At 39.4% G+C, this 120210-nt stretch overlaps 4 protein-coding genes across 10 annotated transcripts; 3 read left to right on the top strand and 1 right to left on the bottom strand.

Moving 5' to 3' along the window:
- The first annotated feature begins 4139 nt into the window (after positions 1-4139).
- LOC108900689 (uncharacterized) lies at positions 4140-7855 on the top strand. The gene is made up of 3 exons (XM_018701863.2): positions 4140-4316; positions 5068-5209; positions 7540-7855. Exons 1-3 carry the CDS (start codon positions 4253-4255, stop codon positions 7613-7615), a joined length of 282 nt encoding a protein of 93 aa, XP_018557379.1. The 5' UTR covers positions 4140-4252; the 3' UTR covers positions 7616-7855.
- A 14795-nt stretch (positions 7856-22650) lies between these two features.
- nfic (nuclear factor I/C) lies at positions 22651-71387 on the top strand. Of its 4 annotated transcripts, XM_018701872.2 has the most exons (13): positions 25175-25989; positions 41684-41854; positions 42108-42284; positions 43494-43677; positions 50953-51027; positions 51921-51995; positions 52571-52703; positions 53965-54086; positions 55996-56109; positions 56199-56356; positions 57653-57836; positions 60533-60621; positions 63083-71387. In XM_018701872.2, the coding sequence occupies exons 1-13, from the start codon at positions 25960-25962 to the stop codon at positions 63101-63103; spliced, it is 1533 nt and encodes a 510-aa protein (XP_018557388.1). In that variant the 5' UTR covers positions 25175-25959; the 3' UTR covers positions 63104-71387. The 4 variants fall into 4 exon arrangements, with proteins under 4 accessions (XP_018557389.1, XP_018557387.1, XP_018557390.1 ...); XM_018701873.2 differs by lacking the exons at positions 25175-25989; positions 60533-60621 and adding an exon at positions 22651-22843; XM_018701871.2 differs by lacking the exon at positions 60533-60621 and having other exon boundaries at positions 25171-25989.
- On the bottom strand, positions 30369-107026 carry ahsg1 (alpha-2-HS-glycoprotein 1). Of its 3 annotated transcripts, none has more exons than XM_051077150.1 (9): positions 106775-107026; positions 106456-106566; positions 106223-106307; positions 105017-105186; positions 104639-104755; positions 102256-102333; positions 101621-101753; positions 101480-101565; positions 30369-30476 (listed from the first exon to the last, which is right to left on the bottom strand). In XM_051077150.1, the coding sequence occupies exons 1-9, from the start codon at positions 106970-106972 to the stop codon at positions 30384-30386; spliced, it is 1071 nt and encodes a 356-aa protein (XP_050933107.1). In that variant the 5' UTR covers positions 106973-107026; the 3' UTR covers positions 30369-30383. The 3 variants fall into 3 exon arrangements, with proteins under 3 accessions (XP_050933107.1, XP_050933106.1, XP_050933105.1); XM_051077149.1 differs by lacking the exon at positions 30369-30476 and adding an exon at positions 101092-101396 and having other exon boundaries at positions 101536-101565; XM_051077148.1 differs by lacking the exon at positions 30369-30476 and adding an exon at positions 101092-101398 and having other exon boundaries at positions 101511-101565.
- Positions 82090-100428, top strand: sass6 (SAS-6 centriolar assembly protein). Of its 2 annotated transcripts, XM_018701866.2 has the most exons (16): positions 82090-82343; positions 84882-84942; positions 85015-85094; positions 85209-85313; positions 85592-85760; positions 86171-86248; positions 86926-87045; positions 87829-88020; positions 92483-92677; positions 94265-94354; positions 94708-94887; positions 98415-98496; positions 98813-98904; positions 99021-99124; positions 99366-99457; positions 100034-100428. In XM_018701866.2, the coding sequence occupies exons 1-16, from the start codon at positions 82282-82284 to the stop codon at positions 100084-100086; spliced, it is 1755 nt and encodes a 584-aa protein (XP_018557382.1). In that variant the 5' UTR covers positions 82090-82281; the 3' UTR covers positions 100087-100428. The 2 variants fall into 2 exon arrangements, with proteins under 2 accessions (XP_018557382.1, XP_018557381.1); XM_018701865.2 differs by having other exon boundaries at positions 82096-82343; positions 99366-100428.
- Positions 107027-120210: the final 13184 nt, after the last annotated feature.

The following is a 120210-nucleotide window of genomic DNA, read 5'->3' on the forward strand; positions in this document are numbered from 1 at the left end:
CACAACATACAGTTGCAGTCATATTACACACAAATAATGAGAATGTAACACTTACAGGTTTGGAACATGTTAGCACTCAAAAGAACAATGTCTCTGTCCAGTAATTTTTACTCTCTGCTGCTCCTATGATTAGGGATGAGAAGTTACAGGAGTTGGCAAGGACAAACTGCTAGGTGTTCATAACATGACTGGATTATGGAAATCTGGACAGCAAAGGTCCTTTAATCTGGGGCTCAGCCTTTAATGGGGGATATTAATCAGGAAGTTAAACTCAACATGTAGTTGTCCACATTAAAAGACCTTTCAGTTGCCTCTCTGGTGACATCCCTGTGGTGGCTGTTGTCCCTGGTGTACTTCTGCAGGTCAAATGTTGCACAGCAATGACGAGACTGCTCTGAATAGATCAATAGAGCTGTGACACTGTCAGCCTGGCTACTGAAAAGCAGCCTGGGGTTGTTTTAGTGATGAGTATTAGGTAGCTCTGGTGTTACAGAGGGCTTTCCTATATGTTTTAAAGCTATGTTGCCAGGCTAAGCAGCATTCTTCCAGTTTGATGGAAAGCCATATCCTTTAAAGTTTTCATGTTGTTTGCGAACAATAGAGTCAAGTGTCATTTGCATTGAGCCTGCAGTGCTATCTACAGGATGATCAATTTGGGAGGGACTGTTCTTCAGCAGGACCTTAGTGAGCTTTAGGATTATAATACGACCTCCTAAAAGCCTGTTGATGTGCAGTGCTGCATTGGCTGTCTTGAGCAGGACAAAATTTGGAGCTTCTGTCTGATCCTGGGCTTTCTCTGGTCTCCCAGGAAACCTCTCAGAGATGTCCTGGAGTGCTATCAAGTGTCTGGTCTTGTGCATAATGGTCTTGACCAGGGCACCAGCATCCATTGTTCTCCCTAATCCAGTTTTCCTTCTGCTGTTGAGTCAGACACTTAGAGTTTGTGCAGTTACTGAGTGTGGGTTCCATTATTGCACTAGGGACAGTACATCTTCACCTTTGTTCTAGGGATGGGAGCCTTGATCGTATATCTGGAGGCTGTGACTCTCTGCTGAGGAGGATAGTGGTCATTTGAACAGCAGCTTAGCTCTTTTCGTGGTCTTGGACCTTGTTGGGGTTCCTTCCATGAGCTATTGGTTCCATGAGCTGTTAGCTAACCTTGTGTCATCCTTTTTTCCAAGCAGCTAGAATTGTGGGAGCCGCATTCCAGTTCCACCTCACCTTTCTGGCGCAACTGCTCCAACATTCTCACTAGTGAGTGTACTCACAGAGCAAACACTCTAAATGCCTTGATGTCCCCACCTGTGATATTTGGTCCATCCATTAGCTCAGCAATCTGCTAGAGAGCTAACTGGTTTGAGTGCAGCCAGGGTGTTTTAGAGAGGAAACTCTGGGTTACTGTAGGAATCAGTGAACCAATAGAGCTTCCTCTAACTTGAGGTGATCCATCAGGATCCAAAATTTGAATCTTTCTGTAGCCATCTGTCATCTGGGAGGAGGTTTTCTTGGCAATTTTCATCCCATGAGTACTCTCTCAGGTTTGAATATATGAAGTCTGGTATTATGGGAGTGAGTCCCTTAAACATATACTCAAATGACTACTGCAAGATGGGGAACTCTGGGATCTATACTGAAAGTGGTGCTGATGATGATGCTAAGACGATGAGCACTCTAGCTGAGAAGAACAATAATAGTGTCGTGGTGGGTACAGTTTGGCTGTCCATGAGGCTCCTGCCTATGGCCTTCAGTACTGTATGAGCATGAATAGGAGCTATCCTGAAAGGGGTAGAACAATCTATTCATTACCTGCTGTCACTGGGGCAGGACAGCCTGAGTGTGCAGCCTCTCCAGGCTTAGTTTTTGATCTCTTGATCCGTAGCCTTCAGTAAGGCTATCATCAGCAGTTAGCCAGCAACAATGTGGTTATCACCAATAACAACAAATCCTGTATTTTACACAACATACGTCTACATACAAAGGGCAACTGCCTCTGGGTCTCAGAACCCCAAGGGATCTGAAGGGTCCAGATCAAAGTGCAGAGACTAGTTTCTAATAAAATGATTAACTGAAGATTTGTTTGGTAAATGGACTGCACCTATATAGTGCTTTTCATGTCCTGTCGACCATCTAAAGGGCTTTAAACCACATGCCACATTCACACCCATTCACATACACACTAATGTTTGGTTACCAGGGTAACCTTGTTTCTCTTAAAACTCAGTGAAGGTATCTTCCTAGGGGAGGTGCCATCTAGCATTACCAATCATGGAAACTCCACTACCACCATGTCTATCAGGGGACAGACCAATCAACTGAGCTGTATGATCCAGCTCCCCCGCCCCCAATCAGAGTGCCAAAGGACAGTCTTTGACGGCCAGCGGCTGAGTTGCTGAGATGCACCTACAGAACCATCACCAGGAAACCGATACAGATAATTTCTCCAGTTGTCAAGTAGTCTAAACATTTCATTTTCATTAACTGCTCATGACTGGGTTGATGTCGAAATAAGTACACTTCATCAGTAAATCTCATTCATAGACATCACAGGATTTGGTGATAATGTGATAATACAGTCATGGCCCTAAACTTATTTGCTTCCACCATATTACTCTCCTCATTTTACCAGCTGCTAGTTAATCGTGTTAGCTTGATCATCTATACATCTTTTTTTTTTTTTTTTTTTTGTTTATAGACCATAGTTTAATATATATTTAGACACAGAATTTGAGTGTGTTTCTTTACAGTGGAGAACCAGATCCCTTAAATTAGAAGCTATTAGACTGAAAGTTTTTGTATTAATATACTTATTAGCACACTTCTTGATATTGATATCAAACAATTGAAAAACAGTTTTTCTGCAGAAGTGGTGCCTGACTATTTCCTCCCATGCAGCCAGACTCAGAGAACCTTTATCCTGAAGGTGACCCATCCTGAAAAGCGCAGCCTGATAAGCTGTCAGCAGAGTCACCACATTTAGATTTTTAATGGCCATGGAAGAGGTAAATGACTCATCACTTGCAATTTCCGGTCTAAACAGCAGAACTGCAAGAGTTGCTTAGCTAGGACATGAGAGGCCAGAATTATACCATCATATATATACTATAGTATATATATACTCTCTCTTCTCCCTTCATCCTGAGATGCAGGCCAACTGGCAGCCTGCACAGCAGAGGGTTGAGTCTTCCCACCAATGGAGCTGCAATGGGCTGCGGTTACTGGACAAGAGGGAGAATGGCATCCTTATCATTGTCCTCATTCTTTTCTCTGAGGAAATCCAAATTAACATCATCATCATCATCATCATCATCATCATCCTCATCCACCACTCGTCCCTTCAGTCGAGGAGCTGATTAAACAGAGTGGGGAGATCTGTATCGGCATCCTCCACCACAGCAGGTTAGCACTTGCTGGGGGAGCTTCATTGCAGCATCAGAGAGGTGGGGGTTGTCTCTTGAGGCTGCTGACACATGGAGTTGCAGTGCTTGCACGAACCAGCTTCTGTGAGCAATGCCAGGGCATACTTAACACCCATGCAAATGGTGCAAAGGGGTTGGGGGTCCTTCCTTGAAATTGTGAACCTACAGGCAGCCAGGTTAAACCGGGACATGACATCCCTGCGCTTGCCACCACCAGCGCTCCTCTGAGCAGCAATAGCCATGGAAGAGGGGGAAGAGTGGTGGGGGTAGCTAGCTACACACTCATATAAGCACACTATGATGTGTGTGTCCAATGTGAGAGCAGGTGCTTGTTGGCCACAATGCGATAACCATCTCTTGAATAACAAACTTTTCTTAATGGAAAGATGCAAAAACAGCCTAATAATCCCAGCACCAGATATCCATGGTCAGACACTAACTTTGATGGCTTTGGAGGGAGTGCAGGTGGATTATATAGCTCAGATGATTGGTCTGTCCCCCAACAGATGTGGTGGGAGGACAGCTTCTGTGATTGGTCATGTGAGATTGTGCTTCTAGTATGGAGTATACTTACACAAGAACTGGCTGAAAACTGCTGATTACTACACAGCAGTTAACACACACCCAGATTGCTGTGACAACCTTCCTATGGACTGTGAACTTTGACCACAACTAGAGTTAGGTATGTGAATGTGTGTGTGTCAGCAGTGTGTATGTGTGTGTGTGTGTGTGTGTGTGTGTGTGTGTGCGTGTGTGTCTCACCAGTCCAGGCCAGTTGAGCTGAAGGTCGAGACCTGGTGTGCTGTGCTCAGTCAACTTGGTTTGTTATATTCAGGATGGATATGTCTTTTCTTGTGCTGTGTGTGTTGCTGTTTGCCACCAGCTGCTCATGTGACAAAGGTAAAAATGGACTTTTATTTAATTTCTCTTGATATATAATTATGGAGTTAAATGTGTGTGTGTTTCCTGTACAAGTAACAATGATAGTCTTAATATATTTTTTGATTGTGACATTGCTCTCAAAATTATGCAATCTTGTAACATAACATTACAATATTGTCTTGTAAAATTACAACTTCACTCAATATAACAACTTTTCCGCTAAATATTTTAGACTTCATACATGTGTTTAGTCCTGTAAACCTAACCAGAATCTCAGCTCTCTTCTCAACAGTGGCATTGAAAAGTGCTAAAAGATGTCACTTTTAGCATGTCGCTTAGATTCAGAGGAACTTATTGTTTTTTTCACAGCAGACATCACAAATGTCTGTCTTCAACATGGCTTAATGAAAATAAGAACAAATAAGGCAGTGTACTCATTTACTGTCAGATAAACAGTACATCAATCAGTTCCCAGTTTATTATACCATTTATCAGCTGTAAATTGAGTCATCACACTTATCACCAATCTTCAGACTCTTCCATAGTTGGACTAATGGTCTGCTTGGAAACATGCTTCCCATAAGCAATGAGAGTAAGATAATATGTATGAATTAAACTACTGTGTGATATTGAAGGTAAAAATTGGGTTTAGGCCTGAACATTGTCCACTGAAACTCAACACAAATGTATGTGTATGTATATAATAAAAGTTTATGTGGCATATTTTAAGGTTATGTATGTGTATCTGTTTATGTGTGTGTTCATTCAGACGTGCAGATTGGCATGCGAGTAGCAGCAGGATCTCAGTCAGTGACTCTTCAGCCCTGGTTGGTGGGTCTGACAGCTGTAGTTGGTTTCCTCTTCATCTTGTTCATCATCCTGATTGTTCGCAGACTACTCAGAAAGGACAGGTCAGCTACACACAGACACTGTGTGAATAGTTCACTTTCCACAACACAGCACCAAGTTTAACATAAAACTCGAAAACAAGTGGCTGTAGTTTCCTAAGCTGATGTTCTGAAATGCTGTTTCATTAACTGTGTTGAAAAAAGAAAATGTGTTTTGCTTTTCAATAATTGTATTGTCTTTTTTGACAAATGCACACACAAGAAGGATAATGTCTTTAATGCGAAGGGCCAGAGTACAGGGTGCTGGTCCAGAGGGAGAGTGGGCTTGGAGACTGAGGCCAGGGTGGCTTGAGAATGGCACAGAGGACTTGAGCTTGGCTTACAGAGTCCGGGGAGGCAGAGGCAGGGCAGCAGCTCATGGTGCAGGTGAAGAACTAGAGAACACAGAAAAATAGAAAACAGTCCTCAAAAAGCACTGGAGGCTCCAGATACATACGCTAGAAACCATCACTAGACAGACGGCCATAGTCATTACTACTATGCAGGGCAGACAATCTGCCAGCTTATACACTGGGACTGAAGAAGTGATGAGAAGCAGGTGTGCCATCATGACCACAAGCTATGCCCTGCCTCTGCCAACACACAGAGACACACAGGGAGGAGACCTGAGGCCTGAGGCCTGTACTACGAAGTGAGGTTACTGACTTATCAGGGTAACTTCAGGAGTAATTTAGTGGACATCAGGTGTAACTTCCTGATTAACCTGTACTACGAAAGGTGGACAGGTTTTACCCGGGGTCTGCTGCCATGGTCAATTTATGCTGTGTCCCTAAACTGCTCCAGAGCAGTTTATGTTCGTGGTTAACTCGGTGTTACCGGTGTTACTTCTACCTAAGCTCCGCCCCACAGGTGGAGCAACCAGTCGATACTGGCACAACGACTGAGAGAGGCTGACTCTGCGGACAGTCGTCTACCCGTCACCCCCCGACACATACCGCTACCATCCTGAGTGGTGGATGGATGAGATTTTGATGAGATTCGGGGGGATTCTTGTCCTGAAAGACAATATAATACGACAGGCTGTTGTAAGTGTAGACTACAGACCAAAACATGCAGCATTAATGATGGAAATATGAATGTGTAGCACTTTATAGAATGTTTCTATTTGATCTAGGATTCAGTTTCCACTGAGGCTGAAATACTGTTAACATGAAGTTCATACTGAACACTAACAGCATTACATTCATACATATACAGCCTGAGTGTTCCAGGCAGAACATCATTAACAGTAACATTCTCATTCTCAGACATGTGACCCACGTGTTGTCTGTAATCCAAGTATCCGAAAAATCATCACATATTTTTCGTGTCCTTACATCTCATATTACAGATTAAGAACATGTGACAAGTCTCCCTGGCTTTATTGACAGTCGCGGTTTAACATTGTGTCGATTAGAGTCTCTTTAAATTCCTCACAAACTGACAGAATTAACGTGCACTCTTCATCTGAGAAATACGGTGCACGCCCGTTTTATGCAGATGCACTAACTCTGATTAAGTTAACACTGACTCAACTTGACCGACATCTGAACCACCATCGTAGTACTGTTTAACACAGATCGAGGCAGTCAGGGTTTGTCAACCCCGACTTTCCCTGATAACCCCGAGTTAAATCAGAGGAGGTTAAACTCCCTTCGTAGTACAGGACCTCAGGGAAAACACACAGACAAGGAAACACTAGGAAAACACCGGATGGCCACAGCCAGACTGTGACAGTTGGACTTGGGAATCACTTATCCTGGTTTTAAAAATGACAGTGTATTATTTTAGTAATGTATTATATTTGGTTCACACCTGTTTTTTTTCTGCCAAGGTATTCATCAGAAGAAATGTTAAAATGATGTGAAATGAATGAATTGCACTGACTCTTGAATGTCATGTATGCAGCAGATTCAGTGACCTCTAATCGTAGTCAGATGGTTTCTCCAATACATAGCAGCTAGCTCAGGCTAACAGCTGTATATCTGATTGTTGCTTCTGAGAACAGTTGTCAACCAGACAACAAAACTCTCATTAACTGTAGCAAAGCAAATGACAAAGCAGCAGTTTGTCAGAGATTCCTTTACCTGGCTCATAGTATGTATATATACGCCCATTCTTTCTACCACTGTATATTAGTACTATCATAAAAGTCACTCCCAGGTGTCCACATTTACAGATTATGGACTCCACAGATTATGGCTTCACACTGTGCCAATTTTCTCCACCACATCTGTAATAATCTTGCATCATTGCATCATCATACATTATGTCTTTAGTTTTCACCTGTTTTATTTGCAGTTATAGGGAGTTAAACATCTAACCTGTCTGCTTTTTATTGTCTTGTGTTGCAGGGAGGATGGTGATGGCTGGGATTATGACAAGACTATAGAGATTGATGGAGATGATACTAAACAAACCAGTCTGTAAACAAACAAACAAACAAACAAACAAAAAACTGAGACGCACCACACTGCTGTCAAATCAAAGTCACCTGCTCACTTTTTCCACTCCCATCAGTGTTTCTTTTTCACTGAAGAATATGGCTGCATTCATTTGCTTTTTGCTTTGTTATGAAATGTTTAGACAGTTGAGTGTTGTGAAAGCAGTTGTGAGAACAATTAACAATGTCTGGTGTGTTCACTGTATTAAATATAGAGTAACCTGAAATCTGTTGATTCTCTCATTTGTCTTTTTTTCCACTGATCTTTGTTTTTTTTTTCCTTGACTGAATTCTGGGTAATATATTAAAATGTTGGCCATTTGGGATATTTCCATTTTATAAAATGATGCACATGAGATACATGAACTCTTGCATGTGAATACTTAACTCAGTGTAAGCATAATAACTGGCTGCTGTCACCACCAGAGGTGCCCAGATAAACAATTTAAAGTGTCTCCCTGTCTTTATTGACAGTCGCGGCTTTATTGTCATTAGAGTCTCTTTAAATTCCTGGTAAACCAACAGAATTAACGTGCGCTCTTCATCTGAGAGATACGGTGCAAGCCCATTATATGCACGCGCACTAACTCTGATTAAGTTAACACCGACTCAACTTACCTGACATCTGAACCACCGTCATACCGTCTATCACAGATCGAAGGCAGTCAGGGTTTGTCAACCCCGACTTTCCCTGATAACCCCGAGTTAAATCAGAGGAGGTTAAACTCTCCTCATAGTATAGGCCTCTGGAGGTGAAGAGGGAGGCGTGAGCCCACTGGATGACTTTTGAGCAAAGGTTTTGGGGCACAAACAGTGTTCCCACCACACTAGGAAAACTGCTCAGAAATAGTTTGAGGAACATTACAGAGTCTAAGGTGTTGACCTGGCCTCCAAACTCTATCCATATCTTAATCTGATATCTGATCTAATCTGATCTAATATTGTGTAGGACATGAGAAGAACACAAGACCTCTTGGGATGTCCTGTGGTGTCTGGATCCTTTGGGTTCTGTGGGTTGTGGGCTGGGGCCTCCATAGATCTGACCTGTTCCAAAGCACCCCGCATATGCTGTAGCTGGGATCTGGGGAGTTTGGAGGCCAGATCAACACCTTGAACCATTTCTGAAAAGATTTTGTGGTGTGGTGGGAGCACTGTCGTGCTGGGGGATGCCCCTGACACTGGGGAGTGTCTTTGCCATGGATGGTCTGCAGTGATGTTTAAGTGAGTGGTACATGTTCAAGTAACATCTGGATGAATCCCAGGACCCAAGATTTCCCAGCAGAACAGTCGATCGTAATGAAATGAGCAATGTTACTCACTTCATGTGTCAGTGGTTTTAATGTTGTGGCTGATTGGTATAATCCATGCACATTTTGATCACTAGAGGGCACTGTGACTGAAATAATAGTGATGATTGTAATGATTCCTGCTGAGGGCTTAAGACACACATTACAAGAGAGATGTTGATAAAGTTCTTTAGGGAACACATACTGACTGTTTTAGTATATGTTGTGCATGTTAAAAAAGATTCACACTCACATTCACACCTACAATCAATTTAGAGTCACCAGTTAACCTGCATGTGTTTGGACTGTGGGAGGAAGCTGGAGAACCCAGAGAGAACCCACACAGGCAACAGGGAGAACATGCAAACTCCACACAGAGAGGCCCCAGGCTCAAACCGGGGCTCGAACCCAGAACCTTCTTGCTGCGAGGCTAACCACTGCACCACCATGCCACCTTGCATACTAAACATATATAATACATTTTAAATTACATTTTTTTTTGTCTTGTATTAGGAAAAAAGTAAATTATAAATGCAATAACTTTGGTCAGATAGACAGCATCTGTCACTAACTGCTCCTCTTCTCTGTTGGTCTAATAGTATTTTTTCATCTCTCAAATATTCTTCCTGGGGTGCCTCAACAGATTAATCCAGCCATTGCCACCACTCATACAGCCATCATTGTTTACTGAAAATGTTACAGAAAGTCCAAAGCCATGTTTCAGTCTGTGTTCAGTGATACTGAACAAAACATACATCTGGTAAGCTTATTATTCAATAATCAACATCATACTAAATGTACATTGTATATAAAATAAAATCCAAACATGCAAGCAGTTCTTATGGAACACCATATGTATGATGGCTGAGAGGGTAGCAGAACTGTTAAAAGGCTTTGTATTGACAGAAAAAGTACTGCAAATCTTGAAGCCACAGAGTGGAGAGAGGGCTGTTCTGCTCTGTCATTCAGTAAGTGTGAGGTCTGTTCAGGGGTTCGGATAATGGAGTGTGTGTATATAGCCTGTCCTGTAATTTTCTCTCTTTACGTCCTGTTGTCCTTCTGGACCAACACTGTGATTGGCTTAGAGCTCCTGTGTTTAAGCCTGATTGGTTGGATGTTTACACCTCTGAGGGAGGTTAATTGCCTAATTAACTGAGGAGGTGGGAGGCTAAAGTTGATTGACTGTACTACTAATTACAAGATTGTGTTTTAGTTTATGTGCATGTGTGTGGGGGGCGTAGGCCGTTTCACACAGCTCCTCTCCTCTCCTCTCCTCTCCTTTTCTGCAGTTGTAGGTATAATGTGAAAATCCACTGAAAAGAACAATGAAGAGCAATGCTACCATAAATAATGATACGAGTTCGAGGCAAGCCTAAAACAGCAGTGAGACATTTGGTGGAGGAGTCCTGACCTTCTCCACAGTGGGCTGTGGTTGGTCTGATGTAGAGACCTCAGGCCCTCAGCTGTGAGGCTCTAGCTCTGTGGGCTGACATAGACACTAACCTGACCACACTGTCACCACACCCTGAAAAACAGTTGGTCTTCTACATAAGGGTTCACTGTTGAGGGTAGAGGCACTGTACATTGTTTGATTTGATAAGAACTGCTAAGTAAGAGGTAACCATGACTCATATCAGTATTTTTGGATCTGTTGTCTCTATTGACAAGACAACATAGTTTGCAATTCCTTTCAAAACTGATACAATTCACCATTGCAAAAAGAGTTATATGTATATTTTCGGATCTGCCACTGCCATGGTTCTGGGACAAGTCCCTCTTTGTTTTTGGCCATTCTGCCCTGATCTCTTTCTACTCTCCATCTGCCCATCAGACATCCTCAGACTTTCCTCCTTGTCACAGTCACCTGACTCCCTGATTCACCTGCTCACTGGTCTCCTATTCTTTATCACCTTCCTTGCTCACCTACACACCTACATACTGTTGCCTTCATTCCCATTTCCCTGCATATATATCAGTCCTTTCCTCTGGTCTTTTGCCAGATTGTGGACTTCTTGTTCTGTGGGCTTACTGTCTTTTGAGCTGTGCACACTGAAGTCCTCTATTCTTGTCAACAAGTCCTTGTAGGCACCAGGCATCTTGGCAACACCTCTAGCCAGTTATTTTGTACTAACAAGACCAGGCTCCTGTCTAAATGGATGGGGAAAGAGCACTGACTGCACTTTCAGTGGTCAACAGCACATACTGTATGTATAGAGTCACCAGTTAAACATGGTAAAATCGCTTAAGACATTTGGTGAGATCCCTTTCAAAACAAGGCTCAAACTCTTCCACAGGTTATACTTCTCCCTGCCTGTAAGTTTTTGTAATCACCTTATCTTCTTATAAAGCCACTTGGTTGCATCTGCATTTGGATCCTCCCTGCCTCTGCTCTGAACTTCAGTTGTGACAGATCGTGATTGGCCTGACACTTGACATAGAGGTGGAACCTAAGGTTACATTTGCCATGTCGCTCTGCCAAAAACTTCTTCGCCCAGTCACTAGCAATCCACCAGGGGACTTCAAAACCTTGGATGATTAAAATTCTTGCCATCACTGAGTTTGTGGCCTCTGCAACAGAGCTTGCCTTCCAAAGCAGTTCTGCCTCCACTGCCACCCTCCAGAGCAGTCCAGCATTTGTCACTGCCTTTCAGAGAGGTCTCTCCATTGATTTCAGTCCGTCTACCCTTGCCTCTTCTTCCTTCCTGCCCACCTGAGCCATCCTGCTCAGCCACTCTCCAGCCAATAGGCTGTCCTTCTCTGCTACACACCTGCTCTCATTTCTCTTATTAGCTTCCCCTGCATACACGCCAGCCCCTTTTCCCTAGTTATTTGTCAGATTATTGAGCTCTTCATGTTTCGTGAACTTCCATGCCAAAGACACTGCAGTCACCACAAAGGATGGAGTAGATGGCAGTACTGTGTATTTCTAATGTTTTTTGAGATGGCAAGCAAGCTGCTATGCTAGTTATGTAGCTATATTATCTACTGTCTGATTTCTATTTCACAATATAAAAAACCTTTATAAAAAACTTGATAAAAAAGTTTTATCAACTTCTCTTGAACAGAACTGTTTCTTTTTCAATTTGCATCTGGATAAAAATAAAGACACCAACAAAATGCAACTTTTCAATAATAATGAAAAAATAGAAGTAGTGGACCTATAATAGGTCAAGATGTTTGGGGCAACATTCTGGAGATCAAATTCAAAATAGCCACTTAAACAGCTTGAAACTGTTTAAGAATTGTTGATCTTCACCTCTCTAAGATTCTATAAAGATATTTATTACACTGTCATGACCACACCTCATTTTACGATAATAGCCCTGTTGGTCACATATGGCCTAATCCAGACACTGAATTTCTGCACACCACACTCCCATAAAAAACAAATGAACCTCTGTATTAAAGTGACAAACACACAAATAGAAAATACAATTTGTAAGCAAATGATCCTTTAAAATTACGGTTAACAATTGATCTTGCTAAGAATGATGAGTCTGATATTCAGAGTTGGAATATGAAATAATCTGAAAGTGACCCTCGCTAAGATAAGAAGGGATATCTGAAGATGGGCTCTCAACAGCACCATGATGTGTACCTCTATGGTCTTTGGTCAGAGACATGTTTGAGGTCCCCTGCAGAACCTTTTTTGTTGAGAGGGTGTGAGGAAGATGGAAAGAGGGAGAGAGGGAGAGAGGGTGAGTAAGAGACAAAAAGAGAAAGGTCAGTGCCATTATTTTAAAATGGGTACTGAGTCACAGTGGAGGGACACACAGACAGGCCATGTCATGATAAAAACGGTTCTGACCTTATTTGTGCTTTAACCATATATGATAAAACTCTTTTGAAACACATTGTATATGGGAGTGTTTAGACAGCTGGTAAGAAGCATTTGATATATGTGTGTGCGTGTACCCATGTGTGTGTCTAGTTTCTAATCCGCCTCTTCAAAGTGACAGCCCACTCAGTGGAATTAAGAAAGGGGCGGCTAGCTGGTTGGTTTTGGTAGTGGCTGGTGCTTTTTTGCACAGAGGGACTGGAACTTGATGGGGCATTTTTAACTGGGAGTTCCTACGTAAAGACAGTGTTGGACCTGGACAGGTGATGAGAGGAGCTGGAGAAAAAACACTGGAATCTATTCAAGACACACAGAGAACTAGGACAAATCCATATTACACCAAAGTGATTGTGAAGATGCAGCACAGAGCTACATGAAATATCAGAGGAAAAAAAAAAAAGCCCTGTGTCATTTCACGATTTGCTCAAATTTTAGCTGCTATATGAATCTTTTACAACAAAGGCTTTTCTGTGGCATGCAGAGGATTTACCTGAGGCTGTGGGACACGAAGGACCACAGCTTGGCGGTGAGAGGCTTGAAGTGGACAACTGTAACTGGAGCACATGGTGGACTTAGATTTGTGAAGGTCTCTACCTGGTAGTGTTTCGATTCAGTGGAAGTCAGGCAGGACTGAGAAGAGAAACAGTGCTGGATCTAACAGGATAGCTCTGAAGTTCAAAGGTGTGCTTTTTAAGTTCGGTAGGCTCTGTGGTTAAAACATCTTTGAGTGAATAACTGGACTGGGATGATGTGCCAAACCAGGAGGGCGTTATTTTCAAGGAGCACAGGCTGTCTGCAGATTTAAGGTGCATCTTAAAATGTTCACTTAAATAACAGAATCTCATTTCTTACTTCTACTCTCAGTAAAACATGAGAGAACATAGTTTTACCAAGGCTGTAGTTCTTAGTCATAAATTTGCCAGCTGTTTGCTTTGGAGGCAAAATGCCCTTCTAAAGAACTTTCCCTTTGAGTAAGGACTCCGAGCCCAACTACAACTGGTATCTACAGGGACTGGAACTGAAGTCACACAGGACAGAAACAGATTCTGGAACTGGAAAAAGGTTGAAAGATACTGAGAAATATCGCTGCAAAATCCCTCTCATCACTTGGATTTACCACAAATCCTGCAAAACCATGGTTGTTTGAGATTTTGACAGTTCCCCTCTGTTGTCATGGCGATGTCAGCTACACCAGGAGGCTGCGGTGAGGCAGACAGCTCAGTCAAGTGGCAACTGTGTTATGATGTCACTGCCAAGACATGGTGGATGGTGAGTTTGACTTCCTTAGGACCAAAAAAGTAATGTAGTTCAGGGATCTTGAACTGCTTACTGTAGCATTAATCATAATTAATCAGAACTTCTCTGGTTACATATTTTGATCAGATTTTTTTTTAAATTTTTTAATTAAATTAAATGAGATAAAGAAAAGTTTTCCAGTACTGATAAACACACTAAGAATCAACAGGTTGCAGCTCTTTGTAGCTTTAAGTGGTTTTATACTCACAGAGTCTGTTGTCACTGCCACTGAGATCTGTAAGTGTCCATTGAGATTGCTTTATTTGCACACACTTGATACTTGAATTGTTTGTACAGTGTATGTTCATTGTTCATCTGTACTTAGTGTATAGACATCGTACGTATCGGAACATACGCACCGTACACCTACTGTGTGTATGTTCTATGTGTGTGTTTGTTTAACAGCTCAGAATCATTCTTTCACTTATTTTCCACCAGTTTCTCTCCCTGTTCTCTTTGTCTCTGCTCTTTTATGAAATGAGTAATTAAGATTTTGTTTCTCTCAAGCTGAAACTTTAAAGGATCATATGGGCTGCCAAGAATGCATATTTATATTCATATTTACATTCATACTGGCTTTAACATTTGTTACATGATCAATCTGAACACACCTTTAAGAAAAGCTACAGTTAAGTTAATTGCTGAACATTGTGACATCCTAAAATAGGGCAATAAACACAGTCAGATGATCAGAGAGATATGAAACTGATTTGGGCATATTTGTTTGTTTGTTTTTGTGTTGCTGTTGTTTTGTTTGCTCATGTTTCTTGGCCTGTTGGACTAATCTTTAGCAATATTGCGGAATCTCAGCAAATGAAGAGGCATCCAGTTTCTGATTATATAACTGTATTGTTGCATGACTGCTAAAATGATCAAGAGCAAAGGGCCAGGGGAAACTAACCAACAAGGAAGGCTAATGAATCATTAAAGGTAAATAAATCAACATTAAATTTGAAAAATAGAATTAAAAATCTGATTCAATTACTTTGCCATTTCAAACACTGCATAATATATTTGGATAGATGTGTTGGAGCTGAATAACTTTGCCGTGAGGTTACTTTACCTTAAAACCACTATAACATTTTTAACTTTTTTAACTTTTCAACTACTCATATGTTATTCTGTCACTAGTGATTTGTCCCAACTTTGTAACTTTGTGCTTGTTTTAATCTGTAGTAACATATATAGGCCCATTCTACAGTGAGTTTATGGCCTTTCTCAGTCTAATATTGCAGAGCCTGTCAGTCTGTCATCCATCACTAGATTTTGTTTGTCAGTTTCTGTCACAGTGCACTGTCAAAGCTGAACAGTGTACAATAAATGATGGCCTATAACTGTAAATAAAAAGCTGATGCTCCGCCAGTTGGAAATTTTCAACTGTGTGTGTGTGTGTGTGTGTGTGTGTGTGTGTGTGTGTCTGTGCTCTGTGTGGATGACTTTATTGTTTGCCAAAGAGGCACAGAATTTATTTAGACATATGACATGATGCATTTTTATTTATTATGGCTGTGTTCTGCTTTCATATTCTTTTGTTTTGGTTGTGTGTGTGTGTGTGTGTGTTATGTGTGGATTTTATCAGTGACTATCAACAGCTGGGCTGTGTTTGGGGTTTTGGCTATATTGTACAACCACAGCATTGTTACTGTAGAAATAAAAGAAACTTTTAGTTCATTCAGTATTTTTTAAAACTCTGTGAGATGGAACAAAAGCATGTTAATTCTAGTACTTACTCTGTTTGGAGTGAGATTATCAGTAGCAAGAAACTGTTTCTTCAAAAGGACCAGTGCTTCCCTATATCTCCAGTCATATCCCAAGTAGGTTTAAACAACTCGCTGGGTGGCAAGTGGTGTGTAGGAGGGCATCAGGCAGTATGATCTTTATAATGAGGGGGGAAATGGAAGGGTCATAGAGAGAGGGAGACAGATACACTGGGAAAAGATGAGGAACTGAGAGTCTGGAAAAACCACAAGAGATGCCTGTCATTAAGGGCATGAAGAGAAAAAGCAGTATTGTATATATATATCTGCTACATGAAACATTAAAGCATTACTGTCAAATTAACTTATGTATTTAGTGTAAACAAATGAGACCACTGATTAAGTCAGCGCTAAAATTTAGTGACTGATTATATTCATCCTGGAAACACTTATTTTTCCTGAAACCAGAATTATGTCACTCCAATAAGGGAAGCCAACATAGCTGTTTTTTTTATGAGTGGGTCCCTCCTTTGAATTTTTTTTTTCCACACAATTCAAAAAGCACCCAATAGAATGTTTGTGCAAGTAGCTTATTATGATCCATAATCCCATTTTATCATAAAGAGCCTAGCAGTCATAGTATTTATAGTGAGAACAAAGGAGGAAGTCAGATGACTTTTTAGAAAGGATGACAGAGAACACATTTGGAGGAGATTGGGGTGAATGGATGGGTCTACAAGACATAAGACTTTGACATGGGAGACTGTTGTTTGTTTCCTGTTTCCAACCAATAGTCATTATTGTTTCTTTTAAGCATGACCACAACCTTTGTGTTTATTATTGTAACCATGATGACAAAGGTCCCCTAACCTCAGTGAAGTCTTATATAAACCATAAGCATAGATCTTAAACCATAAGCATAGACCTAACCAAGCTGTTGTTTGGTTGTCACCGTTCCATAAGCTTAATCATGTGTTAATTATTGTAACCATGACAGTGAGGGTCCAGTACACCTGCCTACCATAGGGGCCTTATTTCAGAAGATCCTCCTACAGGTTGCATCAGAGGATAATGACAAACAGAGTAAACAGCCCCTCTTGACATCCATTGTCTGCCCAAGAGCATCGGAGAAACATTGATTTTTAACACGAAACTGCTTTGTTCAGTGTTTTCAGTGTTTAATTACCTGGTCCATTTGTTTTGGAGAGGAGGAGACCTCTGTGGATAATTTGGCTCCCAGTAAAAAACCTCCTAAACAATAAACACTGAAGGAATTCTAACCTGGCTACTATTTTCACCCAGCTGGACATTGTATGCACTAGTGGATAACCCTGTATATACCAACAAAGCCAGGGAAGGGCAAGACTTCAAGCTAGTACACATAGATATAAACAGTGCTGGATTTCAAATGCTTTAAAAATCAGGTTTGCAAATGTTTTATGCATTCAGTATGTTTGTTAGAGGGTACACAGACTGGGTTTAGTTGAGTGACACTGACTTTAAACATCATTTTTCTTTATTTGCAAGAAAACTCCACAGGGCACCTTTAATATATTTGGAGAGTAGTTTCACTGATGACTGCCTGGTTGCTATGCCTACACCTATGCAACCTGGTTTGGCTCTGCCCCATATGTATGATGATGGGGTCACAGCTTTGTGGTTCCACCAACCTGCAAGACAAGACATGGCCAGGTACATGGTACGTGGCAGGTGAAGGTGGCATGAAGGTGAAGGACTTGGCACCCTGGCTGCTGACTCTCTTCTCTGGCCCAAACATTTCAAAGGTAAAGGTTAGCCCTACATATACCATAGGGGTGCAGTGGAATGTCATAGTTTTGAGTGTGGTTTTAAAAAGGCTTACTGTTGTGACATCAGATGATGATCAGTGGTGACGTGATAAGGTTTCTTTGTTATTGTTACAGTTAGTACAGGAGCAGATTTCTCAGTTGACCCTGAAGTAGCAATATTCAGCCTACAAGTCTGATGCTGTCTTTAAAAAATGCTGCTCATTATTTTCGTTTTGAAGTGTTGCAGACTCGTGAACTGAGTGGAGAATGTTACTGAGTGCCTGTTGAAGCCTGATGGATTTGAACCTTGTTTACACTGTTATCAATGATCCTGGAGAATCATGTCACACATTTCCTTTTCTTATTGTAGTTGTGCACTTAATCTTTGAATGTGACATTAGATCTGAAGATTGAATGGAGGCCATTAGTGCTCAGCCCTCTGACCGTCCCCCTGTTAATCCTCTCAACAGCTCCCATTTCAGCAGGAAGCCTTTTTGCTTGCCAGAACTAATTCTCTGGATGGGGTCTTTGGAGAACAGACCATTTATTCTTTTGGCCACCGCTTCTCAGGTCCAACCTTCAGCCTAGTGGCCAGAGCTGTGAGCCTTTGTTTGGCAGTCAATAGAACCTCACTTGTGGACATCTTGTTGCACTTCTTTTCCATCAAGGACCTGTCTCTCATAACACCCTTCCGTACCTTTCTTGATCTTGGCTTCCAACCGTCCAGACACACACACACACACACACACACACACACACACACGCACACAGAGGTGGCAGATCATAGAGTTTTGGTACTGACAAAGTGTCATCCTGCTGATTGAGACATCTGATCAGATGCTGAAATGGGTCATCTTCAAGGAAATGACAAACCATGTATCATGTTGGTTCCTCCACATTAATTGTATTTTGGAGTAGCAGCAGCAGCAGCTGAAAATCTCACCTTGTTACAGTGATGTTGGGGTGTAGTCAGGATGTGGCCAGCACAGAGTGACAACACTGTTGTGTGTAGTAAGATGCAACAGATATGAAACTTTCAATCAGAAGCAGCCAGTGAAAAAATGCTTTATAATTTGTAGAATTACACATTGTAACAAAGTAGTTGAAATCTTCTTTCTTAAGGTGCCTTCATTCACAGAAGCTGTCCATCACTGAGCATGACAGTGAAATATACGTCCAACAGATGTAGTTGCCACAGAAAGTCTTACTAGTACTGTGGTGATGTGGATCCAGCAGAAAGAGGCTGAGCTCTGTAAGCCCTGTTGATCAGTCTTAAAGCAAATAAATCCAACATCTGTCCTCTGGACACTTAGAAAGACACAGCTCTGCCTTACTCCAGCTCTCCTCTCCTCCTCCTCATCACAGCCCAGGAAAGAAAGAAAGAAAGAAAGAAAGAAAGAAAGAAAGAAAGAAAGAAAGGAAGAAAGGAAGAAAGGCGCCCTTACTGATATTACACTGACATTGACACTCATATTAGTCAGAACATCCAGGTACACAGTGGATGCTTGCTATAGCAAGAAGTGAATGAGTGAACAAAAGAGTGATTCTGAACACAGCCATTATCTTCTCCAGCAGATGCACCTGCTCCTCTGTCATGGCTTTGTAAATGTTCAAATTTCAATTTTTTCCAAGCACTTCTCATCCACATTGGCTCTTATAGCTGAGAATGAAACACTTTCACACATTACAGAGGGCATTTACAGTTATTCTGAGGATATTACTGAGACTGCAATGTTAAAACCTTAGTGATTTTCTGTACAGAGTTAGAGCTAAAGCACATTCCTGAATGTTTACAGTGACCATGTGAGATTAAGTATCAAAAGGAGAACTTTTGAACTACAATTAATTTGTGGATAGACAACTAGAATATGACTAGCTTCAGCCATCTGCAGTTATTTTGAGTTCTTCCCACCTGTACCTGTTCAACCTGTGGTCTTGCAGAGCCAGCCTGAAAACACTGAGGCTGAAACATCTCACTCTGTCTGCTGACTCTATGGATTTATAAACTTAGCTTTCCTGCACTTAGCTTTCCTCTATTTCCTCTGTTACTATTATTCTTATTCTGAGCACTGCAACCACCTTTTAACTTTAGTATGTAAAAGAGCTTCAGGTTGTGAATGTGTGTGTCTGTGTATGAGTGCACACACAGGCCTTCAGGGAGAGTCGCTATGCAGATTGAAGGAAGCTGAGTCAGCAACTGCTCCTCTTTTGTTCTAGGACACACACACACACACACACACACACACACACACACACACACACAAATACTGAGGAGGAGGTTGCTGCTGTGTAAAATTGGAGCTAAAGAAGTTCATGTTTGATTGTCCTTTGTTTTCAGCTTAAACTGAAATGAAGTATAAAAGTGCTGTTGCTCACATGCATTTTGAAATTCTTAAAGTCTTAAATGGTTTATTATCATTCATTATTTATCAAATATTGTGATTTAATTTCAGTCAATGTTATTTCTTGTTCAGATGGACTCATCAGTAATTTGACTTGAATATTAATTATTATTTGACTATATACTATCTTTATAGGTCTGAAAAAATTTGTGTTTGACTTGATGATTGTTGAGAAACTGATTAATTACATTCAGATGAAATGGAGAAAATATGGTGAAGTAATACTGTGTAGGTATGGGTTTATACCATAGCATCCGCAGACAGGCATGTAGCTAAACATCCCAGTCTGCACTGGGGCAACAGACTTTATGGACAGAAGTCAGTTTGTGTTTCTACAGTGTGACAGCTGCTATTTTACACTGTGTTGCTCATTGTCTCCACACCTCTGTTATTGTTACACAATAAGTTGTTACCAATAAATGTGACTGACTGCAAGTGATGTAATGTGCATTTAGGGTGAGATTCTCTCACTACATGAGATCTGACAGTGGTTATTTCAATGCTGATTGTTACCAACAGAACACAGAACATTGCATCCTAGATCTAACTCTCTGGGAGCCAGTAAAATGGGTATGGGTTATTCCAAAATGTATTATTTAAGTTAAAGTGAAGATTGAAGTTTTTCTAGAGTGCAAAACCTCTTCCAGCTTTTGGAGTTGAGGAGTCTTGGTGTTGCTGAATATGGGCTTAAGGGATCAAGAAAGCTTAAAAGATCAGGAGCCAGACCATAAAAGGAAGATGTCCAAGCATCTTCAGCTAAATCATAAAATATCTGAAGCCAGTGTGCGCTAGTGGTCAGAACAGTAACACTAGGTATAAGCAGCAGTAAGACTAGAAAATAAAAAATAAAAAGAACCTTTCAGTTTAATAGACTCAGTGAAAGAACTGATGTCTACAGGTCTAACTCCAACAATCTCTGTCTGAAGAGATCAAGGATAAATAACAAGCTGAGATAAATTAAATTGTTTAAAACAAAGTTCTTATATACCAAAAATTGTGTATTAAAAAAAGACTGGTCTGAGGTGTGGAGACTACACATGTAAAATGATTTCCTTTTCATCTCCATATTTGGACATGTGTTTCAATGGGAGTACTGTATAATAATAAGAATAATTTCAGTGTGTTAGGAAATTGCAGGACCAGCTGAGCTAGGTGTTGGCTGCAGGAGTAAGAGCCACTTCATACCTAACATGGGTGTCAGGCTGCTGAGCTGCTGAGTTTAGTGGCAGTTTGATGTCACTGGATAATTATTGGTGACAAATATGAGAGACAAATAGGTCTATTTCAAAAGGTGACAATAGAAATGTTCACAGAGGAAGCACTAACCCTTACATGAAGCTGCTGAATTCAACTAAAGTTTAATCACTGATCTGAGGTAAGCAGTGAGAAGTCCAGGCAAGTGTTGCCCTCAGCATTCCATCGTGCTGAATGTCCTGAAGTGACCTTTTACAGTTTCCAACATTGTTGCTTGATGCCTGTGTTCTGTTATGACCTACTCATAATGACTATAGTACCAGCCTTAGTGACAATTTAGATCAGTTTTACCATGAATTCTCATATAAATGATTTGAATTGTTTCTTGGGAAAAACAAACAAAAACAACATTTGGTTAAGCCTGGAAATCACACCTTTATAGCCGTAAAATAGTTATGTGTATGACTTCAAAATGCTGCTAAATGACTGTACAATCCTGTAGTTAGGCTGCAATTTGGGATTTATCTGATGATTAAAACTAGTGGTAAACCTTTTGTCTACTGTAATATCATAAAATCATGCAGACAATGCAGACTATATATTTATTCTAACTATTTAGTTTATATTACATGTTTGCATTTTCAGCTTTTTTGCATACTGCCTTTGTGATAGCAATGCCAGTATGCAATAGTGCATATAAAAAATGGCAGCATCTCACAGTTTAGTCTTCAATGCCATATTGCAATGTGTTCCTCGGTTTCTGATGCATTGCTGCCATCTGCTGGACAGAAACTGTGAGGTTGGCAAGGGCTTATATTGGATCCAATTTCAATATCTTTTTATAAAAAGTGAAGTAAAGTGTCTTAAAGTCTCTGCCTCTAATCATAAGCAACCGTTACTGATAGCAACAGAAATACAGTCCCTTTTGTGTGGACTCTTAACTGGCAACTCAGCCAATCAATAAAGAAGGAAAAAAAATGTATGTATGTGTGTGTGTGTGTATGTATATATATATATATATATATATATATATATATATATAGTAATCAAGAACTCCATACTCCCCTCTGTATTTATTAGGCTCTTGGTGACTAATCAGAGCAAGCAATGCTATAACAAGCTTATTTCAAGAGAAAAAAGCAGTGGAAGTCCACAGCATTTAGCAGTAAGTGAATTTAGGTCAGGGTCAGAGCTGAACCCAGCTGGTCACTGCATCACAATCTGACACTTAGAATCAAGGCCTCTGCTCAACATTTTGTAGAGTTTCCAGGTAGACTAGGAGGGGCTCTGTAAATGTGACCCATAATAGCCCATTAACCCGTAATAAAGAAAATACAGCAAAATAAAAAGTTTGTGTAAAGGAAGGAGTGAAGAAATTGATCAAAGTGAAGAGGAGACGAATGTCAACAGTATGAGAGAACAGTCAGAGAGGGAGCTGAAAACACGAGAGGGAGAAGGTGAATGTAGCACTATACTATTCTGCCGCAGCCTCTCCGGGGGGGGTGGTGGTGTGGTGGTGTGGTGGGGGGGTATGTTACTGCCGTGGAGGCCGAAGCTTGACGCGGGACGTTCCTGGTCTCGAGCACCGCGGATTTACTCCAGCTGGCACGCGCACGATGACAGAAATGAATAGCCTATGGAATGATAACGACCGACAGCGCAAGATGGGCAGGCGTTGAGATCAGCTTTAACGGTGGCAGCTCAGCTACGAAATGGTAGGACAAAACATGTTCCGGTACAGTAATGTTGTTGAGTGTACCTTCCTATTGGTGTGCTGTTTTCGTGTTTTCCAAAAAAGACGCAATGCGAGGAGTTGAATGAATAACATTAGCTACGCAACTGGAAGTGGAACAAAAAACGGTGATAGTTACATCTCTCTTTGTAAATATCAGCAAGCCTATTTTCGGTGTTTTCCTCTCCGTCTTTTATTTGATAGAAGCGTCCAAACCTTATAGTCCGATATGTGACGTTTCCCTATGGGAAAGAATCTGTCACTAAATTTCATTCAAAAATCTGGCATATAAAATTTCACCTTGCACGTCGGCAAATACAAATACCTCGCACAACACGACTTGAAAACAATGACATTTATCAGAATCTCCCCTTAAATTCGGCGCAGATACGACACACGAAACACCCCATACTTGAAGAAAATCTTAACTTTTAGAATTGGATTCAGTTGGCGTCTTCTGTAATACACACTGTACAGGGCGGAAGTCAGCAGTATGAAACGATTATTAAACTTGATATTTTGCTGACACTGATGTGTTTTTCAAAATAATATATGTGCCGAATTCGCCAAAAGACCATCAAGCAGGATAGGAATTTACGTCACTAACGACACAATAACTATGTTCGTCATAAAACAAGTCAACTTAGGACTCCCCCAGTTTTGAATGGAATTTGGAGCAACGTTGTCTCTGTGCCGGAGAACGGGACGTATTGGCGTTACACAGGCTTTATCCCTCCAGCAAATGTGGTTTCCGACCCCTGGTGGTGTATAAGTACGCGGGCACCATGCATTAGCGTGTGTATGTCAGCACGTGAAGCCGCTGGTGAAAGTTGTTGAGTTTGGGGATTTTTAGAGGAGCGTGCAGCAGCAGGCCCATCTGTCCCGTTACGTTCGTCACGCGGGACGGCGGTAGGCCAACTTGAAGTTCAGCTTAAGCCTCCTTCTCCCGGTTTGAGTGCGTGTGTGTGCGTGCGTGTGTATGTTAGTCAGCAGAAAATGGCCGCAGTTAAAGCCAGCGGGCTGAGTTAGAATGATAGGCCGACAGAGGGCCTCCTGTCCCGGCATACAGCTGGGGCAGAGAGCCGCCACGATAAGCAGAGCTGCAGCTGGCGGAGGCAGTCCTCCTGTACCCGCATTCTTGTTGGCAACACTCAGTGGAAGATTTGAGTTCATGTTGGGCAGTGAGGCACTTGACAACACCACAGATGCCACAATAGAAGAAAGCAGTCATAGTTAGTATCCCTCCATCACCATTAACTGCGATAAGTGATAGACTGAACTTGAGAAAAGACAGTATTTAACTGATCGCTGTGGCAAAACCCTAAGGAGTTAAAAGACTGAGCTAAATAAGCATGTGGCCCAAACTTTCCCCCCATTTTTCAAGATTCTCTATTTTCTGTCTGGTTTCATTGTAAAACTGCATAGTCCTATATGTCTTATTAAACTTGACATAAATTGTCATAAATTTACATGTATTTATTTCTATACTACCTACCTGTGTATAAATGCCCACACAGCCTACTATAAAAGCCAATGGTAAAATTATATCCAATGGTCAGTTAATGAGGTCTGCAGTTCAGCAACAGCAGTGTCAAATGGATTAAACCACCCAACAGTAAAGCAGATAACTTAGCTGCACCTTACCCAGCCTCAGTATTAAATCTCATGTACTGTAGATGGATCCAGTAATAAGAATTTTCTAACTTTATTTATATGATAATAAAATAGGGTTCATGCTGAGTCCACCATGCAAATTGTTGATTTTTGTTTATTGGTTCTGTTCTTAATGTATATTTTTAGACTAGTGACATATCAGTTGCATTCTTTATATTGTACATTTATTTCCATCCATCCATCACATCTCTTTTTCATGTGTTACCCTACTTGTTTTTAGTGTTCATTCTATAGATTTGTTACATCAATTGCCTATGCAATGCACTGTTTGCAGTGGCAGATACAAAACTGCATTTCACTGTAAATGACACTTACTGTGTATGGTGACAGTTCAACTGAATGTGATTTAATATTAAAACAAAATATCTGTTTTTACCTGTTGAGTAATTTCATGTAGATCTATGCTTCTGTTTTTATGGGGTGATCAGATTCGTATAAGCAAAATCTTGTTTACAGCCAAAGTAGGCAAGTTACTGTTACTATCAAAATAATGTAGTCGAGTTAAAAAAAACAAACAAACATAATCCCCTTTGTACTTGAGTACAGTACTTGAATAATGTTCATAGTTACATTCCACAAGTCTTCAGATGAATATAATGGAGCACATCATCAAGCACAGTATGAAAGACATTGGGAATAACGGCTAAACTATGTCTAAGATGGGAATAATGTGCTGCTTTGTTTCTGGGATGTATTCAGAAACGGAAGTATTTTCAAAAGCACGTTAGACCATGTTCTCACCGGGAGAACAGCGCAAATCAGGACTAATTACACCTACTTTGATATGCTATTGTGCATGAGGAGTCCTCAAGGCGTTGTTGAGACCAGAGAGTATATGTGATCCACTGTAGTAAATATAAGGCTGATCCTGAAATGAACTGTACAGTGTTATAAGGCCCGTGTGGAGAGGCAGAGTGCAGCAGCTGCTGCGGCTTTAAGTCCGTCGTTTGGGATGGGCTGAATTCATAACGTCATTTCAGTTTGTTCTTTTATTCTTCTCCCCCCTCATCTTCCCTCTGTAAGTGACACAGCCCCTGTGCTCCGTTACACCTCCGGCCATATTCTCCTAAGAATGATTACTCGGAACTTTCTCTGTGTTTTTGTCTCTGCGGGGCATTTTTCCGGGGCCTCAACTTTTCTGGCGTGTCATCATTTCTGGAGTTAACGCGGCAGAGTCATCCGAGGCGACCAGAGCTCGCTCATATCTGGATTCTTAAAAAAAAAAAAAAAAAAAACTCAGTTAAACAGCCCAGGAAATGCAGCGTTTTCTCCAACCCGGAGGTACCACTGCTTAACTGCACCAGCGGGGGAGATCATGTAGAAATCTGCAAAAAGAAATGACGACGTAATGAAAATGAAGCTTTTCAGCCCAGGGATGTTTATGTTAACGCGAAGCCTGGTCTGATTCTGCTCCTCCTCATCAAAATGATGTTTTCTCCTCTCTCGCTGTCTCAGGTAAAACTGCGCTATGCTTCTCTGTGCCTCTTGATAACTGCTGTTACACTTGCACAGCCAGAGGAGAGCCTACCCTACAGGGAAATGGAGCTATCATGTAGTTAACTAATTATCCGTGATACTGTTTTGATTTGATAAAGCGGACGGTGCGTGAAAGAAAACAAGTTAGTGACAAATGTCTTCATTTCGACAATTTCAACAATCCCTACCCTCAGTTGCTGTCATTGTGCAGAGTAGGACAGGCAGTGATATGAATCATAGATTGATATCAGGAGCAGGTACACAGATTGAAGGGGTGGAGGTCTAATTCACACTGACTGCACCAGGCCTACTCAACAGGGACTTGAATTAACATGTGGTTCTTAGCTGGAACATGCTAAAAGGAGTGTTGAAAGACTTTCAGTACAGTATGTTTGTCAGCTTTTCTTCTCCTGACTAACATACATAAAGTGTGCTTTGTGTGTGTATGTGTGCAGATGTGTTGGTAACGTGTTGGGAAAGATTTTTTCGTCTAGCTCTGAATACCAAAGTAAGTTTGAATGCACACAACTGTGTGAGATACGTGAATGAGAGGAGGTGGAGTACAGTGTGAACAGTGTGTTGGTTTTTGTTTGCCAGTACCATTGTTCTAACATGAAGCTGTTCTATATGTACTACTTACATATTCCTTATTTCCTGACCACCATCATTCCAATAAATAACAAAACATTCAAATATTCAGGTTTCTCCTCAGAACATACTCTGCTTAGAATAAAAAAAAGAATTTACCATACAACTAAAATTCAGCACTCTGCTGATGATATTACAGCCTGTAAGTGCTGCTGGCACTACTATTGCTAGTACTACTGACAATATTGCTCCTATACTACTTATAACTTCTGCTTTTACTCGCGCACTATTTCAAAATGTCTTCTGACTCTTAACAACCCGTACTACTATTCTTACACAGCTGCTGCTATTGCTATTATCACTAGTACTGCTCCTACTTATTAAAACTATTGTCTCTACCAAGGCTAGCTTATCTGCCTGGCAATGTAGGCCACTGGTTTTGGTAATACAGTTAACTGGAGATTGTTCAAGTAATTTCAAGTAATTTCCAAGCACTTACATTATCGGTTAAAGTGGGCTCTGTATTATTTAGTAGCTTATCTTGTGGCCCTGATTTATAGAGGGGTCCAGTCTTAAGATCAGCTTTTAAGACCTTTATCATTTTAGTTTAGATTGTGCTCACATACAGCATATTGACACAGCTGTCACTGTAATTTTCTGTTTGCACTGGTCTTGATAGGAACTTTGAGGCAATGGGGTACACAATGAAGAGACAATGGCAGAGCCAGGGGGTGGCCTTGCTATAGCCTGGCAACCCCACTTAGTAACATAGTTTGGGTAGCTCATATTTTTCTTGTGTGGAACCATTTCTCTACTGCGGCAACTTCACTGGGGAAGCCTTTAAACAGCGCACTCATCTGGTTGTACTGCCCCTCCCCCACTCACTCAGTGTTCAACTTACTGCTGTAGTGTGAGGGGAGATCAAACACATTAAATGTCTGAGCTTTGCTGATGTGGAATAAAACTAAAGTCACTCCTGGCAGTATTATTAGCAGAAAGATGTCTTATTGACAATAAGTTTAACTGTTTGATGAATGGATCTTTTCTTAGTGAAGAATGGGTTTTAGCATGCAAGGCATAAAATAGCTACTGACTTTTCCTATGACTGGGATATCTGTGCTGAGCTAAATCTGACCTCCTGCTGCAGGATGCACAGCTCAGTTTGTTTTCCATAAAACTACACAAGAGTCTCACTGTGTCTGTTTCTTCTACTAACATTCTTTCCTGTCATCATCAGAACCTATGCACCTAGAAATATTAGTGGGTTAATGTTGGTGACAGTAGGTAATAGATTGCATTTCCTGTACCTACTTCACAATAAGAGCCACCCGGTGTTTTGAAAGTTGAATGTTTGTAATGCGTAGGAGCAGAAACAGAAGATTTCTGGTTAGCATTAGCAAGTAATGCTCCAACATTAACAGCTCCACCAGACCCGTTGATAAACAAAAGTGACAGGAGTTTTTACTACAGGCTGAAGCTTTTCACTGTATCTGTATAGATAAGTCTCAGAGACAGACTAAAACTTGAAGAGCACTGTGTTTGTGCCCTATACTGGGCTGATGTCGGCAGCTGAATTGAGTCTGAGTGCAAAGCAGGATGTTAAACTGAACCAGACCATGAGCCAGTGGTGCTCCAGATGTTTTTCCACAAAAGTCAATATCAGAGGGCCGCATGGAGAAGAGAATGAATGAGCTGACTTGTTTTAAAATACTGGACACTTGAACTGTGAAGGACAGCACTGGTTTCCAAGTTAAGATGTACAGGGCCATCTCTGGACATTTGGCTGGTGTCCCTGAGAAAGCTGACTTTTTCATTTGGATATTTAATGACATGTAAAACTAGAGTTACTCTCTTGTAGTTGTATGCCCCCATCAACCAGTTGCAGTTTAGATCCATGGCTGTCTAGACACACATAGTTAAAACTTTGAAGGAATTTAATAAAATGTATTAACCATATGTTTTGGCAAAATGGAAGCAATCACTATATTAATGTATGATTTCAGTGAATAATTTCCAGTGAGAAACATGCTGTCTGGGAGGACTGATAGAGAGCTTTGTCATGTGGTGCAACAAATATTATAGTGTCACAATGAAGTTGACCTTTAGGATAAAAAATGGCATCCTTTCATTATCTATGGTCCTGCCAGACATTTGTGTGAAATTTTGTTATAATTAGAATGTGAATTCTTGTGTTATATCTAAAAATGCGTTTTGTCAGGTCACAGTGATTGTAACCTTTGACCTTTTACCTCTGTATTCTAATCAGTTCACCCTTGAGTTCAAGTGGACATTTTTGCCAGATGAAATTCCCTTCAGGCAATCCTGATACAATACGGTCCCAAAAATGGGAGGGACATGAGGTCACAGTGACCTTAACATTTGACTTCTGACCACTAAAATCTTTCAAGAGATTCAAGAGAACATTTGTGCCAAAAAGACATTCCCTCAAGGTGTCCCTGAGATACTGCGTTTGTGAGAATGGGTTAAACAGATGGATGGACATATGGATGGACGAACACCTAACCCAAAAACAGCCACAGCTGTTGCCCGCATGGAGGCGTAATAATTTTATAATGCTGTGTTATTTCAAACTTAACTTCATTCAACTTCTGTGTCATACCATCAACATTATCTGTAAATTAATGTCTTTACTTGTACAGTACTCTCTGTCATGTATTTTCTAACTATGTTCAGGACACGAAAGAGAACATAACCATACAACATAACTTTACTACAGACAGTCTCTGTCATTTTTCTGCTGAGGGGTAGGTGTCATTAATATGAGACATTCACTTATGGCTGTCCTGAGCAAGTTGTGTAATTAAATATTCATCAATCCTCTACACCAGTGATAGCTGTGGCATGAATGCAGTACCTGAGGAACACATTTAGGGAATTTCTTCAAACGTTCACTTGGACTCATATGATGATGATACATTCCATGCATTTCAATCAGAAATTAACAGCTATTGTAGAATTTATAGTGATAAAATAACCACATTACCTTGATTCTTCTGTCAGAGAGAATTCAGCAATGCATAATGTTAAAGCTGATTTTTACATAATGAATTTAATAAAACAAATCAAAGTCTGCGTATGCGTGGGTCATAAGTGTTTATTAAACGTAACATTTATGACGATTAGTGCACAAATTATTTACGGAAATTTGTGATTTTAACAAGTTAAACAGGGGTAACACATTAAAACAAGATTTATATTTCAAGATACAGTATTTTAACTGGCTTTTGTTATTCACTAACACAGCCTGGCACTTTGTCTTTCAGTGGTATTAATGGAGTTTCAACAAGCACCTGGCACAGCTGCATTAGTTACGGCAGTTTGGCTCTTATCAGACCACATAATCTTACTTCTGGAGCTTAGGTGGAATCAGTTTAGCCTAGTGTTGTGCAAACTAAATATTTAACTGCTGTTTTTTTGCAGCAAGTGTACAAAGCAACAGCCCATCAAAAAATGCTCTATGAAAAGCAGACACCTAAACCCTGTTTACGTCTGGCATTAATATGCATGTGTTTTGTGTGATCCAGACGCAAGTGAGCAGCTGAGAGACATCTCTTCTAAGTACTCTTACGTCATTGGATGCATCAGGACACATTAGCATTTAACTACAAAAGATATGGTCAAATGCATCCCTGGCCACCATGGCAAGTGGTTTGAGTGATCACAATTTGTCTTTAGTGGACATTTACACGCATATTTAGAGCTGTCCACTTGCGATCCGATTCCTCAAGATGCATTTTATGATAATGCCAAGTGTAAACAGGGTCTTACTGTATGTATCTGGTTTTCCAGTAATCCAGGATTTCAGGATTGCCAATACAGACAGTTTTGGATTGTCTCACACTCAAGAAGTCCTCCATCTGCATTTTGTGTTTGCACTGCACAGCACTTATGTATTTAAAATAAAAATAAACTCAAAATTAGATAGGGTAATCAAAAAAGTGAACTTTGTCCTTTGCATGAAAAATAAAGTTTTAGTGTACTTACTAATAGTAAATAACAATAACAACAACAATAATAACAAAACCAAACAATAAACAGACAAGGCTTTGAAAGATAAGAATCGGCCCAGTTAATCGGCCGACTGATGAACTGGTTGACCTCTATCCTGCTCTCCTTCTCTACCTTCCTTGTCTCTCTTTACTGTTACTATCATTAAAGGCGTAAAAGAAAAGACAGAAAGAAAGAAATAGTGCCCCTACAGTGGCTTGTTAGACTGTAGTTGTCATGATTACAATAATAAGCTTATGGAACAGTCACAGTTAAGTTGGGTTTTGGCACAAAAACAACTTAGTTAGATTTAAGAAAAGAGGTTTGAACTAAAGCAAGTTCTTCTGTACAGTTAGAGGACCCCCATCATCATTACAGTAATAAAGACGTGTTTAAGGTTGTGGAATGGTCATGGATTGAAAGGAATAATGACTGTTGGTTTCAAACAGGAAACAAACATCAGTCTCCTGTGTTTTGTGGAACCACCCATTCACCCTAGCCTCCTCTCATTATGGACTGGCTCTGTTTATACTACATCACCTGATTTCTGTCTTTGCTACTGTCATAATTACTGTGGCTGCTGGTGTTCACCTAACAATGAAATGTAACTATGGGTCATAATAAGCTGCTAGCGCAGATGACCTATAGGCTGACCTACACAGCTAGCTATGGCAGTGTACTCTATATATGATTAGAGTTAAATCTAAGTGGTGCGCTTACTCTGCTGAATACTGTTCCATTATGCTGCTGTTCAGATTTCCATTGGAAATATGTGAGTCAGGCAGTGTGTTCCTCAGATGTTTGGCATCATTTTTTATGTTTTACAATAGACTGGAAACATGTTTGATGGTGAGCTGTGGTCATATCTACTCTTAAGATATGGGTCAACTGATTCCATACTTCATATAGACCTATATGTAGCCAGATTAGATCATTTACACAACATTTACACAGTGGCATAGCACTGGTCTTGCTAGGTATGGTGATTTTATATAGATGGTTTCAATAGCATGTCTGAAAAATTTAACCTGCGAAGATCAGATCTATTCCAATATTTTCAGGTCTGTCATCTTATTCAGACTCTGAGTTCAGCCTTCCCTAACCTACCAAGGTCAGGGAAAGTCAGGTTTGGACAATATTTTACAAACTCGTGTTTGTCTTCAGAACTGAATGGGCAGCAGAACTTGGATAGAAATTTCTGAAGCGACATGGGACTGTGCTCAGAGAAGAGTTAATGGAACAACCTCCTGTGCCTGCCTCAGCCTGATTCAATTTAAAGTCTTCCATCAAATTTATCTTACTAAATCAAAATTGTCTAAAATATACCCTGACATTGATGACAGATGTGACCGTTGTCATTCCATCAATGCAGACATGGCCCATATGTTCTGGACTTGTCATAGGCTTAGATCCTTTTGGTCAACTGTCATTTGATACAAATGTAAAACCATGCCCCGAATTAGCCATCTTTGGAGTATTGACACATGAGTTTTTATTGTCATGTGAAAAGGAAAATGTATTTGCATTTGCACCACTCTTGGCTTGCAGAGGAATAGTATTGGAAATTTCTTAAATCACCAAGCATTACTCTGGCTTAGCGACCTCATGCTGTTCCTGAAATTAGAACAAATAAAATGTTTTATCAGAGGTACTGTACGTGATCTCAGGAGATCATATATGCCATATATGCCTGCAAAGAGAGCAAATATGGCATACATCTATCTTTTCATTAAAAGGTGAGCCTGCCTACCCCTGGCAACAAGTCAAATAGTCTGCTGTTTGTTAGGTTACCTGTCCTCAAACTGGACCATTCTCCACTTCACCCTCTAAATCCTTATCCTGCCAGCAACCTGCCTGTCATCCCGGCCTCCATTCCCAGGAGTCTGTTGCTGTAGGATCCTCAATTGAAAAGATAACTTGTAATTAATAACAATGTTGTATTACAATGTACAGTACACATATACTGTACATTGTATACACTGCGGTGGACTGAAATAATTTATCTTTGTTGCTTCCTTGCCTTGTATTGTGTATGTATCTGTTTACAAGCGTAGGGTTGGTAGAATCTGGCTGTACCAAGTTTCTTGTGTTTCAGTAAGGATCCTTTGCACTATAACATAAACTTAGATAACACTTTTGTCAGACCTGGTTCTGACTAGCACCCTGACTCAACATAAGACCAACCACTGAAATACAAAAAACCATGCATAGGCCATTTCCCACACACACAGTGGTATTGATTAAGGAAGAATGTGAGATGAAAATGTACACACCTCACGCATACCTCAGACCCGGGGCCAGAAGCCAAGTGTATGTATAGCTTTATAAATGTAATGAAAATGATGTGTATCAGGAATCTGAATCTGGCCCATGTTGTCTGTCTCCAGTGTTCATTAAGTCTCTGTCCAGAGGTCTCACTAATCTCTACCGACTGTCACGTGATATCATCATGATGTCATGAACAACTGCAGTTTCCAATATTATTGATGAGTTGTTATTGTGTTTTGGTTTTTGTTATGGTGTTGTGATGCTGAATGGGGAGCTTCTGTAGTGTACTTTAAATGCATGTGAGAGTAAGTGCTACTCTGTCATTGTCCACTCTTCTTGATCACTTAAATTATGTTTAACTTTAGCCACACACAATGTAGCTGTTCTCAGTGGCAATGTTTTTCTGTGACTAATACAGTGATCTGTGATATAATGATATTATATATAAACTAGTGATGTCACAGCTCAAAAATACAACTGTTTACAAAATGCTAATTAATTTCAGTGTTCCTGTGTCTACACCGTAGAGAATAACTTTTACACTTGCAAAGTAATTTGTTAACATAGACATATTTATTTATTGGCATTTAAAATAAGTGGTCACAGAGAGAAACTGAGTTAAGAGACTGTTGGTTTCTTAAGAGACATGTGGTAGCTGGTGTTAGTTTATATTTCTACAAATGCACTGAGAAGACCAACACTAACAATGTGTTAGTCTGTCTCCCAATACTTTCTGATTTCCCTACCCTGTCCCTTAGCCACAAACTTGTTGGTTCCCACAAATATATAGTTTCTCTCAAACAGAAAGAAATAGTGCATTTGGGGACTATTTTCAGTGGTGGATTAATACACATTTTGTATTCTGGTTTCCAGCAATAGGATGATGTTTGTGGGATGGAACCAAAATGACACTACAGTGTGTGTGTGTTCATATTGCACCCAGTGCAACCATGTGTTACATTGACAACAATGGAGCTCTATGCCATATAGTCTATGGCACAGAGGAATAAGATATATCAGGCTCTGTACACACACATAGTACTTGTTTGTAGGATAAATTAGATGTTGTTTGGTTTAATGTTGATATAGACTGTTGCCATCACTGTGTATTATAAATATAATACATTAAAATCTCTTTACATAGTGAGTAGGTTGAGGCCTGTTTCTTCTCTATAACTGATTTGTTTCATAATTCATTTGTCAGTGTGTGAAAGAACTGCTATAAGTTTGTGAGTGAGATGAGGTGAGATGAGAGGCAGCTGAACTGAATGCACAGTCTGGCAGTTGCTGGTAGTTGTAAACAGGCACAAAAAACAACACATAAAGGCAGACTGGCTCCCCAAGTAACACTTCTTCATTAGCATTTTACAATTTATTCACTACTGATGGTATTTTTGAAAAGCAATATTTTGGGGGACAAAAGGTGATACCTGGAAGAAAAGATGCATTTTCTAATTAAGTTACTGTTAGGTTTTAATAATGATAAAACCCCCCAAAAAAGGCAGATGACTGCTGGACGACAAAAGGACACACCAGTGCAGCAACTTCAAGTATCAAAAATACAGTTTTTAAATGTGAAAAACCACAAAACAGCAGACTCCTGGGTCACAGAGGAAAAAACAGGTGCTGCAGATTCTGGCAGATGAGAGACTCAAACTGACCCCCCTCCTCTCTCTACAGTCTCCACCCCTACCATTCTCCAGTAAAGGGTACCTAACATTACCACAGTAACTCTTACCACATAAAATACTGTCATCTCTCTATATTCCATGCACCTGACTGCTGACTGACACAGGAGAAAGAAAGTATATAATAAAGAAGAAGAGAGAAGAAACAAACTAAGGCCAAACTTAACAACCCCCCCCATACCCACTTCCCTCTCTCCTCCCTGTCAACTTGGTTCAGCCTAACAAGGTAATTGACATTGGCTGGAGTCCTGTGGCTGCATGCTCATGTGTTCACTCCATGAACACACGCCCCCTGGAAGTCGACCTCAAAGAGAGAGAAGTTAGCAGGATCTTTCAAAATAAAACACATAATAACATAATCAAAATAAACTTCCTGCATTAGTCCATATTGTCATTGTGTATGGGTGTGTGAGTTCTTCACCTCAGTGAGAGGGAAGCTTGCCAGCTCCCTCACAGTCACCATTTAATGTATTTAATGTGTTATAGTAGTTTTTATTATTACTTGTGGAGTCTGCTTTCCATCTATCACAGGAAATCGGGCTGGACTGTTGCTAATAAATAGAAAATTAGAGGTCAGGGAAATAAATCTAAATAACATAGGTTAATTCATCAATTTGTGTTATTATGCTTAATTTTACTTTTATTATACAGTATTATCCCTGTATAGCCCGTATATCCCTTAATATAAGTAATAACTCCAGTGTATTGTGTTGTGTATTGAATGGAGATCTCATTATGCCACTCCATTGTATTAAGTTCTTTCTCAGTGAGAAATATGGCAATTTATGTTGTCTGCTCATTGTATTATCTAATAAGCAAGGTGTCTTGGACCTATCTCTGGCACATGCTCTGCTGCGATAGCACAGACTGTCATGTCATGTTAGCATTTATGTCAGCATCCTGTCTTGTTCTCCCATGGGTGTTTCTTTTTGAGTTGTAAGCCTGATTGTCTCAGTCCATTGATTACATTGTCTAACTAAATGTTTAGGACTGACATCTAAGGTGTTATGGATCATAATCATAACCCTATCATCGGTAGGGTTTGGATAATCAGTAACAGCACAGCGCTACAACTAGAGGCTAGCGCTTATAGACCACTCAGCCACAGGGTAGATCTTCTATAGTTACGGTTGTCTATCCTCAGCAATGTGAAGTCACCAGTTATCCTTCCCCCTGTGATCTGACCAAGGAAGAGAGGTAGGCGAAGAGGTATACACACCAGATTGCGGAGGGGGCCGTTCATACTATGTCCTCCTGCCTTCAGACTGCCAAATGTATGTTCTCTTCAGAACAAAATGGACTTAAACACATCAAGCCTCAAATCCTCTGTGCCACCCAGTGGTTGGAAGACGCCATTACACAGTTACAAGGCTCACTGGCATGCAAAGATCAGGACATTTTTCAAAGAGAACTAGATAAGAGGGTATCACTAATCATAAACTATAACAAGTTCTGCATCACCACTACCATACACGAAAAAACGTTTAGGAAATATCCTAATTCCATACTCTGGTTGACCTCCCATAATAAGTGTAGTGTCAAAGAAAAACTGAAAAACTGAACAACAACTGGGCTTCCCCTAAAACAATCAACAGATCAAGAATGACATTATTAAGGGCAACTCAAACTTAAGGACAGATTGGAGCAAGAGTTGAGTGACATGAACACAGAACAGGTCATGAAACTACTCAAGATCATTCCACAATCACTGACCCCACATCCTTTGCCAACACGATGAACATCTCCTACACAAAGTTTGACACCCATAACCACTCTGCTGTCTGTGAGGAACTGCTTACTACCCTCCTCTATCATGAGCCCACACTCCCACCCATCACAATGGAGAATCTTTAACAACAGCTAAGCAGATGCAACTCTGGCAAGGCACTAAGGCCGGATGGCATCTTGGCTAGGGTGTGCAAACTCTTCACCATGGAACTCTTCCCCATCCTGTACTCCATCTTCCAGGAATCCTATAGGACAGCATCAACTCCTACCCTCTGGGAAACCTCCACCACTATACTGGTACTGAAGAAACACCACCCCTCTGAACCCAGCCACTACCAGCCAGTCATGCTCACCTCAATACCGATGGAATGCCTGGAAAAACTGATCCTGTGCACCATCCTCGCAGCCATCAGATTACAGCTGGACCCTTACAGGGTTTTCCATAAGTATTGGCTGTCGTCTGGATGATCAGACATGAAAACATTTTGATCAGACTACTTTCTTACTGTTTCAAGTTATATCACCAAGACTTTTTATAACTTTATAATGATAACCTTAAACCGGATTAAGGATTTTTGTCATGTGATGTCTGGATCCTAAGTAATCACAGAAATAAGCTTAACCGATTTTACTTGGTTGGTTCATTTTGGAGAGGAGTAGACCTCTGTGGATAATTTGGCTTCCAGTCAAGACCTCTTGAATGATGAACACTGAAGGAATTCCAACCTAAAAACTGAGCATCTTGAAACAAGTTGAGCTAATGTTTGCTGCAGCTCAGCCAACAGTCAGCAGCCCCTTACTGATATCTTGTGTCTGCTAAAGACCACCAGTATATAAAATACAAAATACAGATTTTTAATATGAAACTACTTTATTTAGTGTATTTTTTTAATTATCAGGTCTATTTGTTTATGGAGAGGAGGAGACCTCTGAAGTTTATTCAGCTCAGACCTCTACACAGACATATAGCTCAGACCTCCTGAACGATGAACACAGAAGGAATCTTCACCTACAAATGTCAAGCAATGACTTGTATGAGTTGTTTAATGATGCAGGAAATAACTCCTGCAAAATCAGTTGGCATACAAGGCCTCACTGGGGGACAGATGGATGTTGTGGCTTGCCTCCTCCACTCCCTAATCCACTCTAACATCTCAAATCAACTTGCAACTTCACTTAAATACTATAATTTTAGCTCCAGCTTCAACATACGACTGCATCAGCTCTTCACCCATCACCACTAACTACATATACTCTGTTGACTTTGCTATACTAGGACTACTCAATGACAATAACTAGCCTATCAACACATCTCTCACATCACACAATGATGCACAGACAACTACCTTCAGCTGAACGTGGCACAAGAGAAAGGAACTGGTCATTAACTCACCAAATAAATTATTTTATTTAAAGAGAATGAATAAACCTAGGAGAAAACTTACTAGTGTAAGTGAGTGCATGAGTGAAGAGTGAGTGTGTAATGTTGTAAGGAACCAAATGGGTGTCTCAGGCAGGAGAGAGCGTGAACCAGAGCTGAAAGGGTTTTTGTAAGGATCACTGGCACACAGGGCTCACGTGTGTCAGAGTCACTATCAAGCTCCCACATAGACTGCATAATGCTGCAGGGCCCAGATCAAAGCAAGGACCTCCTTCTCAACTACTGAGTAGTGTAACTGATGCCGGTTAAAAAAACTGATTGCCCTATCAACTCACTGCTCATTGGCCTGAATCAATACAACTCCAGCTCGCATCCACTTTTAGCACAAATGGATGGTCAAAACGGTGTGCAACCAGCACTGGTGCTGAACACAAAAGATATTTAACATTATCAAAGGCTTCCTGACACTGGGCTGACCACACAAGCTGAACCCTGGCCTTCAGCAAGTCAGTAAGTGGTGCCACAACAGTAGAATAATTCTTACAGAAGCAATGGTAATACCCCACCAACCAGACGTTGGAAAGTACCCGGTGCATTCCTTAACCCAAATGGCATGACTTTATAGGAATACAGCCCAGATGGAGTGATGAAAGCTGCCAAATCTGAACAAAACCTTGGTGCACCATCACCCTAGGGTACTTACAGACATGGAGAAGCCCAGCTTGATGAGGACAGCACTGCAATGCCATTATCAACCATTTACTGCACCTCAGCATCTGAATACTTACATTTCTCAGGAGAAACTCTATAAAAATGCTGATGGAGAAGTCTGTGCATCGCCCACATCAGTATCATGTTCAACCCAGTAAGTACAGGTGGGTACATCACCAAACAATCCTGGATACCTCGAAATTAGCTCTTCAAATCCCAGAGCTTGTGCTTCTGGAAAATGGTCCAGTTGGCCAGACAACTGTGGGGCTCAAGAACAGCAGAACCTACTGTGCCAGCAAACAAAACAGGACTCACTACTGTTGACCCCAGCTGTCCAGCACTGGATGCCTCAGGAGAGAGAGCATAGTAAGGTTTAAGTAGATTTACATGAAATAGTTTCACAGGCTTCCTACGACCGGGAGTTGAGATCAAATAATTCTGATCTGAAACATGTTTAACCACTGTATACGGACCAGAAAATGTTGTTGGATGGGAGAGCTCACCAAAGGACAAAGAGCCAAAACTAAATTCATGCAACTCAGCCCGGCAATCATATTTCTCCTTCATTTTAGCCAACATTTCTTTTGCCTAAACCCTTTTAAACAGTCAATGAGGTTGGTTGGGGGGTCTGACTCCTTCCACCTGTCCTTAAACACAGACAGTGGACCCCGAACACTGTGACCAAACACCAAATCATTTGGGCTAACCCTGTACTTTCCTGCACTACCTCCTGTGCAGCTAAAAGGAACCATGGCAGTCCTTCTTCCCAATCCCCACCCAGCTCAGTACTATACACACAGCGTTTGGTGAAAATGCTCCAAAGCACCTTGTCTTTTTTGCATGATAAGCTGAGGACTGGTTATGCCTGATTCCTAGAAGTTTTAACACTTGGGCCAACAGATGACAAGAAATATTTGATCCCTGGTCACTAAGGATCTGAGGATGCCAAACACAGATATTGTGTCAGGGCCCAGACCACAAACTCTATATCAAACAGACACCACCAACAAATCAAATTTGAATGGACGAGCCCCCACTTGTCACAAACCGGGCCACTCAGCCATGATAAAAGAGGGAGATGCACACAACAGGTCAAACTAACAAATGATTTTATTTAAAATGAATGACTAAACCTAGGAGAAAACTGAAACTAACAGTGGCATGTGCAGTCAGTAAGGTCAGTAGTGTAAGTGATTGCATGAGTGAAGAGTGAATGTGTAATGTTGTAAGGTGCAGCAATACAAACCAAATACCAACCAAAACCAAATGGGTGTCTCAGGCAGGAGAGAGAGAACCAGAACTGAACTCTGAAAGGGTTTTTGTAAGGATCACTGGCACACAGGGCCCAGGTGTGTCGGATTCACTGTCACACTCAGATGCTGATGTCCCTCTGCCATGTCCTTCTCCAGTACCTGCAAGAAGCACAGCCACACCCCAAGTAACAGGCACAACACTAGAGAGAGAGGGTCATCACAGTCAGTAACCGAAAATATTTTGGACTTACTCTAAGCAATAAGCACAGCTTTGATGAATGCATCAATGATATCCATAAGCAATCCCAGCAAAGACTCCAAGTCTTCCATAAACTCAGAGTTCTTATCGTTGCCCCCCACAAAAGCACTTTACAAAAGCGTAGTCTGACTTATCCTGCTGAACTGCTCTCTGTCTCCACACCATGCTGACCATGTCTATCAAAATCAAACTTCTTCGCAAATTATCCACCCCTACACCTAACCTCTCAGACATGAATGACTGAGCCACCACACGGCTTGCACTCACAATAGTTAATGACACTGATTACCCCCTCAATCCATATTCACGAGTTCACTTTGGCAGAAGTTTTGTCCTTCTGCAATAGCAATACTAAACAAACTGAGAGCCAGAGTTTTGACTATGGGTGTGTATGCATGTACATGCTGTGTGTACATGTGTGTATGTGCTTGAATGTAATCTGTCTGCTGTGGTGTGGTTACCTATATGTTTATGCTCTGATTGTACAGGCTGTGAAAACAATCTTCTTTATCAAATAGTTAGGCATGCTGTTTTAGGTTATAGTTAAGCTAATAAATCAAATTAATTAGATTGATTTACATTTTTTATGTGATTCAACAATAATTCTACGTAATTCAGTGTAATTCTCAGGTTTATCAGTGAAAAGTCTCTGCTGACAGTTAAGTACAGTTCAGTGCTGGTCTAATGTGAGTCCAATGCTTGTTAATGGATGTTATGGAACATTAAAGTCTGTGTCAAGAAAATTCAGTGACTTGTTTTGAAACACATTATATATGTTAAAGAATATTTCCGGAGAACACATGAAAAGACTGTAAACTACTGAATTGTGGAGTTTTTCATCAGTCTTGTGTTCAGGATTTTATGGGCAGGTCTGAAATGGTAGCTTAATGACACACTGGAGCCACACTTAGCATAACCCCTCCCTTAATACTGTAACCATTCTAAATATTAGCACTGCATTAGCATCAGTGTTTCTCCCACTCAACTGTAAATTATTACAGGTTATTACTATAGTCTATATTTTGCAAGCTAGCTATGCCTTTGTCCTGCAAAAACATCTTCCAGAACAGCTCTGTTGTAGCCTTCCCACAATCCATAGACATCATATCAGTTTAACTAGATTGGTGTTGATTGTGTGTCTTTAATTTCAAGCTGTGTTTCGTCCCTGTCAGATTTCAGGCAAAGAAATATATACTGTAAATGTACTGTGTGTATTATTTACAATAACATGACATATAAATGTAGGTCACTGGTGAATAAAATGTAATAGTTGAATAGCTGAACATATACTGTAAGCAATGTAAGCACATGCATGAATCTGAACAGAATATACTGTACTGTCGGGTGGATGACTTAAAGGCTGAAATATGTCTGGTGTAAGCAGCATGTTACTTCATCTAACTGCCTCTTCTCTTCTCTCCTTTCTCATATAGTATAGTATAGTATCATAGGAACCTTCAGTATAGGGTGTCTTGTTCAGATGGAGTTGAAATTTGTCTGCCAGTGTTCTGTCACAGGTGGTGATGTACTAGCAATCAGAATAGTGTTGGCAGAATTTATAACACACCCACATCAGGATAACTAAACCCAGCGTGTAGAAGATTCCACAAAGTCCAGGAGTGAATACATGAAGTAGATGTGTTGTTGCCTGATGATGTCGTTATACTGCTGGTAAAATTAGTTGATGCTACATGTCCTAACTGAGGAAATGATTAAAGTTGGTTCGGTCACTGATGATCGCGTGTTTACCATATGTGTGTATACTTAAGTTTATCTGTCTGTCACATAGGATGAGTTCCATCCGTTCATTGAGGCTCTGCTGCCCCAGGTCCGTGCCTTCGCCTACACATGGTTCAACCTCCAGGCCAGGAAAAGGAAGTACTTCAAAAAGCATGAGAAAAGGATGACTAAAGAAGAGGAGAGAGCTGTTAAAGACGAACTTCTGGGGGAGAAAGCAGAGGTGGGATGGATAAGTTGAGTGGTGGATAGCAGATTTTTTTTATTCTGTCTTAAAGTCAAGTAGCTAAATTGAAGACTTTTTATTTGTAGTCAAGCCTGTGTTTTACAACTTATTGGTATACTTTACAGATTACCAAAATTACACTAACTCTAACCCTAAATTGTCTTAAAAGCTATATTGCTATGCTATTAGAATACACTGTTCAGTTTGACAAATTGAAATAACTCTCTTTACAATATGATTTGGTTCTTAGGTGAAACAGAAGTGGGCCAGTCGTCTTTTGGCCAAGCTAAGAAAGGACATCAGACCTGAATGCAGAGAGGACTTTGTCCTGTCAGTCACGGGGAAGAAAGCAGCATGTTGTGTCCTGTCAAACCCTGATCAGAAAGGCAAAATGAGACGCATAGATTGTCTTCGACAAGCTGACAAAGTAAACAAACAGTAATTCTGTGTACTTGTTTAATTCCAGTACTGTTCCACAGTTTTGTTTGCATCAACAAGTCAGGATGAAAGAGATAGTCTACAAGTGAATTTAAATGACTGAACGTTGATTTTGTTGAGCAGCAATTTCTCACTATAGTGCAGCAGCTCTTACTTTCATATTATTCTGCATCATAAATATAAGCAGAGCTACAGGTTAAGGAAAATGTGTTATATTAAGTCAGTTTGCAGTAATGTAATTCAAATTCAGTGATATATGTTGGCAACTACTAATTACTGAAACATGGTAACTATCCTGGCTATTTACAGTGTTGTAGCACAGATGTGTTCTCTCCTTCACAGACTAATGCGAATGCACTCACTTCATTCTTTTCATTCAGACCTTTAACCAAGACATTTAGAGTTTTTGTTGTTATCATTTCAGTGTGTAAAAATCAGTTGTGCACAAAACTGGAGCTTAACATTATGGGAGTGCCAGAGCAGTGAACTTAAACAATTTATTGATAGTGATTATCATGTGTTTTGATGTTCAACTGTTCCCTGTTTGACACAGCTGTCATATGTCACTTCTAAATTTCCATCACATGTTGTTATGCAACTCAGGCATCATGTTACATTACATTACACCTCATACTGTTGTAATTTAATTTTGGCAGTTGCTAATTTATGTGCATTTTGTGAAAATGATTGGGTGTTAATGAATTCTACACTGTTATGTAATGAGATATCACAGCAAGGTTTTGTAATTTTGCTGGAAGAGAACACAGTTTTCACATTTTTAGGCTAGCTGAAGAGAATGAAAGTGAAAACATTTGCACAAAATTCACTTCAACTTACCAGAAGACCATTGCAAGTATTTTACATTATCTGACAACATCATGGTTTAAAATATAGAGAAGATGCCAAAGTTAGGGTTTGTCTCTCATTTAATCCCATTTTGTTCACGACATTTTGAAGACCAAAAGCTTCCCTGGAATCAAACACATATACAGAAGACTATTCATAAACCCCTCTCCATCATCTGAATTTATTTGCTCCATTTCCCTTAATGGAAATGCACATAATTTCCTCTTTTTAGCATCAGAAAAGTTGACATGGTTTAATAATAATGAAACTATACATTTTTAAATGCAACATTTCCATCATGGAAAGAGTTAAATTTATGTTGTTTTTATTCAGCAATTTTGTCTTTTCCAAGGTGTGGAGGTTGGACCTGGTGATGGTCATCCTGTTTAAAGGAATCCCACTGGAAAGCACAGATGGAGAGCGGCTTGTGAAGGGAGGCCAGTGCTCCAACCCAGTCCTCTGTGTCCAGCCTCGACACATCTCTGTCTCTGTCAAAGAGCTTGACCTTTACCTGGCTTACTATGTACAAGAGAGAGGTATGTACCACACACACTTTAATATTGTTCTTTATGTTATCCTTCATTTGTGAATTAAGACACAGTATACTTAAAGTAAAATTTAGATTCAGACTGACTACATTGGAACACTTTGCTGAATTACCGGAAGACATCACTGACAGGGAGAGTGGAAACAGATGGATTCTACTGTTGTCATAATGCTACCTAAAGGATTAATAAACACACACACAGATTGGTTTTCTCTAGAAGGAATACTGATATAGGTTTGCAGGAAAATGGTTTCTGTTTTTTAGTTGGCAATAGGTTTAGAGTTTAAAATTTTAAAGCATTGGTCAGATATTTGCAGAAAATGTCTAACCTAAAACATTATGGAATAATCAGCATTTTCAGTTTAGTTTCAATTTTGTAAACTTTCAAATTATAATTCATGTAATGTGAATGCAGGTAGTGGTGGATCAGGTCCTTAGAAAAAGGAGCACCTGGAAGAAACCCACACTGACACCAAACAGACGATGCTGTCACAGCTGACCCTGCATCTAAAAAGAGTGAAACCTAAATCTGTTGAGGATGTTGCTGACCAATAAACCAGTGGCAGTTGACTATCTGAGTAACAAGACAGTGGTAGTGTTATGGCTAGTATCAAAGATTGGGAAAATGTAAATGCATGCCTTAGAGATAAAAGTTTGAAATAGTTTACCTTTATTTAGGCAGGCAAGGATAAATAGGATCATGGGGCAACACACATGCAGCAGAACCATGCAAAAACAGTCAGGCAAAAACTAGCAACAACAGATAAGAAAGCCTAGAGAGCTACAGCAGAGAAAGTACAATACATACTTACATCCTGGCAGAGAATATGTGGAGATGGGCTGGTTTAGACATTGATCAGCCACAACATTAAACCTACCTGTCTAATATTGTGTAGGTCCCCCTTGTGCTGCTAAAATTACTCTGAGCTGTCAGGACATAGGATCTCTGGGGGCGTCCTGGGACACTGGCATTGGATCCTGTCAGTGGTTTTAATGTTGTGGTTGGGTTAGGGTTAGAGGGTTAGGGCTTTCATTAGTATAATAAATATAAAGACATCACTAGCAACTAATTTGTCTTAGAATAGTATAGATCAGTATTTAGATACTACAGGGGAGAGAGAACTTCACTGAGTACGAGTAATGAAGTAGTTTTGTAGTTATGGTAATGGTGATAGTGTATATTTATAGTATATGCACATTGTGACTACACTGTGTTTTTTTTTCACAGGAAGTCAAACAGCACAGCTTCCACTAGCTTCTTTTATTAAAACAAAGTCAAATGTGCTAGCTTCTTCACAGTTACCCTGCTTAGAAAATCAGATCTAGGTCTTCCATCACTGAGAGATGCAGCAAAGCTAAAAATAATGTGGGAGCGCACATCAACACTGACACCCGCATATGCATGCGCATGCACACACAGTCTTGTCTCCATGACTTCAAGAGACACTACATTGACTTACAGTCATCTCCTGGAGACTTACTCTAACCTTAACCATAACTCCTGCTTGCCTAACCCTAACCCTTACCTACACCTTAACATAACTTTACCCTAACCTTAAAACACATCTTAATATGTAATGATTTATGTTATGGGTCTTTTTGTCCCCTAACATGGAAGTCCCATAATGTGACTGTGCCCACACAATTGATGGAATCATGCAACTAAGTACAGAGATGTCAGGATAACTCCAACCAGAGGAAAGTGTATCCCCACAATCAGAAAGACTTAATACAAGGAAAAATGTAGTCTAGTGTCTAATCTAGTGTTTTTGTCAGGGGGAAACAAAGACAAATTGGCACAGAGGAAAGGGAGCACAGAGACACAGGTGCAACACATTAGGGCAGAGTAGACAGTCACACAGTGGGAAACACAAGATGGCAGGAAGCCTCTGAAATGAGAGGGAATATCAGTGATACTAAAACAAAATACAAAATGACATAAAACTGTGAAAATAAGTAATAACATGACTTAGGAGACATATGTATTGAATAACTGGTTAGATTCAACAAGATATTCTAAGCTCTATTAGCAGCCACTAGAGGCTGCAGTGATCATTATACCCTGCAATATGAAAAACCTTGTTGGGAAAGACAATATGTGGACAGTCCTGTGTTTATAAGAATCCTGCTTCTTTTGGGAGAATGAGTGTGTTCAGGAAATGCCATGGGCATCTGCGTATTAGATTATGCAATATTTTGACATGAAGGTCATGCAAGAAGAAAGCTGATGAAGTGGTCATTATGAAAATAATTCATTGTTTATGGAGATGAATTGTGCAGTAAGATGTGCTGATTATGTTGTGATGAGTAACAGTGCAATTTCATACAAAGTCAATGAAAAGAAATTTACCTAAGGTGAAGCAAACTGAGGCAAGAACGCATCTGAGTGAACAATGTTTCAATAAGAAAACATTTGTGGAAATTTAGACAGTTAATGAAGCTACTCCTGTAAATGTACAGAATTGAGAATGGTATTATGTGAAGTAGTTGTTAAGATATTTCATTCTAGACCAAAAAAATGCTGTGACACTTCACAGGCTTTAGAAGAAAGCTACGGGTCAGCAAAAACATTAGGATTTATCCATGTGGGACCAGAAATATCCATACCAAATTCCAGCTATTAATATGATACGTTATCATGAACCAAAAAAACTAACTAACTAAGAACTAAACCAACCATTTTTCTCCCAGCCATGGAGATTAACAAAAGGTCAGAAGGTCACTTGGAGCCATGTTTATTCATATCAGATTTGACAGAACATTTGGAGAACACAAGGTATGGCTATTAAATAACAAGACTGGTTTTATGGGGATAAAACCACGTAGTTCACAGTCACACTGAGTGTTATAATAGGTTGGGTATTCACACACAGCTGCTGTAAGTTTCCAATAAGTGACGTCTTTAGTTCACTGCAGCTACTGATTGAAGTGCACGTGTTTTTGCTAAGGCGTCATGGAAAATGATTAGCTTAAAAGTTGAGCATTAACTTGAAATTTTTGGTGAAATTGAACAAAGCAGCTGAATGTTTTGGTACATTGTCTGGGGAACACTGCATGTCACGTGCACGTGTGTTTGAATGGTACAAAAGATTTAGTGAAGGCAGAGAGGATGTCCAAGACGATGAGTGTTCTGTATGCCTATGCACATCAAAAACTTCTGAAAACATTCAACAAACGAAAATCAAAGATCGACGATCAGTATAGATAGAGCAAGTGGTCTCCATTGATAAAGAGACAGTTCAGCAAATTTTGCATGAAAATTTGAAGATGACAAAAGTGTGAGCCAAAGTCGTCCCAAAACTTCTGACTCCTGATCAAAAGGAAAAGCAGTTTCTGGACCCTAAAACAAGTCCCAGTGCTTGATCACCCTCCCTGTTCACCTGATCCAGCACCATGTGACTTTTTCCTTTTTCCTAAGATCAAATCTGTTCTCAAAGGAACACGTTCTGAGTCTGTGTCAGAAGTTAAGAAAAGAACCACAGAGTTTCTGAGACAACTGAAGAAGACCTACTGCACTGCTTTGATCAGTGGAAGGACCTGAATGCAGCACTGTGTTGATGCAGAAGAGGAGTTTGTTGAAGGAGAAAGACACTGAAAAATGTTAAGTTCAATAAAATTGAATGACAGCATTAGTCTGGTTATTTAATAGCCATACCTCGTACAATGTATTTTTATACAGAAGTTACATTTTGACTTGACAAGTGGTTCTAGAAGATTCTCATAGGGCTGTGGTTGTTTTTAAATCAGAGCTGCCCTAAGTGACACAGGTTGTCTGAGAACTTATGAACTGAATTCTTCTTTCTCATTGATCAGTTGAAGCCATTTGTATTAATACGTTTAATGCAACTACAAGTTGAGTACAAAGACAGCTGAGAGAAAAAAGCGTTCACATCAGGCTTTTAAATTGTGGCTTTGGGAGCTGTAAGCGGATCATTCACTAACACCATGAGGCAGGACAGAACAGCACCAGTGATTAAAGACACCAGTGGCACCAGGTCTCCTCAACAGTAAATAAAATATCAATTGACTGTAGAATAAACAATCAGCAGCCAGCCAGGGGAACAGAAGAGGTTTCGCAGCAGGATCTGTTGAAGGTTAGCTCTGACTCACAGTGGTATCATAATGTCAGGGCTGTGGTTTTAATATTATGGTTGCAGAGACAGTTGTAACTCAGCAACACACTCTCAAGGAATGCTTTAAAAGGATATGATGCTATTTCTTCTGGGTCATACTGTTTCCAAGAGCACCACTGCACTAAACTCAAAAAGTGCATGCTATCAGTAATCTTTGTTTGTTATTATAAAGCATTGGTTGTATTGATAGAGCATGTCAATAAAGTGAATCAACTACTTGACCTAAATGTACATTGGAGACATTGTTGGATTGTATGTCCCCATAAATTGACTGCAAGTTTGCTGTGAACCAAAGGCCTATTGATTGGTTCTAGTTTTGAAAGTGTATTCAGGCACATTCCATGAACACTTGCAGTACTAATTCTGTATTTGTATTTAATCAATATTTCAGTGGTGGAACGCAGTAAACCTAATGCCCATCTCATGACAGTCTGCACTTATTGTGGTACCAGGATTGGCAAATGTGACTTTCCTGCAGTTGTAAGATTGGATGGTAGTTAGACTTGTTTTTCATACTCTTGATACTTGCAACTACAGGTTTTTTTTGCAATTGCTGCCACTTTTTAAAAAAATTACTAAGATAGCTCTTTTCACATAGTCAGCACAACAGCAGTTAATGTGGACTTACTGTGGATTACTTTTCATTACTCTGACACAAAATACATTTAATGACCACCTTTCAAAATTCATGAACGGTTTCACACTCAAAAACATCCACCACCAAAACTCTGTGTCCATTTCACATGTTGTTACTGTACATACTGTTTTCCGATAAAGTTAAGTTCTAAATCTAGTATATATTTTCAGTCCTTCAAAACTTCAATGAAAGACTCGGAAAGGGGGCTGAATTAAAAACGTTTTATAATTGTATGGGACAATGTGGTGTGTCACTGTCATCTTCCAGTCACCAAGTGCTTCACAGCCCATCCCAGGATGGTGTCATTTTTCTTTCCAGCTCCCTCACATTCATTAACCAGAGGAATTATTTTCCTTACGGAGGTGGAACATTTATGACCACCAGCCACATGATCAAATATCTCCCTTTGACAAAATGAATGTTGAGTGTCTGGACATATCTGCAGAGGACTGCCAGAGATGAATCAGGCTGCAATGAGATTCTTTCCTGGCTGTATTTCAGGAGGACACAAAGTGTAATGTGGATGAGAGCTTGTGACCAGATGCAGAAGTACTGTTGTATACATGGACCATACATATAGTGAATATACATAGTTTTGTATTTCATCAGTGGAATTACTTTATGTTCATTTTGTACCCTTTAAAAAGCCTACTGAGACATCTGATTCATTTCTGTGACATACTGCAAGGTAGCACAATCCATGCAAAAATCAGTGCCGTTTTTTCTTGTTATGGAATCTTGGTTTATGCCAGCATTTTTTTCAATTTGTAACCCACATCTCCCTCTGCTACTTTATTACACTAGTGTACTGCAGCTTGACACAACAGTTAATCTCACATCTGAAAGGTACTACTAGAAAACACTTTACACAGAGCTCAGGAACAGCTCTTGTACTAGAACACTGCCAATAAGAAAACTCTGTCACTCAGAGCACAGCAACCCTAAAAACACTATTTATTTAACACTTTTCATTTATTTGGCATGAACTAGCGGGACTTCTTTACTGCATGGGTTGTTGTTACCTTACAATATATGTGACAAAAATCAATCAGCAATGCTGCAATATGCCATATCTTTCCACATCTGTAATTGTAAGTGCACAAAATGAAACTAAATTAATGAAACATAAAACCATACACATTTAGTATACATTTTTGTGTGGATTAACTACAGATATAGAAATACAATAGTACTGGTCAACCCTGTCTCATCAAGTTCTCATCATTATCATGCCTCATGTTCTCTCTTGCAATACACCTGTAAAAGAATGTTTTTGAATGGTTGATCCATGGCAATCCTTTATACAGAACCTGGAGGATATGAATACCAGACAGTGTCAGATAAGATTTCTAAATGCCCAAAACGCCTGTGATCCATTCAACAGCATTGCCTTTATTTGCTGCACTACCTTTCCGTAACCATTAAGTGACTGCTGCTATTGATTGATTGATTAGCTGCTCTCTGTCTGTGCCATGGGGGGACTTTATGGTTTTTGAGATTTTGGACTTGAACTGGACACTCTTCCTTTTGTGCACATCCAAGAGCACAGTCCACCTACATACTATAAATAATATAGTATTTTAACCTATATCTCTCAGGATTTAAAAAAAAAAAAACTTAGATTAAATGAAATTTCTGGTTGTTTTTATAGTATTATCCATCATTTCTATTAGTTATGATAACATTGGACTCACCAAAGGAGTAGTTATGATCTGAAATACAAGCTGTCAGATGAGCAGAGGTCTAATCAGCCTGAATAAGTGGATGTAATCAGTGATCATTGTTGAATCCTAATTGTGTTGTCAAACCTATAGGCATCACACAACAGGATGCTTTAAAATGTTCGTGGCTTGAGTTTGAGCAATATGTCACATTTGTCAAGTGACTTCCTCAGCCAAGTGTAAAAGTCACTTTTAAGACCAACTCTCAAGTGATGACAACTGATTATATTGTCTACTTATACAGGCAACAGCCAGCCAGAGATCTAGAATGATCCCACATTTGCCATATTGTTTATTCGGCAAGAACATATACAGTTTTATTTTAAGTTGATTTTATTGGGTGCACAATACTTACGATATTAGATTAAATTAACATAGACATTTAGATATTTGTGGTTTAAATGAAAAAACAAAAAGTGAAATAAAGAAAATGGTACAACATTACATCAAATGTTTAAATGCAATTTATACTGCTTCAGCAATTCTATTATTATTATTATTATTATCATTATTATTATTAGATAGAAAACAGAGGCGTGCTTGGCTCTGAATCTGAACTGTAGTCATCTAGGTCTATAGTCATCTACCTCTGGAGCTCTCTTAAGTTTAAATTTTTGATTGTGAGTAGGAGTTATATTGAAGGATTTTTACTTTATTTTTCACTTGAGTCTTTAGCAGTTTGATAAATCTTGCAAGTCTTCTTCACCTTCCCTTACTTGTTTTTATCTATCCTGACTTTTCATTTCCCTATCTATCTTTTTCTCTCTCTCCAGAGGCAGAGCAGAGCAGCAGTCCCAGTCGTACAGGAGTGGGTTCTGATCAGGAGGACAGTCGAACCACGACTATGGGTACTGTAACTGTACTGTAGATGTTGCATTACAAAGGAAAATCCATTCATTTTTCAGTCTGTGTAACCTGAATATTTAATGTGATGCACTTTGTCACAAAATATTTTGTATACTTACATTTGCATAATGTTCATATTTCTTGTCTGTGTAGAAGTGAATTAATTTAGTGACTGTTAATTGTCTTTGTTCTGATCAGTTTGTCCAATATTATAAATATTGTAAATATTTATATATAACTATTGCATAAATGTTGTAATTTTTTATAGAATATAAATATACATATTTATATTATATTATATAAATATTGTAAATATTTATATTGGTGAGAGGTATACCTGTATGGATTGCCAGTCCGTCACAGGGCCAACATATACAGACAAACAACCACTCACACTGTCATTCACACCTATGGCCAATTTAGAGTCACCAATTAACCTAACACGCATGTCTTTGGACTGTGGGAGGAAGCTGGGGTACCTGGAGAGAACCCACACAAGTACAGGGAGAACATGCAAACTCCCCCGGACTCACACTGGGGCTTGAACCTTCTTGCTTGAGGCGACAGTGCTAACCACTGTACCACTGTGCCGCCCCACGCACATAATAACAGAAATAAAGAAAAAATGAAAAGAAAACATAGAGGGAAAGTAAGCCATCAAAAGCATCCAATTTTCAAAATTCCTCATACCTCACACAGGGATAATGTATACAAGCACAACTAAAAGCATGAGCCATTGTATGAGCTATATAGTCGCAAACCACTGATCAGGTGAATGAACATCTAATTACATAGAATGAGTAAGCATCTGAATTAACTGACATTAATAGTAATTAACTATTACTGCTCTAGACTCACGTGCACAGACTATATAACTGCTGTTGTGTTTCTACAGATGGTCCAGAGTTCCAGGAGAGTTTTGTGACATCAGGAGTTTTCAGTGTCACTGAGCTGGTCCAGGTCTCAAGAAGTAAGCCTTGTGCATCAGATGACACATCACATTTTATTGTGGCGAGGTTGAGTCCCAAGTCCTAAACATCTCTTTACATCTGACTGTGATAATCCATCTATGACAAACACGCATTTTCGCTGTACACCTGACTGCTGTTAGTTTGATTCAAAGTATATATGTTGTCAGGATAATGAGAATTTGATTTGTTTCACAATTTTACAATATGTGAAAGAAAACACAATTAAACAGACAACAGATTTAGTCATGTCAGCCTAACTAGTTAGGATTTCTGACTAGTGTTAACGGCCAACCGAGGCAGATGGCCACCCAACCTGAGTCTGGCTCTGCTGGAGGTTTCTGCTTGTTCATGGTGGGAACTGTTGGGTCTCTCTTTGTAAATATAATATACAGTACAGTACAGTAAGTCTAGACCTGCTGTATATGAAAAGTGGCTTGAGATCATTTTTGTTGTGATTGCATGCTATATAATAAACTGACCTGACTTGACTTGTTTTGTGACATTTTGCATGGAGTTGGCTGAAAGATCAGTATGTAGATCATAAACTCAGTGTGTGTTCTCCCTGTATGTGTAGCTCCAGTAGTCACAGGAGTAGGACCTAGTTTCTCTGTGGGGGAGCTCCAGGGTCATCTGGCCTATGACCTCAACCAGTCTGTCAACCAGCCAGTTAGCCTCAGACGATCACTGGCCAGCACCTCATCCAGCGGGTAATTGTACCCAAACACACACATACACCCTGCAAACTGCTATACATGTGCAATACCCACCTTTCATTAACCCGTAACATCAGAAAGTCCAAAAAGTCCTGTTTTGTTAATCAGTCTTAACCTAATCTCAGTACTAAGCTCAACAATCAGTGAATCTGGCTATGGCTATCTCTGCAGATATGGAAGCTACTAAAGCTGTTGTTGTTGACTTGTGGCTGTGACTGTAGTTGTGACTGGCTGGCTACACTTTATAGCACATTAATACACCAAAAGCTCAGCCAACACAATGATGTCATCTCACTGTATCTGCACAATCCTGGCATATAGTTAGTGTTACACACATTAACTAATGTATCATTAAATATGTAATCATTAAAGCCTCAGGTATCACCAGAGCTACAATCATAACCATTATCACAGCATTGTTAACAGTTATAGCTATGCCATGAATATAGTCATAACCACAGCTACAACCACAAAGATAGCTACAGTCTGTCTAAGTAACAGCTGCAACAGCAGCCACTCATAACACAGAGAACTAACTAGTCTTAACTAGTACAGAGGGCACACCCACAGCCCATGGCTGAGTAAGTTCAGAACCAATGTATAATGTCCTCTGTGGGTCAGGAGGAATTTTGTCATCTGAGAAATCAGATCATTATCATCTTGGAGACCACACATTTATATCAAATTTTAATTACAAACTGACATTGCAAAGTTTGAAAGATGTTGGCACTCACCAGGCATGTGTTCAATGAAAGGATGCACACATATCCATCTATTCATTATCTATAGCAGTTATCCATAAGGGTCACAGGGGGGCTGGAGCCTATCTCTATGACACGGTAAGAGGCGGGATACACCCTGATGGACAGATGGGCATATATGGGATCTTCATATCCACATCCAGTTCTTTTTGGAGCCCTGACCCACACTAGGAATTAAGGATTTTTTGCCCCTGCTGCATCAGTTTTGACTATTGTTGTTTAAACCTGTCTTCCAGTCCACCATCTTTATGGAAATGTAGCATGAAAATGCTGAAGTACTTAAAATGAAATGCACTTCATGTTAAAGGAGGAGATTTATATATGGACAATGACCTCTGGAACATATACATTTAAATACTTTATTTTACTCTTTACCCTCTAGCCTTTTTCTTGTACTTGTACTAGTTGCTGAAGCACTTTTAGTCACTGACCCCAACAGTTTATAAAATACTCAAAAAGAACTTAAATGTCTGTGTCTGTATATGTGTCTGCAGGAGTAAACGTCATAAGTCTGGCTCTATGGAGGAGGAGGCTGACAGTCCAGGAGGGGAGTATTACCACTCACCTTCCTCTCCTGCCAGCAGCTCCAGGAACTGGACTGATGACATGGAAGGAGGTAACAGTATAAGAATAAGCCTAGTAGTGTCCACTATATGTACCAGGAGACACAGATAGCATGTATCACTAAAGCATAAGCATGACTGAATATGTTACTTAAATACTAAAACCATTATCTGCCAGCTTTGTTTAGCACATTCCCTATGGTAGATAAAGTTAAAGATAAAGAACAGCGAGTTCATTGTTATTTTTTTCCATACTCATGGACCATACCAGTGTCTGTTATACTTAAATTCCCCTGCCACTGGATCACCAGCACATGTATATAGATTACAACATTTATTAGAAGATGTACCTCAGTATGGGGAGTTGATAAACAATGTAAATCACAAAATTCAAAGCAGAAGTAGACACGCATCCTCCCATTTTGTTTCTTGAGTACCTTGAGTCAAACTACATAAAAACAGCCATCCTCCACCACTGATGAATTATGGTCAATGATGCTAGGGCAGTCAACAGAGTTAAATGATGTGGGGGCCCAGTGTACACAGCTCTGGACTGGCTCTGTCCAGAGGTAAAATAACAACACAGTAGATGTTTCATATTAGCTAAAAACTATATGTACTGTTTGTATCAGATCATATGTACAATAGCACACGTAACCTAACTGATCAACTTAAAGTTGTGGTGTCTCAGGCACATTACACCTTTTCAGTTTTTCGGCTTTATTAGCTGTCTCTGCACGCCACATCCCTTGTCTGTGTCGTGGTCAAGAAGGAGCTGAACCTGAATGTGTAACTTTTAATTTAAAGTCAATTTATCTTCTAGACCTCAATTATGGTCATGAGCTTAGCATAGTTCATTTTATACTATCAGTGCCAACCTGACTTGAACTTGACTAGTCAGGTTACTCTAACATTCTAACATTCTTGAGTATGGATGCATGGACAGGCTGTACTGAACTCAGCTGTTTTGCTGTGAAAACACTGCATTCATGGAATATATCACAACACAACGACACAACGACAGTGAAGTCATATAATGCTTAATAATGCATATAATGGATTATTAATGGACAGGTAGACACAAAGGCCTACAGTCAAACAGTCAGAAACCAGAGCCACTATCAATTTAAGACCAGCTCCCATCCGTACTTGTCACTTACACAGCATCCCACAGCACAACACACTGGCTGTGTGGAGTTTTTCCACCACACCACTTTACAAATTGGGCCAACACAAATTTTACAACCCAAAATTCACACCTGACTTTATAGTGTGTAGTCATGGTTGACCTGCTTTCAACACAGAGATGAGATGGGACAGCTGTATGGTGTTGTGGAGCCAGTGGTATAGTGATTAAGGCTTCCCATTTTCATGAGGAGGTCTGGAGTGTCAGCTTAATATGTACGCTCTTGCTGTGTAGCATAGAACTGTTTCAAAATGAATGCAACAAACTTCAATTTCTTCCATCAATACATATTTTTTGTTGTTGTTTTTTCTTTTTTTATCACTAGAAACATATTTTATTATCTATATTAATATTATTATGGGTATTGAATGTGGGTACTGGCCTGAAGCAAAAGTTTTTAGTTTGATATAATTACATTTTTAATTCTACTGTATGACATTTTGTTTCACAGTGGTAAACTGGCGACTACAGTTGCTCTTTAAACCAACAAGTTAACAAATGAAAGGGTTCCACACTTTTGGTGCTTACGCTAATAATACTAGTAAATGTCTGTCACAGTGGTGGGCTCAGGACACAGGAGATGGAACCAAGAGCAGAGACAGGAAGTAAAAGCACAAGAGACACACCAGGGAAGTTGCAACAAAATAAAACAGGAATTAACAAAACCATAGGAAACACAAGGGGAAGCTGAATACCAAAATAAAACCAAGAAACAAGAGTCACACTGGGGACAGGTCAACAGTGTCTGCATGTGTTTGTTTATGCATGCATTTTAGGTCTGTCTCCTCCAGTGAAGAAGGCAGAGCTGGACAGTCCGTCTCCCCAGGAAGACTCACCAAGACTGGGTTCTTTCACTCAGCACCACCGGCCTGTCATAGCTGTTCACAGTGGTCAGTAGCACACACACACACACACACAGACACACACACACACACACACACACATACACAATGTAATTTATTGTTTCTTTTCTGTCCAGGTCTGTCTCGGAGTACCCACCCCTCCTCATCTCTTCATTTCCCATCCTCTTCCTACTTCCCTCATGGAGCAATCCGCTATCCTCCTCACCTGGCCCAGGATCCCCTGAAAGATCTGGTCTCATTGGCCTGTGACCCTGCCAATCAGACTCCTAACTCAGTGAGTGCAACCAGATAGCTCTACGAAGAGTACAACACAGAGCTCCAAATACTGTTCCTTTCTTTGACTATTACTTTAGTTAGCTAACAGAGTTTTTCTCTACTCTAGTTATTTATTTCTTGCTCAGTAAAATGGAGAAATCTAATACTAGCCAGTTGCAGTGCCATAGTGCCAATGTGTACCATCTACAGACAAAGAAAGTAAAAGTGGCTAACAGTTTTGACAGAAGCTAAACCAGCACAATAAAAGAAAATTAACCATGTTGGTTTACCAAAATCTGTGTAAAGATTTTGATAATGAACTTAGAATGAATGAACCCATATTGAAACGATATGACATGTTAGTTATTTATAGGTAGGACAGGTAGTTTTGAATATATACTACCCGAAAAAGTTTCACAGAGACTCAAGACTTAGTCTTAGTCAGACTTAGTCAGTGTTTAACATTTACAGGGATCTGGAGTGGTGCAGGGATGATGTATTTTATAGTCCAACCTGGAAGTTATCATCTCCTTTGTTCCCTTGTTTGTGATACTTGCACATTTTGTTCAGAAAGATAATCTTCACAAATAATAATTATTAATAATATAATAATATAAAATGATAATTGCAATCTGCATTCTAACCACTAGATGCCAGTAAATCCCACACACTGGTCCTTTAATAAAGCTCAAACACAGATATTTGATAAAGCAAAAGAAATAACACATTCACTAGTCTATTAAAAACTGAAATTTTCTGCTTTGCAAAGAGCTGATTTGTATTTCTGTTTGAGTATTCTCTATCTGGACTGAAGCTAGTCTAGAGGTTAGTGTGGCACAAGAATGTGCACTGACTCTTCGAGGCAGTATCAAAATGTCTACACCTGCAGGTTTCCACCACTGCTGCTATCTCTTTACTTTCCTTCAGATGGTGCAGGTTGGCATTTATAGAACTAGTCTGATGAAGACTTAACCTCCCCCCTCGTGGAATCTGAAGTGAACGAGTGAGTTTGTTACAACTCAGTTCCATGAGGTTGTTTATAACTTTGTAAGTGACCATTTAGTGTTAATTTCAGTTGCATCTTTCTTTTTCTTACACAATGGACATGCACATTGTGATGCCACTTCCTGTGAGCCCCCATCCAGACATAATCATAGATTAAGTATCAGTGATAGAAAAATTGTTCTTTAGGCTTTAGCTTCAGAGAGTGAATACATTTAGAAAATGTTTAGGATATATACTGACCAGCTGCATAGTTAAAAGTATAGTCGCAGCTTTAGAATGAGTAAATTTGGTTATCTGGTTGTTTTTCCAGCTGAATGGCAGCAACCAGATTAAAGTGCCCAGTCACTACATCTCCTCTCAGATGTTGGCACCTCCGGGACCAGCACCCTCCCTGGCTCCTCCCCCATCCTCCCTTCCCAGGCCGACACTGCCAGCAGAGTCAAAGGCCACTACCACTTCCTCTGATGGGGGAGCAAACTCCCCCACATCACCCAGTAAGTGTTCAAATTGCTAACAGTCTTCTGTTGACAGTATTGATGTGTGGCATTACACATGATGTGTACATATATACACAACCTTCTGATAGAATGGAGTACTTTATCATTAATGGTCCTGCATTTGTTCATATCCAAGAACAATTAAATGTTGAGATGGAAGTACAGAAGTTAGATATCACTAAAGGTTTACTGGCGTAAATACTCCTGAGGGTATTCCAGACTGACAGTGGGCAGATTGTACAACTGCTGACATAGTTTATGCAATTTTACATAAAGTTGCATATGATCAACAAATCCCATAAAATACCCTCCCAACAATGAACTAATCCTGTCCAGCAAGTATTGTCTGTGTAGCTTGATAAAGTGTCCACTGACTACTACAAACGTAAAAGAGCCAGTGGACTAGGTGGCATGTTCTCTCATTATGATGACCAAGGCAACAAATAAGTGTTGCTACATCCCAGAGCTACTCTGCACAGATTTAAACTGCAGTTGTGAAGTGGTTTCAAAATAAAGTGTGCCTTTTATTAATTATCACAGCCACCAATTAAATGATAAATTTGTTGTGTGTAATTAATTGTATAATATAATGTAAGTTGTGTGTATTCAGCATGTAATATAGTGAGACAGCAGCTCATTACACAGGCAGCCTTTGGCCTGAGCCTCAGGCTGACTTTGGGCTACAAGTGAAATAGAGCTCAGTACAGTACAGTGGTGGTCTTGACTTAACCAAGTTTAGAAAATGTAAAAAAAATATGTTGTAATGTTGTAACCACAGTTCAACTACACATGAAAAAGGACTAATAAAATGATAATATTACAAATCGTTAGGATCATTACATTACTAATGCATAAGATGTCAAACAAATGTTATGGGAAACTTAAAAAGAGATGGAATAACATGCAGCCTATACCTATACCTAAATCAACTGAAATTCAGTATGAGTTTCAATCTCGTAAAATTTCCCTAACAACCTAGTCATCATTACAAATCACTTAGAACTTATCTCACCACACTTTTAGTTGTGACAAACAGATGCACAGTGACACACAGAGAGAGGGAAAGATACGGACAGAGTGGTTCTTATCAGGTCCAGCCCAGCACCTTATCAAGGAGCACACAGAAGTGGAGATGGTGTTAGAGGTGGTGAGGGTTGTACTGTGTTAATACATAAACACAAAGTACTCACTGTAACATCTGATCAAAAGACAGAACAGTGCAGTTGTAGCCTGTAATGATTTCACCAATCACTGACTGTGAAGTTAAAATAAAGTTTCATGACATTTCATGACATAACTCCCTCCATTCATTTGCTGTTACTAAATAATATGTTGATTTTAGCAATAAAATCCAAGTCTCAGATAATAAGAAAATAATTTTTAAACCTTTTGAGTGAGAAAGAAAAACACTGTTCCTTACATTCAACTTACTGACCCCGAAAACAACTGGGTTATAAAACAAGAATAAGATAAAAGACAGAATACAGAATTTTTCTTTAATAAGATCAAATCTTATTTTTTGCAGCAAAGAAATGATGTTCTATAATATAAATCTTTGTGTCTCATGGGGGTATATGTCATTAAAAAGGCAAAAGGGCAACTAACTATATTATGTCACGTAACTATTTTAAAGTTGATAATTTGACTTCTGAAGCAGCAGTTGACGAAGCAGCCTCACCTCTACGTCAGTTTAGTAGCTGTTCTGGAGCTTCTGATCTTACATTTGGTAAATGAGTTATTAAGTGGTTGTGGGACAAACAATCATGGATGATGTGGAAATCAGTAAAGTATTGATTTCACTTTCACATTATGTGAAAGGAGATACAAGTGTGTAGTAGGACTATAGGGCTGGTGTAAACCAGTTGGTTGATAGCATTCAGTGACTCCTGTAGGTTTGTATTTTTTTGGCTTGCTTTGCTGAATGCACTGCGATCCCTTTTCTGTGGTCTTGATTGGTAATTACTTTAAAAAAAAAAAACATATTTATGTTTTTCTAAGTTAAGTTTTTATTAGAGAGTTGCTGAGAAATGCTCTGATCCACCTTTTGGTTTCTATTTGCTAATTGGTGGTGGTGGTGGTGGTGGGGTGTCACTTTACCTTTAGTGCCTAAACCTTTTGCACAGTATTGTAGGTTGTCCTGCTCCATACATAAAATGGTGGTTACTGTTGTGTTTCTAATAGTAATTCTATTCAATCATGATCAAAAAGCACCCAGGCAATCCCTTAAAGTGCCTGGTACTTGCATTTGGTATCATTTCCAGGAACTGCTCCCCAAATAAGAGAACAGAGGAAACAGAAACAGGATGTTTAACAATGGATTCACATCACACTCTGTTTCATTAAGTTCCTGCAGTAGAAATGGGTAAAAAGTATCAGGTGTATGAAAGGTGTAAAGATAGCACTTGGCAAATTTACCAATTTCACAATCTGGAATACCTCTCAGGTCTATTTGGTGTCTTTTAGCGTAAATAAAACAACCACAGAGTCAGTGGAAAGATAAACATAAGTATCCAGTGTGAAGTGAGACAGAAAAATCAGTGAGTCCGTTTAGGGATGTTGATGTTGTTCTCTATTGTAGCTCCTCTGTGATATGGATAGATTCTGTAAAAAGTGCTGCCTCATGCAGCTTTACAAGTGACATGGAATTTTGAGAGACATTGCAGGACTGATGTTGTTAACAAACAAACCCTCAGCATACTCAGCCCCTGGGACCCCCCCTGCCAATCGCTCTTCCTTTGTTGGAGTCACCCCTCGAGACCCAGGTGGACTCTACCAAGCCCAGGTTAGTATGGTTTATTTGAAATTGTCAAATTCAGTTTAGGGAGGATTCAGATAACCATACAAACCCCAAATTATTCAACATACAAGAGCCAACAGGGTCTGTTAAGAAAACAAAACAGTTCCAACTAACTCACGGTGGTATAGCCGCCTGTGAGACTTCTACCACCAATACAAGAAAGGTGAATAATATTTGGTTTGTGGTTCTCAAAGCCTTGATTATTATACAATATTTTCACACATAACCTCAATTAAAGTCAACTGTTGCATTTCAAATTTGGTTTTTACCTTAGGATGACTGATTATGATTTGATGTCTCCACTTTGTAAGCTGCTCTTTCGTCCATGTTTTGTTTTCTTCTAAAAGTTAAATTTCTGAACTCATCCATGGGAGAGTATGCCACCTCTTTTGCTGCCACTCTCTATGGTCTAAATACTCCCTCAATGACCGAATATGACTGAATCTGTTAAATAAGATCTAAATTGTATCTGACAATAAACCATTGGTTGGCAAACAGTGAATATTAACAGAGACAATCAGCGATTGGCAGCTTTAGTCTAGAGTTGTCTCAGTAGTCTGGGCCATGAAAACACTGTATCAGTCAGGGAGCTGAAAGGTAGGTAAGTGTGTTAGTAAATAGAAGGTGGCAGGGTTGTCACCATAATAACATTTCAACCTCGATACAGACACCAAGAAAAATACTTGATACTATTTTCTGTACCACAGGGACAAAAATGACCAAAATTAATAGCAAAAGCATTAATAATATTCAATAATACTAATAATACTAATACTGATACATAATGATAATAATAAAGACTAGAACAATATAAATAATAACATCAATGAAAACACTATTTAAGTTGTCTGAGGTAGTGCAAAAAAAAAAAAAAAAAATTAAAATAACACAGTCACATAACTGTAAGGTATACAGTATATATGACAAAACACTTTAAGATATTTTTAGATAGATAAATAAAAATATGTAAATACAAACAAGACATACAAGAAATGACAACAATAGTTTTTAAGTTGTCTGAGAGGTTAGGTTGTCCATACAAATGTCCTCAGCTACAGCCCTGTTTAGCTTTCTGGAGACTTGGCGTTATATTGTCTTTGCTGATCGAATGGAGCTGGTAGGGAAATCTGTTTATTTGCTGGTCGACTTCTCTCACCTCCAGTCTGAGAAACAGAACACTTCTCAGACACAAATAATTGTGTCATCTGGTTTAATTAGCACTGTCTATTAATGTTACAGATGGGCAGGACTGATAACACTTGCTGTCAAGCTCTCACATTAATGTTATCATTATTAGCTGCAGCCGCTACCTTGCTAACTTAACAGATGGTAAACGGCTAACATTAACAAGTGTGCCAGGCAGGTTAACATTAATGATAATGATACTTAAGTGCTGTTGAAATGGGTGCTTTGCTGACCTCTCAAAAGTCCATATAAATGCCTGCTGTCTGCAGCGGTGCTGTGTGAAGCTGTGTGAGAACGAATAAATGAATATCTAATCTGACACTAATCTTTAGTGTCGATGCACACACACACTGCATACAGTATGTTCTGGTGTTACTGCACTGCAGTTCCACTGCGTGAGAGACAGCTCCGCTAATACTACTGAGCCAGGAGTCACAACTAAATACAGGGGAGATAAGTTCTTATTAGGCCATAAGGAATATTTTAAGTGGCATGTTGCACATTCAGTGAAAACTGACCCCAGAATTACTTTGTGCTGAACACTGTCAGAATATTGTTGTTTATAGGTTCATTGCATGCAGTTTCAGTTACAGTCCAATGAATGGTAGCACAATGACATAAACTAGTATACATGCATAGACCTGTAATTAACTTGTAGGGTAAAAAACATGAATAAAATATTTAGTTTTCTAGATAAACTGCCACCGTAGACTCACCGACACGCTTGGAGAGGGAGAGTTTAAGAGACATGTATTCAGTTGGCTGCAATTAGCGTTCTCACCGCTAGATACCACTAACTCTTACACAGCGCTCCTTTAAATAGAACCTTTATTTATAAAAATAATTCCACATCATTTACATATGCTTTGGTAGGGATTTGAATTGTTTATAAATATAAATACTCTAATAAAATATACTACATGTTTGTAATTAATTAATCAAATTTTAAAATGTTCACCAATGTATTCATTAAATGGTTTTGTATATACATTTTCTTTTATGTTTTTTGTGTATACAAATTGTGTGCAATATTCTGAGGATTAAAGTTTTAAAAAATATATATATCAGAATTTTCACAGTATATTTAGAAAGCTGTCTAGACATGCATTAATTAACGTTTAGACATGCGATGATGAATAATTCAAAATGGTCAAAAAAGTCTTGTACCTTGAAAGAAATGCAGACTGAGGTTATACATCATCTTACCGAAATCTGATTCATTTCTCAGTAAACTTAAATTCTGTGTTTGTCTCTGTTCCAGTCTTGGTATCTGGGCAACTGAGTGAACTCTGGAGGAAGGGTGATTGCCATGGCAGTACTGTCCTGGAAGAAAGGAAACAATGTTGTCAAGACATTGCCAGAGGAAAAATATATTCAGCTTTGTAGACGCATAAAGTGCGGTCATACATATATATAAATATACAGAGAAATATATTTACATATGTGTATGTGACCAGAAGAGACAGCCTGGATGGAAGAAGTACGCTGCTCTCAGTCAGCCATTTTGGAGCCCCAGAATGTACTATGATATATGACACTAAATGGTTCTCACAGAATGGCTGCTGACGTGAGTTGTGATTTTCATTTGAAAGCAATGGATTGATGCAGATGTCTGATTGGTCCAGATGAACTGCAGACCAGAACCAGGTCTCAACACACCAGACCCTGAGAAGCCTATAACCTAACTGTGTCCCCAGGATGAGGCCTGTTTCCCCAGGATGGATGTCAGCCTTTGCCCCTGCACCCTGGTTCTCTACACTAAGTCCAGTATAAGGCCTCTTCCCAGGGACAGACATAGACCTCATCTCTCCTCAACACCCAGAATGCCCCCTTCGCTGCAGGTGCTGCTTATAATATATGCAAATAAGCCTCCCTTATTTTCTGAACCAACTAGAAAGAGAGATCCTGTTGTTAATATGTAAAGTTTCTTTGCACTTTTTGATATGTTATTGATACATCTGAAGAAAATTGAGAGTTGAAACAGCGCGTTTTTCTCTCTTCCCACCAGGAGACAGAGGCTTTGTCTTTTTTATTGACAATCATCAGCCTGAAACCATTAAGTTGCTTTATGAGGCTCATGTTTTTAAGACTGATTGCGCTTTTTTTAACAGAAAACAATGAGTAATAGTGGAATATAAGAGCTATATTCATGCGTCCTCAAACACATACAATGCTACAGATGGACACCAGTAAAGAAGTAGCCAGTATCACTTGGCCTTTAAAGTAAAGAGGCCCAGTGCTTTTAGCAGAGAGCATCGTTTTACATGAATATCCTGCTGCTTCCTTCCTTTCAAATGCTGATCATTTTGTCACGACAGTACTTATCCAAATGGCCAAAGGCACAATGTTCAGAGGAAACATGCAGCTGCCAGAAGGAAACGGCTCAGTAGAACTGAGAAAAGACAAAGATGCACTAAAACCAGGATCATGTGGCAGCACAGTTAGTTGTAAACTGGCTGCTGAACTCGATGGGTTTGATACTGTAGCATGCATGCGTGTGTGTGTGTGTGTGCGCGCGTGTGTGTGGGTGTGTGTGCATGTCAGTCAGTATATGAATATGGTTCCTGGGTTACCACACTCATCCCTGCTCTGATTTGAGGAGATGTTGTGTAGATTTTGTTTGTGTCTCAGAGAACACAGTGATGGGTTTTATACTTGTATGTAGGTAGATTAGAAAGAGAGGCATTGCACTATGATTACTTTAAAAACTTTTTGAGCAAAGTGTAATGATGTGGCATGTTATCTAGCTGGGGAAGTCATTGATGCTTATGATAACAAGTTGTGCATACGGGCTTGAACTGAGCACAAAATCCAGGTTATTTGTCCAGCTCTAGAATAATTGGTGGTCTAGAGGGTGTCCCTGTCAGGTTCTGCACTGTGTAGCTCAATCCCAATCTAAACAATCTGTGGTGGGTCAGAAGCTGTAGGGTTTGGTTTGGGTTAGAGATCAAGCTGGTATGAGCTGGAGCCAGATGAACAGACAGGCAGGTTAACCACAGTGCTAGGTTTGGTTTCAGGTCAAACCTTGATGGTTTATCAATGGGGACAAGCAAACTGAGTATTCAAAACCAGAGTTTATAGGTCATTTTCTGTGCCCAGTCTTGACATAATATTTGCATTATGACAGTACTTTAGAGAGGTAAAGCAATATTCTGTTACAGCTGGGTTTTCACAGCTTCATTTAGTCAATAATACTTTGAAAGGAATTTATTAGCTTCAGATCTTAGAAACATTTTAACTTTGATTTGAATCCTCTTAAATATTTGACAAATATATAACAGAATCCAAACATTATTCACTGTCTGCATTAATGACAACATCTCAAAGCCACATGTTCATAAAAGTAAGATCAAGATGCCCAAGGTTTCAAAGAATAGCATGTACATGTAGTTATCAAAGATCTGAATGCAGAAGCAGAATAAAATCCAGAATCAAATTTTAAAATATATAACCATTGATATTTGTATGTAAAATTCAATGCAAACTCCAAACCCACCCCGGCCTTTTGATATTTTATACACCATCTCTTTGAAGATGAAATACTGAAGACATATGAGATTTTTAGGGACTAATGTTTTATAATTGTTGCCATATTTGAATTTCAGAGGCTTTGCAACTTTAAAGCAGTTTATTTATGTTTGTTGCCTGGGGATGTATTTAGTTAAAGGACTGGTGTTTTTGTGTTGAGGTGTGATCAGATTGAATGCCAAGTAAATTTTCACCTCATGTTATCCACATGAATATGACAGTTGGAGTGTTTCTGCAGACTGCAGGTGTTAGTCCACTAATAGTAACAGTAAGAGAAAAGTCAAAATATTATTCTTTTACTTGATAGTCAACAGAGGTTTGTATCTTAAAAGTCATTTTCATGATCTCACAGGTGTTTTCCATCCTCCTGGAAAGATAAAATGTTTTCCAAGGGCAGAACCAAAGTTTAAACATAATATTTCTGACCACTGCCAAGGTCTGAGCAGTGACGTTCATCCAGTGAAGAAGAGGAGTAAAGCGTGGCAAGGTCAGTGGAAACATTAAATTCAAATGTTGGTTTTGCACTGGGAAAAACCAGCATCATTCCAAGCAGAAAGGAGACATCTGTTGGATCACAAAAATACCTTTGAAGATGCAACCAGCTGCAGGACATTATCTTCTCCAGCTGTTGTGACATTTTGACTTTTCCCCTAAGGATCACAGAGAAATGTTCAGAGTCTGTGATGAAGTCAAAAACAGGGCTACCCAAACAGCCAGTGTATAGAGCCTTGCTAGATTGCAGCACTTGCACCGACCACTGTATGTGTGTGAAGAGGGGTTTTGTGTATTTGTATGACAGCAGCTCAGAATCAGAGCTCACTGAGAACTCCAGTCTGATATTTTCCTCCAGTTTTTCCTTCTTTTTCCTCTTGATTTTTTGCATTTATACATTTTAGTGTTTTTTGTTTTTTGCTGAAGGTGACACATTTTTCTCACAGAGCGGTGTCTCCACTTTGTGCTGTCGACATATTACAGTATATCTTGTTGATTCACTGTGTGTGCAGTCAGACTGCCTCTAAAATTCACTTTGCATTCAATCTGAACACAGATGTCTGTGTCTTTTCCTTTTCCTTTCCCAGGGTTTGGGATTAAAGTTGACAGTCAGTGCCTACTAGGGGTTCAGATTTTCTACTGAGGTGCTGATATGAGTTGGGTTTTGGTAGGGCAAGGTTTAAGGTTTGGTTAAAGTTGGCTTAAAGCTGTTGTATACTGCATGGTGCTGCTCTGGTCGCTGTGCTGACCTGACGAATGCATGGCTCAAACTAATGATACCTCTCCCTCTCAATCCTGCTCTTCCTCCTACTCCTCCCCTTCCTCCCTCTGGACTCTGTCCTACATCAGAGGGCAGTGGATGGAAGGGTATTCTATTTCTTTGAATTTTAATAATTGCCCTGTTGTTAAACTTCTATTTTGCACGATATATCATACAACACATTATGTGCCTTGCCTTTAGTTAAAGAACAATAATACATTATGGAAAAGTAATCATACTTTTCATGGTACAGCTGGTAGCACTTAAAAAAAGCTGCATGTGTGATTGCTTGACATTAACAAGTGTAGCAGGTAGACAGTTTTAGGTTAAACAGTGGTGATGAGATACTGACATACAAGCTGAAGTGTAAGCTCAGTGAAAGCTTTCATTAAATACCACTCAACTAAATAAAGACTGCAGTTTTTTCAGTGCTGCATTTTGGGAAATACACATTTGCTGACATACTCAAAGTCACATGAGATGGACAAAAATCTCTTTCTACTGGAAACACAGGCGCATTTAGCCAAACTTTGTGCTAAGTTGAGCTAAACACATCGCAATCCTTACCCAGTTATCCTAACTGAAGCTGGTTCAGACCTTTTTATGTGACTTTCAATCACATCTCACAGATTTCATCAGCCAATTGAGTTGGTTTAGGTGTCATCCAATGATCTAACTTCAGAACTTTGGTCATGTGATAACAAGTGGTCATATATGGGGGGAGATCTAAACCCATATTCTGGTTAAAGGATGGCACCAGGGGTTATGGTCCATCCTCCAGGTACCAAACCTGTTATCATATTCTATATTTCATTTAATCAAATCCAAAGTGAACCATCTCCATGACAACTGAGAAAACTGAGAAAGCTCTGAAAAAGCCAGTAAGTGAACAGTGACTGAAGATTATTTAACTCCTGTTTCCAAGGTCAAGAATAAACTGGACACATGTGAGTAAAGCTAGCAAAGACTTTCCCAAAATGTTGGACTGCTCCTTTAAGTGTTGATTTATCAGTCACAGCTTTTGCCATAACCAGGTGTTGATTGCACTCATAGAGCTGATGTCGTTCAGTGGCCCTGCTGTTTAAAGCTAAGTATTGCCCGATAGGTGTGTGTGGACTGAGATAAACTGACACTGACAACACTCACAGTGTTGAAAATGAACACACATTCTGTGTGTTGTAAATGAAATGATTGGTTGGTATGGTATGGTATGGTTACAGTATGGCTACCTTAGATCTGAAAATAGCACTTATGAGAGTGGTTGTAAGTCCTGCCTAAATGTTCACAATACAAATGAAAGCCTTTTTCTTTACAGTTTGCAGCTCTGTCTACATCCTGTTTTAATTTTAGGTATCAAATATTTGATATGTATTTGGTTCACATTTGAAAGTATTTGTTGCAGGGGACAGTCTTGTGAATATTTTGTCAGGAATTTAGTTTACGTGGCCAAGCCACAAAATCTAATCTAATGGAAACATGTCAAACATCTTTCAGGTTTGGGCCACAGGACTCTGTAGCTCTATGACTGGCCATTAGAACACCGTCCATTTGCCTGTGATGATGACTCTGACCATGTGACTGATCATATGAAAAGATACTACAAAAGACCGTGGATGATTTTTAGTTTTATATGGATGCATGTACACTATTTGGCTTTTAGGATATTTTTAATTATTTCTTGAGTTGTTATCATCATGTTGCTTGTAGAATTATAGTTTTAAACACAGCAGTATGTATAAAAATATGTACAACGTAAAAAAATGTAAAGAATGTATGTTTGTCATGTTTGTGCTTTTTAGTTTGGCTCCCTTACATGACAAGTGGCCCAGCTGCAAAATAATGGACCCATGAAATGGGTGGGCTGGTAGTTAAGTTCAACCATGTGAAGGATGTTGAATGATGATGGGTGAAAATGGCAGATGGAGAGAGACCAGTGGAAGTTACACTTGGATGAGGTAGAATATAGTAGAGGGCATCCAAAGATTGTATACCTCTGCCAAAGCTGCACAGTCCTCTAAATGTGTTATTTTAATAACAGACAGTAGTGAGAAAAGTCTGTGTCTGGATCTTAGTCAGGTACATGGTGATAGACACCAACGTCGCACTGATTAGCTGTTGGCAACATTTTTATAATACCAAAATCCTGTGGGTGCTCTGTATGGGAATGAATGAATTGGGCAAAGGTAGACAATGAGTTATGACCAATTAAATGCTTCTTTTTGTTCTAACATCACCCGTATGATAAATGCCCTTACATTTTGCTGAATTGCTGCAGTTCCTGTGGATAGATTAACTAAGATTAGTTGCAATTGCGCATGTTCAGTATTTACACAGATTTAAGTCAATTAGACTGTACCTAAAAGAATTTGTGTGTGCAGGAAATGGTATAGCATATCAAAAAGCAATGAATAGCCCATCCAGATATCTTGTAGCAAATTCAGTGAAAATGGAATGAAAAAGGGAGGTGGTTAGAAGTGTTCTAAAAAAATAAAAAAATAAAAATAAAATTACATGACAAAATATGTTTTGGGCAGAAATGGGCATAAACACAACATTCATAGTTGAGTAAGTTAGTAGAGGAGCTTTTTACCATTCCAAATTTTAGACACAATCTAAAATAGACCTGACAACAGTCTCAACCAACCCAAGGATAATGATATCCATTCCAAAATGTGATTGGCCTATGATAAACAAGTATGATAAAACAAGACCATCATGGCAGATGCATGGTGCACTTCAGAGTCAAAAACATATTTTTTCTCCCATGATGACAATGACACACTACGTAATTACATCTGATGGAGACTCTGCTTTTATCTTTCAGGTACTAGATATATTGACACACAGACCTGCAGCAATACAACAGAACTCCACCACACTCAGCAGACTAAGGTCCAGGATCAGTGCAGGATCAAAACCTGAAAAAGCAACAGCAGCTCAGTGTGAAGCTGATTTTAGCATTAATTGTGTTCATTTACCCTGAAAGGCAATTGAGTAGATTCACAGATACCAGACCAAGTTGGAATTACAACTTCAAAGATATTTTGGCTGTAATAATGTCCTAAATAATATGACTTTGGTGATTCAGAGAGAACAGAAGTCTGTATAATCAGCAACACCACGTATGAAGTTGCATCGTGATATTCACATGGCTGCCTCTTAAAAAAGCAGAGGGATAAAGATTGTTTCTGTAAAAGGTATCACATAAATGAAGCAGAGAATTAACCTGTGATGGGACTGACTGTGGTTCACTGATGTGTTGTGATGTCTCTGTGATTGGGTGCTGGTTGCCTATTAGCAAATACACTACAGGAATGAAAGGGAGAATCTCTAGGTCCGCAGACAGGAAAAAGCATGTCACTTATTTTCATGAAGGTAGGACAGAATGGAGGGCAGGTAAAGTCTCTCTAGTTCAATCGATCGGTAAATTTTATGGGGGTGGACACAATAACACCGAAACTGGCACAATATGATACTGCACAATCCAATACAACACCAAACCGTAGGCAAAATGGCAAGTCATTTACAGTAAATCACCTTTTACATAGCCAAAAAATAAAATAAATACTGTAAGACTCGCAATGGTAGAGTATAGATGATGTAGTAAATTATGGAATGGTGTCTGTGGTTGTATCTTCTCCAGCTGATGACCAAGATTACTGTACATGTACTTTGGAAATTGTATTACGGCTTCATATTGTCTGCCAGAGGCTCCACCCATTGCCAAAACAAAAACTGATTTCGTTTGTAAAGCTCCACCTGTAGATAGAATATATGCACCATTTGAAAAACTCTTTTATCTGAATTCAGAGTGGTCAGATTTCAGATGTATGGCTCCTGACTGAGAGGTTGATTCTGTGTTAAAGTAGGTTATTAAGTGTTAGTACCTTTCTTTTCTTTTTCTTTCTGCTTCTTCTCTGTCACTAACTAGCAATCTGGCTGTACAAAGAGAGCTAAATAGGTTCCCGTCATAACACCAGCCAGCTAAGTGGAAGACTAATCCACTGTTGTCTCAAGGTGTGTCAGCTGTCCTGGCTCAGCTGAAAGTTCTTAAGCTTGCGCAGTGTGATGTCTCTCCATACCATTCTAGAAAATGTATTAAAAGGAGACTTTTGATTATTATAAATAAAATAAGACCACCAAGCCAACATGCAACAGTCTGCCCAGGTCTCTATATCAAACCCATGCAAACAAGGTAAAATACCATGTAGGTCTCAGTAACCATGGTATCATAGTTGCCAATCAGTGTGGAGATTTTCTTTCAACTCTAATGAGAGGGAAACTTGTCTTGAAGTTCAAATGAGGAATTAACAATAACCAACTCTACTAAGTTCAGGATATCTGGAAATTCCCCACCTCAAGTATGATAATGAGGTGGAAATAATGTGTTCATCACAAAATTGAACCTAAAGAACCTAAATAGTTGAGCTTCATGCAAACACTGTCCTCTACTTGGGTCAACGTTGGAATGCAAACTTATCACTTTCTCTGCTCTATTCAAATAAACCAGCAGATCAACAGCATGGAAACTGGAAAACACAGCCAAAAATAATTTCAATAAGCAGTGCCTGTCATTTTACTGCAGTATAATTTGAGCTATTTTGTACGCTGTGCTTTGCAGTACCTTTTGTATCTAAACACTGCATGGCCATATGACACTTCAGTTTAGGGGTTGGTACTTAGTATTAAGAACATCACCAGTCCTGGCCAGTGTAGATGGGCTGTGCAGGCCCTGAGGTAACAAGCCATAAAACAACCCAAAGTGTTGAAGAAACTCCAGAGAAAACACTGACAGACTATCTGTATTTTGAGGATTCACAGTTCATGATTATGCCATATTAGGTTGATAAAGCCTGTCACTTTTGAAGTGCAGCTAAAAATGTGGTTATATCACTTTGCAAAGGTATAATAATTGTGAATAGTTACCAAAGACAGAATAAGAGTGAATCAGCAACTTAATGTAATATAAAAAAATATTTCTGAATAGCGTTAGCAGTTGCGATCCTGTGTCTTAATGATAGGGTTTTTTTCTATCTTTAACTCAGCATAGTAACCTCTTAGGCTCTTAGCTGCTTCAGTTTCAGAGTCCTAATATGGTACATGCTGCTCACTGTCATACTGTTGTAGCTTACTTGGCCACTTGAAGAATGGAGCCATTGTTAATGTTATTAGTAACATTTTCCAATCATGACAAGTCAGAAATATCTACAATGAGAAAGGCCTGTTCCCCCTGAACTCTAAATCAGGTGCTAAATGGAATATAACATATAATGGATGATTACATTATTATTAAATATTTCAATTACTACAGTGATTGTATTAATATTTTCAGATAAATTGTTGCACCATGCTGACATTTGCTTAGAATTCATCATTACTTGATCATTAGTTCAACATTACTTACTGTTGCATGGTCAAACAACTTATAGTCAACAATTTGGCAAGGGCTACATCTTTACCTACATTGCCATAGTTTTAGGCTTTGGAAATGGAATGAAAACAGTCCACACAGTCAAGATACTGAGTTTTTCCTATTGTAGTCCCCAGGTGCATCTTTTCACCATCTTCACAGTTTCTTTGTCGTATGTGATATATAGCATAAATGATTGCAGTTGGCAGCATCAGATGACTGAGGTTATCCAAGTTAGTGTTTAACTGTGAATAGTGGAATGGGGAAAATATCTGGTGCTTAGTATTGGTCAGTTGTATTATATTCAGTGCACAGTTACTTTAATTCTCAATTCCATTTATCATATCATTAACAAGTAGACAATAACATGTGCCAAGTATGCCAAGTCATTATAATACCCTCCATAACTTGAGGAACACAAAAAATGTACATAATAAAGATGCATTGGTTAGTTATTGATTGTGTAGTGTTTAGACTTTGATTCAGCATGATTTCAACATTTAAGTTATCTATCAAATCATTATGTACTGATTCATTAACATATCTGGCACCATTTTACGATCTACTTTACAATCTTCGATTTATTTGGGAGTTATTAGTTAACTATGCATTAATTTGCTTTACCTAATGTCATCCACACTAGTTGGGCACTACTTGGCCGCATGGCTCGGTTTGTAAGGTACACAAAAAAAGAGTAGTGTTATTTCCACACCTTTATTTAGCCTAAATTTGGAGTTGTGTCCCATACAGTAGTCCATATCCCCACTATAATGTAACCACTGGGTCCATTTGGAAGTGTTCAAAAATTTTTATTTGCTGCTAAGCTGACATGACTTCAGTTTTGCCTTGGCGGCAGTTTGGCAGCAGTTTGGAAAATCTGAAATTCTGCTTACTTCTGTGGAAGTATGCACTGTGTAGGTCAGTTTCTATAGAAGTTTGTTGTCACAAATCCTTTAATTTATAATAGATAATAGATTTTGGTCTTTACAGAAAGTTCCCTCTAGAGATTTTTTTTACTGTGTGGTACAAACCAAGTGCTGTTCCGACCACTGTCAGCACACTTAGCAGAGAATTATCAAACAGTGGGACAATCTGAACAACAATGCATATCAGTCAGAATCATAACTGCTTTATGATTGTGATTGGTGGGACTAAACAGTACTACAGTACTACTGCTGCTGGTAGCTGCTTGTTAGCTTAGCAAGTGCTGATGATCAGACCTGTAGCTCATTGCTGTGTGAGGAGCAAAGGTGCTGTTGGATATCTAAAGAGTTAAGTTTTGGGGAAATTTCATAGAGGGCTCTTTTCTATAAACTATTAATGTTACTCAATGCTCTACCCTACCGCTGCTGTTGCCTGAAGACCTTTTAACTCAAAATTTTATTTCTTACTTGAATTTCCATGAATTTATTTTAATGGCCCTTCAAAGTCTTTCTGTAATTCAGACTCACAGCAGTTGAAAAATACTTCTTAGTTACCTAAAATCTGATTTTGTAGAGCTACAAGTTTTCCCATCACAGTGATGCCATATTGATTTTTCTCTGTACCTGTGGTTATGTTGCTTCTGCACATTATATACTCCAAGTGCTGAGGACAGTTTGTGATGAACGAAAGAGTTGTTTCTCAGAGAACATTTTAATGCAGTCTCATATTTTAAGGATTTTTTTCTCAGAATTTTTCAGATATTGTAGTAAAGGACTGCTTTGCTTGCCTCCAGATATATATCCCTTACATCAGAGAGAGCATAGGCATGAACAATTTTCATCAGTTATTGCATGACTACAATCCACACAGACCACGGTCCTTTTCATATTAAATGTACATCAGGCCATCATATAATTGAGAGATCTTGGCATAACGCTAAATCTTAATCTGGTAATCAGTCAGATGTGATGAGGTTCTCCAATGCCTGAAAACAACAAGCAGGATAGAGCCGAAGCAGAGTGGCATCCCCTCTCATGAGTCTAGTATTTTTTTTATATTGTAACGCTCCAGTGCATTACTGTATACCTTGGTCACTTCCTAAAGAACACATTAAAGAACGGCATTAGTACTGTTGCTATGGTTGATCACAGTCTAACAAATGACTAAAACAGAACTAATTAACACACAATTTTAATTCACACCTGAAAGTCAATTAGAAATATGCAATAATGCACAACTTGGTATCCCAATATAAGAAAATAATAGATGAGGTGGAGACAAATTGTGCTTCTTGTGCTGGGTCTATTATGTGCCAGACTGGGAGACCCAGAGTGCCGAGATTAACCTTGGTCTGAGATGTTCACTGTGGAAAGGGCTGCTGCTGTGGACTGGATGTAGTTTGTAGCAGCTTTAACAAGAGCTTTAAGTACTTTTTCTTTGAATGTTTTTCAGCTGTAGCAAATGTCAATAGTCAACATTTATTTGCATGATGTAAACTGTTCCTATAAAAGAACATTTAGACAGGGACAGGGAATTCAAATGTCAACACTGTGGAATGTTATGTCTGAAGTCATAAACTGAGAGTTGTCTGTTAAAGGTTGGACTTTCTGTTCCTGTTTGAATGTATCATAATTTGAGTGACAGCTGCCTGAACCAGTGTTTCTGATCTATTGTTGTTCATCTGCTGTGAGGGATATTAACATCTTTGATAATATGTCATTATAACCATATTTAGCCATTGCTATCAGCAAATGCTGATGAAGTCATTACTGGAAATGAGTATGTTTCCCTATGCAAAAATATACCATTAATAAACAAGATATACCACAACTCAGCCAACAGACCTCTTCCTTGTTCATTTCATTCGTATCTGCTCATTTCACACAGAAAACAGAGCTACTTGGTCTTAAGCCACTCTCACAATCACATAACACTTAAGATTGAAGCCCCAAGGGACATGACTTGTGCTTGTAAAACTGTCTGATAACAGAGCAGTTGCTAATGACTGGCTGATGTCAATAGATTTATCCAAATGTAAGAACAAACTGGTAGGACCCAAATGCAGGATTCACAGACTCGGTGTTCAGGTACAAGCTAGGTGTTTGATGGCAGACTTCAAATTTACAAGAACAAGTATTCAGACAGAGGTACAAAAGCAATAGCCAAAACAAGGATAATGCAAAACTCACTGGAGACAAAGGCTGGAATGCCGGTGCAACAAGACAAACTAACACAGAAGGAAGTGAGAGAGAGGCTTATATACTCAGAGACATGGGAGACAGTGAGACACAGGTGGAACACATTAGAGTGGGATAAGTAATCATACAGGTGGGAAGAAGAGGAGGGCATGAAGTCAAGGGACGTGGAACAAGAGACAAAGGTGAGTATTTCACAATTAAACAGGAAATGACACAAAAGAATGGGAAAAAAACGAAGACCTGCCAAGAGTTGAAAAGCAGGAAGATGGATGAGGAGGTTTCTGCTTAACAGCTGGGTAACAATTTGTTCCACAGAACCAATAAGTCAGAATTGTTTTGTCTCATTTGTTAGTGTTTGTGATAGATAATCCCAACTGGTTAGTTAGCAAGCAGGTACCAGTGTCACATTTGTCTGTTTGATAATGTTAAACTACTTGTCCATGGACATTCAGCTTACTTCCTGTTGTTGTTGTATGTTGAGTATCTGTCTGCAGCGGGTGTGCTGGCTCTAGGAGAGTCATGTCCTCTCTGCATGTTAGTTCTGCAGCACCAACTGTAGCAGCAATTTGGTGTCTCTTTTTTTGCTCAATATCATGGTATTTGTCTGTACAATTTACAATTAACTCTTGCAAGTTCTTACTAGGTTGTGTTTTGGATACTGTGTGCATGTCATTTGTTTGACGTTTTATATTATAAACTTTGTTTTGCTTCAGCTGTGAGAAAGAGTAATTCACTTCTGTGCCGTATAAGATACTAAAACAAAAGCAAACAAAAAAGCAGGAACAGTAACAGCTACCATGTTCTATGTTCCAGCACAGAGAAAGCGTGGGAAGTACACAGAAGCCCATGTATGTATGTAGTGGACACCAGGTTGACATTGGTCACAGGCTATTAAAAAGTTCAAAGTTGGGGATATGTAATGGACATTAGGTCGAAGTGAGGACAATGAAAATTAGGACACACACAAACCGGACAGGAAAAAGAGACAATAGGAATCTTCTCTAACTCTAGTTCAGCTATTATTGTCAAAGCGCTGTATGATTGTTCATTTATTAATAGTATTAGAAATTATTTATTCTTTTGTCTGATCAGTTAACCAACGCGATTTGTGAGTGGTAACTCAAAATTAAAGAATTCAGAGTTTTATAAGAAAAGTCATTTTTTGTTCCAAAGACAAAGAGAGGAAGAGGAACAAGCTGTGACTGTTACCACACCTTAAACATCATTCTCTAAGGATAAAACAATGTGGTTTTCCCTGAGCTTTTGCTTTTTGCCATGTTGCCTTTGTCATGGAACTCTTTTTTGCTGTGTAGTTTCTAGAAATTTTCACCTCTACCCATTTTTTCACTTAATTCCTGTTGTTTTGTTCTCAAACCTTCTGTTCTTTTTTAATCCACATGCTCTTCAAATAATTTTTATTTTGACTGAATGCAAAGTGATTTCCAGCAGAAGTATTTAAGTTCCTGACTATACTTGTATAATTTCTTTTGAATATTACCTAGTTTTCACCTTGAAGATTTTTGAAGCTTTTTGGGTCGCTCAGCCAATGTTAAGTTTTTCTAAAGTTATCCAGCTAAAGTTCAGTGCAGTTATCAGTGCATGTATTCCATCATCAACCATTTGGTCATCTGCACATCTGCACAAGAACACCTGATCAAGAGCTCAACCAAGTATGTGGTAGAAAATCAGTGCTCAATGTTCCCCTTGCAACATATATTCAGACATACACATTCTTACGTTCATTATATTTATCTTCATATTTATCCTCATGTAGTCTTAAGTTGTTGCACAACTGGGTCTAGTCACATCAGTTTTAGTTTGTTGACAGCTCTAACACAGCACAAAGGGTTTGTCTTGTGTGGAACTCATCAGTTTTGATTGACAGGACATTGCAACCTAGTGTATTGATACAAAGTGCCAGGAATATTCAAACATGAGACAACAACCAACTTTGGAAAACACCTAACTGTGCCAGGAACATTGAGCAAGTATCCTGTTGTTCACAGATATCTAAGCCATATTTGGTAATGATCCATAGACCAGGCCAGTGAGTATGGTCAGGTTCATTAGAAATACATGATGTTATTAGTGGAACAAATTGCAATAGGATGATACTACAGAGAGATCAAATGGGAGGATTACTCTAAGATAGTTTCATAGTTCCATAATTAAAGTTTCAGGGCGTTGTCCATCAGTTTAACATTTCTGCAAAAAATTCGGACTCCTTGAGCTTTTGAATAAATAAACGATCTTGTGAAGACTCTCATCCTTCGTTGTTATTTTTTAAATCCACGACAAGTGCCAAAACAAAAGGAAGGCTGATCAGCTGAGACACACCAGGAGAACCACAGGATGCCTCAAGGAGCATTTACCCAAAGTTTCCTCCCCAGAGGGGGTTGCCAACTTAGGATATCACTGTTCTGGGTTTCAACTAAGAAAGTCCCCAGCAATGACAACACATCTAAAGTAGGCTAAAACATTTAATTATCTGCTCATGACTGGTTTGATGCTAAAATAAGGTTTTAGGGGTTTCAGCCATAGGCACCAAAGGATTCATTAATAGTGCATCACACAATACATAGCCTAAACTTATTCACTTCCACTTACCAGCTGTTAGTTAGCCTTGTTAATCATCTTTACACCTACATTTTGTTACTAATCATTGCATTTATTTCATGTAATACATTAGTCAGTAAAATCATCTGTATTTGGACCCAGTCATTGTTCATGTGTTTCATTTGGAGTGGAGAACAAAGATCCCTTGATTGTAAGATTGTAAGTTACAGCTTCAGTTATAAGATTGACTGGATTAACTGTTACAATATCCATCCAGCCAGCCAGCCAACCCCAGCTGATATTGACCCAGATCAAAAATGTTTTAATATTAATATTAAAATTTAAATAATTCTTTCCAAAGAAAGTGATGCCCTCTTAAATAAGTTGTGAATAAATTCTAATAACACTACATATGTATGTAAATGAAAAGATGAACCCCACAGGTCCTGTCAGTGAGACATTCACAGCATTTTACAAGGATACACCAATGTCTATAAATGGCAGGGCCAAAAAGCAGCAGATGATATTGTCTCAGGTGCAGGGGGTGTAGGTTTTGCAGGCTGCCTCACATCTGATATACTCTTCAATTCAATTCAAGAAACATGGCATATTGTCACAGCCCACCCTGTGACTTCTAGTATTTAATGCCTGTTTTCCCCTGTTTCTCCCTTCCTGTGTGCATCCTCTGTGTTCAGCTCATGGCTTCCATTATCTGCAGTATTAGAACCCCAGCCTAACATCTACCCGTTGCCAGATAGTTCAGCCTTTTATTGCGTTACTCTGCCTGAACCATGTGCTGTTGCCAAGCCTCTGCCACCTGTTCATCTGCTACTTTGTCAAGCCACCATTATCCCACATGCCAAGCTCCTGCCTGGAACTCCTTTTCCCCCTTGGATCTGGACCACTCCTGAGGCAATCTATAACCCTGTGTCTTCTCACTGGCCATCTCAATCATTTACAATAATATTGACTGGTTTAACATTAGAAGACTTACAACTGATTCAGCTGGTGTCATTGTTTCTGTGTCTTAGTGGGCTGTGGGGTCTTAGTTCAAAACGTAACAGTGTATACTATTAAATAATAGACTCCAGGATGAACTGATTAGAATTTAGACAGTCAAAGGTCAAAACGTAAGGTCACTGTGACCTCACAAAATGTGTCTTTGGCCTTGTGAACACAATATTTCAGTAATAGCGTATGGGAATTTATTCTTTCTTTCTTCATGATGGTCAAAGGTCAAGGCCACTGTGGCTGCACAAAACATGTTTCTGGCCAAAATTCAAGAATCCACACACTAAGTAACTGCAACTGGACTGGTTGGCAGGGGCATAACATGGCGAGGCATTCTAGTTACTAAACTTTACCTTAGGAACTGCAGTCCATTTACCATTCCCCTGCCTGTGCACCCATGGCTACCTACCACTGCTCTTCCCAGATGAGGAAAGGGAGGCCAGTGTCCCTGTTTGGGCTTATATCCAGTGGTGTGATGTGCTTTGTTCCAAGCCCAGGCTACTCTCTTCCAATTTGAATTTAGGTTGATTGCCATGAATTGCAATGATGGCTGTGAAAGCTCGCTATTTGTACAATTGCAGCGGGGGGATAAGCATGCATAATGGAGACCCAGTTAATGAAGTAAGCACAGAGCAGAAAGAGCCAATTTCCATTCAATATGATTGTGAGGACTGGCAACATGTCACTTACCTGATGTATGTCTGTCGTTGAAGTAAATGAGCATGGTTGGCCAAAACAGGGGTGTTTGTCTCTATTAAATATGATGTTCTTGTGGCCTCTCCGGGTCATGTGACCCACATTTTAATATAGATTTTTTTTGCTTTGTTTTAAGAGTAATTTCTCTGCTAATACATTGTTTGAGCAAAGGAACACATTTATGAAAATGCATGTTACATTTTTTCCCCCGTTGTAAATATTTTTTCACTGTCTGAACCTTGGCAAATAAAAGTTATCACAGCCATATTATCTTCTGACCATGCCTCTAAATTTTGTTTTTTCCTTCTCTTCCCTCCAATATTTTTGGATTTTTAGAGGGAATGGAGTAGAACCCTGTGTCAGTGATCAAAAGCCTTTTCGGCATCAAGAGCAATAATGGCCATTTTCATTTTCTGCAAGTGAGAGAAAGAAAAATACTGTAAAGGCAGATTATGGGGAGGACCAGCTGCTAAATCTGGTATATGGACATAGAAAAGTAAGACCTGATCAACATTATATGTATTCAAAAGGACAAACAGAATACTGTCACTCACAGATAAGTAATCTTCTTGTTTATTGTGGGGCAAAAACAAATGCATTTGAGTAATAATGACGATGGTCTTACAGTCGAAGATTGTTAATCTGTGAATACCAGTATTCTGTTTGTCCTGTTAGCTACGACTGTGCACCCAATACATTGCTCAGGACCTGGAGCTGTGCACGCTGCCACTATCTATTAAATATATCAAAAATTCTAACTAGTAAGGTGCTGCTTTTGTGTTACGTTGACGTAGACAAGATAAAGTCATAGATAAATTAATCTTGGTGTCTTATCACTTTCCCTTTTCCTCTTTTTTCTCACTTTCCAGTGTAGATGATGAAATAAATTTGAGTTAACTTTTTAAATTTTATTTTATCCCCCCTTATCACACCAAGAAAATAATAAGAATGTACCAGAGACTTACGTCAGGTATAGATGTAGCACCATGCTATGGGTTCTTCCAAGCAGTAAATGACAAGCATTTTAAGATAAAAAGACACCATAATATAATTAACAAAAAGATACATAATATGTTTCAAGGACCTTTTTTAAGACAGTGGTTGTGAGTCCCTCCCACAATTAATCCATGTCCCATCCACTTTCAATGTACCTTTTATTCTGTTTCATGTATGTGGCCATGAAGATTCGCACCCTGCAAAACAGATCAGAAATATGAGTTGGGGAAGGCACAAAAATGTGTTGATATTTTAGATATAACTAAGGAATTGGGAATCAATGACTGGAGTATCAGTCAAACCATTTTAATATTTGCTCTTCCAATATGGTCACTAAATCAATAATAGATTATTCTATAGTGAATCATGTTTGAGAAATACAATCAGTTTGCAGGTTTATGTTAACACTGTTCTACATGAAATGGATGTACATTAATAAATGAAAAACAAATTCTACAACTTAAGTTTTGGAATTGAGTGTCAGAGTGATAAAGCATATACAAGTAATCCTATATATAGTGGAAACAATGGCTATCTCATTAGCTCTCAAGTCTCAACTCTCAAAATGTAGGCAGGACATTGAATAATGCAGTTGTTATATAGAATCATTAGGCTGGAAGCAAATGTGTTTTTTATTTGTAACAGATGTTGGTAAGGCATTACAGATGACAATTTACCGATGACAGGACTGTTTTCCCTGCATCCATTGCTCCTACAGACAGTATTACACACATTAATTGTTTTTTTGTCTCTCTTCTCTGCACCTCCGCTCCTAAACATGCAAGACAACAGTATTTATGCTTGGAAATGTATCTTAAGATTTCTTCAGTGCCATATTGTTTACATGATACAAGGCGGGCTGCTGAAATACCGTTTCATTCCTAAAAACTTATACTAACAAAGAAAATACCAGAAAAACATCTCAGTAACATTGGAGTATTAACAGTAGCCACTATTTACCAAGGTTACAACATAAATGACTCAGTTTCCAAAGAAAACAATAAAAATAGCACGGCAACATTCTCTCAAACAACTTACCCTCAGCAACACAAACACCACTGTGAGGCTAATGAGAGCTGAGACACCAGGAGAGTAAGTGCAATACTGCCAATAATGAAAATAACTCACTGAGATAAAATTCACTAATACTCAACATGATAATTAAATGATAAATAAAATCATACAAATTAGACAAATAAATTGGGAATAATAATTAACAAGGTGTATTATCGACTCTGCTGCTAGCGCCAATGAGTAAACAGAAACTAAGTAATTTGTATGGTAGAAAATCAGAGACTCAGTGACAGAAATTATGGAATTATGATTTACAAGGAAAACATCTGTGACAGCAAGAGGCTGGAGTGGTTAAAACAGTGGAACTATCCAAATGAAAACAGTGTTGCCTGCAGTCAAACAGAGACTATAGAGCATGTGTTCTTTATTTGTCCAAAAATATCTAAATGAGAGACACTTAAGGACTCAGCTGGAACAAAAAGGGATCGGACGTATGAAAAAAAAAAAAATATAGGACCGATGTTTAGAAAAATGTCTTCACCTATGGACGAGGTACCTAACAGATACATGAACATAAGGACTTTAATAACTCAGCAGTAGGTGGCGATAATGTTCTGGCTTGTTGCAATTCGCTATTAAAACGAAGAAGAAGAAGCTAAAGCAGGTTCCGTTTCCAGGGCAATTCAGTTGGCGGCAGAAAAGCGCCAAATCAAAAACTAGGGAATAACGATCAAAACTTGAAGGTCCGTGCGATGGAAGCCAACGCCTCTTGGCATTAGTCTCCTGTGTGTCCCATATGTGCTTTTTATGTTAACCCGTTTACAGGCATGTACGTTTCCTACCCTTCTAAAGCGGTTTAACAGTGGTTTGTTATCATGGAGGAACTCTTCAGCAAAGCGTTACAAGTGAACGTGCGGTGCAGGGACTGTGAAGAAAGGTAAGACTGCCGACAAATGAATAAGATGACTAAATGAGTAACATGTCAACTGTAGACAAAAGCAAAGCGGTTTTCTGATGAGTTTCTGTTGGCAACAAAGATTTAAAGCATTATTTAGTGCGAGACAAAAGGCAGAATATTACTATACATAAAAATATTACATAGTAATTTTTAACGTAGGCTACGTTAAGAAAAATGATTGATGATGAGTTAAACGCATTTAAAAATCCAGCTCTCCACACTTTTTGTGAACAGGCTACTCTATGGATGTCGTCGCACTTGACGCTATTAGGCACATTAAAGGCTGCTGAAAATGTAAGATACCGATTTAAAAGTTCTGACTGACCAGTTTTGTGGTGCAAGGATGAGATGAGAAGTGAGCCTCGATTTGAGAGTCGACTTCGAGTGTGGTAAATGGGAATGTCCCGATAAAGTTTTCTTTGCCCCGATCCGAGTCATCGTTAATATTGAGTCAGTGGATACCTGTATATTGTAGATAATACGGCTGCACAGTGCACATTCGACTACATCAAAGTCAATAAAGCTAATCCACTGTATATGCTTGACAACCGATTGACACCGCAGTGCATAAAGGAGATTGCCTGCATCCAAGCTCTTTGGTTTGTATGTTTTAATTTTACAAAATGACCAAATAAATACACAAAAAATGTTTTACATGGCTTTTATCACAGTCCCACAACAATTTAACTAAATAATCAAACAAAAAAGTCTATTTAGAAATAGCTCTTATAAGAACACTCAACAATTATATAATAATCACAGTTCCACTTAGAAGTGGTGTTATAGCTTAACTTTAACATTCACAGTTACCAAAAATATAAATCAGCAATTCCGCTCAGTACAGCATTATAGTAAAACTGCCAGTATTCTAAAACTGAAACACAGAACTCTCACTTCCACTTAAAAGTGGTGGAGCCACTTAACATGAACATGAAAAACAAGACAAAGAACAAAACTAGTTTCTATTAATTGGTGTAGCAGCATGACAGTAAAACCTGAATATCAAAATAATAAAAATGCAAGGCACCCTGTTGTTATCCAGGAGGGCCAGATTGTAAAGTGGAGCTGCTACAGAAGCTTCTTCTCTCTCTAATTCAGTTATCTTAGGGCAGATTCTATTTAATGGAAATCAACTTCTCTGCTGTCTCAGCAGACTCGATGACATTTGAGATTGCATTAAAGATCACTGTCCACCACGCAGAGAAACTTGGCTGCGGTAGCAGTAGCAGCCAGTGAGGGAAATTAGCATGCACCTCTAGGAGTGCTGTTCATCGCCTTGATTCCCTGTTCAGTGCTGTTCTCTTGATAAACAACATGTTTAAGGACTGTTAAGACAGGGATAACATAAGCTGCGGTTCCAGTCTCAGTGCTCACTACCCTCATCAGTTTTTCAAAGGGCTCCATTAGTGTCCACTGGTTTGCCGTCAGTGTAGGTGGAAGGTTGTGGTCAGCTGCGTAGACCCTGAGAGGCTGCTTTTGCTCCAGGGGGCTCTGCATCATGTTATGAGTGCTGTTCCATCTAACTTGCACATCTTGGATTACATTTTCATATAAATCAGAATATCTTCCAGATGTGCCTAAGCCTGTGGTGACTGTTTAAAATGCTCTACAGTCTTCCTTTCATTAGTCAGTGTATTTGTGATGCTGTGCTGAAAAAGCAGACCTTCATGTACAACTGCCTGAGTTATGTGTGTGACTCAGCCCACACTCTGTACTCCCATGTTATCCATTGCTGCTCTGGTCATCTAGAGTGATGAGTTCAGTTACCCTCCATAACCTTTTTGGCCTTTTCATTATGTCTCTCCTGCCTCTCCCATGTGACCAGTGTGCCTTGTAAGGAGTGGGAGATGTTGTTCATGATCATGCCCTGTTAAACACCATTTTCCCCTTAATAACCACCTCCAGAGAAACCAGAAAGACATGGGGACTGGACGCTTAAATGCAATCAGCTCGTCATTTGTGTAAATAATGCCACTATAATCACTGAAAGTACTTGATATCAACAGTTTTTTTAGAAACCACTCTATCCGTTAAGGGTTGCAGGGGGGCTGGAGACTATCCCAGCTGACATTTGGCGAAAGGCAGGGTACACCCTTGTAAAGATCGCCTGTCCATCACAGGCCTCACATATAGAGACCAACAACCATTCACACTCACATTCACACTTACGTACAATTTAGAGTCACCAGTTAACCTGCATGTGTTTGGACTGTGGGAGGAAGCTGGAGAACCCAGAGAGAACCCACACAGGAACAGGGACAACATGGAAACTCCGCACAGAAAAGCCCGGGGTGAACCAGGGCTCGAACCCGGAACCGTGTTGTTGTGAGGTGACAGTGCTAACCACTGCATCACCATGTCGCCCCTGTTGCAACAAAATATTATTTATTTATTTGATCAGTGCCATTAATCACATTATCATAATCAGGTTGAGGGAAATTATTATGCAGGGTAATTTGAAATGATATAAATACTATTGTTTGAAGCCAGATCATGTTTAATGGTTTAATTTTGCAGGAAAGCAAACATTCGTGTCACCATTGAACTTCAGTTGACAACAAGTCCAGTGCACAAAAGGGTGAGTAGGCATTTTGTACTTTAAGACGGCCTTTCTTTCTGGTGACTAACCCGATGTTTTTGTTCACATTAGGATCTTCTGGTAAGACTAACAGATGACCTAGATCCATATTTTCTCTTCAACCTCTCTATATCAGAAGAAGATTTCCAAAGGTAAGTACTGGTAGAACTTTATAAATGAAAATACACAGTGTTTGAATTTAGGAAGTCACGAAACAGGCATCCATTATTTCTCACTGATGGTTTCTTTCTTTGTCATTTGAATAGTTTGAAAGTCCAGCAGGGGCTACTGATAGACTTTGCATCATTTCCTCAGAAGTTTATTGACCTGCTTAATCTGTGCTATTCTGAGCAAGAGTCGGACAATCCAAGGTATGAAAGAATGCAAAACGCCACACAACGTCACACTGTTCAAGTAAATAAGTTCAACTTTACGTCAGTCCTAATGATTTCAGTCTTTTACATAGTGTGAGATTATCCTAGACTCCAGAGATTAGTGAATTTGGGTGAATATTATAAAACACATGCACATGATTGCTTTTATCAATCAAGTTTAATCTGTAGGTGGGAAAATAATTTGAGACATCTGTCATTATAATGTACTTGAGTAAAACAACACACACTAAATGTTTGCATATCTTTTTCTACAGGTTTCTCCTGCACTTGTCATGTCAGTCTCCAGTGCTTGAAGGCCCTGCAAATTTCAGTGTTGTAGAGACAAATGCATTCAAACACCTGAATCACTTGTCTTTACGGCTTATTCAAGGCTCTGACAAAGAAATTAAAGACTATCTGGCAGTGTGTCTCTCAGCGCTTAAGGTTTGCTCATTCAGCATAATTCATTATAATACTGTCTGGATTATTGAGGATTTCTACAAAGGTAAACATTGAGTTTGTTTGGATGAAGCAAACAATCCAAGAGCTTTTACTACTCTGGTGATTTGTTGAAGTGGTCCTGTCCACACTGCTTGTATATTTCTTTTGCATCTCAGACAGGATTAGTTAAAGCAGTTCAGTGAATTGATACATTATTGTATTGAGAAAGTGTCTTCTAAATGGAGAATCACATGGATATTTTAGGGAGATGTAGACTTCAGCTGATTAAACTAAAAGTAATGGTTTCAGTAGAATTAAAGCATCGATTATGTTTTTCACATAGCATGTACAGCCAGAATCTGTTTCTCTCTTCCCTGTGATGTTTTTACAGATATGTTCCTCCAATCTTTCAGGTAGAGAAGCAGGCTTTAGAGACGAAGCTTAAGAAGACTGAAGATGATCTGTCCAGGCAGCTGAGTTATGCTCAACAGGTGTGCTTTGTCACTGGATATGGTGTTTAGACAATAACAACAACCAGAGCAAAGAGGTAGGTCTTGGATGCATGGACTGTTTGGGCATCCCCAAGCCCATGCATGTAGTTGCAGCTGTACAACATCCAAAAAGGCTGGGTGAGGTGGAATTTAGACCAGACCACATCACTGCTCTCAAATCTCTGAAACAGCTGAAATAATCACAGTGGGACACGACAACAATAGACTACCCAATAAAGAAACAGCCTCTCCAGAGAATCATGTTGTTTGGATGGAACAGAGGCTGGAGGCTTTCATAACTTACTCTGTGCTTGTGGAGATACTGAAAGTTTGATCATGCTACTGTTATCAGTTTTATTCTGTGACACTGTGACAGATTAGAGCCTTTTGCTCTGGTTTCTGCCTAGCACACTACCAACATGTTGTCAAAGCAACATAACTTTGCAGTGCAGTGAAAACACACTGACATTGTGCCAGCATAGATTGACCGCTTGCAGCTGTTTATGGAATGGCCCAGCACAACTGTACACTTGACTTTGTAATACCACACAGACATTCACAAATAGGACTGTAACTGTAAAATTTAAGTTATCCCTAGAATCAAAGACAACAAATCATACCAGATCTGAGATGAATAGAAGAGCAGTTCTCTTAACATATCTGTATTTCCCTGACAGACACTGTCTGAGAAGACTAAAGAGTTGGACAAACTACGTTCAGAGTGGACGAATCAGACTAGCTCTCTGTCCAGCCGTCATTCTCAGGAGTTACAGTTGGAGAGAGAAAAGGCTGTAGAGGTAAGACACTTGATCATTCTTGGACTATTTCTCAGTGAGGTTGTTATTAGACTTAAAGTATCTAAAAAAAATAGTTTGTAAAAACAGCTTATTTTAGCTATGTTGTTTAGCAGAGCTAAACTAAAGTTCCACTGTAAAACATCACACAAGAATTCCACAGAATCAGTCTTTTCTCTTTAATGAAAATTTAAAAAAAGTTTTATCCATCAGAAATTCTTAAGAACTGAAATGGAGAAATTGGTTGTTCTCTGGTGAATGCATAAGTTCCCCCTGTTTTCTAAAGAAACATGAAACATTAGCAGACTTGCAAGCATATATCCAAGCATATAGGGTGCCTTAAATGTTACATTTGTAATAACTCTGGTATCCAACATGAGCAGCAGCAAGTTCTTCCTGTTGACTCCTCAAACTGTCAAAATCTCAATGAAAAGCCAATCTGACAGAACAGTTCAACTTTGCATCTTCCATTTACTGAACTTGTTTATATCTACTGAGAGTTTTTCAAAATAATAGGTTTTACATTTTCTAAAGATGATTTTGAACTAATTATTTTAACTTATAATTATTCAGCATACATTTAATTAATTAACATTTTTAGGCAGCCAGAGAACTTATGTTTTAGGTTGAACTAGCTTAAACTGATTTACAGTGTACTGCATTTAGTGGTTTATTGGGAAAGCAGTTGTTATCACACCAAGCATATAGATCAACAACAAAGAGGTGGATTATGCTACAGAAGTTGTTAGAGGTATTTATTTTGTGTGACTGTATGATGTTTTTTAGGTACAGAGCAGGCTGCAGCAACAGACTGAACAGCTCCGTGTGGACCTGGAGAGTGCTCATAAGAAGAGCAACCAACAGCTTCATAGCAGACTAACAGAGTTGGAGGCCTCCTGCAGAGAGCTGACAGAGAGGAAATACAAGAACGAGTCTGCCATCAGAGACCTGAAGATTAAACTAGTGGGTGCTGAGGAGGTAAGTGAATGTCGAGGCCAGATTGGCCCAAATTAATGGTTAGTTTCAGTGTTTCCCCTAGGATGACTGTTATTGGGGTGGGGGTGCGGTGGTTTAATAGTTGGTAATAATTAACATACTTTTGCCATTGCTGGACTGCGTGCGTTTAAAAAAAAAAAAAGGCTGATATTTGGTCTGACTTTCAGACATTTGGGATTGATGACTGTCCCAGGCTGTTAGTTTCTAGCTTTCATTAAATTAGCTCAGTGTGAATAATAAATATCAATTAAGTGCAGGCAATTAAAAAATTGCATAAATACAAATCGTGATCCTTCAGTGAATCATTTTTTTTTACCCAGCCCTGATAAGCGATCCCTTTCACATTGTCACATTGTCATTATAATACATTATTATTATAATAAAAAAAAGATCTGTTGTAGCTGCTTAAAAATGGTTAAATATATAGTGGCAAGATAAAGTTAGAGGACTCTTTGGAATTACCTGCAGTTATCTACACATTTGTCTTAAATGATGAACAGATCTGCATCCAAGTTCTAATAATTGACACACAAATCACTGTATTTTTCATCAATGAGACATTCACAGTGTAGATGGAAATGACACCTCCATGATAATGACATCAACAAAAGCTAACTGGACTCAGGAGTTAACAGACCTGACATCCAAACAGTGAAACAAGATTGGATTGGAGGTGTGGGTTAGAGCTATTTTGACCAATAAATAAAACAAGTATTTTGAGTTTGCTATTTAAAAGAAGCAGTAGCTCACAAAAAAGATCTCAGAAGACTTGTATTGATTTGCATAGAGTTTAGATGTTCATCAGTCCACAGAGTGACATTTTATTACAGTGGCTTCTCACCCTAGAAGTTGACACTGAGCTAAAATGACACCAAAAGCACAACACAGTAAACCAGTGTGTTCCTGGCTCAGAGTTAGTATGAAGACCTTAAAGCCCATCTCTGCAGTGATCTGGTGTCATACTTATTAGCTCTGCTGTCAACTAAGGAAGTTAAATATCTCTGCTGCTTGTTTAGATCTCTGCAGCTTAGTGCAATAGCTGTCTTGTGGTACTGTAGGCAGACAGCGTCCAGTTGTTTAAGGGTAGTGGCAGCACCATGAGTAGGGTAGGTTGTATGAATTTCTGTTGTTCTGAGATAAAATGAGTTCAGTACAAACAGCATAAGCAGTAGGCAGAACACATCAGGAAACATGTCTGAGTTTATCAAGCAGGATAATGTTTGTATAGCTCTGTTTTCTGCTCTGGTATCATCAGAAATTTTAATATGCTAATTAAAATATGCAAAGGCTGTTATTGGCTCAAATATACAGAATTGTATAGCAGAGACATCAGGTGACATAATAAAAGGCACTAAAATTAAAATATGTCTGTTGTTTTACTCTGAATTCTGATCTCTCGCTCTCTGTAGTTACAGAATGATAGTAGCTCTTTTGTTGTTGTTTTGAACTGGATGACTGAGAACCTACACAGAAATACTGTCTCTGTTGACTTTCATAAAGCTTACACAACTGGGTCTGCAAAAAGCAGTAACTAAAACCCAAATATGTCTACATATTAGCTACTAATTAACTTCTACAATACATATAAAGGTATTCTTGATTGCGTGGCACCTCCAAAAACCATCTTATAGCAAACCTCTAATAAAGAAATAGAGTAAATGCAGTCAAGCAATGTAACATCATAAATCACTGAAAGACACCAGGCCCACATATTTCTCCAGTATCAATGTAACAAACTTCCATAACCCCACAGTCCCTTTTAAAATTGATTCCATAATATTCAGTTGCATTGTTATGCAGATGACAGGTAAATGTACAGTATATCCCATTAAAGACCAGCGAAGACTCTGACTTTCATAATGTACTATTTTATTTCTGAGGTAAAATGCTGGATGTCTCAAAACTTTCTCCAGCTAAACGAAGAAAGGTCAGAAATCATTGTTGGTCAAAGTCCATACAGACTTTACAAAAAAATCTTGGCATCTCAAAGATCAGTTTTTCTTCTCTTGACCTGATCTTTAGAGAGAGAGCATAATGGTTAGATTATTGTAATGAGCTCTCAGTTTTATTCAAAACACAGCTGCCAAGCTTTTAAGTACCAGAAGACAAGATCATATCACCACTGCTTTTACCTTCTCTTTTACCCTTTTATAACAGATTTTAAGATTTTATTAATTACTTAAAAACATAATGGTTTAGTTCTCAGTTATAGTGCTGAGTTATTGCTCCCCTACAAGCCAGAGTATAGTACTTTAGGAATTTGGACAGATAAGATAGCTTGGGTATAGGTTGATTGTTGTTTAGATCACAAGTGTAACCATCTTTCTGCCACAGAAGCACCTGGGCAGTCTTCCATACTGAGGGGATTTTGTCTGGAGTAAAGGTTGAATTAAAAATGTGTACAGGTTATGTAGTAATAACAGGATCACTGAGGTATAGGTTCTGTGGGTTAAGGAGAGTTTCTTATGTTGAAGAATATCAAAGCATTATTTAGTTCTAAATATGTGACAGGAGAGAAAATTACTATTATGTATGAAGTGATGACTAGAAGGGGGGCTTTGACAGAAGGTATGGATATGTTACCAAACATGTCACATGCTGCAAAGAAGTGATTGTTAAGACCTTCAACCATGTGTCTATTAATAGTAACTGAGGTCTATTTTCATCATTAATTACTGGTTGAAGAAGTGTGGAGGACTTGTTCTAGAGAGATTTTTTTTACTTTCTAGAATGCTGATTACCATTGCGCTTTGAGAGGGTCATGGGTAATAATTAGATATTGCTTTTCTCATAAAGATGACACCATGTATTTTCTATTCTACATTATGATAAGGTAGCATGACTATCAGTATTGTGGGTAAAACTATTAGACAAATATGTAGAGTCTATGTCTTGAATATAACATGTTATTCCTATGTGTGATGTAAGTGATGTAATGAGTAAATAATCAAATCCTCATCGAAATTGCACATTAACACTTTTAATGAGTTAAACCTCACAACTGAAGTCTTGTCAGTCCCAAAACAAGCGAAACTTCTGTTATACTAATCAGTGTCAGTGTGAGGAAATCCTCCTTCATGAACATCATTATTTAGAAACCTTTTTACATATACCTCCTTTCAAGTTAAACTGTAGGGTTTATTGTCTGTCAGAACACAGGTGGAATGAGTTCTATCGATGTTGTTATCGACCAGGTCTTAAATGTCTATCATGGAAAAGTTATATTGCGATATATATATCATTATTGCTTTATTCCCCCCTACTTCTAAGTATTCCCAGTAACATTCTTCTAGATTAAGCTGTTTGACAGCACTGGTTCACAATAAATTGCCAACATAAATCTAAAATCCCTCTTTTACCTGCCTGATAAAACAGAAACAACATGTGACTCAGAAAGACTCTAGAGGAAAAGCTGAAGTGTAAACATGGATGTACCTGTGATGTACATGTGTGAACCAGTACCATCGTCCAACTTAGTCTCAGGACAGCAGGATGGTACTCTTCCAAAGCCATGACATCAACAGTAAATGTAGTCATCTGCAGATACATGTTTCAAAACATTTCAAAATATGAAAATATCAAAAACACATGATTTGATTTGATTTGATTTAAACACTGCATAATATTGTATTAAATGTATTTTTTTCATGATCTTCAGATAAAATAACATGCATGCAACAGACACCAGACTTCAGAGAAAAAAATATACAATTCAAACTAAAGTTCTTGTTTTTTCTTGTTTAAAATCATGGTATTGAAAAACTTTTACCTTTTAGCTAAAACAGAGAAATATTATGCAGAGAGCATACAGCTAGCTTTTTTCTTTTCTCTGATCTGTTCTCACAAATTCTCACAAAATTTCATTAAAACTGGTATTAAACTTGAAGTGCAGAACGTTTGTCTCCCCCCTCTGGCAGTGAGAGTAGTTACACAAACTCTGTCCTGTTTTTGATGAATGCCTAACTCTGTTGTCAATTGCTTTCATAATCCTTCCTCTGAGCATCAAGTTTATTTTAAGTTTAGTTTCACAAACATTCTGCCATAAGCTCTACTATATTGCTGTAGCATACTCCGTCTCCATTGTTACAGTTGCTCCCTCCTTCAACTCTGGCAAACCAGTTATTGCTGGTTGAAGTAAAATGCATTGCTACTGGTGCAACAGTGCTGGAATGTTGCCATAGACACCACATTTAAAACTCTGGTATACCTTGAAATACAGAAATCACTGTGTGAACTTGTTTAGGCAAGGGCTTGAACATTACATAGCTTCATTTACATGTAAGTGTCCTATACTCCAGCATTAAGCCTGGTATTTACACATTCACTTTTGTTAATGGGAGCAAATACAGTGAACATTTATAACTAAAAACGATATAATTTGGTCTGTTACAGTGTTACCTTTTTTTTTTTTTTTTAAATTCTGTGGTATTATTTTTCTTTTTAGGAGTGCCAGCGTTCAAAGCAGCAGGTCCTGTCTCTTAGACGGGAGAACAGCACTTTGGACACAGAGGTCCATGAGAAGGAGCGTTTGGTGAGCCAGCTGCAGATGAGAGTTGCTGTTCTTGAACAGGAAATCAAAGATAAGGAACAGCTTATGCGTCGCACTAAAGAGGTGCTGGAAGCCACACAGCAGCAGAAGGTACTGTAAGAGCTCCAACTTCAAATGCATTTTCATCGCCTAAAAAGCCATAATGGGGAAAAAACATTAGCACACTTCACCATAAGTTACAGTGGTGACCCCATAACCGAATGGATTAGGGCGTGTACCACATGGGCCTTAGTGGTCTAAGCAGCGAGTCTCTGGTTTGACCCCCAGTTCGGGCAGACTGTTACTGCGCTCCCCTATCTCTCACCATTTCCTGTCTATCTTCACTGTGCTATCAAATAAAATCAAAAAAAGCCAGAAAAAATAAACAGTTACACTCTTATCGTAGACACAATATTATGTCCACTGAGTCTTACATTCTTAGAAGCACAATTCCTTATTTGAGCTGCTACGGCTGTTTATCCATGCTTAACATATGCATCTGTGGCTCTACTTGTTTGAAGGAGTTGACTGAGGCCAAAATAAATATATTGTTGCCGATCTGATACAATAACTGACAATACAGTTACAGATGCAAAAATAAAGAAGAAAATGGATACATATTTAGATGGCAAGTTTATTTAAGTTATTTAACACAATATCCTCCATTAAACTCAAAACGTTAACTATTAAATAATCAGCTACACTCAGAACTGGCTTTTAAGTGGTGTTCCTAGTCTCCTGCATGCTTTGGGGCAGCTGTGGTTCAGGAAGTAGAGCGGGTTGCCCACTAATCAGATGGTCAATGGTTCGATCACTGGCTCCTCCAGTCTGTGTGCTGAAGTATCCTTGGGCAAGATACTGAACCCCAAATTGCCCTTGAGTGTGTATCATCAGTGTGTGAATGTGTATGTGTGTGTGCCTAGAGTGCTATACATATAGATATAGAGATATAGATAGATGGATAGGACAAGTGCTATGTGAATGTATGTGTGAATGTGACCTGTAGTTTAAAGTGCTTTGAGTGGTCAACGTGACTAGAAAAGCTCTATAGAGGTGCAGTCCAATCCTCCATTTGTATTATCAGAGACAGTGAGCTCTGAAATTGTATTATCAGAATTTTAAGTTGATATTCTTATCAGCCAATAATATCAGATACCAATATATATCGTTCCTCCCTTGTGTGTGTGTATCCAAAGCCAAATATGTCTTATTTCTCTGTGCCATAGAGTTCCATTGTTGTCCAAAAGCTAGTAAAAGTACATCTATCGCATCATTGCACTGGGTGACATAACTTCATTACCATGAATACATGCTGCAGTTTATTTTGACTCAGTCCCACATATACCCTTCTACTGCCCAGCACTATTCACTAGGGTCCCAAATATGCATTGATCCATTGGCTGAAAATAGTCCCTGTCAAAGTCACTATGTCCTCCTGTTTGAATAACACTTGCCAAAAACTTCAGTGGGCAGCTGTTCAAATTAATTTACTGAGGTTTTCTTTTTTGTGTGGGTTCTTTTTTTGATTATTTTTTTTAACGTGTTTTGGAAGTGTTTTTAAAGATTTAAGAAAGATTTAAGAAAAATATACATATCATTGGTTTTAGATTTTTTAATGATTTATTTTTTATGTAGGTTCTCTGTGAAATTCTGTTACATTTTTAGCCTGTATGTTTTTTGTTTTTTTTTTATCTCTAGGAATCTGTGGAAGAAAATGCTGAAAGTAAAGAACTTCAGATTAGGAAACTTGAAGCAACTGTGAAATCACTGTCTGAGGAGCTGATAAAGGTTTGTGAAGCTTCATGCAGCTTGTCTGTCCACTGGCATATTTTAACACCAGGACCCCACAGTTATTTTAGTCATTTAATAACTGTTCCTGTGTCTATGTAAAACTGCTTTTTGGGTTATTTTAATAGATTTGGTTGAGGTTCTCAATAAGCTGAGACCAACAGGTGACTATTTGACACAAAGCAGGTTTAGTATCTCAAACCAGGTTCTAATGTGGAGTTGACCCTGTTTTAGAGACAAAATAATAGAAATCCCCTGTTGGTGTACTTAATAAGTTAACAAGTGATTTTATGACTGCATTGAATATGGTCCAGTCCAATTTCTTACCTCGTTTTATTAATTTTTTTATCCAGGCTAATGGTATCATTAAAAAGCTGCAGGGGGAGGTTCGAGGCCTAGTTGGAAAAATAAAAGTCAAAAACACTGTGACTGTGTCACAGGAGAAGATCCTCCAGGAAACATCGGAAAAACTTAAAAACACTGAAAAGGATCTACAGAGTGCTCAACAGCAGATCATCACAAAGGATGAACAGGTATGTCTTCCAATTATGGAAACTGCACTCAGATTGAAGTATAATATGTACGGATCTCTTATCTGCTTTGCTGGTTGTCATAAAATGCATCGCTACAGGTGCACCAGCAGGGGAATGTTGGAACATCAGATTTAAAATGGTATTCAGTGCCTCTTGAAAGTATGTGAATCCTTTGAGCAGTTTAGATTTTTATGTTGTTTTACCATGATTTTCAAATTTTATCGTCACCAATTTTTGTATATTAAGTGTGAGGTTTATGTTTATCAATTGCATATACTTGTTTATAGGGAATGAGTAAAAAAAAAAAACAGTGGAGTAATGTTAATAATTTCTTAATACATTACTTAATACACCGAACTAGACAGATGACTGCACTACATGTGACAAAACAGGACTTTTAGCATTAATTTATAAATCTTCGCAAATATGAAATAAAACAACACAATATTCATCAATTCTTATCTATAGTAATGTAATGTTGTATAATTAACACTTACAACAGAGCCTCTCTGAGGCTCAACACAGCAGAAGCGATGGATTAAACAAAGGATGCTCTGGAGCACATTTCCATGAAGAAAACAAAACAAGATGGGTGGTCTGAACTATGACTCTAACCATGTGATCTCAAATGACCAATTAAAAAAACAGGGTCTCAAAACTGACAGCATCCTTCAAAATAACCGCCAGGGTGCACTATAGTGCTCTTTAACTACAGGTGTAACATAACAGTGTGAGTAGCCAAAAAACTACAAGAAACATGGAATTAGTGTATGTGCTAATGTAACTGAACCCCCAACTGCACTGGTATAGTCAAGTAGGTAAAAGATTCAGGTGAAAGACATTTGGGACATCTTAAGGAAAAGGTCTGAGCAGTACTGATTAAAAGAGAGAGGAAACCAACCAAACCACTGCAGTGCCAAGGCGTACTTCCGCTTTGAGAAGACGCTGGTGTTTGTTTCGATGCTTCTCACTCCGAGCCAAAACTTTTTTTTGGTGTTTACTGTGCTTTTTTCGGCATTCTTTACACTGGATATTTGCCACACTGCAACTGGATCATCACACTTCAACTGGATCATCACTGGATGATACTGCAGCACGACAATCACACACCATCTGCACTCACCTGCTCCACCGATCTGCTGCTGCTGTTACCATCCACCAACGAGTTAGCAAGAAATCCACTGCAGAAATACCATTCTCCGGTCCCTTGACTGTGGTATACTCCTTTGATCCTCTTATCTTTTTCTCTGTGGCCCCTGGGAAATCCTGATCAGGACGTCTTCCACTCAGTGGCAGCAATTTTCACTGGCCGCAACGAAATAGCTACTGCTCCATCCAGCAGCCAGTAGCATTAGCCAGTTGCAACTACAGAGAAGTTGCAGACCGTGGAGATGTTTGTTCCACGCTATGCTTACATGAATAAGCCTCGCTTTGAGGGCTGTGGTGGTGGGCTCGCTGTTATTTATCAAGCCGACGTTCTGGTTAAAGAGGTAGTAGTACCACTTGCCACCTCATTTGAGTGTATGGCTTTTACTCTGACTGGGTTCTCCCAGCTTCAGGTGGTCCTCATTTACTGCCCACCTAAAGTCTCCAGCTTCACTGACTTCCTGGCTCAGCTGTCTTAACTACTTGCCACTGTCTGCTCTGCATCATCATCCACACGCCTGGACCTGACTGTCTCTGACCACTTTCACTGTTCCTGCTTCTCTCCCCAGGCATTGCCCTAAACGTACAATAACATTTAGGAACACTAAAACAGTGAGTCCACCAGCCCTATCTTCCCTGATGGTGGCTAACTTGGCTATGGCTCCTGCTGATGCCACTGTTGATGACTTGGTGGCCCTTTACAATACTGCCTTATCTGCCAGCCTTGACTGTCTTGCCCCTGTCAAAACCAGATCTGTTTCTTTCACCCGTCCTGCCCCCTGGTTCACCCCTGAGCTCCACACATTGAAAGCTACTGGTTGACAGCTGGAGAGGGTCTATAAAAAAACTGGCCTCACTATCCATCATCTGGCCTTTTAAAGACCACGTTTTGGCCTACAAGGACGCTCTCTCCCGGACCAAGACCCAATATTATTCCACCCTTATTGGGACCCAGGAAAAACCCCAAATTGCTATTTTCTAAACTAAACTGGACTCCATCCATCAGCAGCTCCTGGCACCTGCCACCAGCACACCTTGCACTCCCCAGCCTCAGGACGTTGCTGCCCCAGATGTATGCCTCCCCCAGTGCCACCTCTCCTCCTTCATGCCTGTGGATGCTTCCCTGCTCAGTGAGTTGGTCACCAAGTCCAAAGCTTCCACCTGCTCCCTGGACCCCTTGCCTACGGTTCTAGTGAAAGCCTGCTTTCCCACCCTCTGCCCTTTGATGACAGACATTATTAATACGTTACTTCAAACTGGTACAGTACCAGCCACTGTCAAAACTGCCTCAGTCACTCCTATCCTTAAGAAGCCTGGTCTGGAGCCCAACGATCTCAGCAACTACCAGCCGATCTCCAACCTCCCTTTCCTGAGCAAAATCCTGGAAAGAGCAGTTGCCACTCAGCTACAACAATATATGTCAGACCATGAGCTCTATGAACCCCTTCAATCTGGCTTCAGGGCCCATCACAGCACAGAGACTGTCTTAGTGAAGATCACAAATGATCTTCTTTTCGCTGCTGATTCTGGCCGCATCAGCATCCTAGTACTCCTGGACCTCTCTGCTGCATTTGACACAGTTTCCCACACCATCTTCCTCAATCGCCTCTCCACACACCTTGGCCTCACTGGTACAGCTCTCTCCTGGCTTCAATCCTACCTATCCAACCGGATAGAATAGGATTCCTTCAGGAAGAAGGAAGTGACAGGCCATCAGTCTGGGGTAAGCTATAAGACCATCTCCAAAGGATTCCAGTTCCATCCATCCACTGTAAGACAAATCATTTACAAATGGAGGCCCTTCAGCATGACTGCAACTCTGCCTAGAAGTAGATGCCCATGAAAACTATCACCAAGAAGCACCAGAAAAATGAATTAGTTAAAGATCAACCCACACATCTAGAGAGTTGCAGACCTCTCTGGCAGCATCTGGGTGTACGCACATCTACAGAGGATACACACACACACACACACACACACACACACACATATATATATATATATATATATATATATATATATTTTTTTTTTTTTTTTTTTTTTTTTTTTTTTAAAGCAGGCGGTACATGCCAGATGTCCCTCCAACCTCTCTTTAACTGGCTGAGTTCTGCAATGAGGAGTGAGCAAAAATTCCCAAGTTCTTTCAGAGGCATAGGGTCAAATTTTACAACCTTTAAACAATGCATATTTGTTTTCCTGTTAAAGTCCTTGTTATCGAACAAACATGAACATGTGTCTTGTACTGCACCTTAGCTTGTGGACTGAGCCACCAAACAGTCATTCACCTGAGAAAAGTGCAGTGCTACAATCAGTTTGCAGGCTTAAACAATAGAAAATGATATGATGTGAACTTGGTAATAATAATATTTGGTATTTTACAGGTTTCAAAATTGAAGGAGCAGTTGGAGATAACGGTAAATCAACTAAATGAAAGTAGAGAAGTGCTAAAAACCAATGAAAATGGTGAGGATGCTTGTCTCATTTATTTCATTCATTTATAACTGAAAAGTCCATTCTCAGTAACACAACCTGGCAACTGTACACAGATGGATTATTAATTTATAGATGGAACTGTTTATGAGTCAATGGTGTGTTCTTGTCACTAGAAAGAAAGACAATTTGAAGAGGGTATGCCAAAACAGCGAATTGCAACTTTCTCAACAATAAACATCACACTGGTGTCAATTACACTCTAAAAGTGTGACTATCAAAGTGCTGTGTCAGTTTTGCCAGTTTTTAATGCCATTTTCATCTTGTCACACTTTTTTTTTAAACACAGTTATAAGTTGGCTCAACAAGCAGCTCAATGAAAAGCAGCTGTCTCCTGAAACTATGGAGAATCCTTCAGTTTTATCCACAACAAGTGTGAGGGTAGGAAATGTATTTTTTTGTAGCTACACACTTCACTTGATAAACAGGATAAAAAACAAATTAGACATCAACTATTAACACTGTGACCAGTGAAAGATATGATTGTATTTTTCCAGGCACAGTTTTATCCTCAGTCAAGTAAACCTGCTGTATCTCCTGGGGTGACTGCTGATGTCACTCCTGCTGTACAGCGTGCAGTACAGCCAACCAACAGACAGATGTGAGTTTGGATGATTGCTTGTTTACTCCAAGTACATTTTTTTTATTTCCACAGTATAGACTAGTGTGGAACACATTCAGTCCAAAGAGGACTTAGCGTTTGACTCTGTTTACATCTTATTCTTCTGATTCAAGTTTTTTATAAAACTCTGTCTTGTCTGTGGTGTGATTTAGTTTTTCAAGCATGCTGTTTGGTATGTTCATTTTGTGTTCAAGTGCATGTGTTTTCTCCTTGTCCTCAGGGGAGACTATGCAGGTCTGGATTCTAAGTATTTTGAGAGGAGAGATGATAGCATCCCAATCTATGGCCTGTCATCTAATCTGGTTCACAGAGGTAATCTGATCATCTTTTACAATGAGCTTCACAATATTCAGCATAAACAACAAAGCAGAGAATATCATGTTTTGTAGTAGTACTGGAAGGGTGGTACTTTGGTGTGTCAGGGCAGAAAAGTGTGAGCACAGTGTGCGTGCAACCAGGTTACAGTCACCTTTCTGCATTATCCTGATTTCTTCATTGTGTATATGAGAGGTGTGCTTGCATTCAAAGTATGAGAAACTGTTGCAAGGTAGCTTCTATAAAGAGGTCAAACAAACAGCACTGTACGGCATGTTATCAGACCACAACAGAGGGCAAAGTGTTTCTACCTGTTCTGACACACTGGAAGCTGCAGTGGAAAGCCTGCTGTCATAGCCGTTCCTCGGCACCTCTGCCTTCCCAGTCTCTAAAATAAGTCTTGGTCTTGTGTGTGTCTTTGTAACCTTGACATACACCTAGTGTTTTGGTTTGTAGTGTGATGCTATTTTGTAAGTCTTAATACAAATAAAAGAAATTCATCATATTATTAAAAGTTTTTGGTTGAAATGTTGGTTGAGTGAGGTTGATGTAGTTTTTTCTTCTTCTTTTCAGAGTTTCCTCAGCGAACAAAGCCTCCTGTGGCTTCTGCTTATTTCTCTGCATGATGCAGAAAGTACTAGATGTAAGGACAGAAAGGCCTTCTTTCCAGCTAGAGGTGGAAGTAAGACATTAAAACTTCACCATCTGCTTTATGTCTTCTACTCCTATACAAAACTCTTACTGACCTGCTGTACTACGTAAACGTGTTTTTAGATATTTTATCTGCTACTGGGCTATGTGTCTGTCTTTCAATTTGTGGTTCAAGTAAATTCTGTTAAAATTTTATGGTAGATTTCAGTGATTTCTATTTCTCCTTACACAGTAGTGTAAAGTGTTTTTTCATTGTTTTCTGTTGTATTTCAGTTGTGTGAGTTTGTCTGTAATAAACACAGTAATTCCTAAGTATCTACAGGTTTAATTTATTTAATCTTACTTTAAGGTCCCCTCAAATATTAACTGTTCAGTGTTGAGATTATTTTCATTTTAGTGTCCTCTAATCATACTAATTAAAGAAGCGTGACAATAAAAACCCAGCCCAAAGAACAATGGCCAGCTAGAGCTCACGCTGCTGCTCTGCGGGTGGGATTTAGATGGCACACTGCTTACATGTCGTTAAATAGAGAGAATAGAGATCCATCTTTCAAACAATCATGAAATGGAAATTACATCCAGAGACATGCAACTTAGGTTAATTGATGACTAAATTGCCCATAGGTGTGAATGTGAGTGTGAATGGTTGTTTGTGTACCCCACCTCTCGCCCGGTGTCAGCTGGGATAGGCTCCAGACCCCCCATGACCCTTAATGGATAAGTGCTATAGATAATGGAAAGATGAATTAATTAATGTTTTTTGTTCATTAAAATGCTAATTAATCAGTTTATAGTATCTTGTTTAGATGTAGCAATTCATGATTGATTACAGTTTAACGCAAGAAGTCTGTAATTACTGCTATCATACACTCCTGACGATACAAAATTTAGAGAACATAAAGGAAGCTGTATGTATTCGCAAATAAAAATGTAGCCTTTCTGAGCCATGTGGTCTGTGTACAGCAGGTCAGTGAAATAAATTTGTATGACACCATGACCATGTTTATTTGACATGTTCTGTAATATTTTGTAAGGACTGAAGCATTTCTTACATACATTACATACAGCCATGGTTCCTTTAAATTGTGTATATCTCAGGACTGGCTCGGTTTTGGGTTGGGACGGGGTCCAGGATGAGGCCAGGGGCAAATAGGGTGGAGAGCTGGGTTAGAATTGGTCAGGAATCCATGGCAGGGATGGAAGGGTTGGAGGGGGTGCACTCTCTCTCGACCGGCATGAGGAGGAGGTCCTCCACTGCCTGCATGAGGAGGAGGTCCTCCACTGCCTGCATGGGGAGGAGGTCCTCCACTCGCCGGCATGAGGAGGAGATGTCCTTTACCACTGCTGCATGGGGAGGAGGTCCTTTACCGCCGGCATGGGGAGGATGTCCTCCATCGCCGCATGGGGAGAATGTCCTTTACCACGGGCATGGGGAGGATGTCCTCCATCGCCGGCATGGGGAGGATGTCCTTCCATCACCGGCATGGGGAGGATGTCCTTTATCACGGCCATGGGGAGGATGTCCTCCATCGCCGGCATGGGGAGGATGTCCTTCACCACTGGCATAGGGAGGTCGGCCATAGGGAATGGGAGAGTGCCTACATATGGGCTCCTGCTCACCAGGGCCAAGGGCAGTGGTGTTCTGTTCAGAAGAGAGTAAACCAAGTTAATTAAAATATATTTCTGCAGAGTGTAACTGTGCATAATATCAGAATTCCAATTTCTGGGTACAGAACTAATTAATGATTTAGAGTAGTGACATTAAATTTTGGACTGAAAATAAAATTTGTAATTGAAAGCTTAAAACCTGAACTGAAAAAGAAAATATTGGCATTGAAAAAAGTTTCACTGAAAAATAAAACACAACCATTTAAAAAATTAGTTTTAGAATCTTATATTCTTATTTGATTTTTATATTTTTTGCATTATGGTCTATTTTCCAAAGACAATCTGCTGATTTTTTCAGTACCAATATTTTCGTTTTCGGTTCAGGTTTTGTTTTCTATGCCAAATTTTGTTTTCACTGTTCTAGCTCCATACATAAGAAGACACTACAAGAAGAACTGACTGTTTTCGAGAGGTAACTGTCAGCTTTGTCTTGAAGTAGACATAGGTAAACATATATGTTTAGAATGTGGACTCACCAATGGAGGATAAAATTCACATTCAACAGAATGGAGCCCATTTCCACTTGAATAAGATGAACGACAGAAAGCATGACGCTTTAAAGAGAAGAGAGACAATGAGAGTGAATAGGAAACAAACTGAATTACTGAAATATTCAATATCTCGCTCAAAGTGACTCTTATGGAGCCGTAAGAGACATTTTAATTAATTTGTTCCTACATTTTACCTAATGAGGTCCCACGTTGAAACTGATTTGTGCACATGAGAAGTGTATATGCAGACAGCCATGACAATAGCTTTTCTCTCCAAAGCATTAAGTATGAGATGAGATCAGTATTAAGTTCATTATTAGCTAGCAAGGCAGCATTAGAGCAATTGCAGTAATTATAATAATTAATTATAATAAGTAATTATATGAGAATGTAAATTAAGACATAATCTTTTTTAAAAAATCAGGTACTGAGCTCTCCCTCACTCAACACAAAGGAGCACCGGCTCTTCAGCGCCATGGTGTGGCCCAGTTTGCAGGTTATCTCTTAATATACGTTCTCATGAGTAATGACTTCCTGCTGTATTTATGTATTTAATCAAAGTAATTAGACTGACTAATGATGCCTAATAATCAATTTATCACTGATATTTAAAGTAGGTGCAGTGAATTTCATTAGAAGGCTGGCTTTCTGTCATGGCTGTCATGGCTTTCTGTATAAACACTTCATTCATATGCACAAATTCATTAAAAGGTGCATGAATGAATCACAAAGTGGAAATGAATTGTACCTCGTTTACATGAAATAGCATTTTGTGCACTCACTGTAATATAATTTCTCTATGAGCACTGCAGGGCTCTGTACACACTGGTACAATCCTTGAACATAAGAGACTGGCTTGCCCTGTTTTAGGACTTTCATACTACTGTAGGGATCACAGTTATGGATACTAATATTACTGCTACTACTATTACTGTCACTATAACTAGTAACAATCATCCATCCATCCATCATCCATCATTGCTTATCCGTTAAGGGTCATGGGGGGGGTTTATTAATTTTTTTAAATAACGATTATTATTATTATTACTATTATTAATATTTGTGATATTATCAATGAGTCAAATGATTTTCTGTAATTTGAAAGGGATAATGTACAGCAAATGCCACTGGTCAACACAAAACTGCTACTCTTTGTGGCTTTAAAGGATAAGTCCGGCTATCCTACTGGAAGCAGCCATTAGAAGATGGGTACACTGAGGTAATAAAGGAATGGACGTCAGCAACAATACTCAGGTAGGCTGTGGTGTTTAAATGATGCTCAGTTGGTACTAAGGGGTCTAAAGTGTGCCAAGAAAATATCCCCCACATCATTACACCAGCAGCAGCAGCAGCAGCAGCAGCCTGAACTGTTGGTACAGGGCAGGATGGATCCATGCTTTCATGTTGTGACCCTACCATCCAAATGTCACAGCAGAAATCCAGACTCATCAGACCAGGCAAAGTTTTCCAGTCTTCTCTTGTCCAGTTTTGGTGAGTCTGTGTTAGATGTGTCGTGCATTCAGAGCTGATCTTCTGCAGACCTTGGCTGTAACGAGTTGTTATTGACTGTTGACTTGTTACCAGCTCAAAGCTGTCTGGCCATTCTCCTCTGACCTATGGCATCATTGAGGCATTTTGGTCCAGAGAACTGCTGCTCACTGGATATTTTCTCTTTTTCAGACGAGCCTGTTAATATTCTCATTCATCCAGGTCATAGTTATCTCAAGGAAAGTTTTAATCGAAAGCAACTGGACTTAGTTGTAGTCTAGAAGACGTTTCACCTCTCATCCAAGAGGCTTCATCAGTTTGTGTTTGCAGCTGACCAGGCTGGGACTGGTCCAACTGCTCTTTTTCAGACCATTCTCTGTACACCCTAAAGATGGTTGTGCAGAAAAATCCCTTTAGATCAGCAGTTTCTGAAATTCACGACTACCGTGCCACGTTCAAAATCACTCAAATTATCCTTTCTTTCCCATTCTGATGCTCAGGTTGTCCTCACTATGTGCCTAGATGCATTGAGTTGCTGCCATGTGATTGGCTGATTAGATATTTGCATTAACAAGCAGTTGAACTGAAGTACCCAATGAAGTGGCCAGTGAGTGTATATACCTCTTGTCATCAACAAATTCGAAGTTGCAAACCCACACCAATTATGAATTAATCCTAATAAAAAGTCACAGGGTCTTGACATATCAAGCCAACTTTAAGGAACCAGAGACAACCAGATCTCACTCAACAATCCTTTTGATTTCCTCATGTCTTATTAAAGTTGCATTAGAACAGAAAGTAAAACTACATAAAATACATAATATGTCAATGTGTGGTTCTAAATCTTTCCAAAGTTTCTGTATATAAGAGTTGTACTTACAGCTCTGTCAGGGCACAGGGGTTTACATGCCTCAGGGATGATTCTGGATCCCATTGGGCAATTAGTCTCCACAAGGGCAAACTCAGCATAGTAGCTCATCCCTGCCATCATCATGTACTGAGAGTGGAGGAGAAAGAGAGTAGATTAGGGAAAAGAGGGGACTGTGCAGGGTTTAAAGGGATGGGATACAGATGTGTTTCTGTATTATGTTCATTTCAACAACAGTATGAGAGATTACAGACATTCAAAAATAGACAATTCAAAAATAAAGACACATTCATGAAGTGGTCGCTAAAGTAGTTGACCCTTCTGTTTGTGATAACCTTCGTCATGCATGTGTTTGTTTGTGTGAATAGTGTATGGAGAGATTCTCGGTACCCCAGATCTTATGCGTCCCACTTCCTGCAGGGTGTAGTAGTGCTGGTTACTGTTGTTCTTGTTGAATTCTTTCACAGCTTCATTAACAGACTTGAGACCTTCTGGGCTGTTGAGTGGGATCAATATGGGACAGTCGGGGCAGATTCTGATCATCTCCACATTAGATTTTACTACACACACACACACACACACGCCAAATTATTGTTAGACTGGTTTCAGAGGGTTCCACAGTTAATTAAAAACAATAATTAAACAAATCATGACAGTTGATGCCAGTTAATGAGCAGTTTTGCATTTTAAAGGTTTCTCTAAACCCAGGACCAGTCCTCATCATCTTATTGCTTTAACCATACCATAACATCATGATTAAGTGTACACCATATTATTGCTCCATATATTCACCATAGGGTATATTCACAGAGACAATATATATATATATATATTATTATTCAGCAGGGTAATTACTAAATACGCCTGGCCACAGTTAATGTGATTTGCAGCTAAGTAACGTTTGATGCTGTTGTAACACACATGCAAGGAAGCAGTGTCCTGGGCGTAACAGGACAAATTAAGTATTTCACTGGCTGCTTCAGTCATATTTGACAGCTCCTGATGGAGATCTCTGTTAAACTGAAATCTATATCAGATAAAATTTCAGTCAGTTCAAGCAGTACAGTAGGGCAGCGTATCAGTACCACGGTAGGTAAAGGAAAAAAAATTACAAAGTGGGTGCAGGGGATAATATTTATCAGAAAGAAACTCAGATTTTCTCTAAGATTAAAGTGGTAAACTAACAAACTAACAAATCTGAGAGAAAAAAAATGTGAATATTCTTTGAACATTCTAGATTAAGGTCACAAATTTACCAGAGAAAATTCAAAAGAATAGAATATAAACAAATAACACTTTGTGATGGCAGTCTTTTTTAGTTTAACAGCTAGCAGCTAGCAGCTAGCAGCTGTCCGGTGTATTCCAGGTACTGTGGATTTTTCTCCTGTTCTCTGTCTGGATACCTCCCCAGGTTAGGACTGAAAAAATGCTAGTTGCCTCACCCTAACCATAGTTTATTTGCCATAACAAATATATGAACCTTAGTTTAGGTAATTTTAGTTACCATATGCAGACATTGTAGAACTGAATAATTGTAAAAATGTTGACAACTGATGTAAAACAAACAAACAAACAAAATAAACAGCGTATAAACACCTTGTTGTGTGTCACACTCATATTTCGTGATTTTGGCATCACCAGTTCCTACAGTCACCATAACAGTGCAGTTGGCCATCACTTGCTACAGAGAAACAGAGACAGTGACATTTAACTTTACATATCTCACATCTCCTTCATAGAAAAAATGTCAATACCAGCATATCCACTGGCTATAGATGAATGTGACGCAGGTTAATAAAGGGGAACTGGATTAAATAAACTGCTGTTACCTGGTTAATCTCTTCGCGGATCTCACAGTCTTCAAAGTTTTTAGGGTTGACAGTGTGACACACTGTCTCCAGAAGGTCCAACTGTAATGTAACATCACAGCCTTCGCCAACCTTGAAACAATGGCAGTTAATAAGAGTTGAAAAGTTTATATCTCATGAGGAATGTAAAATTTTATGCTATGCAATACTTGACAATATTTCAACCTGAGCTGTAGTGAACGTCCTCCAAAATGAAGACATTCAAAGAAGCAGAAACTCAAAATCGAACATATTTGTAGAGTCAATGTGCACAATTATTGCCCATTCCTGGTTCCAGTACCTTTTCCACTTTGTTACCCTGGATCTCATTGAGTCGGAACTTGTAGCCATGGTCATGGTGCTCGTTGATGTGATGCATTGCCAGATGTGCCGTTGCATTACCACTATCCTCACTGCATGTTACTGACTCAAAACCTGGAAAGCAGCTGCAAAGCAGCACTGCTGAGGACAGCAGCACCAGGACAAGTACTCTCTTCATGCTGCAGAAGAGAGAGACAAACCACACTGCTGCAGCTGGGAATCTTATACAGACATAGACAGGTTAACTAGAGTGGGAGGGAAAGAGAGTAACAAACAAGGAGAGATAAAGGATAAATGAGATAAGAGGCAGTTGGTGTAGCAAGACTACAGTGCTGCCAAAATCAAAGAGCAAACAGAGACTTTAACCAGAGCAGTGCAGCTTATTTTACTTTATTCTACTGAAACACTGTCAGTTTCATAGTTGTCATGCTGTTAATCTTTTTCTGGCACTATACAAGCATTTCTACTGAAGCAAATCTAATTATTAGAGTTGCATCAGAGAGTCAGTTGCTGAGCTCCTTAACATTTTATGTTGAACCTGCTCGACATACTGTAAGACCACCGTTAACAATAAAAGGTGTAATTTTGGCTAGGACATAGTCGTGCCACCACAGGATGGCTGCTTGACACTGTAAAACTTCAAAGTGGATTTTGAAGATGCAGATCAATAGGCAGGAATAAGTGCAAAAAGATGGCATTCATTAACAAAAAAATAACGAAACGGAGGCAAAAGTGAAGCATTTTCTTACGTATGTGAATGTCATATTGGAGGACAGGAACTGGCTGGGAGCCATTAGGCTGCAGGCATCTCTTAGCACATCAAGAGGTCCTGACTTGGGAGAGAGGAAGAATAACTTGTAAGAGGACATCAAGCACAGCATCCAGTGATCCATATCTTTCCTTTCAGCGTAGAAGTTGGTTCTATCTTTGTCAGTCAGGTGGTAAGGAATGATCCTGATCCCTTTAATCCCTAGCAAGCTATACACTTCTTAGAAAGTCTTGGACAGAAAAGCTGTGCCTTGGTCTTGGGGCAGCCAATGGCTAATGGTTAGGGCGCTTACCACATGGGCTTGAGTGCCCTGAGCGAGTCCCCAGCTTGGCTCCTGGTCGGCTGGACCGTTTGCTGCATGTCATTCCCCTGCTCTCTTTCCCTGCATTTCCTGTCTTTCTTCACTGTTGCTATCAAAGATAGACATAAAAGCCCCAAAAATACTTTCATAGAAAAAGAAAACATGAAAAGCTTGGTCTGTTACTATTTTCCTAAATAGCTTTAACAAGACTTGCATCATGCAGTGAGCATTTATTTGCCTCAGCTGGAACACCTCTAAATATCATCTGACTCACTCATGCACTACTAGTGTAAGCAATGTCAGCATGTGAGAAGGAATAAATCATTCAAACACATTCTGGGTTTTCTTCATAACTTAAGTCAAGTTTGAGGACAAATGAGTCAGGCATTAGTGAAGAATTGAATTTCTGGTCAGTCCCTTGTGAACTCTTTCTCCTCCCCTGCACATCTGTGCTCAAACACTTTTTTCTTCATCTTACTTTTTCTCAACCTCATGGACTCCCAGCTACCTGGGCATCACCTCTTAGCTAGAGGAGCTGTTATATTGTTTAGTATTAACTAAACATTACCATCATCATTACCATCACATCACGTCACATTTACAACTAAACGTGTGTGAAATTATGTTTGTGTGATATAATTCATTCTTATGCTATTCCATCCATCCATTATCTATACTGCTTATCCTTATCCTTGCAGGGGGGCTGAAGCCAATCCCAACTGACGTTTGTGTGAGAGGCAGGCTACACCATGGACAGGTTGCCAGCCTATCACAGACATATAGAGACACACAACCACTCACACTCACACAATTTAGAGTCACCAATTACTTAACCAATTATCCTGTGGGAGGAAGCCGGAGTACCTGCAGAAAACCCACACAGACACAGGGAGATCATGCAAACTCCACACAGAACTGGGCGAACCAGAGTTCAACTTGCTTTTAGGGGAACAGTGCAACCACTGCACCACCAGGCTGCCCCATTTTTACTCTAGTATATACCTAAACCCATATGGGTCAGTTCCATGGGCCCCACAGTTTCCATTTCAATCAGTACAGCAGTAATTGGCATGGGTTGCAGCCTGATTTCTTGTGGCTGGCTAACTGTCATTTAGGACCAGCTCAACACAACTTTTGAACATCAGTGCATAAACCTGGCCAATGAAATCTATTACCAATGCATTTTTAGAATTTGCCCAGATGTAGCTCAAGGTATACTGTGGCCTATGGTCAAAATCATCTTTTTTACAATACGTGGAAACAGTAACTGCTCTGGTGCACCACCCCCTTGAACTAAATACCAGTCCCCTATCCATTTTCATCTATTTCAAACTATTTGCTGCACTCTTATCCTGATTAGTTGACATTACTAGAAAATTGCATGGAAACCCATTGCTTTAAACCATTTTGTTGTATTAGTATGGAACCTTAATTGGATGCAGTATACAAGTTTACATTAGTTAGATTTACTCTAAAGCATTAGTACACAAAAATTACCTCTTTTATCACTAATTAAAACTCATTTGTTAATATAAGTAATGTCTTTTATTATAATTTAATTAATTATACTATTTTGATTTTGAGATTACTGTATCAAAAACATTCTGTTTCAACAAAATTGAGAAGAAGAGAGAAGAAGAAATTAAACAATCCATTTCAATGTAGCAAAGTATTTTATTGTTGACAAAATACTGAAAGGTATGTAATGTGTAATGTGTTTTAGCGATAACAAACTTGTCAGCTGAGTACTAATATAAAATCCTGGGCATATATTTTTACATCTTGTAGAACACAAACAGCTCCAGATTCATGTCCCTCATTAAACTGTGGCCCAACTTGAGAAGTACCTGTTGGATGAACTGGGATGTGTTCCTCAAAGTTGAAATGAAAATTGAGATGCAGTGCATATGCAAGTCCAAACAGAATGCACATAGATTTTAACAAGTCTTGAATGCTGTCCATCACAAGTTCTCCCTCAATGGTGATCTTCAATGAGGCTGGACTGATGGAAGGAAGAGAGCACAGCACCTTTGTGTTCAACAAGGTGGATTCCAGTGTAAAAGTGATGGTATGAGTCATCATCACAATCCAGCATCTGTGCTAGATCATAATCCTGGTTCTAAAGAAAGACACAACACTGACATTTTGTTTGGATCTCAGAAATGTCAGTGGTGTGATTAGGCTGGGCCCCATGCCCAGGGTTGGTGACCTTGTGGGGACTAGGCAGTGCCAACTTCATCAGTACCCTGGACCTATTTAAGGGTTACTGGCAGTTCCCACTCACCGAGGTGAGCAGGGAGGTGACTCCTTTTGGACTCTTCCAGTTCACAGTACTTCCATTTGGCAACTTTTCAGAAGATGATGGACAAGTTGGTGAGGGGCACCAAATCCCATGCTGCAGCCTACCTGAATGATGTGTTGGTTCCATATGCCCATCTTCCCAGCTAGGTGTGCACTCACCAAGCCAGTATCCAAGGTTTGTTCTGGGCAAAGGGGCAATCTGTCCTTGCTAACAAGCTTTGTGAAAAGAATGCCTTGCCATCAAGTTGGCCTTTACTCTCACTGCTACTTCCCTGTGGAAAGACTGACCACTGGGAAATGAGGGACACTAACTCCAGGATAACACAATGGTTCCTTGCCAAGCAGCAAAAACTGCGCAGCTACCTCTCCAGGACACCACAAGTGTCATCTTGGGAGGACAGGGGGGTAATGGGTTGATCCGAAGCCCTATAATAAGTTTAGTGCACATTTCATACAATCAAGGCACATGCTAAGTGGATGATGTATGAATTTCCCATCCTGACACTCTGGGGTCTGTTGCTCAGGAAGTCCAGTATCCATGTGCAAAGTGAACTGCTTGAACTTGTTCAATATGCAAAGTGGTGTTGGTCAAGGTCAGCAGAGATGGCAGACTTAATGTGAGAGAGGATTAGTCTTTCAAAACATTTGATAGGGGTTAGAGCAACTGGGCAATAGTTATCAAGGCAGTTAAGTTTTCTTTGGTACTGGGATGATCGTGGCTCACTTATGGCAGGCGAGGACTGTAGTAGTTAGCGGTGAGAGATGTTGGTAAATAACTTTTGCTAGTTTGCCTGCGCAGTCCTTGAGGACTGGACCAGCTGCTTTCCTCATGTTGATTCTGTGCAGGTTGGATCTGACCTGACATTGTTGCAGCTGATCAGTGCTGGCCTATTTCATTTCAAGAAATGAAATAGAAATGAAAGAAATGAAATAGATACACATCCATTTCAAGAAATGAAATAGTTCAGTGTCTGATAGCTGTCCTTGTTGCCAGTGAGAGTCTTTATCCCCTGCCACATGCATAAAGTGTTCCTCTATGTGCTGCTTGTACCTGTGCTTGGCCTCTCTGATGCCCCTTCTAAAGCATCTTCATGCCTCTTTGTAGGTTTGCAGGTCCCCAAATTTATATGTCCTATGTTCTGAGCAGGGTCCTCACTTTGCATTAAAGCACAGAGTTTGGGTTGAGAACACTATGACAGTTTTTGTTCCAGGCACACTCTCAGCACAAAAGTTGATGTATCAAAGGATGTGTGTTCTTACAGCTTTGTCCCCTCAGCAAAATTTCCCTAGTCTGCGTCTGTGAAGCAGTTCTGCAATGCTGAAATAGCTTCCTTAGTTAATACTTTGACTGTCTTCATAGATGGTCTCTGTCTACAGCTTAGTGGTTTGTATGCTGGGATTAGGGACAGAGACTGGTGATCTGAGAGTGGCAGAAGGCTGGCTTTGTAGGCATGTGAAATGTTGCAGTACACTTGATCTTAAGTGTTCTTTTCTCTAGCTGGGAAGTGGCATGATTAAAGTCCCCTGCTGCTATGACAATGCTGTCTGGTTGCACCAACAGATGCTGGCTAATGGAGTGGTGTAGCTTCTCAATGGCTTACCTGGTGTCAGCTTGCACTAAAAAGATACATATGAACTACGAGGGTCATTCAATAAATAAGGTGAATTTTTCGGTATAAGGACTTTTAATACAGATAGAAGCTTACTTTTTTAATTTTTTTTTTTGTTTTACTTTTTTTTTCACATGGATTTAATTTCTTTTGCAGATTAAAAAAAACTTTGAGAGTTTTGGCGATTAACAAAGATGGCTGACCAAAAAGCATGCTCCAGGATTGAACAGCGGTCAGTTATCAAGTTTTTGGTTGCTGAAGGGTGCAAAACCATTGAAATTCATAGGAGAATGTCAACTGTGTATGGTGCCACATGTTTCAGCCAAAAAAATGTCTACAAGTGGGCTAAATTGTTTAAAGAAGGACGGAGCAGTGGGAAGGTGATGCTCACCGTTTTTTGGGATATGCAAGGCCCAATCACCATTTCATTCCTTGAAAAAGGAAGCACTGTGAACAGTGCTAACTACTGTGAACTGCTGAGGCAGGTCAAGAAAGACATAAAGAACAAACGCCAGGGTCATCAGTCAAAAGGAGTCATCTTGCATCATGACAATGCAAGGCCTCACACAGCAGCCCAAACGGTGCAGACCATCAACGAGCTGGGCTGGGAACTGCTCCCTCATCCCCCTTATAGCCCAGACCTTGCCCTTCAGATTTTCACCTGTTTGGTCCCTTGAAAGCATTCACGAGAGGCACGAAGTTTGAAAGTGACGATAAAGTCAAAAGTGTTGTGAGCGACTGGCTGAGACATCAGTCCAAAGATTTTTACGCTGAGGGAATACGGAAGCTTGTACACAGATGGGAAAAGTGTGTGACAGTGCTGGGAGACTACGTTGAAAAATTAAAAAAAAGTAAGCTTCTATCTGTATTAGAAGTCCTTATACCGAAAAATTCACCTTATTTATTGAATGACCCTCGTATTATAGTTCTATTCTTTAATCCATTAATAAATTCTCCCTCCATTTTTTTAAAAGCTCTGTCAAACAGCCTCAAACAGCAAGACGGTTCGCTCGTCTGTAAAAATATCTGTTGCTCTTGATTACTTACTCCAGTGATCTGTTTGTTCAGTAGTCGGGCTCTTGACAAGCTTTCTTCTGACAGATTTTCCGTTCAGTATAAGTTACCATGGCAATTTACCCCACTAAGATATGAACCACCATTGTAACCCAGAGTTGAACCTGAAGTTATCTCACTAATGTCAAATCTTGCTTAGTACTACAGGCTTTTGTTCTCCCATGTTTCTCCTTGTCCATTGTACTTTCCCAATTAATTGCTCTTTAAAAATAAATTGCTCTTTTGTTTTTTCTGTGTCTGCATGCACTGTCGCCAAACATGGTTGTATCTTATGAGACAGTACTAAATGGTCACAATCGCTGAATAATAATAATAATAATAATAATGTGATGGATGATGATGAATGTAATGGAGAGAGAGTGGAGGAGAGGAGGAGAGGGGAGCTCAGTAATTTTGATTATTATTAGCTTTAACTATGACAATTATGTTTGTAATAAAGATGTAAATTGTATTAAATTGTGTACACAGATGATTATTCAACAAAAGCTGTAACCTTTAATCATCAAGAGACCTGGGTAACACCCACATCTAGGAATATTGCAGGTTCATAGACAGAATAAACGTTTAAAAGCTTATTCAACATCTATCAGTCTGCACTTTGGCAGCAAAACTTGTTTCACTTACAATGGCCACAAATATTTTTAGAATCTGCGTCAAGAAAATGATAGTTCACTTTCATGATGGAGGAATTTTTCCAGATATCAGCAGCTGTATGTACACATAGAGGATAAGCTACATGTTCCTTGGTTCTGTTGTCTAGTAAAAACATGAATCAGGAGAATTAAGCCTCACCCTCACCTATAATATGAGCACACACTGAACCTCAAAATTCAACACAATGTCAAGGTTAGGTAGGTGTTGTACCAGGAGACCAAAAGATAAATATGAACAGTGACTCAGTCATGGGATGATTTGAGAATCAGGCTCCAAGATTTAATTATTAACTAAGAGATTTAATGATTAACTATGAGTGGACCTCACATCAAGACTGAACAGAATGTACTTAGTCTTTGGTCAAATGTAGGCTGATCAGCAGAATGTCCAGAATTATACCTGGGCAGTGCAACACTGTCTGTATTTTAAAACATCTATGGCATCAGTGCCATCAAATGAATGAAAGAAGGGTAGAAAAGAATAATGTTGTCATTATGTCGTGGCTACAATTAATTAATTCATTTATTCACTCATTCATTCACCAACTCTGATACTCTCTGTCAGACCATGCCATTCCTTTCCTGTGAAGCAGCTGTCCCCAGCATTTCATATCATGTGATCCCCATATCCACTTGCTCACCAGCTCCAGTAGTTCCTTCATCTTTGCTCCTGGCATACATAACTGCACTTTAGTACCTTGCCTCCATTTTTGACTCTTCTATGTCTTGTCTCTACCCTTCTTGTATAAGATTTTTGCTTCCTTGCCTTGGTATGGAATCTGATTTTTGTCAGTATAAACAAACAAAACTTAAAGGTCTGTGTAAAGCAAATTCAGAAATTTCTTTCTAAACACATTATTTATGTTAGAAAATACTTCCTGAAAACATGTGTGTCACTGCATTGTGGAGTTTGACCATTTCAGTCTTACATCAGTTTCATTCTCAGGATTTTATGGGCGGGTCTGAAATGGTGCCTCGATGACGCACTAGAGACATCACTCATCTCAAGTGTGGAGCAGTAAAACTCCCCATGTTCTCGCCTCCCTTTCGAGGCAAGATGTACCCAAAACTTTCTAATTTTTTCCATATAGTTGTAAAAGAGCAAGCACCTGTTTAATTTTGTGGAACCGCGCATAACTGAGTCGCATTTAATGTGAATATCAAAGTATTCATGTTGCACTGAATCCAAAATGTATTTATTCTAAACAATAAATGTTATAGAACATACATATAATGAACCATAGAACAATTCTCACAGAACAAACAGTAGCACTACGTTGTCTTGCCTTCTTTGCAGTAACTTTACATCGGTCATACTGCTGTCTGTGCTGATTTTTCAAATGTTTGTATGACAGGAGACTGACAGGTACAGAGAGCCAATAGAGACAGACACAGCTGATTAAAACTACAGGATTCCTACTGGTAGAAAATACAAAATACAGATACAAACCTAACTTAATGTTAGCTGGTTCATTCTACCATTTATCATCTACCATTACTTTTCATTTTCTCTTCGTTCCCTCTCTCCTTCTCGGCTAAACCGGGTATTTTGCAACTTTATAATAATATCGCAACAATATCAGCGGCAGTAATTTTCCCATGGCAGGCTGCCACTACAAAAGATGTATAGCAGAAACACTTCAGACAAAGTTGGCATCTTGGTCACAGCTCAGTTATCTCTCTTGCTGGCCTGTTGACACTGTCAGCTGCTTTTAACTCATCATATCACCGGTAGTTTCAGCTTCAGCTGTGCCCATTCTCGTGACTAGTATACAACTACACTGACTCATACTGCCTGTGTCGAATTGCTCTGCCCTCCGTTCATCAAGTATCTAACTCTAACAGTTAGTTTTGTGGTTTGGTCATTTTAAGACCAGATCTGGTTGTGAAGTTTACAGCCTGTCGCTCTGTTGCTCCTGCAGTGCTGGAGTGTGTGAACTGTGAGGCAGCTGAAAATTGTAACAACATGTCCATTGAGACTCTGTTGTAAAAATAATTGCAGCCTTTGCGGTTTGCAAATCACATTAGTTCAAATCGTTATTGCGGTTCAATTTCGATAAATTGTTCAGCTCTATTTTCATACATTTATACATTACTCAGATTGAATTTCATGTGTGTCAGAGGACCAATGTAAACTTATGTCTGGCCTGAAAATGTTTTACATCAACATATCTTTGGATGAGCAAGCAGTGTGTAGCCTATGGGTTTTGAGCACAGTCACTGTACTGTAAGTGCTTAGAATCTGTCCAACTGCAGGGCTTTTATTAATTAATTTAGGATTGAATTCCAATTAACTTGAAACTGAATGTAAAATTCAACTCCTTCCTAACTCTCAGATTCAGTTCACTAAGTTCAGTTTCAATTTACTCAGACATACATCCAAGTCGTTTAGGAAGAGGAATAGAGTGCAGAGTGCAGAATTCCTTTTCGGCCATTCTGCACTTCCTGCATTTTTGTTTTTGACCATTTCCTTCACTCCCATTGAGCCATGAACTTGTAGGTTATGGCAGTGATACAAATTGAAAATGTGTTTTTTTTTTCCTACCAGAGGTGGGCAATGATGCTTCTACCCTGCCTATGATTGACTAATCCCTTGTCTGCTAACCACTTACATTAGCTTAGCTGTGATGCTAACTGATGCTACAAACTTGACAGGGCTGGTGGGAGAGTGACTCAGTCCCTGCTGCTTACATTGTTGTTCCTGATTGTTGCAGCTGCTGGAGGTAAGTTAATGTTAACAAATAAGCTAATAAGGTCTTAAGCTAAACTAATCAGTTATCTTTTGTTGACATTACACCACCAATATCTAGTAAGATCAAGCTTTATTATGACTTTTATTTAGATTCTGTCCAAAATTTTTGGCTGCCTTACAACAGTCCCTCTACTACGAAATGCTGACTAAGGTCATCTTGTTGTGCTTAATCACTTTTAACCTAATGACACTACATGTAAATTATGTTAACAAGGAAATAGATATTTGTGATAAAATATCTTTCAGTAACATAAATAAAATAATAATAATAAAGGATATTGCCAATTGCAAAGCCAACCAAGCAAGAGAGTGCCATACATATTAAGTCCAACCAGCCCAAAGCATGAGCTTTGCCCTCTGGCTCAGCTCCCTCTTTACCAGGTCTGGATCTGCATTACTGTTAATGCAACACCACTCTATCGTACCTTCAGTTGTGAACAACACAGCAAGATACTCCTCCTTCACTTGGGGCAGCAACTCACCCCCAACCTGGTGGGAACAATCCACTGTTTCCCAGCAGAGAACCATGGCCTCAGACTTGGAGGTGCTGACTCTCATTTCGACCACTTCGCACTCAGCTGCAAACCACCCCAGTGTGAGCTGAAGGTCTTGGTCTGATGAAGCCAACAGCAACAGCCAACATCATCTGTACAGAGCAGAGATGCAGTTCTGAGGATCCCAAACTGGACACTCACCTTACCTCGGCTGTGCCTTGAGATCCAACACCCACTGAAAACGTGAATTTGTGCCAAGGATGTGGGCACAGCTTGCATCAGCCCCCCCGTTACCCCATACTCCCATACTACCCCCCTATAAGGTCACTTGGGGGACACAGTCATAGGTTTTCTCAAAGTCCACAAAACATGTAGACTGGATGGTCCAACTTCCATGACCCCCACAGCACTCCTGCAAGGGTAGGATGGAATCTGTATTGGCTGAAACACCGTGATCTATAGTATATTTACATGCATCATCACGAACATTTCCTTATAATTTAACTGACCCTCTGGAACTTCAGCAGCCTCAAGCTCTTCACCGGTTTCCATGATTATTTCTGTACCATGGTCACTCAGCTCTGCAGTGAGCTGAACTGACTAGATACATTCACTGAAGCGTCATGGGTGAGGTCATCTAGAATGGAAAGTCAGGCAAAGGACAGCATGTAATTCATTGGTTATATACAGTGTAAGGTGTGCACAAACTGTATGTACATCAATGTTATATTTGTATATACATTTTCAATTTGCAGTATACTTCAGCATGAGTAGGAGCCAAGAATAGAACTACTGACTGGCTCTCCCTTCTGAGCCACAAGTGCTCAGTTTTTTGCCTGTATTCTCATACTCTCATGAACAGGGCAGGGAAAAATAATGCTTCTTCAACATGTATCATTCCCATTGTTACCTACACATTCATGGCTCAATGGGAGAGAGGGACTAAACATACAGTAAGTTCTGAATGCCTTCTCAATTACTCCACCAAATGAGCCAGCAGTCTGTCTCAGTAAACTTAAAGTGAAAGAACTGAATCTGAATTATGAGAGCTAAAACTGAGATGTGACAACTGAATGTGTAAATATGTAGAAAGTTGAATTTTACATCCAGTTTCAAGTTTATTGGAATCCAAACTAATGAGTTCAATTTCAAATTATGCTAATCAGATTCAGTTTTTTTCAATTATTCAAATTCAAATAAAAATCATTCAAATCATTGATCTTAAATGCACCTAATGGCTCACATGGACAAACGGGCTTGTTGTAGTGCAGATTCTCTAGTTTAACAGAAAATAAACAATTTGCTCCAAACCATTATAAGTAATAAAGCTATAAAGACAACATGATATTTGTGAGTGAATGCGCTTAGGCTCCCATAGGCTTCAGAGAACTACAGGCCAGTCACCTGGTCCTAGCCCATCTGAAAACTGTTTGCATACAGAGCAAACATATCTGTTGATGCTGTGAACTTGGACCTGCACTTCACACTACAGTATAGATAGCCTGGGGAACTTGTGGATTTCAGCTTGGCCCTCAACAATGTAGTACTAAAGCTCCTCTAGGTGAAAACTGTCCCAGCTTTGTGTGCTGGATTCCATTTGCCAGTGGATCTCAGACTTTCTGGTGAACAGAGGCCAGCAGGTGTGGCTAGGAAAACACGTCAGACAGCCAGACTGTCAGTACTGGAGTACCACAGTTCTGTTCAATCACCCCTTTTCTTCAGTCAATACAGTAACGACTGCGTCTCCAGAGAGCCAACTGTTCAGCTGATTATTTGCCTATGGAAAGGAAGTTGAACAGATGGAGTCCTACTCTGCTGACAGCCATCTGCTATTGAATGCACAAAAGACTGTGGAGATAGTGGTGGACTTATCAAAAGCATCCCAAAGATCTCCTTATACAAAGACAAACATTTTAAGAAAATCCAGGGCTGAGAATTTAAATTACGTGAATGTTAAAGCACTGTAATGTTGCAGAGCTATTACACTGGATTACAGGTAATCCTAATACCATATTAATACTGTGTCATTCTACTGTGGATATTGTTTCCAGAAAATACTACTACTGCTCGAAAATTTGGATAAATACTTATAGTTGCGAAACTGACACAGATTTCTATTCAACATTACACCTGTGTCAGTTCTTAGTACATCGTGCATAGTTCAAGAATCCTCTGCATCTATTGACTTTTTGGCAACTTGAGGGCAGAAGAACACATCAAAAACGTATCTGTCATATTTTCACCTTAAAAAGTCACCTGGAAGACACAGAGCAACATGATCATCCTACTTGAACTATGTTTGTGTCCACCTGATGAATGTCCAGTATTCACTCTCCGTATAGTACTGTTTCGTCTCCACCAACTCCTGAGTAAAATATTTTTTAAACTGGTAAATGCTCCACTATGTACACCAGCTAGTTTGTCTACTACTACTACTTTGTCTGTCTACTGCTTGGTGTGGAACATGCAGTGTACCGTGGGATTTCACTGAAAACAAATGCCTGTTGCTGCTGGAAACGAGGCTGATGAGAGCAAAGAGACTGAACCAAATAGTAAAGTTGTGGGGTGTAAAACCAAAATGTCGCGATGGTAGCTTAAAAAGCTTTGTACATTTGAAGGAAAGACAGAGTATAGGTCTTTACACTTTCCACAAATCTGTGCTTAAATTTTTGGCATTTTTATTAAAAAATCCACGCCCTGGTAGTCCTACAGGTGAAGGTTAATACCACATAACAGCAAGGTCTTCCAAGCTGGAGTCCAAATATTCTTGTCAATCAACTGAGGGATTAATCAACTTAATCATTTCAGATCTAAGGTAGTAGTTGGTTTCTGGGTATCTAGACAGATAATGAAACAGACATGTATAGTGGGGATTGGTAAGGGCCCAAGAACAAGTTTTTGGCCCAAGCCCTGTAGGAGGTTAATCTGGCCATGACCACGTGGACTTGAATGCCCTTTGCTGCCAGACTTGGTATTGAATCTCTTTTCTACCAAGACTGCATGTTCTAAAATGTCAGCATACTTACATACAATATGTACTGTATGTACGTGTATGTATGTATGCATGCAAAATTCAGATGCTGCTTTGTCATACTGCCTCTCTACCTATCTCACTCAATAAATACCATCTCTCTACTGTTCCAGTATGCACCAGGCAGAGGTAATCAAGAATCAACACATCCAGTTCGAACCTCAAGTCAAGTCAATCTTATTCATATAGCACCAAATCATAATGGAAGTTATCTCAGAGCACTTTTCATATTGAGCGGATCTAGAATGTACTCTTTATAATATCATTGTGTTCACTTTGTATGAACGAGATGAGATCATTCCCATTCTCATTGTTCTTTTGGTTGAGGAGAGATAGTCATTTTCATCTGTCACAGTTCAGAGCCAGTTAACCTTCATCTTGAGCAAATAAACTAATTTAAAAAAGACAAAATTGAACAACATTTAAATATT

Source organism: Lates calcarifer, linkage group LG17, assembly GCF_001640805.2.
Source record: "Lates calcarifer isolate ASB-BC8 linkage group LG17, TLL_Latcal_v3, whole genome shotgun sequence".
In the NCBI taxonomy this organism is placed as follows: domain Eukaryota; kingdom Metazoa; phylum Chordata; class Actinopteri; family Centropomidae; genus Lates; species Lates calcarifer.

Excerpts from the sequence above, each read along its gene's own strand:
- LOC108900689 (XM_018701863.2), top strand. The coding sequence starts at position 4,253 with ATGGATATGTCTTTTCTTGTGCTGTGTGTGTTGCTGTTTGCCACCAGC. Across the intron at positions 4,317-5,067 it reads CAGCTGCTCATGTGACAAAG|ACGTGCAGATTGGCATGCGA; the intron begins GTAAAAATGGAC and ends GTGTTCATTCAG. Across the intron at positions 5,210-7,539 it reads AGACTACTCAGAAAGGACAG|GGAGGATGGTGATGGCTGGG; the intron begins GTCAGCTACACA and ends CTTGTGTTGCAG.
- nfic (XM_018701871.2), top strand. The coding sequence starts at position 25,960 with ATGATGTTTTCTCCTCTCTCGCTGTCTCAG. Across the intron at positions 42,285-43,493 it reads GTCTTCGACAAGCTGACAAA|GTGTGGAGGTTGGACCTGGT; the intron begins GTAAACAAACAG and ends GTCTTTTCCAAG. Across the intron at positions 56,110-56,198 it reads TGTCATAGCTGTTCACAGTG|GTCTGTCTCGGAGTACCCAC; the intron begins GTCAGTAGCACA and ends TTTTCTGTCCAG.
- sass6 (XM_018701865.2), top strand. The coding sequence starts at position 82,282 with ATGGAGGAACTCTTCAGCAAAGCGTTACAAGTGAACGTGCGGTGCAGG. Across the intron at positions 86,249-86,925 it reads AGCTGAGTTATGCTCAACAG|ACACTGTCTGAGAAGACTAA; the intron begins GTGTGCTTTGTC and ends TTTCCCTGACAG. Across the intron at positions 94,355-94,707 it reads TGTCTGAGGAGCTGATAAAG|GCTAATGGTATCATTAAAAA; the intron begins GTTTGTGAAGCT and ends TTTTTTATCCAG.
- ahsg1 (XM_051077148.1), bottom strand. The coding sequence starts at position 106,972 with ATGAAGAGAGTACTTGTCCTGGTGCTGCTGTCCTCAGCAGTGCTGCTT. Across the intron at positions 106,567-106,774 it reads AGGGTAACAAAGTGGAAAAG|GTTGGCGAAGGCTGTGATGT; the intron begins GTACTGGAACCA and ends CATTGTTTCAAG. Across the intron at positions 102,334-104,638 it reads CCCTGTGCCCTGACAGAGCT|CGTCATGCTTTCTGTCGTTC; the intron begins GTAAGTACAACT and ends TTCTCTTTAAAG.